The sequence below is a fragment of the Strongylocentrotus purpuratus genome, unplaced genomic scaffold (genome assembly GCF_000002235.5).
Source record: "Strongylocentrotus purpuratus isolate Spur 01 unplaced genomic scaffold, Spur_5.0 spur5_scaffold_4, whole genome shotgun sequence".
Taxonomy (NCBI): Eukaryota; Metazoa; Echinodermata; class Echinoidea; order Camarodonta; family Strongylocentrotidae; genus Strongylocentrotus; species Strongylocentrotus purpuratus.
The window spans coordinates 326090-470268 of record NW_022145610.1 but is presented as its reverse complement, the minus strand read 5'-3'; the positions used below and the strand labels follow the sequence as shown (position 1 = coordinate 470268).

The 144179-nt window shown below is 36.8% G+C and overlaps 5 protein-coding genes and 1 long non-coding RNA gene across 7 annotated transcripts in view; 3 read left to right on the top strand and 3 right to left on the bottom strand.

Annotated features, from left to right (window-relative positions):
* The first annotated feature begins 36004 nt into the window (after positions 1–36004).
* On the top strand, positions 36005–50745 carry LOC581172 (angiopoietin-related protein 1). The gene is made up of 3 exons (XM_781185.5): positions 36005–36384; positions 43896–44167; positions 47257–50745. Exons 2-3 carry the CDS (start codon positions 43900–43902, stop codon positions 47925–47927), a joined length of 939 nt encoding a protein of 312 aa, XP_786278.3. The 5' UTR covers positions 36005–36384; positions 43896–43899; the 3' UTR covers positions 47928–50745.
* A 5201-nt stretch (positions 50746–55946) lies between these two features.
* Positions 55947–80742, bottom strand: LOC100889199. Its single transcript, XR_004066407.1, has 13 exons — positions 80696–80742; positions 79510–79565; positions 79215–79406; positions 77423–77502; positions 76008–76166; positions 75225–75288; positions 74224–74313; positions 73651–73794; positions 72825–72920; positions 71134–71246; positions 69447–69549; positions 63920–63972; positions 55947–56236 (listed from the first exon to the last, which is right to left on the bottom strand). It is a non-coding gene; the product is annotated as an uncharacterized LOC100889199 (long non-coding RNA).
* A 12131-nt stretch (positions 80743–92873) lies between these two features.
* On the top strand, positions 92874–96403 carry LOC590384 (ficolin-2-like). Its single transcript, XM_011667939.2, has 4 exons — positions 92874–92972; positions 94073–94195; positions 95369–95633; positions 96034–96403. The coding sequence occupies exons 1-4, from the start codon at positions 92874–92876 to the stop codon at positions 96288–96290; spliced, it is 744 nt and encodes a 247-aa protein (XP_011666241.2). The 3' UTR covers positions 96291–96403.
* A 6062-nt stretch (positions 96404–102465) lies between these two features.
* Positions 102466–122555, bottom strand: LOC586868 (lysosomal thioesterase PPT2-A). Of its 2 annotated transcripts, XM_030997353.1 has the most exons (10): positions 122089–122555; positions 114501–114654; positions 113142–113237; positions 111294–111314; positions 108800–108848; positions 107802–107860; positions 107070–107153; positions 105631–105715; positions 104368–104422; positions 102466–103302 (listed from the first exon to the last, which is right to left on the bottom strand). In XM_030997353.1, exons 1-10 carry the CDS (start codon positions 122233–122235, stop codon positions 103159–103161), a joined length of 894 nt encoding a protein of 297 aa, XP_030853213.1. In that variant the 5' UTR covers positions 122236–122555; the 3' UTR covers positions 102466–103158. The 2 variants fall into 2 exon arrangements, with proteins under 2 accessions (XP_030853213.1, XP_030853214.1); XM_030997354.1 differs by lacking the exon at positions 111294–111314.
* Positions 122556–125835: 3280 nt separating this feature from the next.
* Positions 125836–139714, bottom strand: LOC586889 (flotillin-1). The gene is made up of 11 exons (XM_030997372.1): positions 139546–139714; positions 136822–136988; positions 136053–136196; positions 135295–135414; positions 134247–134342; positions 133062–133214; positions 132041–132222; positions 131249–131294; positions 130672–130809; positions 129325–129489; positions 125836–127898 (listed from the first exon to the last, which is right to left on the bottom strand). Exons 1-11 carry the CDS (start codon positions 139592–139594, stop codon positions 127875–127877), a joined length of 1284 nt encoding a protein of 427 aa, XP_030853232.1. The 5' UTR covers positions 139595–139714; the 3' UTR covers positions 125836–127874.
* Positions 139715–143876: 4162 nt separating this feature from the next.
* LOC586909 (Sjoegren syndrome nuclear autoantigen 1 homolog) overlaps positions 143877–144179 on the top strand; it is a 4083-nt gene continuing 3780 nt past the window's right edge. The window contains exon 1 of the mRNA XM_786669.5: positions 143877–144007. Within this exon, the coding sequence (XP_791762.1) occupies positions 143956–144007 (52 nt within the window). The 5' untranslated portion in view covers positions 143877–143955. The remainder of the gene's footprint in view (positions 144008–144179) is intronic.

The following is a 144179-nucleotide window of genomic DNA, read 5'->3' as shown; positions in this document are numbered from 1 at the left end:
CTCAATTCTCTCATTTTACTACCCTTAATGCAGGAAGCTAATTACACCCAGTGCCTGTATAGGCAATGGAGTATTCAATTTATTATCCAAATGTAAGTTTAAATCATATAATTGATTGTAAGCAACATTTTGAGCTGGAAAATTAAGTCAATTAAAAGAATTGTGGAAAGCTAAATTATAGAAATAAGATGATTAGTTTATGTACCTGATAAAACAAAGTCATAACATTCTAATATATTCAACATATTCAAATGACACTGACAGTGACAGAAACAGACCAGCATATTCATAATACAGCAGCCTAACATACTTGTATGATTGTCAAAGGTTCATGGTGACATGTTGGAGCGTAGACACAACACTAGCTTGATTGATTAGAGGAAATATGACATTCTTTATAAAGAAAGAACTAAGCTCCAAGAACATCCACACAATCTTCAAGAACGAGTAGTAAGGATATCCTCATTGTAACACCAGCTCTATTAATCAACCCAACGTCATGAGCAACATCTTTGACAGTAGTTAGTAAGGCAGCAACTCTGTGTAGGGGAGTGTTTTTTCAACCGTTTTCAGTTCAGCACTCTTTTCAGAAGCAAAAAGTTAAATGTGAATCAAATCACTAATTCATCACAGAAGATTTATTTTGCATTACTCTGGCACAAAAGAAACTTGAAAAAGACAATTTTTTAACATAGTACAATTTTATTTTGTAAACACACTAGATAAAATATGAAATAATGTATGCAGGCACCTCGCCGCTGAATAGGCCTATAAATAAATACAAAAATCATGTATAATTCAGTCACCTTGATACCCAAATAGAAGGATATTCGGGCATCTTGTTGCCCATAATTTTCTGGTTTTAAATGTTGCGAGCGAGAGAGAAGTTTAACAAGTGTGGTAAAGATGTAATTTTGATGTAAAAGGTAACAGATATAAGCCTATTCGGGCACCTCACCTTCAAGTACAAGATATTCAGGCATCTCTTCTGGCTCGAAGCAGAGGAGTACTTGTAGGTACTGAACTCCCATCCAGACACTGAGGAATGTAACTCTCTTGAATCAAAGCAAACCGACAATCTAGATCATAAAGCCATCAAAGCTAGGTTATCTTAAAGATATGTGACATGAACACCTCGACTTTGTCAGATCTCTACTATTCTTTCATCGATTTATGATTTCACTTTTATTCTTTAACTTTCTGTCCATCAATAAACAAACTCCCCCACACAGTGTCATATGTATTTGAGAAGGTGTGTGTGTGAGCATATATAAAAGTGAGAGGGGAGAGAGCACACAATATTTTGGGGGATAGAGAGAAAGAGAGAGTGAGGGGAAGGGAGGAAGAAAGTGTGAGAGAGAGAGGGAGAGAGAGAGAGATGGATAGAGTGAGTGAAAGAAAAAGTTAAAACGATAGGAAGAGGATGACAGAGATAGAGATGGAAATAGAGATGAAAAAAGGAGAAGAGAGAAGATAGAGATAGAGAAATAGAGAGAGAGAGAGAGAGAGAGAGAGAGAGAGAGAGAGTTAAGAAAGTAAGGGAAGATTTTAATGTATTTCAAACTTACAAAGAAAAACGATTTAAAGCAGCTTTATCAAAACTCAATATTAAAACTCACAAGCTCTAAGATAAACTATTATTCAGACGAAGAGTTGGAACTGTTCAGTCAACACTCTGTAGATATTATTCTCAGGAATCAAGTCTTTTACTTGGAATAATATAATAAAATGAAAATGAATATATAAACAGGAAACCAGGAAGACCAATCATTTGATTTCTAAGCATTTTACTTCCCCCAGTTGAATTCAGAATAAAAAGAAAGGTGATATAAAGAGCTAAAACAGTTCATTCCCCTTTTGAAATCTCATTTCTTTCTTTAAAAAACTCATCATGCGGTTTGTCAAGATGGGATGAATTGTTGAGAATGTTATTTCACATTTGCCTGGCCAACATAAACCCCACCTGAGTCAACAAACACAATCACAAACTTTCTCTCATCATAAAACCATACATGCTTTCTATTCCATCTAACATCCTCTTTCAAAGAAGAGAGGAAAAATACATTCAGCCACTCTTTCACCTTCCAAGGTGCATTTCATACTTGTACAAAACTAATCTGAATATCAAACTCTGCTCTTTCCTTTATACATTCTGCCTGAAATTGAACAATTTGTATGATTGTCACAAATAGAGGATTATTATGTTGATGATGAAATCATTTTGTCTGAGTTACTGCTATTGAAAATATGATAGCTCTTACAGCCTTCTTAATTGCAAGCAGCTGCACGATTTGATACAATTGCTTAAAGAAAAGGATATTGAAAGATAAGGTCGAGTTCTGGTAATGATAGAAAATAAATTCTCACAGAATCCAACAAAACTTACACTGAATGTTCAAGATAACAAATAAATGACATGTGCCCAATGGTTTTGGTAGATAATGTATAGGGACTGATTCATGAGCATAGAAACATAAGGAAATCAAAGTAAGTAATATAGGCCCGACACCATGTACCCAACACAGGTCTCTATGTGCAAATGAAAGTTGTTGAAGATGATTTCTAGCAAGTTTTTGATTCACTGGTTCAAAAAATCAATGCACCACAGGATAAATCAATCCAGAATTGAATTAAAGGTATTTTCTCTCAATATATGATGCCCAAACCAGAGCTCAAGATTAGCTTTAAAAGTATAATAATGCTTTTTTTTTCTTTTTCCAGCAAATTAAGTCAACTTTATTCTAGTTTTACAATTTACTGAAGTTAAAAGGAGTCATATAAAGTTATGTTTTCACAAAATTAAAGATAAACTTTAGTACTGGTAATGCGATTGCATTGTGAAAGAAAAGGTGTGGAAAGGATCAGAAACAGTTGATCATGTAGCATGTAAGTATTGGTGTGCACTGCAAGGTTCTGGAGTCATCAAAATAATAATAAATTTGACCGAGTCTTGGTAAAGTAACAAGCACTCACATAGAAAGCTATATATGGGACAACACACATGGTGTCGGGGCTACTATCTTGATTTCCTTGTCTTTCTATGCTCATTACTCAGCCAGTATATATTTTCTTCCAAAATTGTTTGGCACATGTCATTTATTTGTAATCTTGAACATTCAGTGTAAGTTTCGTTTGATTCCGTGAGAATTTTTTTTTTTGTTTACCAGTACTGGAGTTTATCTTTAAGTTTCTCTTCTAGTATTCGATACTGACTTTAAACAGCTTGATATACAGGTCATTTGATCCTTCTGAGTACCTGGACGTCTGAGAAACCCCTTTCAGTAATTCAATTACCTCACCTGCCTTATTCATGTAACTCACTGATTGACAGGCAATTTTAGAATGCAAAACTTCTCCTTTCATTACATAAACCAGACACAAGCTGCTGACAGACCAACATAAAGAAAGAAATGTTATCGTGACTAAATTCACACTTTGTTCAGAACTTCAAGAGCCAGAACGATGTTAACTGTGTGCTCTAGGGTAAACTAGGGGTCAAAATAGACAACTTATTTTATGGTGATTCAATTCAATTCTTTTCAATCAAAGGTTTCATATATAGCATGAACATACTAGTTCAAATAATATTCAAAGACATTCTAAGATAAAAATCCATCATCGCCAAAGTCTAACAGCAGAGGATATGAAGATAAGTAGGAGCGAATTATAAAAAAGAATTACTTTACATCACCTGATAGCAACAAGTGATATTAGAGGTTGTTACAGTATTTATTTTTCATTCACAATCAAATAGAACAAAGTTTAACATGACATTAACAGATAAATGCAGGTAAATCAAAGAGATCAAAAGGAATTAATGTGTCGGCAAAATCTGATAAAACCTAAGAAAATCATGAATTTCCATAACTCTGTAGGTTGAAAGACTAACCGTTCAGAATACCTCATCTTGGGACATAAGTATCTAATGTTGAATCAGGTGGCTTCATGTTTTTTTTTTAATCCTCTGCCTTGGTGTGCGGTGAACTTTAATTGTAATATATATTGCCTATCTTCTCCATAAGCTGAATATTTTGATTTGCTCTGTCATGCTCTTCAGCTTTAAAACAATTTGCACTGAAACTACATTACTCATGGAAGACACACATGTGTATGGAAAATCTTTGACAATTCTCCCCGGGAGTGATTAATCATAATCATAATCACATTGACAATCTTGATCCAGAATATATTTGGCTCCATGGTTAATCACAAAGCAAACTTTCTGACAATAGAAATGAGTCATGAGGCCTGTCCTCATCGGACTGAAGTTGCAAAATAACCCGCTATTTTCAGACTTGGGGATATTTTCCCGAAGCTCAAAATTGCGTCTTCACCAGACCGATACGCTCACCATAAACTAGCTTGGATGGGCGTAAATTAGCCCACTATTTCCCAGATAGCGGGCTTTTTTAAAAATAAGGCCAAGCTTTCTGTGGATATTTTCTCGACCAAATAGCCCGCTAATTGCAACTGTGGGCTGATGAGGAATCAAATTAGCTGACTAATCTGAGATCGGGCTAGTTAAGATAGTGGGTGATTTTGCAACTTCAGTCTGATGAAAACAGGTCTTGAGAGGATATAGCTACTGTTTTCATACAAAGATATCATCTTGTTTCATCCGGGCCTAGCTCTAGCTGTGCAGCTACTGTATAAAAACACTGGGATTAGATTGAGAGGATAATACATGGGAAATGGCTAATCAATTCTTCCTATAAATATGATTCTCACTATTCTGCTGTAGAAAACTAGCTTTGTGACATCCTGTCAAATCAACAATAGGCAGGATTACACATATTGTATTTCAGATGGAGAGATTAAAGTATGGCAGGAGCTCAACATGACTTCAACAAATCTCTTCTCTTTCTGTCAAGAAAGATAAATTGCTTGATTCTTTCTCAATAAAGAGTCATATCCAGGAAAATAAATCCAGCTTATTCATGAGATATGTTTATACCTTCTTACATCATAACTAATGAAGTATCTCCCTGACACCTATTTTGTAGGAAATCAAGATGCAATATGAAGCTTAATGCAATGATCTCCACTAAATATGTGATTTTAAACAGGTTTTCTATACCGAAAGCCATTATATCCAGTGACACAAAAATATGCAATTTTAATTTCAAGGAATTGCACTTTTTTTAGGACTATCCACGAATCTCAGCAAGATGCATACTTTTATTTTCTTGCTGTGATTCCCATTAAATGGCTCGGTGTGGCATCGTAGAATTTGATATAAAGTTTGAAAGCATGAATCTTATCTGGTAATAACTAAATTTTAAATGTGATTTGTCAAAAATAAAAACATTGGTGTTACTTTATGAAAGTACACAAGTTAAGAATCTTAATTAAGTTTCATGGTTTAGTATTATTATATCTTATTACCCTTACATCATATACATGCTTCAAGCCTTTTCAATTTATATTGAAATTATTCATCTCCAATGAACCTCCACCAATGATAAACAAATTACTGATCATTATATAAACAATGTATTTTGATTTTGGTCCATTAGTAAGTTATTCAAGTCCTTGAAATTGTTGCGTGCATACTGACGAAGGAGCTGGCACAGTTTATGTTTGACGACAAACTAATTAATTTCTTAAGGAAACATTTCTAATAGACAAAGATCAGCTAATAATATGCGTGCTACGGTTAGAATTATACTTATTCTTCTATCAAAAAGTGAAGACTTGATCTCAGTTTAGCTGTGATGGAATCTTCTCTTGTCCATTCAGGAAGGAGAATAAATTCTAGCTCTGATATGGTTTTATTAAACAAGATTGATTCATTTGCCTAATTGAATCAGGTAATATATCCCTAGGATATTAGAACAAGTTTTCAGTAAATTTGTACCTGTTTCCTTCAAAAGATCAGCGCCGTGTAGTGATTGCTCAATTATATGCCTACCGCCATACATCCTGAGCTGAGAGTGCTGTGATGTCATAATACCCCCATCCCACCTGAAGATGGGAAGGATACCCATTCCTAGTAGTGGGAATATAGGATTAAGATCTTTGCTCTCATTGTTGATTTTCAACATGTATAAGGAGTTTGTTACAGTGTACTGGTTGGGTTAGCTTGCTGAACAGGTAAAATGAATGATCAGGAAAACATCATAACGGTGAACCTTTGGAACAACACTCTGTCATGTATAGTACAGGTTGTGGTTACGTGACAAAAAGATTTCTGACACCAAGTAGACTAGAATACCTTCTTTCTATTCAAGGAAAGAGAAATGATCTTTTATGAACTCAAATTGAATACATCAAGTAAGGAATATACAACTTGAAATGGAAAACCAGGAGAGATCTTAAGTGAGGGCAAAGAAGTTACTTTTATTTTAAAAAAAATGGAAGGCAAAAAGCTAAAGGTGTACGCAGAATATTCATGTGAAAGTTTATTAAGTGCATTGCTATCATTTCAGATTACAAGGTCCGCGGTTTGAGTCCCGCCGCGGCACTAATGTCCTTTGGCGAGACATTGATCTACATTTGCCACACTCAACCTAGGTGATGTAAATGGGTACCTGCCAGGAATTAATTCCTTGAAATGCTGGAGCGCTGTATAAACGGCAGCTAGGCTAAAGCCGGGGTAATAATAATGCGCTCGGAAATGAATTATCTAGATAGACGGCGCTATAGAAATGCCCATTATTATTATTATTATTATTAATAATTATGATTGTGATTATGAGTGATTACTATTTCCATGATTATCACCTCTGCCTTTTCTATCACACAGTGGAGCCATGATTTCTTGATAGCTGTCCAAGAAAGTAGCAGGATTGAATGAAATCTAAAGCTCTGCATCGTTGAAATATGGGATAATCGCTTGTTATAAAATGACACACCCAAATACACCCTTCACTCACCACACATTATCTGTTCTAACCTTGACTCTAGTGGTGATCGTGAGTAATATAGCTTATTTAGGTTACAAGTATTACTCTCAAAATTGAAATACATGGCAATTTCAAACATGTCAAAGAGTTCATGATATCAAACCTATTGGGACTAATTGTAACATTGCTGACAGCTGATATTACAAGCATGCAGTGCCATTTCACGATATTTATCATAAAGATGAAACGATCTCACCTCAAAGACCACCCCCCCCCCTTCTCTCACATAAAGTTTAGAATGTAGGTACTAGTTTTATTTTCTATACAATTCTTTACATCATGACATCATTCAGAGTTTGTATGTGTCTTTGTTCAAACTGAAAGTTTTGCATTGTTAATACAATGGTATTTTAACAATAAACCAAAATGAAAAACAAAACAGTACAAAATAATTCAAAAAAAAACATATAAATGAATGTTAATCTAAATATACAACAAAAATAAAAATGCTTTTTAGAGTAATGTAATTTCATTTTAATGATTGGATGCCTGTGATCATTTCTGTTGTTGCTTTCTTCTCCTTTTAAGCCTTTCTCTAATTCGTCAAATTCTATTCTTATTTCTCTCTCATTCTCTCTCTCAAAATCACACTACTGATGTTTTAATATTTATATAATGTCTTTTTTTTTGTATCTTCTCTATATCACATTATCATCTATTTTGCTCTTAATTTACCCATTTTTATTCAACAATATCACATTAATACCTTTCATTCTCTATCTCTTGATTCATACATTGCTGAGATCTTTATTCTTTCTCACTGTCTCAAGATTTCTTCTTCCTTGTCCTTCGAGCTCTAATACCCCATTCACCGGCACCCCTGACTGGTCAGCCCTAGTGGCATGTTGCCAAATTTGACTTTGAACTTGACCTTCAAGCTCAACCTTCATAGCTAGCTTATAATATCTGACATTCCATCGACCTTCACTATTACACCTATGGTTACAAATAACATCAACAATTTCATCGGACATATATTTAGCTCCTCTCAAAAATATCCCCTGATTCACAAATGGAACTATTTCCTTCCTACTCTCTCAACCATATACTCTCTTCACTCCATGCAGGACTTGAGTTGGAAGCCCAAAAATAACATTTATTTTCTGATCTAGTGCTGAATGCAATGTTCTAATGATGACTGTCAATTTTCCACCCCCACTAGCATGCTGACGGAGTGGTTCCTCATCCTTCTCATGAAAATAATTATAGAGAACACTGCATCAAAATAAGCATCAATCAAAGCACACATACCTGTCTGGTTGTGGGAGGGGGGTGGGGGGTGGAGTTAATCTATATGCCCCCCCCCCCCCCAATCGAAAAGTGACACATTTGATGAGCAAATTGTAAAGCATTTTGGAAATGCATGGAAAAGGCACTACATGAAAAAGACTTTTAATGAATAACTTCAATTTCCCACACAGTAATAGCAAACCAATTTTTAAAAGTAATTTAAAGATTTACTTGGTCAATGTTAAAAATGAAGATACAACCTAGCTCCAATATTTTGTTTGGTTTGTTTTGTTTTGTTTTTTGTTCTGCCCTTCATGTTGGTTGCCTTTAATATAGGAAGGAAAGCTTCTTTCCACCCCTCAAATCTATGACTGAGTGATTGGTAGTCCTTGGCATTAATTATTACTATCCTATATGGATTTACACCTTCAGTCCTGCTAACAGGATTAATCAGCCCAGAGTCTCCTTTCTATCTAACTATTTTAGGAGGAGGTAATCATGTTTCCCTTCAATCACCATTTCATTAAGCGCCTAATTATCATGAATGGAGATTGGGGGATCAATGGATCTTAATTCATGCTATCGTTAGAATGTGCAAATTTGGGATGAAAGTTTTCTAAGAAAGGGACAGTCTATAAGCAGAGGAAAGAGAGCTAGGATATGCCACCAATCAGACCACAGTGCATAATTAATGAGGCTTACAGTGAAGATTTATTCACCATTACATTTGCAAACTTGACTGATTTGCATGGACTGAACTCATGAGCATGATTTTCAGGGTGATTTTGCAGAATCGCACTTTCGTGACAATACAGAGCGTTATCCTTAGTTGTCATGGCAGAATGAAATAGTATATGATTCTTCGGAATTTGCTCTTAATTTCTACACCTCATTTAATATAATTCATAATTTTAAAAGTATTATTTCCACAATATAAATTGACTGTAATTTTGCAACTTTTTCATCAGCGATTTTGCATAGTGATTTGTATTTGTGGTTCCTGACCCAGCTAATTTTCACCATAATATCAATATTTTTGTTTAATCTTTAAAAAAAAATCAAGAATATTGGATTCATTCGACACTAGTCTCATGTACCTGTGTAAAGCTGTGTTCACATGGACTCTATTTGTGAATGATGTAGTGCTAGCAGAAACAGGCCAGTGGAAACACAACTCTACGTGGTCTGTGATAGGTCAATGACCGTCCGACATCAAACATTTGTTGTCTTGCACAGAATGACAATGGCATTAAACATAATTGACAATCAGTAAGGCATGCATGACTAACAAACCACAAGCATTTCTTGCACTTCACTTTTCTCATTGTCATAAATCAATGGTCATTAGACACATTACACCCATGAGGTTAGAATATGACAATAAACATTATGTTAGTTAATTATGTTAGTCAGATTATGCTTGTTAATCATTGATGCGTAAACTGGACGATACGTTGTTAGAGATAATGACTTCTATTTGAGGTTATTGCATTCATATCCTAACCATAAACTTTCCTGATGAGTAAAGATTCCTAGAAGTTTGGAGTCATCAAACTGCAGTAATCAACTCTTATACGTCAGCTTCTCTGTGCTATTGTAACCTAGCTCTCATTAACCGGCCTCTATCATCTCATTTTTACTCATCTTCTCCCTCTCTTTACTTTTCCTAATGTATCCTAACTTTCAAACCTGACAACTCCAAGTACATTAACTTTATTTACAACATTGTACATATCTACATAGTAAGTGGCAAGTTGACATTCATTTCTTAACTAAGGCTTCAAGGGATTGTGTGATAAAAATTCAGTTGTTCCATACACTATGAATATGACGGACAAAGAAAGCGGACAAAATATACAGTTCCTCAGGTAGACAAAGGAACATCCCTTCACTGCTATTATGTAAAAAGTGAATATGCATGTGACACCTGTTCTACACATTTTTACATAATAGCAGTGAAGGGATGTTCCTTTGTCTACCTGAGGAATTGTATGTTTTGTCCGCTTTCTTTGTCAGTCATATTCATAGTGATATCTATAGGAGAATGTCACATCCCTATTAGATTGCACCCAATGTCCTGTTAATGTCCAGCATTGTTATGACAAAGGTTCCAGAATGTCTTTTAGCAATACAAAATACACAAGTTTCAAAAGGATGTCAGTGAACTTGTACTTGTGACAGTTTTGTGCAATCCTCCCCAGGTTGGTTTACACCATCAGTTGGGGCGTGGCTGGTCGTTAGGATGTCATACTGCATGACTCACTTCATTTCAAAACTCCCCCATTGTGTATTTTCTTTCTTGCCCATTTGGAAGATGATTAGATATGGAAGTTACAGATTAGTAGAAATCACTAATGACCGAGCTGTTTTAGGGATTAACATCTACAACAACTTCCTTCCTCTCGATCTCTCTCAATTTCATCATGTTTAGTTGGTAGGGTGTTAACCTTTTATGAAGTCAAGTGCGCATTGGGTTTGCACTCTATGCCAACCAGCACTCTCTCAATTTCATCATGTTTAGTTGGAAGGGTGTTAACCTTTTATGAAGTCAAGTACACATGGGGTTTACACTTTATGCCAACGAGCAAGCTCAATGAATTTATTGTATTATGGTGTCAATCTCACTCGTGTCTTATAAACTTTCTAATTCATTCCTAACTTAAAGTTTGAAATTTGAAATGTGAAAGCTTGTTTGAAGTATTTCATATTGAAGTGAAGATCTAATATGATTAATAAATAATGCTTTCTGTGTTTATCTGCCCACACACATACATATATCTATCGGAGGAAATTGTTGGTAATACGTAATGTTTGTAATGTTACATTTGAAAGGTGATTCTGAGTTGCATGGATAATGAAAGAGAGAGGGAAACAGAGAGAAGGATTTCGAGTTTTGAGCTGATGAAGACGCAATTTGTAGCTTCTGGCTTATTTCCCAAATCAGAAATAGCGGAATATTTGGCAATCTCAAGCTGATGAAGACATACCTAGAGAGGATATATATAAGGGGTCTATGGTAAAATAATTAGCCCACATAACTTAAGTTATTTCTCAAGGTCACTTAATAAAAAAGGAATTCCCCTTTTACTCAGCTGTCAAGTTGTCATCAATTTAGCCCTGGGCATGGCGTGTCTAGAGCCAAATCTTTTCAAGATTGGTTTTGAAAGCAGTCAATCAAAAATTAAGACCCAAAATTGGTTCTCTTGTTTGGGGGATTATATATGATCAGATTTTAACTGGAAGTCAAAATGAATCATCACTTTCTATTAAAGGACAGGTTAGAATTTTCCAACTTAATAGAATAATATGCCCTCTGTAAAGAGTTTCTTACTGGTTAGTGACAAGATTAAAGTGGTACCAATTCAGAGGAATCTGTTTTGGTCTGTATATATGAGATTCCCTGTTGAGGTACTTTTGACTATACAAGCTTCAAAATACTTCTGTAAAGATATTTTGCAAATTTAAATACCTGCTAAATTACATAAATACAACTTCTGATGCATCCATACATGCTCACATAAAATAGGAACCTCGCAGACTTGGGTTCCATGGGCATGCACAGTCTTGCGGTATTCTTTATTTTCTTCATGCTTGTTAAACATTAGCCCATATAATGCTCAAAGAAGTATTTTGAGGTTGATTTTCGTTTATTTTAGATACATACAAATATACCAAGCTGTGAGAAAGTATAGTGGAAATTATTTATCAAAGGAGGGACTAGTACTATTACTAATCCCTCCGAAGATCTATAATTGCCACTATACTTTCAAAATAGATACTTGGTATATTTGTTTTATTTGTTTTATATAGATCTCTTCTTTACAACTAATTCAAAAAAATATATCTGATCCGAATCCGCTTGATCTGGATCAAGCGCTATATAGCGCGGGGCTAAAGTACCGTTGACTTGCGCCGATACGGCTGCAGGTGGCAAGATTATGAGCAGTCTGTATAAGGACTCGCTCAGTGGGTCGTCAGCGCATTCAAATTTGACACAAATTTTATCACCCGCATTCCTCCTAGTTAATTCCAAACAGCTCATCAATATGTAAGACCTGAAATGACCTCAATGCAAGCAAGCACATGCATCTTACTAGGTAAGCCATCTGCAAGTAAAGCATTATACAATGTACTAGGTCATCATGGAAGTTCTAGAAAACAACAGGGGAGGGATCAAAATAAGCTTTCGAAGGGCACTTATACATAAAGAAGAGAACCCATTTTCAGACGGGAAAATTAGATGGCAGCCTTTCTGCTTATTCCCATTTATACAAATCATTTTGTTGCAGTCTGATGTTAGTTCTTCATGATAAGCCAATTGCTCTTCTTCCGGTGGCTCCGTGAGTCCCTTTAAGTCAGTGAAAACAAAGTACTGGAATGAGTCGGGGTGTTTTACACACTAATATATATAGTCAAGCTACATACAATGAAGGAAAGAAACCTATAGAAAACGGACTGGATATTATTGAAAATACTATTCTAAACAAGAATGTACTACATGTACTACATTACGTTACAATTTCACGAGAGAAATAGAACTGGAGAGGGGTGGAAGAGAAGAAGTGATGAAAATGAAAGAAGACTAATAGCATGAGAGGAAAGAAAAGAGCTAAGAAGACAAGAAAAGGGTGTAAAAAGGAGGAGCAAGAGAGAGAGAGAGAGAGAGATAGCATTGAACTTGGGATCAGCTAATGAGTAATACATGAAACAGATTTTGAGCGGAGTAATTATATTTCGCCGGAGAACTTGCATAAGGAGCTATAACTTGATTTTTTTTTCTTTAATCAAACATTATGGGGAATAGAAAAAAATGGCTGAGCATTTATTGCACTAATTGCCATAGGAGCATTCATGTCTTCCACGAGGCCGCACTTTTGGATCAGAGAGTAATTTTATTGTCGGCGGAGCATTGTCTTTTACGGGGTATTTTTGGGGAGGAGCAACAATTGTTGTAGTAGCCTTTGTATTTTACGGGGCAATTTTTGAGCGGAGCAAATGTCAGCGGAGCAATTGTCGGCGAAGCAAATGTCACCAGAGCAAGTTGTGCTTCAGGCGAAGCAAATGTCGGCAGAGCAACTGTCGGCGAAGCAATTGTCGCGTTTTGCGGAGTAAATGTCAGCGGAGCATGTGTCTGGTTAAATGGTCAGTGTGATCAGACCTGATCAACTAAATGCACCACACTGTGGTCAGTGTGATCAGACCTGATCAACTAAATGCACCACACTGTGGTCAGTGTGATCGGAACTGATGCACCAAATGCACCACACTGCGGTCAGTGTGATCGGACCTGATCAACTAAATGCACCACACTGTGGTCAGTGTGGTAGGACCTGATCAACTAAATGCACCACACTGTGGTCAGTGTGGTAGGACCTGATCAACTAAATGCACCACACTGTGGTCAGTGTGATCGGACCTGATCAACTAAATGCACCACACTGTGGTCAGTGTGATAGGAACTGATGCACCAAATGCACCACACTGTGGTCAGTGTGATCGGACCTGACGCACCAAATGCACCACACTGTGTGATCAGACCTGATGCACTAAATGCACCACACTGTGGTCAGTGTGATCGGACTTTATGCACTAAATGCACCACACTGTGGTAAGTGTGATCAGATTTTGTGCACTAAATGAACCACACTGTGATTTTGGAATACTTTCCATGTGTTAATTGCTTTCTTATTGTGGGACATGGTTATGATGAAGAGGAAGGCTTGATTCACAGGAAGAGAAGGAAGACAGGTGTTTATGACAAGATCACCAGACAATAGTCTCACTCACACTAGAGCCATGCCTTAGACTACAATCTGGTCAGGAAGATACAAGATCACCAGACAATAGTCACACTCACACTAGAGCCATGCCTTAGACTACAGTCTGGTCAGGAAGATACAAGATCACCAGACAATAGTCACACTCACACTAGAGCCATGCCTTACACTACAGTCTGGTCAGGAAGATACAAGATCACCAGACAATAGTCACACTCACACTAGAGCCATGCCTTACACTACAGTCTGGTCAGGAAGATACAAGATCACCAGACAATAGTCACACTCACACTAGAGCCATGCCTTAGACTACAGTCCCTGGTCAGGAAGATACAAGATCACCAGACAATAGTCACACTCACACTAGAGCCATGCCTCTCCAGTCCCTGGTCAGGAAGATACAAGATCACCAGACAATAGTCACACTCACACTAGAGCCATGCCTTAGACTACAGTCTTGTCAGGAGGATACAAGATCACCAGACAATAGTCTCACTCACACTAGAGCCATGCCTTAGACTACAGTCCCTGGTCAGGAAGATACAAGATCACCAGACAATAGTCACACTCACACTAGAGCCATGCCTCTCCAGTCCCTGGTCAGGAAGATACAAGATCACCAGACAATAGTCACACTCACACTAGAGCCATGCCTTCGACTACAGTCTGGTCAGGAAGATACACACATTTCACAGGCATTTACCTGCAAAATGTTGAGGAGAAAATGAAACTGTTGGCAATATTTAACAATTTCTTTCCTCCTAAAAAAATAGGTTTCACAAAGCTATTTAGAAATATATAATATATATGAGATGTAGCAGCAAAATGCAGTGAGGAGAAATTGAAACTATATGAGAGACTGAATTACCTTGGAGACAGAAGTATCATACTCATGTACCTGGCGATTGGAACATAAATACGAAATAGAGGAGAATATTCAGGAAACCATGGCCTACTCCCATCTATTTAAACCATTCATTCCTTAAACATATTGCACAAACGGAAATTGAGCTTGGAAATGAGGTTAAAAAAAAAGAGAAGCATTGTTCTTGGCTCTCTCAGATATGATACATAAGCTAGACTGTTCCAGTTCATGGTCATTGACACTTCTAAAAGAAAGTGAGAGGGAGAGGGGGGGGGGGGGTTACAGAGATATAACCTCCTCCTTTTCTTCAAATAAGTAGAGAATGAAAACCCCTAGTATAGCCCTATCTCTTTGGTTTTGGAAAGGAAGGGGTGCAGATTAGATCCTCTTTCTTCTCTCCTTGTTTTTCTCTCTCTATTTTTCTATATATCTAGTGTTAAGTAGCAAAGAAAAGGGCTGATTAGCCTCTTCTCAATTTACAGAGTAGCATCTGAGAAAGCCCCCCCCCCCCCTCTCTCTCTGATATTACAGAGTAAAGAGAAAGACAGTCTGGGATATCCCCTCTCAATGTACAGAGTAGCATCTGATAAAGCACCCCTCCCCTCTCTCTGATATTACAGAGTAAAGAGAGAGAGAGAGACAGTCTGGGATATCCCCCTCAATGTACAGAGTAGCATCTGAGAGCCCCCCCCCCCCCCCTCTCTCTCTCTGATATTACAGAGTAAAGAGAGAGACAGTCTGCTGGGATATCCCCCCCCCCCTCAATGTACAGAGTAGCATCTGAGAAAGTCCCCCCCCCCTCTCTCTCTCTCTCTCTCTCTCTCTCTGATATTACAGAGTAAAGAGACAGTCTGCTGGGATATCCCCCCCTCAATGTACAGAGTAGCATCTGAGAACCCCCCCCCCCTCTCTGATATTACAGGGTAAAGAGAGAGAGACGGATCTGGGAAAGCTCCTTCCCCTCCTACCCCCCCCCCCCCCCCATCTCTCTCTCAGCTCTCCATGATTACCGAGTAAAGAGAGAGACGGATCTGGGATAGCCCTGTCTCTATGTATAGATGGCATATGTTAAGGCTCCTTTCTAAGAGCCTCATATGATGACTTACCAGTAGCAGGAAGACAGGTAATGAATATGCGGTGTGCCGCCTGGAAGTCATTACTTACTACCGTTTATCTCCTTTAAAACAATGACAATGTCTTAGACTAGACAGCATGCTGTATCCTCCTCTATGTTTACCACTCCCCCTTCCCTATCCTACTCATTCCTCTCATTTCCACCAAGGCAGACTGGATTCTGTTAACACATCACAGAGGTAGTACTGGGGTGTAGTGGTTTATTCTTTTGACCCTCTGCCAAGATCTTGGGGGTTCCAATCCCTGATTCTTGCATACCTCCTTAAATAATAAATTGTATTTACAGTTGTATATATCTCTCACCAGGTTTAGTAAATGGGTATCAGACATAAACATGCTGGAATATCAGCTGTTGACTCTAAAGCCACACTAAATTTTGTCCAAAGTACTTTAAAGACCGTCATTACTACTGGGCCAGAAGAGATTAGACCACACAGCGAGGTCACTGACAGGTGGCTTTTTCATTAACTCAGCTCTCAACTAACATAAGAAAAAGAGGATCATGGGGGACCAACAGGCACCGATTGGGGAAGTTTTCTATATAGAGGGAGCAAGTAGCTACAAGTAGGACAGTGGGGCTTTAAAGTACCATCAAGACATTGTGAAACACGCTGATCATGGTAATGGTGGGTATTGTAAGAGTCTAGAGTAGGTACCTGTCTATCATGATAGTGTGTGTCCTTGACATGTTAGTCTCATCCTCTGAATCCATATTAATCCCTTACAATCCACCCTCTCAGCTCTCTCATTCAAAAGAGGCTTCAACAGGCTTCCTCAATAGCTCAAAGAGAAACAAAGAAAGTGAACCAAAGAAGAACTTAATAATACAATATTTAGTAGACTTGTGTGTTATCCAATGAAAAAATGTAAAAGTGTTCACACAGCTGATACAATAGGGACTTTTTGATTTGCGTGGACGTATGACTTCCTTTTAAGGCACTGGCAGTCACATGTGACGTCCTTCTAAGGCACTGGCAATGCCTTAAAAGGATGTCACACGTTGCAGTCCACGTTCTAGTCGTTCAAATCGAAAAGTCCCTAATGTTAAATAGTAATGAATTATTATCTAACAAATTTTGATTAATGATTTCTAAATGTCCCAATGTCCAAGAAAAAAAAACTTTGTGTAAATTGTTCTTGAAATGAATTTATAAATACTTATCACAATATTTGTCTCACAAATGAAAAGTAAAAGAAGTAAAATTCTCTTCCCCCCCCCCCCAAAAAAAAATAGTCATTTTGTTGGAAATTTTATTTGCCTTTTGTCTTCAGTATGGGCTGGTTTCTCAGTAAATATTCATTTACTTTTTAGTTGGAAAAGATGTAGGACATACGACACAGCACACTGTTGGTGTGAAGATGTAAATGAAAAAAGTAAGTGTAATTTTAAAAAAAAAACTCAAAGCATTTTCACTTTGTCATAAAAATCAACATATTACCTGTATCTGCCTAATGATGAAATACAGACATTGATCTGACGGGTAAACTAATTGAGAATGCAACCTGCAGGGACTCACATAATAAAGGCAATAAAGTGGTGGAGAGAAAATACAAGGTGAAGATGTGATTGTATGAAAGCATTCAGGAGTAATGAAGGGAATTGTTGATCAGGAGGGAATGGGAAGAAAGAGAAAGAGACAGTCAAGGATAGAAAAGAGGGATGTCTGTTAATAACACAGATACAATGGAGGAAGTAAAGGAAATGAGAGACAGAACAAATGAGAGCTACAAGGAAGAATGAGTGTTAATTTTGGACCAATGTCAAGCAATTTGGCTGGCAAGTAGTCATCTATGAATCAGATATACAACTGAGGCCTAGCTACAAAGAATCCATTCTTTGTCATAATTAAGAAAACAGGAACCTTGATGCTGTGATATCTTCTAAGTTTTCTCTTCCTTGATGAATACATTGTTCATATCCTGCTTTCATGTGTATAGTAAGAAGCTTGATTGTTAGCTGGGGGCTGCAATTTTATTATATGAATCATGTCCTTCTTTTATATCTCACCCTTTCCAGTGCCTCTATTCACTCGTATCAATGCCCCCTTTCTTACTTTCTTTTTTCTCCTCTATATATCTCTCTCTCTTTCTTTCTAAATCTAATGGGAATGCATCTATTTTTAGTGACTATCAATAAAGTGCAATTGTTTTACGGTTTACCTCAACATTATTTTCTAAAATAAGTGAATTATGAACGCTGATAATTTTGGCAAGCATACTATTGAAGAGCAAGAACACAGACAGGTGACTAGAAATGAGGATGATGAGATGATAAAAACATGGTTCCCCCTAGTAGGGTTTCTAGCATTCAGAAGGAAACCTGCATGTGTCTAGTCTGAGTCATTGTAGCTCATTAACCTCTTAGGGCAACTATTAATCCACTCAACCTGGTCAAGCCAACATTAATGGCCTTATGCTGAAAATCGTCTGTTTCGAGCATAGACAAATAAAGCAGTATATAAACAACAAGGTAGCATGCGCGGATTGCATCATTTGCATATAAGCTGCAGCGTCACCATTCAGTCCAAGCATATTTGGCTCCGCCCCTTGGGGGACGTTTCATCACTCCTAAAGCCCCAATCACAAAAATATATTGATTTTAAACTCTTGCGTTATTCGTTTTTGCTTTGCTTATTCAGATAATGTCAAACTTTGTTTGGACCTAATCTTACCTTTATGAATATGAAAATTATGAAACCAAATTTATTGATAAAAATGTGACCCTTCTGATACTTCCGCTGTATGAAGAGTTTCTGTACGAGTTCATCCACACAGAGTAAGATTTTTTTCTAGAAAGTTTACCGTTGAGTATAGCTGTAATTATGTTTAAATTTTGTAAATTGAATCATATTCATGGCAGGATCTGCTTATGTAAGGCTTCTGCCAAGGTCTCTGTACATTCTGAAATGATTGATATGTAATGAATGTGGGGGCAATCTACTCTCAAACTTTCAATACATTTTCCATCGTCATCAGCTAATATTTCAGCTAGATTGCTGTTGCTACCCTGTCACTTCTAAGAGCTTGGTCCAGACTTTCAGGGGGGGGGGGGGGGACGACCATCTCTAGAAATTTGATACAACTGGGATGCCAGTTAGAATTGATCACAGGGCCTGAAAGTGAAAATCACCTAGAATTAGCTATTTTGTACACAAAAAAGTCTAAAATATGGTCTGAAAATAAATTGCCAGGGCCTGAATTCAGGTATCCCTGATACAAATAGATCACTTCACTGCATCAAGATATCCAAGCTAGTATACTTCTAACTATTGTTTAAATAAATTAACTTTGGGTTGGAAGAAAATTACAAGCTAACACTAGCAATTTAGGACCAGATTAGCTTGGCTTGTTAAAAGACCTACTACATACAGGTTTGGAAACGATAGTAAACAAATAGAGAGAGAGAGAGAGAGAGAGAGAGAGACACACACACACACACACACAAACGAGGAGATAGGGAGAAAGAGTAAGAACAGTTGCCAATATGTATCATACAATTGAATGTGGGGGGGGGACAAATACCCCCATCATATCCCCTCTCTCCTGTTTCATGCTAAGTGCCCCCACCCCCTCCAAGTGAAAGCGTTAAGAAGGGCTGGAAAAAGAGAGGGCTCGAAAGAGAGAGGGAAGGGGGGGGGGCGTGTCAAGTTGTATTTAAAGATGGCTGACCCGGCCCCCCCCCCCTAAAAAAAGGTTAATTTTCCCCCATTTTTTCAACAAGGAAAAAGACTAATTTATATTCCCCTACCCCTTTCTACTTTTTCCTGATTTTTCTTTTTGTTTTGCTTTTCAGCTTCAGCAACTACCGACTGATTATACAGATAGATTTAGATGATATCAATCTTTTATATATTACTTCCTGCAAATGTACAAGTCCCCTTTGTGATTGTTATCAAACAGAAAATGAATTATTCATTGGGGCTCCGAGCGCGTTGTCTTGCACTCATCAGAGTACATCGTAAGAATGAACCGAAAGCCGGAATCTGGCAATACCAAGGCAAGCCCCATCAGCATCAATGATGTACTTCCTGAAAGCCTTGCAATTATTATTGCCCCAGCGATTGCCAGGTACACAGTTCCATCCATGTGGAGAGTGGGAAATGTGGATTAATGTCTTACCAAAGGACTCTAGCGCCACAGCGGGATTCAAAACCATTAACCACAGTCCTAACTTTCATTGTAAAGGTGACCTCTAAAAGATCCTTTCTTCTTCTTCTTCTTCTTCTTCTTCTTCTTCTTCTTCTTCTTCTTCTTCTTCTTCTTCTTCTTCTTCTTCTTCTTCTTCTTCTTCTTCTTCTTCTTCTTCTTCTTCTTCTTCTTCTTCTTCTTCTTCTTCTTCTTCTTCTTCTTCTTCTTCTTCTTCTTCTTCTTCTTCTTCTTCTTCTTCTTCTTCTTCTTCTTCTTCTTCTTCTTCTTCTTCTTCTTCTTCTTCTTCTTCTTCTTCTTCTTCTTCTTCTTCTTCTTCTTCTTCTTCTTCTTCTTCTTCTTCTTCTTCTTCTTCTTCTTCTTCTTCTTCTTCTTCTTCTTCTTCTTCTTCTTCTTCTTCTTCTTCTTCTTCTTCTTCTTCTTCTTCTTCTTCTTCTTCTTCTTCTTCTTCTTCTTCTTCTTCTTCTTCTTCTTCTTCTTCTTCTTCTTCTTCTTCTTCTTCTTCTTCTTCTTCTTCTTCTTCTTCTTCTTCTTCTTCTTCTTCTTCTTCTTCTTCTTCTTCTTCTTCTTCTTCTTCTTCTTCTTCTTCTTCTTCTTCTTCTTCTTCTTCTTCTTCTTCTTCTTCTTCTTCTTCTTCTTCTTCTTCTTCTTCTTCTTCTTCTTCTTCTTCTTCTTCTTCTTCTTCTTCTTCTTCTTCTTCTTCTTCTTCTTCTTCTTCTTCTTCTTCTTCTTCTTCAAGATAATCTGCCTCCTTCAATACTGAAGATTCTTGCAGATGCCGGCCTGATTGGGGTGTGCAGGTGGACCATTACACCGGGGTTTCCCCCTACTCTCCTGTACACGGGGCCTCCATTTAACATCCTATCCGAGGGATGGAGTGTTTTCCACTTGACATAACCTGAGGACTCTTCATAGAAAGGTACTCAAAACAATGAACACGATTGTAATTACTTTAGAAAATCAACTCAAGGGAAACTTCAATGCCCTATTGTATATCCCATAGAAATCATGTTAGGAATTCATAATTTGCCATTGTATTGTTTGTACATCACAACAGGTGAAAGAAAAAAGATTCTTGTGTAACATTTTCCCCATTAGATGATATAGTGAAGAACCAGCTCTGTAGATAGGGACTGTAAACTATTCATCAGTGGGAGTATAAGTGTTTTTACATTTTTTTTCCAGAATTTCGAAATTCTTTAGAACAATGCTGAATGTGGTTGCACATAATCTATTTTCTTGCCATCTTATACGCAGTGATATATATTTTTTTAAAGGGGGAGGGGGAATGCTTCAAACATGAGGGGAAATGACAATATCGACACAGTTGTAGACAGGAAAATTTATGAAAGTGAAACAATGTAACGCTTATCAATGTTTCTGACGACATTTGCAAACTAAATGTAAAATAAGTGCAATGACCTTGGTACCATGAACTAGGTGTCATGTATTCAAATTTTTTAATTCTTAGTGTATTTCTGGAAGGGATAATTACAAGAAAACAAAAGCAGATACCGTACAGCCAGACAAGTGTTAATTCACACATTAACACAGAGTTAATTAACCCTTTAGCAACTAAACCGCACCTCCTTTTACTCATCGAACTGCCCGAAACCGCCTGTCCGTTATCAAGGCGCTGTAGTATACACCGGTGTGTTGGGTCAGTCAGTAGAGCGTCCGCCTCACTACCTGGAGGTCGTGGGTTCGAACCCCGGCCGCGTCATACCAAAAGACGTTAAAAGACAGGAGTTGGCTGCTACCTTGTTTGGCGCTCAACAATAAGGGATAGAGCAACGTCGATCTGGCGCTGCCACTCAACTAATTTAACTAAAATAAAATTTGGAGTGGACTTTAAAAGATTATTATTATTATTATGTATTATTAATCCGTTCTATGGGGTCTACTGTGATAACGTTATACATGCATAATCCTTACAATGTCTACAGTAGGATTCTGCATAGTTTGGAACAATGTCAGAATGATAATATTATGCTTATCTTCCAGTGACTATTAGGCCATTTTTACAAAATCTCTAGTTGCTAATGTGTTAATGCCCTGCTGGCTCTGAACAGAAGATATTAAACTTGGCATATCACTTCAAAATATGATTTCCAGAAGCAAAGATGAACGAGCCTCAGGGAAAAAAGAGGAATTTTGTAAATGTTCAGAGCAAACCTGGAAGCCTTGTCATCTTGTTAGCTTTAAAGAGAAAAGACATGAGCCTAGCTACCACAGGCTTATAAATAGAATCCCTTTGATCTAATTGCGTGAGTGTCTTACTCACAGTCTACAAGTCCAATTACTCACTCATTCAATCAATAAGCACTGGAAGTATTCACTTTTCCCTCTATCATTATCCTTTGCTTCTCATATATCATATTCCTCTCCCCCCCCCCCTCTCTCTCTCCTGCCCCTCCCCATCTCTCTAACTCTCTCTCTCTCTCTCTCTCTCTCTCTCGATACCCCCTCCCACACTCTCTAACCCAGAATATTTGTGTAGCAATCTGTGAGAGTTTCAGGCTACAGTAATGGTGTATATATTACTGTGATAATAAGATATTTTAATGATACATAGATTTATGAAGCACAGAAACAATGCAAAATATATTCTACTTGTCTTGGATACTCCTGTGATGTATTGAAGTGGTTCCATTTATTGTTGTTTTCATTGAGAATAATTACATGCACCCATATCCCAGCATCCCCACTTCTTAACATACAAGTTCACATCTTCTTAAGATAAGGGGTAACAGCTGACTGAGAATAACAATAATAATACTCAATTCTTTTATAGCGCATAACACATTACAGGATAGCATGTCCCTATGCGCTTCAAATAGAAAGGAAAGAATTGCAAGAAAAAGTCATACAAATTAGAAAATCCACTTAGAAGCAAAGAAGTACATGTAGTGTTGGACGCTGAGTTCATGGGTGTACACTTTTAACATTGAATAAATATTTTTTAAGAGAAACCTTAAACTTGTTTAAATTATTGTGATTTCTCATGGAATCTAGAAGTGAATTCCATAAAACTGAGGAGGCGTGTGTAAAAGAACGTTCCCCGTATGTTTTTTGTTGAGGTGGGAGGGACAATGAATAATGATTTTGAGCTTGATCTTAAAGTACGAGTAGGCCGATATAATGACAAAAGTTCACATACATAAGAAGGGTCATGAAAGCATTTGTATGCAAAAACTAATAGTTTAAACAAATTGAAAGAGAAGCACAGCTGATAGCTAAAAGGTCACTAACAAACATACAAAGTTAGAGTTACAACTGACAGAGGAATGCAGCTTAGAACTACAAGGGCATTAAACAAAGCTGGGGGATATCTGACTTATAATTACAGCTGAGAGCTAAAGGGAGTCTAACAATCATCTTATAAAGCTAAGGGAACAATTGACTGAGAAATACAGCAGAGATAAAAGGGCACTAACAATAGTCTTCTAAAGCTAAAGCCCCTTTCACACCGGGCCATGCGTAGAGTTGCGTAGTGCAGCGTACCGACTATGTCGAGCGCACGCTGCCCTACATACATGTAACTATACGCTGAGGGACGCAAATGGGTACGCGAGATGGACGTGGCGTACCTTCGGCACTAGACACAGAGAGTATGTTTTTTTGTACACAAGTATACGCAACACTACACTACAGTACGCCAAGCCTATGCAATAGTACGCTACCCTACGCCAGTCAGATTAAGTAGTAAAAGCTTGCGCAAACAATAAGCAACCGTACGCAACCGTAAGCAAACCTGTACGCCAGGCCTACGTAAATGTACGCAACCTTACGCTTGTTTTACGCAATTGCATATGCTGTAGGCAGCGCTCAAAATACACGGGGGCGGTGGGCGATTCGCCCCCGTGAGCTCCATGATCGCCCCTGTCAGGTTGCTCACGGGGGCGGTTGCAAAATTAAAAATCGCCCCCGTGGAATTATAAAATTAAGATTATCTTTTTTGATATAACTTTAACACAATATTGAGTATTAATTTTCAAACCTTAAACCAATGAAATGGAACTTAGATGGCGCTTTCTCTCCCATCTCTATGAGTATTCCCGATACAAACAACGTAAGCTCGCAGTGCAGCCGTCAGCACAGTGGCTATACTGCGCTGTTAATACCGGTATGCACGCTGACGCTCAATATCTGATGGAGCTGGAGATCGACAATCGCGCAAGGACTGAAAGAAACATGGAGAAGTTTTTCGGTGTGAAAGTTTGAATCCTCTAAAATCTGGTGATTCTTAAAGACCAGCAAATAATGTAACCCGACCAGTAAATCAATATTGAGAAGAAGAAGAAGGCATAAGATGTTGCAGGGGCGGATCTAGGCGGTTAAGGGGGTTTAACCCCCCCCCCCACCCCCCACCTCCCCCTTGGGCTGCCAAGGAAAAATGTGATGTGCACAGAAAAATGCTATCATGTGTCCAGACCTACACAGTATTAGTAGATGTCAGTAGATGCTAGGAAAACATCACTTATGCTATGGTCACATAACCCAAAAGTAGCCTGCTCGGCGGCCGAGCGGCGAGTTTTTAACCAATTCTGTCCGGCGGCTGCCCGGCCACCAAGCGGCGGCCGCCCAGGCACCGCTCGTTTTTAGGGCATCGCTCGGTCGCCGCTGAAGTTTTAGCGCGGAGTTAAAATTTGGGCGGCGCCTGCTCACTTTTCAGTCGCCGCTCAAAATACGCTCGGTGCCTGGGCGGTCGCTGACCGGGCACCGACGTAATCGCTGGGCGATGCCTAATTCCAGCAGCGACCGAGCAGGCTACTGATCGGTCGGTCGCTGCTCTGATTTGTGACCATAGCTTAACAGGGGGTTCAAAAAAGCACCAAAAAATCGCCTCGCCGCTTTGCGGCTTGTGGACGATGATCCGCATGTTTGTAGATGCCAGGAAAACACCACTTACGGGGGTTCAAAATAGCAACAACAAAAATCACTATGCGGCTCGTGGACGATGCTCCACATCGTATTTGTATTCAATGGAAATTTGTATTAAAATAAGAGCCCCCGTCAGCACTAAAAGCGAGAAGGCTCACGGGGCTCTTTTTTTTGGAAGAGCCCCCGTGGGCAAAAAATTAATTTGAGCCCTGGCTGTAGGTACGCGGTGCCTATGCACAGGGTACGTAACCATACGCCATCGTACGTCAGCCTACGCATAACCTACGCAGAGGCAACATTTGAAAAAAATGAATTCATATCCTAATTTTGGCATAGTCGGTATGCCACACTACGCAGATCAGGTGTGAAAGAGGCTTAAGGGAACAACCGACTCAGAAATACAGCTGAGAGCTGTAAAGGGCACTAACAATCACCTTATAAAGTCAGGGGAACAACCAACTGTAAAATACAGCTGAGAGCTAAATGGGCACTAACAATCATCTTATAAAGTCAGGGGAACAACCAACTGTAAAATACAGCTGAGAGCTAAATGGGCACTAACAATCATCTTATAAAGTCAGGGGAACAACCAACTGTAAAATACAGCTGAGAGCTAAATGGGCACTAACAATCATCTTATAAAGTCAGGGGAACAACCAACTGTAAAATACAGCTGAGAGCTGTAAAGGGCACTCAATCAACTCTAAGCAGTCATATCAACCTTAAACCTTAGCTTGTTGTCTTCGTAAAATACAATGGCACTCAGAGAATGTCTGAATTTGTCCATTCATAGATCGTGCTATATTTGCTTTAAATATTTACCAGACAATTTCTGTATCACTTCCTCTTGTTATGTAATAAGCATAAGTGCTCATATGATTCCATGCAAGATTAGAAGACTAGTCATATCCTCTTACAATAATTAGTGTGAGTCAAATATATTGTCTAAATTCAGACAACACATTTCGATATTTAGATTTGTCTCATTGCTAACAGTGATAGGATATAACTCATTCTTAGTATTTTCAATAACAATAGCATCGCACGGTCAGGGTTCATTTGAATTAAAAACTACCAATTATAATTTACAAACAATTTGCCAACGTTTAACCTTTCTGAAATCAAGCACACAATGATCATTGTCTATATCACTGCTTAACCTCCCGAAGCTGCATGCATGTACTTCCCAATACTAGAACAGCAACATCACTTAATACTGCAAAGTGACATCGTCTGTTCAGGGCCAGAAGGACATCAACTCTGTGTTAAAGTATAGATATCAATGCCCTTCTGGCTCCAAACAGACAGTCAAGGCTATTATGTTTGGGGGGTTTCCCCACTACCACCCAATATTGCAGAGAGTGTACTCATATACATATATTTCTTTGAAAACAAGGAAAACAATACAACACAAGAGAATAACTATGTATGTACATGTACTATTAGGTTAAAGTAGATCAAATAAAGCAGGTTTGCCTATCATGAGATAGTACCTTGTCATGGTAATCTATCTAAATTTACTTTTTTGTTTGAAAAACCTGTAATATGGCAACAAAAAATTCTGAAAATAGATACAAATCTTAATAAAGCAAACTATTATTATAATATAAAAATAAAATTGATAGTACTTCAAAATAAAGTAAATCATGGTTAAGAATACAGTTTCATAAATGATTTACAATGATAAGAGGATTTGAGAGGACAATAACAGTGACATCTGTTGGCTGATACATGGCTCTACTGTGTAGTACGAATGGACAGGAGAAACAGAGAATTCTGGACAAGGTTCAGAACTCCCTTCCTCTCTCTTAATAGATAACATCCTTACAGCAATGGCATTTCAAAAAGACAAGTTAAAGGTTTCCACTCATTTTTAAAATCCAAAATTGTGCTGGACACTTTCATAGGATAGGTTGTGCTCTATGAAATGTACCATTGAATGTTCACAAACTTAAATGGAGTCATATTCAAATATAAAATAAAACTATAGAGATGAACAAAATTATTAAGTACTTTCAGTGCATGCACATTGCAAAGCATTGTGGAATGGTTAACAAAATCGCAACTCCATGCCCCAACCTGACTCACTAAAACAGTACAGAGCAATTCACAGTGAAATGTAATAGTTACAGGCAAAATGGAGAATTATTGTGTGACTAGCAATTCAAGTTTAGTTGCTTTAAACTTGTTTGACTACTCTTAATGCACTTAAACTTTAATATTAGTTTTCTGTCAACATTTGGCAGACTAAAGCATTACTAATACACCTCTACACATGTTCATATATAACACAGACATTGTGTGACTTAGTGACAATGCTATAATTCATTAAAAACAACTGCACTGCAACAGCTGCACTTTCGTCATATATAGCATGGATAGGGTCCAATATAATCATTATACAGTTACACAATATTTTCTTTAATTCTACATTATAGTAACTGTATGAAGGCTAGACTGATCAAAACTGGTCTTAAAATTGAGAAATGAATTATCAATATAATAACTCATTTTATGGTTCATTACGAGAATGAACTATTTTTTGTTGCTATTCTACATTTTTTCCATGAATTTACATCATAAACACAGACAAAAGTGACCATCTCAAATTTGCCAGTCACGACATTGTGAATTCATCTGTGCAATATCTCCAAAATATGTTAAATATCATCTATAACATTTCTGCATGCAATATATATGAAATATACTTGTATACTGGAGCTCAAATACTGTGGTCTTTCATCCTTCCATTTTCTCCCACTCAGATTGGGGGAATATGGAATCTAATAAAATGCGGTCAAGTTTGTTTTCAATTCTTAATAAACTATGTTTTATGGGACCGGAGTAAGACCACACAGGTTTGACTTTCTTCCATTCTAAAGAGATTTCTTATCACCATAAATCAGTCAAAGTACGAAAAATAACCCTGAACTGACTGTTCATTGATAATATCATGCTTCATATTTCAGACTATTCCATTTCACACATTCCATATGAAGAGAGTAAGATAGCGCAGACAACGATTGTGAAGGAGTTTGAGAGGGACAAACACGGAAAGTAAAAAAGAGCTTGAAATGAAAAATGAGTAATTTAACAGTAAAAAGTGTGAAAGCGAGAAAGACAGACAGATGAGGGCAGGATGGGGAGAAAGAAAAGGGGAGACGATTTGGAAGATTGGGGGAGGGGGGGGTGAGAAAATGGGGGAATGGTAAATGAAATTGGGAGGAGCAATAGCAAAAAATTAAAGTGTAGAAGAGCAAATGGTAATGACTAGTTGTGGAACCTATAACTTGATGAACACTGGACAAGTCCAAGATATTTCATCTCATATGTGACACTGACCACATCAAAGCATTTATCTGATTATAATATTAATTTAACAAGCTCTTCTAGGGCTTAGATCAGAACAAAAATTTGCTTTCAGTTTGTGTCCATGACTCCACAGTACTTGGTAATTTTGAGGACATCAAATGACCGATTACCTTGGCCTTGCCCAACTTTGTCATGTCTTATCCTGATTCATACAAACTTTCACCAGTCTACTTTTTTTGATTTTCTCTAGAGTAGTTATTTATCAGGGTTGGTTTTCATGTAAAGCCAAAAAAGAGAAGTGGGAGAATGGAACTGAGGGAGGTGATCTACTGACAAAGATTGACATAAAGAATGGATGAGTGGGAGTAAAGGAAAGAGAAAGAGGTATCATGGTGTCTTGCTCAAATGAACCAGATGTTAAAGATCAAGGAGTAGGTTTATGAATGATAGATTAACAGCAGAAGTTGAACGACTCATAAAGGAAGATAAATAGTCCGTACATCATGCCACACACAGTGGATAATTTTTTTTCTTCTAAATAATGGCTACTACATTTCTGTTTCTGTTCTATCATTTCCAAGTTAAAACAGCATGGTAATAAAGCTTTTTTTTTCTTTCTTCCAAGAATCATCTAATGAAGTTAAATTTTAGAATAAAGATGAAAAAAATATGGTAGAATAGAATATTGTTAACTAGATAATAATGACCTCCACAGAAAAAGAGTAATACACAACCTTTGAATTTGAAAGTAGTGCTGATATTCAGTATGCTAAATATGCATGCAGGCTGCAATGTCTGTAGTGATAGCTCTGTTTGGATGAAAATGTTTATCCATACTGAGGTTATTCAGGGGCTCCACACTAAGTTTTTTTTTAAAGGGGGTCTGGAGTGAACTTTTTAGAGCCTGTATACATGAGCCCTATGTCACATTTTCAAACTTGTGTCGTGGGCGTCTGTCAGTGTGGAGCATTCCAACCTCAAGTATCGAGTCAGTCTATTCATGAACTTGAAGAAAGTATTTCTAAAGAGACCTAGCATCATAGCAATCCCATGAGTTCAATAGAAAGCTGCCCACGCATACATAAACCGCAAGATCTTCTAACATCCTTACCCAAATACCCCATATCAAGCCCAGTCAATGGTTCTATCAGGTACCTGTATGTGACAGCCAGCCTAGCTGCCCTTGATATGACATTAGGTATGTTTTCATCAGCTCGAGATTGCCAAATAGGCCGCTATTTCTGATTTGGGAAATAATCTTGAAGTTACAAATTGCGTCTTCATCAGTTCGAGACTCGACCTCCAAACTTGAAACTCGAGCTCGAGAAATTAGCTCAAGATATTTTGCTCAACGTTTGCGCATAGTGCGAGTTTTCGGGCTGGTGAAGTCGCACCGGACAAATAGCGGGATATTTTGCAAACTATCCCAAGATATCTTTGGATGATTATCTCGACCAAATATCCCGCTAATTGCAACTTCAGGCTGATGAAGACGCAAATCAGTTAACTGGATAAATTGCGATCGGGGTAGTTAAAATAGCGGGATATTTGGCAATCTCGAGCTGATGAGGACAGACCTATAGCGCTCAGGTTACCTACCTGCACTCAGTCAATGCCTCTCAAGCCTCATGGAATGTATGCTAGCTGACCTTCTTTCCATCAAGGTAAACATGAAGTTTATCCACAAAATGTTGAGAAAAATCCATGTGCCTTCAGCACCATATATGGCTAAAACTTTGTAGGGTTCTTGCAGCGTGTCCACACACAAAACAATTTATCCCGTAACTCTATAACGAAACGTCGTATAAAGAATCATAGTATAAATTTCAAAGTGTCCACACACAAGAAACTTCATATAAATAATCATCGTATAAATTCAAGGATGTCCATAAACAGAAGAAAGTAATCCTGAAACTCTACAGTTTGGTCTCCTTTTGCTCGAGGTCACGTTAAGCCCCGCCCAGTTAGTTACACTAGTTACACTCCCCCTGTCCACACACAACATTTTCGTGATTAGGCGTGATTCTTTATTGAGTTTCAGTTCGAAACGATGCCCAAACCTGCGTTTCGTTGGACTAGTTTCGTTATACGACGTATCGTTAGTGAGCGTCCACACACACAATTTCATCGTAAAACTATCGCGAAACGGTATCACTATCGCGAAACGGTATAGCTAATCACGGAAAATGTTGTGTGTGGACAGGGGGTTGATCTCATGCTTAGGAATGGATATGTACATGTATGGGATACATAATGTGGAAATCGGCAATTTATTAAAAATGCCTGTATGTAACGTTCAAGCCCCATTAAAATGCCCCCTACATTGCGCATGCATAATGTATGTACCACGAGGGAGCCGCAGTATACAGGGAATATCTAAGTCCCGGATGTAGCTCAAAATTCAGCCCCAAGAGAGGCTACATCCTGGCATTATAGGCCTATTGGTGATAGCGAAATTTTTTTTTTCTTTATTAATTTATCTGAATGGGTATATAAGCCTGCATGTATATAAGGTAACAAATATGTACAAACAGTAATAGATCAAAATTATGATTACAATCCATGTAACTTTTTCAATTCTCAAATTGTAAATAATGGTAAAGAAAGACCCAAAATATCATAATGTGTAGAGTTTGCTCTTTTTCTGATTGCTGAACAGGTATGAGCCTAATCTGTTTTTCATCAAATAGGCCTAAAGTTGAAGAAATCAAAACCAAAACTATATGATCTCTATAACACTTGATAAAAGTGAAGTCAAAAACTTTCTTAATGACATGATGATTTACAATTTGATATTTTCTCCCTGAATGAAGTGATGAGTTCCCTATTAGATGACCATATTTTTTATTGTAATTATTATTTCAATGACACCTTCAATGTTAACATTAATAATAGAAAATCAGAAGGTCAATTTTGATTTTTCCACTTGAATGCTCCAAGTCTTATATCAAAGTTTTCTCATGTTCAAGATTACATACATGTACATGTACACTTCACCACGATTTCACAATATACACATTTACGGAAACCTGGTTTAAGGGAGACCCACATTCGTTTTATAGTTTGCCTAATTGCAAACTTATTCAAAAACATAGAATTGGTCGTGTAGGCAGGATGTGTGTATGTACATCAGGGACAATGTCACCTTCAAACCAGGGATGGATTTGGATTTTTGTACTTCAAATATTGATACTGTTTTCATCGAAATCCTAAAGGAAGGGAAGAATTTAATCGTTGGAACTGTATACAAATCTCCTGATACTTGTAGTGCAGAGTTTAATGACCATCTTGGAGAATGTCTTGGTAAAGTTAACAAAGAGAATAAACAATGCTATATTGCTGGAGACTTAAACTTTGATTTACTTAGTTACGCCCTTCATTCGGATACCAATGCATTTATCGATACAATGTACTCCTCCTCTTTTCTCCCACTTATCACGAAACCAACTCATGTAACAACTAACTCATCAACTTGTATTGATAATATCTTTACAAACGTATTGAATAAGCCAATCATGTATTCAGATTTGTCTGATCACTTTCCCATCTTTCAAGTAACGAACTCTTTACCATCAAATTACCACACCCATTTGAAGAGGAACAATGCGAATCAAGTTAAACACTGAATGGACTTAAACTCATTGTGTGAAGATTTAGCATTGTATGATTGATCTTTGGTAACATCCAAAACCAATGTCAACAAAGCTAACGATACCTTTATTCAAGATTTTTAAAAGATGATTTCAAAGCATTCAAAAACAATATTTGGTAAGGATAGACGTAGATCATCAAGAAAACCCTGGATTAAAAAAGGCATTCTTAAATCCATTGGTAGAAAGGAACGCTTGTATAAGCAGTATTTAAAACTGAAAACCCCCTCCGTGAAGAAAAGTATACATCTTTCAGAAATAGACTTACTCACATTATATGTGTCTCCAAAAAGAACTACTTTGCTGAAAAGCTTGAATCAAATCGCCATGATTAAAAGAACACTTGGAAAACTCTGAACAACCTGCTTGGTAAAGATAGTAAATCAAAATTACCCTCATTCATTCGTAAAGATGGTGTAAGGCTTACTGAACCAAAAGCAATTGCAAATGCATTTAACTTGTTTTTCGTTAATGCTGGTTGTTTTGATAATCCCCAGACCATTGGATGCTTTTTTGACTATTTGAAAACCAGCGTAACACATTCTTTGATTCTTTCACCAACAGATCAAAATGAGATCTTGAAGTTATATTCTTCCTTGAAAAATAAACACTCATGTGGGGTTGATGATATGTCACCATACGTTATTAAGAAGTGAATTTCTTATTTTAACCCATGTGTTTAATTTATCATTTATGTCTGGATCATTTCCAGAATCAATGAAAGTTTCAAAAGTCATTCCTTTGTTTAAGAAAGGTAATATACATGGTTTATCGAACTATCGCCCAACATCATTGCTTTCGTTCTTACTTTCCTTCATAAGCATTCAATTATTTTTTCGGAACAGTTTGGGTTTCGAAAATGTTATTCAATGGAGTCAGCTTTACTTTTTGCTTCCAAACTTTTGTACAAATTTTATGAAAAGAAAGAGATAGGTTTAGGAGTGTATGTAGACCTTAGCAAGGCATTCGATTGTTTGGATCACAAAATCTTATGAAGAAAACGAAGTTTTTATGGAATTAGAGGCATTCCATTGGAATGGTTCCAAAGTAATATCTGTCTAATAGAACACAATTTGTAAAATATAATGAATCTGACTCTGAATTGCTATTAATGAAGCAAGGTGTTCCTCAAGGTAGTATCTTGGGCCCATTATTATTTTTGCTCTTCCTAAACGACATTGTTGAGTCTTCAAAGAAATTACATTATGTACTGTATGCCGATGACACAAACATCTTCTATTCTGGTAAAAACTTGAATGACTTAATTTTTTGAAGCCAATGTTGAACTTCAAAAGGCTGCTAGTTGGTTTTCTCGCAAATAAACTAAAAATTAATCAGACCAAAACAAAGTTCATGATATTTAACTTTGGCAACAAAAATGATACTTTAATTGAAAATGTTAATCTGACAATAGATGGTAACTGTATTGACCAGGTACAATTTGCAATTTTTTTAGGATTTGCCATTGACAATAAACTCACATGGGAAAACACATTGAATTAATTTCCAAGAAGATTCGATCTCAAGTCGGTGTTATGAGTAAGTTAAGAAGTTTTCTACCATCCTCTACCATGCTTTCTTTATACTATACACTCATATATCCCTACCTAATGTATTGTAATTTCGGGTGGGCGAGAACGTTTAATAAATTATTAGAGCCCCTTATCATACTTCAAAAGCGGGCTGTTCGGTTGTGCTGCAACGCTTCCTTCAGGGCGCACACCTCTCCATTGCTTAAATCCTTAAATTTACTCAAACTTTCAGATATTCTTTCTCAAGGGACTTCATTATTTATGTACAAACTCAAAAATGATATGTTACCAGTAACGTTTTATGACAGTTTTCATTTGAACTTGGATGACCACTCATTTACGAGAAAAAAGAATGACTTCCTTCTACCTAAATTCACTAACTCATTTTTGCAAAATAAATCAATTAGATATCAAGGTCCTCATAAATGGAACTCCAAGTTAAGTCATTTAAAGGGTGTTAAGAACCACAACACATTTAAACTTAAACTGAAAAGAACAATACTTGCCACTCACTGATTTATTGAAATACATAATTGATTCATATATTTTGTTAGTATGTAACATTATTAGTACTGTATTGTATTGTATTGTATTGTATCATATTTTATCTTTTTGTTTTGTATTGTATTGTATCTGTACAGTATGTTTTTATGTTTGGGGTTGCTTGTTTACAAGTTTTTAACTTATTTTAGCAATCTTGGTATTTACATGTATAATGATTTCATTTGTAATGATTTCATTTTTTTAATTTTTTTTAAATCTTTTGCCGAATAAATAGCTCATGCTGCAATGATAATTATAAACCTTTAGGTCACTCAGGAACCCCATGACTTTTACAACCTGATTGCCTGTCTGATTATCAAGATATTTATGATTGGAAATTGAAATCAAATTTTGCGTTTTCCTAATGGTTTTCATAACACTACAGTCTATTGGGAGGGGAGGGGTGGTCCTCTCTTATTTCAGTTATATAAACTTTTTAGTTTCTTAAGTTTAGCAGATGAGTGTCCATTGAGAGTTTTCATGACTGTGACAGCTGCTGGTGATGCAAATCGTTATAGTATTAACTCAATTTGGCATAAAAGAGGTATCAGTTGAAATCTTGTTGCCCCAACATATTAAGGTAATAGCTGCCCAAACATTGAAAAGGTGAAAATGTCTAGAGTAGCTGCAGGCCCTTTAGCCTCCCACTTGTATGTCTTGTTTCTATAATGACCCCTTTGACCTCTACTGTACATTTCATTTTAATCCCCCAGATGACTGGCAACATAGAATTTCTTTAAACCGCACTCCCCAAAGGAAAGAAGAGATAATGACTGTTAATTCGCTGCCAATACCATGCTAAGCCTGCCTGTGCATTCCCTAGCCTGAGTGTATCATGTACACGCTCCTAGAAGCCCTGGTAGCTAGGCCAGAGACGGGAGGCCTGGGTGAGAATCTGTGCTCGGTAAAACGAGAATGACAATTGGCATGACATCACAGGACGTTGGGTTTCCTGTGACTGACCTTCTCTCTAATTATCACCAGCAGGGGGCCTCGATGATTAATACATACAATTGTATCAACTTAGCCCTCTATTTCTACCATGCTTGTGGATTGTAATACAGACAGTATCCCTTCTGGAAGATTCCCCTTCAACATTACTCACAACTATTAGAACGATTGAAACAAAATATGATTTGTAAAAGGTATATCAGGCCTTACTATATACTTTTCTTATCCTTGAGAGACTAGAATAGCTCAGAAAACTGAAACCGTGTCTCTACTACCGGTATGTCATTTAGTGAATATAATAACACCAGCCTATAACTTCGCTGAAAATAAAGCGCTTTCCGGAAGTAAGAAAAACTATATATTTGGATATCATACTAATGTGGGGTGGGGGTTAAAATCATTTAGTCATAAAACCAGTTTAGACTAAAAAATTATCCATCAACTTCAACCGACTTTCCTTTTTGGTACAAAGAATCCTTAAATAGGATGAAATATCACTTTACAGGAATCATGACTTGCTTTATACAATAATTATGCTGGATTTATGAATAATGGAGATAGTTAGGAATTAAAATATGCATGGTCCACCAAGACAGGTGCAAAGTATAATTCATGAATATACATGAGCAATTCACTGTCATGATTCGCTCCCACAGCAATAGTAGCTTATGAATTATTCATGAAAGAGTTTAGATGAACACTTTCTGGGAAATTCTAGTTCTTCAATAAAATACCCCATCAGAAAACCAAGCAATGAATCACCCATGCTTAGATCCTAAATCAATTGACCATTGGTCGAACACACTTCTCATACACACAAATGAACACCCAAAATCATCTCAGTGTAAAATAGCTAAACGCACACACACATGCACAACCTACTACAAAAGTTTCACACTTATGAATATGCATGTACTCTAAGTATAAAGTATTGGCCAATCACCTGTGAGTATGGTCTACGAGAAGGGGCAAGGCCTGGTGAGAATAATTAAAGAGGCGGAGCTTATGTGGAGGAAGTGATGGTTTGAATGGTGGGCAGAAAGTGGGTGGGACATATACTTTGTGAAGTCACCTGCACCCACTCTCTCTCTCTCTCTTTCTCTCTCCATGGAAGCTCCCGATTTGAGTTGTCTTTTCTAAAAGGGCACATGTATAATTTTAGATGTGCGTGGTTAGGCTGAGATATTAACACGGCTCACTTGCGACTACCAAACCTCCGTTCTAAGATCATTGGATTCTTACATACTTTGTGCCAATCTGGGCACTTTGGATTTATTTCTGCTCATCTACCCAATAAATATATTGCCTTTCTGAACAAGGCAGGACTACTCCACATCTTTGTATTACTCTTTGACTTACAGACTAAATTTCATATCGTGGTGCCTTGAATTTGGAGAAATATCAGTGGATTACTTGTGATTTTTTAGTTGAAGTTTTCTCCCCTGGATATTACAGGCAAGTGGTCAGAGCATTTGCTGCTTTCAGCTTCAAAATCTTGGAATTATTGAAGGATATTTCAAACCTCTTGTCTCAAAAACTACAAATACTTCACTACCATAATTGAACCATATTCGTATACTTGACAGATTTTGCTGCCATTTAAAGTTCATTTTACAGATCATTAACACGCTTTAAATGCCATGCAACTGTCTTTCAGTTGGCACAAGTTAGATTGAGTAAAGAGCCTGCATCCAGACTACGTATTCAAGGTTTAGCTTCATGAGAATTGTATACCTACACTATATGTAATTATCGTTTTTTTTCTAGTCTGAGCATCGTATAACAAAACGTCATATAACAAAAGGCATGTTTGGGCAGCATTTAAGAAGAAGAAAACTGAATGAAGAATCAGGATCCCGCTCTAGTTTAAATGTCCCATTGAACGCAAATCGTGTAACTGGGCGGGGCTTATTCGCGAGCACGCACTGATGATTGCATGGCCGGCTGTCATGTCAACTGAACTCATCAAAACCAGTTTGTTGATATGATGCTTCTTCACACGGCGTCTCTTTACACGATCACTCTTTATCCGGCATGTCTTTATACGGTGTATCTTTATACAACGTTTCTTTACACGAGTTTTGTATGAATGTCCATAGTGTGAACAGGCAAAGAGCGGATCAATCTTTGCTATCTTTAGTTTTAAAAAAGGTCATAAGAAGATGGGATTAGATTTAAAGTTATAAATAGCACTTCCTTTATGCTAATCTGACTTCCCCTTTGCATGTTCTATTCTTTGATATCATGAACAAAAACATGATGTTGCTAAAAAATGTGTGAGTGTATAACAACTGAAACTCAAATGAAAACTGAAAGCACTAGATGTTCTTTAAAGAGAATGTTGAGTTCTGGGAAGAGGTGAAAAATAATTTGTGAGCGTTTTCATTCTTATTATGCAAGTGTGGAAGAACATCAGATAAGACATGTTCCCTGAAAAGCATGGCTCTTCGAATGCCTTCATATTCTGAATATGTCATGTAACATCGTAAAAATTCTACCCGGATTTTTACGCCACGTGTTTGTGTAGTTCCACATACATCTTTCTGTGTACAGTGTTTTTAACTTTACCAAGACTTGGCCAAATTTCTTATAATTTTGATGATTCCAGAACCTTGCAATACACACAAATTCTTATATGATAGATGATCAACCTTTTCTGGTCGATTCCACATCGTTTCTTTCACAATGCAATCGTATGACCATGCAGAACTCAACTTCATCTTTAACTTGAAGAACAGAAACATAAGAGATACCTTTAGCTGGAATCCATGGAAGGTGTATTAAATCAGAGGTATTCTTTATTCAACTGCTTTTTACAACACTGCCCATGGAGGGTTCATTCCTTAATCAAAGCACAAGTATTTCAGTTGCTTACAATCAAAGAGAAGATGATTGGTACTACAAAATCGGAGAATAGCGTTGAAAAGAGCCATAACTAAAGGTTTTTGACTTGCACTCATCACTATCATCGATTTCGGCTTTCTGTTTCATTCTTGCGTGTGACTCTGATGAGTGCGAGTCAAAGAGCTTTAGTTATGGCTCTTTTCAACGCTATTCTCCAATCAAAGAGAAGTCAGCCCCAAAACAAAAGATGAATACTATTTCCTGATCCTGTCATTTTCAGAAAGCTGCCTGAGATCCTTGATTATTGATTATTCAGTTTGATTTATTTCTTGGATAGCTAGATAAACTTATAACTTTCCTAAGAAGTACATGGTGCAGAGCTGCCAACCTTGTGCGACCAAAAAAAGGAATCATGATGGCAAAAAAAAAGGAATTTCAAGCCAAAAAAAGAAATTCATGAAAAGAACCTTACAACCACGCGCCACACACTTCCAATGCAGAAATGTTCATTCATCATGCTGTTTTTTCCATACAAGCAGGTAATTTTTTTGGTGGTTATTTTGGTATTATCGGCATTTATTTTCTTTTGAGAATATTTTCTCTTCAAGTATGTTTTAAAATAAGTTTTCTATTGAATTCGTGATCAAATCACCATTTAAAGGCAGTTGTTTGACATGTGGTACGTAAAAAAAAAAAAAAAAAAAATTTAAATTAAAAAAAAAAAATTTAAAAATTTATTAAAAAACGTATTTTATGAAGAAAAAACGTAGTACCGTAATTTGGAGGAAAAAAACGGAGTAATTCCGGCAAACACGGAATGGTTGGCAGCTCTGATGGTGCCATCTGAACCATATTCAATGGTGCTTATTGTTTGTTTAGAGACAGAAGGGCGTTTACTCTGTATTAAAGTATATATGAGTTAATCCTGTTCTGGCTCCAAACAGACATTGTCATTACCAATTATCTCTTTAAAAAGTTAGGGAAAAAAGTATATTATTAACACAAGCAGTTCAAAATTATATGTCATTTGAATATATAGCTTGTTACTCTTTCTCATAGACATGTGTTATATCTTACACAATTGTTTTGAATATTCGAAATACATTTCCTCAGTAACAACTTGCCAAACGCTATCATTTTGTTGTTGAAAAGCTAAAGGTAATACACAGTTTTCATCAATGTAAAAAGTTTGGTAAAGATATATATATATATATTTTTTTCCCTTCTTTTCTTGTTTCATTTTCTTTAGTTTGTCCAAAAACAAATCCATTATTGGTTTTCATATTAAGTTTCAAAGTCATGAAAGGACAATAAAATACATTGGTAATCCCTCTGATCAAAACAACCAAATGTTTTCATTAAATAGATTGCTCTCTCTCTCTCTCTCTCTCTCTTATGGCAATTATGGGAATTATCAGTACTTGTTTCGGGGGATTTATCAAACATGTAAAAAAATCTCATTGATAAAACTGTATGTTCAGAAATGATTTTATATGTAAGAAATTCATTAAGTCTATGATTTCTTGGAAATGCAGGCACTCCAAATGGTTTGTGTTCTGGATACAGTTATATTAAAAAAGAATGAGCAAATATATATATATATATATTTTTGTAACTTTTTGAGACTTTTTCTACAAATACCTTGCATTTAAATGATAAGGTTTTAGGTATTAATATGAAAGAAATAGCTTTATTTGGCCTACTACACAAATGCACTGTATTTTTAATCTGATGCATGATAAAGATAAGAAATCTTGCTTTAAATAAGAAGCAAAAAGTGCTAGCATGACCATGAGAAAAACATACTGTAAATTTCATGGATTTGTTCAATATTACTGCATGTGGAACATTGATTGCTACCGATGTTGGTAACTGAAGTAGATACATGTACAGGTTAATTTGAATATACTCAACTATCCATATTTATGAACTTTTATCACACACAAAAAAAGTTCTTAAATGCCATTCCCTACATCAACAGAAATGAGTCATCTATATTTTGAAAAAGCATGTTCTAATAATTTTCTCTTCCTTTCCAAACTGTTTGCAAATAAAGCTTACACCACAATGACACAATGAATTGATCCTGAACATTATAATAGCTAATTGTTTAATGATTATTTCCTTGACAGATCATGTGTTCTCCCTATTTTAGAACAGGATATAAACCTTTGTTTAATTCACGCTAATAATTACCTGTTCAAATTAGTAATGCTCCTGAAACTACAAAGTGATACTTGTAATCAAATGTTTTGTTTTTCAAATAGTTAAAGCCATGCAATAATATCACTACATTCATTATGCTTTAAATGAATAACCACCGCAAGCATTAAATATTCCCTTACAGTTACAATAAAAAGACGATTTCTATAGACAGAGTTAATAGAACCCAGGGGTGATAGTGAGCACTAAAAAAAAAAAAAAAAGTTTCGCAGGGAAAAATGGCATCTAACTACATTCCCCCCTTTCCAGTAAGAAAATTTGGGGAAAATTTGGGGGAAAATAGGGCAATATAGGGAAGAATAGATAAAATAAGGGGGGAATCGGGAAAATCAGGATAAAATAGGGAAGAAAAAAAAATCAGGAAAAAATCAACAAAATCTGGAAACCGATGTAAGTCAGGTTTTTATCAGGCCTGAAAACCTTATATCACGACTCAGATACCTTTTATATCTAGCCAAAGTGAAAAAAAAAATTGGAAAGATAATTCTTATAAATATATGCAGTATATACACATATTTTGAAAACTTTTTACCTATTTTCATACATAAAAAATAATTGGAAATTATGATATTTTGTATAATTTATATAGATCATGCTGGCAAATTGTAGTATTGAATTTGTTTAAAGCTTAGGTGAAGTTCTACATGTAGTAACTACAAATAATAAACATGAACAGGTTATCATGTCTGCGTTGGATGGGTTTTATGTACCACCAAGACTAAAACAAACTAAAAAACACATTCAAAATCAGAAGAAAAATGCCCATAATGACATTATATAAACATGTGTTATGCATATGGCCAAGACAAGCATAATTTTCAAATAATTTGCTCAACTCATAGCTATATTATTGCTAAAGTGATAAAGCATGCTATATTTTACAGGAAATGAACAGGAAATTTACAAACTTCTATCCCTAAAAATGATGTGTTAAGGCCTAAAAGATTGTACATGTACTTACAGCTGCTCACCTAATTGTCACAGGTCGCTGTATTAAACTATCAAATTTCAATAATGCAAACTATACTCATATTTAAGACGACTGTTCCTCTATTTATACTTATAACTTGAATAACAATCCAAACTGCACCTGTTAGTGTATCTTAATATACATACACATATCCATTTTTGGGTACGGGTAGGTATATTCTTCTTAAGCGGGGATACAGTTGGGGTGTTATCAATTATTTCCTTTCATAATGATGTGTGGCTCCCTCGCCGTACCCGCATGGGTGAAACCACAGCCACACATGCTTCCCAGCATGCACTGTTACTTTCATCACCCGACCTGACACTATAGATCATAATTGCTAATGAATGAGATAGACTGCCCATATCTTACACCTGTAATAACCCACAGAGCTGAGACGATTTCTCTCTTCGGTCTTCACCAATGCTATCTTGCTGAAAGTGCTATTTTTGTTTGGTCATCGATGATGCAAAATACAAATTAACATTTCTCTGAAAGAGTCTTCAGGTTTATATCTACACCTCCACATGGTTCCAATACACCCTTATGTTTTTTTCTTTTTCTTTAATGTATGTTGTCTCCATTATGTGATTCCATTTTCTCCCTTGAACATAATAAGAGTCTATTTTTGGGATACTGGATATTTTTTATGGTTTCTTTTTTTTTTCTTTTTCTTTTAATACATAGTAGAGTACAGGAGCCCGTTTTCGGCCACTTAAGACAAAATCCTATTTTTAGGACTCTTTACTTCCTATTTATTATCATTTCTTGTTCAAATCATGAAGCAAATATTATTATTATTTAAACAAAAAAAAATCACGAATTGCCATGACAATATTCATTTCAATTTTCACTGTTTTGGAGCCCGTTATCGGCCGAGCGTTTCAGTTTACGGCCGCATGTACAAAGTCAATAGGAAGCGCTCGCGCGCGCCGTGCGTTTCCGCGCTGATGTACAGCACAGCCGGGCGGAGCAGGATCCCACGCCGGAGCTCCCTGGTGCTCGCCTGGCCGAAGACGGGCACAGCGGTGATCGGAAGTTGGAATCTGAATTAGACAGAGATATCGTGTGTGCGTCGCGGTGTGCGGCTGCATTGATTTAATACATGCGATGAGATACTTTTAAGCTTGCGACTAGCACAAAATCGGGCTTTAAATCTGAAAAATACTTGAAATAAAGCTCATTTTATGGTACCCATATTTCTTACAGACACGCGTAAGATACTCGATTTTTCAGATTTGGGTAGCGGGACCGGCGATTACATCGCTAAAATGTGATATTTTAGGATATATTTTCCATTGCAAATGTGGTTCTTCAGTGACACTGGCATGGTATGGTATGTGTGGGATATGTGTTATGCTATTAGTATGCGATGTATTTTAGAGTGATTTCACCTTGCATCCAACCAATCGGCCGAAAACTGGAGCTGGCCGATTACGGGCTCCTTTACTCTATGTTCTTTTTTATAAATTCAAACTCTCTTTCTGATTCTCTTAGATAATTTGGACCACTTTTTATTTATGAGATTTTTTTCTTTCGATTATTTACTTTTGATCTTTTATTATTACTGGTAAGCCTTTCCAAGAATAAAGACATTTATTATATTATCTACCATATTAAATAAATTACTTTAGGTTGCAAAAAATGTATAGTTTAAAGTTCATATCTATATTTCTTTGTTAGTTATTCTGTTACTGTTACTATATAAATATACAGTTAAGATAAAAAATATCTGTTGTCCATGTCTTTATCAGCTACACTTTGATTATTTTAAATCTCTCTACTCGATTGTCTCTCCTTAAAAAGATAGGAATGTGAAATTATAATATGATTTGACATGTTAACAGGGAGATGTCACTTTCATATTATGCACGCTTATCAATGTCATGATTCGATCACTTGGCTGTCCTTTAAAAATTTTAATACAATTTAAGGATATTCAACGTAATCAAATTCTTTCCTAATTCAATGCCATTCATTCCATTCAAAGCCTAAAGCCAACTTTCAAAAACAAATATTGCTCAAGCAGATTGTGAATAGAAACAATACATTTTCATATTATTATAGACAAAATTGTGAATAAGATATTTCAATCAGAAATTCACAATATAACCTTAAAGCTTATCAACACTAGTGTGGCTAGGAGGGATTAGACCACACAGCGAGGTCACTGACAGGTGGCTATCTCATCAACTCAGCTCAGCAAGTAGCTACAAGTAGGACAGTACGGCTTTAATTATATAAAGTTAATAACTCAAACTTTGCAGTTGAATACATTACTTTATCATGAATTCAAAATGTTTTCAGTTAGCCTTTCAGGGTGTTTTCCATTAAGTGATATGACTTTTTTTTAATCAAATAATTTACATAACCATTAAGTAATAACCCATATCAGGGAATAGATGCACTTAATGAAAATAGTGATGACAAATTCAATTTCTTTTCTGTTGATACAATATTATATGCCAATGAATTTTTGTTATAAGGACTTCAAAACAAATGTTATAATCCTGCGCTGAATAAAAAATGAGTATCATTCTTTCATCTACCATTCAAATCTCACTTCTGTACAAGACTTGTCCTGGACAATGGTTCAGAGATGAACAGAGATGATATGGTTGTGTCCCCCTTTCAATATGATTACATTATTCAAGGGGTTAACAAAATAAAGAATAGAATACCTATGAGAGTGGCAAGTAACTATGCTATGGAAAACCCTAAAAGATTGCTGGAAATTAGAAAAAGGGTTATCATGAACAAACTGTTGACTTTTTTTAATCTCCAAAAGTTGAAGAAATCTTTTTATACATTTGTTTGTTCATTAAATGATACACAACTATGTTAAGATATCAGGGTTTTTTCGGAGAGAGATGGTTTATTCTTATCAAATGTTTGACTCTTTAAATTTTTATTTTGTTGTATTTTACAGGTGGATGAGATTGAGGATGAATAGAACACAGCTCCTACCAGTAGCCTTCCTGGTGTTACTCTCAGCTATCTGTAAGGCTCGACCAGCAGATAGAACACCACATGATCTCTCTAACACAGTCTATCAGGTTGGAACTCAGACCATTCTGGACCTGGTAGTAGATAAACTCAACAGACTACAACAGGAGATGGATGAACTTAAACAACAACAAATCATCACTTTGGAAACCAGAGAGGGAACTTACTCAGATACTACATCAATCCATAGAATAGGTAGGTCAAATAATTAATATAATTCTGATCTAACATGCATGACAAGGGGGCTGCCTCTAAAGTATTAACGTTCTTATCAACCCATCAGAAATATTCATGCTTCTTTATCAATTATACAACCCTAAACTTCTCCAGATAAGTCTTAAATGGGTTGAAAAGAAAAGATTTTGTTGCCCATTTGCTACTTTTGAAATTGCACTGCACTTTCTTCTGTACATGGAAAACTATGGCAAGATTGCTTCAAAATAACAATTCAACTTTTAAATAAAAAGTTGAGTGATGAAGAAAAAAGAAAAAGCTGAACAACACTGAAAGAAATTTGATTTGGATATTGTATTTTAATATGCTTCTGAAATGTCTTTCTAACACAAAACCCAAAAAAGGAAAAAAAAGAAGCAAGTTCAAAGACTAGATTACTGCATCACACAGTGTTTGAAATAAAACAACAAGCTATACTAAGGGAACAGTCACGTAACTTAGCGGTTACAAACAAATGTTGTGTGAAGCTAAAAATCCATTCAATCACCATCATTCCCATGAGAGCCAAGCTTGAACATGAAAAGGAATCCCCTAAGAGCTGAACAAATGTGTTGCTTCTAACAGCTAGCTAAGTCAGACATCGACAAATCACTTGTTGTTTTTAACTGAGATATTGTCCCAACAATTATGAAGAGTGGCTAGAATAAATGGAACGGTCACGTAACTTCATGGTTACAGTCAAATGTTGTGTGAAGCTAAAAAATCATTCAATCAACATCATTCCCATGAGAGCCAAGCTTGAACTTGAAAAAGAATCCCCTAAGAGCTGAACAAATGTGTTGCTTCTAACAGCTAGCTATAAGTCACACATCGACAAATCACTTGTTGTTTTCAAATGAAAATATTGTCACAGCAATTACAAAAAACATATACTGTAAAAACCTTTCTTGAAATAATGTCAAACGTGGGAAGTGTACTTTTGGATGTAGTATTTGATTTTATAACTATACTTTAATAGTTGGAGCAATAAAATAGAAATAGCTTCTATTTCTAACTCATTCTTAAAATTTCACTTGAACTTCAGAAAAGTTTTATTAATCTAATAAAAAAAATATATAAACCTCCTATTAGTAGGCATTAATCTTTCATATTCATGTAACATGATACTACTGGGTATGGTTGTAAGTTTTTGAAACACTCAGATAGGATAGTTTTCATGAAGATTTAAACAGGTATTGCATTCTTCTTATGTCTCAAATAAATTGGATATACTTCTCACTTCTCAGCCATTTGCAGACACTTCTAATATGCAGAAAACCAAGGCTTCTCATGAAACATAAAAGGCTACACAGTCTAATAAATTTGAATATATAACAAAATACATTATTATTATGAAAATCATTTTTCTTTCTGCATATGCTTCATGACAATGCTGAAGTAGGGTGCTCATATCCTTGGGGTTATTTTTTTTTCTTCTTCTTCTAATAAAACAAAAATGGAGGAGCTTTATGTGCTGGCATGTACATTGTATAAGTTTCCATTTTGTCTTACCAAATAGTATATGGGGGAAAGTTTATTGGAAGAGCCAATAACGAAATACTATTTTTTTTTTATCTTAAATTTCTGCTCCCATTGAAGAATTTCCAAGAATTATAAAACGTACCCATAGTTACATTTATAATGTATACATGATATAAAAGCATTAGTGTAGTGTGACATATCATAGATGAATATGAGTGATATTAATCATAGCACAATGCATGACTATACACTAGTGCACAATATCTGCCAGTTCAATAGCAATCCTAGATCAACGGGAAACTGGTAATTAAAACACATCCTAGTCGCCAACATTTTTATAGATTTAAGCTGAAAAGTTGAGGGGCAGTGGGGAGATGATCTCACTATTGTCTGGCTCAGCAAACAGTCTATAGGTGGCTGGGTTCACATAACAGCTAGTTCCAGAATATTCATTCTATGAAAGTAGTTTAGTAGAAAGAAAATAAGAGAAACAAAGTTCCCTAAAGCTTAAAGGAAAGCAATTAATGGAAACTTCATTTTATATGTAATACAGTTCTTGGAAAATTTCTATCAAATATAAGATCTGAAGAAAAATAGATATTGGTATAAGAAAACAAGAAATGCAAGTTAGAAATGGAAAACTAAGTGATAGAAACTAGAATTACAGAAAATAAGTTATACAAAATTAAAGTTAAAAAGTTGATTTTTAGAAAGCTTAGTTCTATTTTCTGGAACATAATATAAGAGCGTTACCAGAAAGTTCCTCTTAATAACAGGAACTCATATTTTGGAGGTGGAATTTCTTAACTTCCCACAAAGTTTCCTGTGACGATTAGTGGCCCAGGATATTGCGCCACTTTGAAGTTCCTACAGGTGTAAATAATGTAGATAATCTTTATAGTCAATCTTCAAGAAAAAAGCAACAAGTTGAAGAAGACAGAGAATATTGTTGAAAAGACATATAGTGTTATGAGTAATCAGAAATGTAAAGAAATCGAACCAAGAGAGCGATAGACCAAAATGGCTCTCCTTCAGAAGGGGCACAGAATTGCAAGCGTAGAAATAAAAAATCTGTTGGCAACAATTTCTGACTGTGTCTGTGATGGACGTGACTCATATATCAGGATGACAATTAACAGATGTACACAATATCACACAATGTCAAAGATATTAAACTCGCTGCTTTGGGATGATCTGAAAGCTGCTTTGGGAAACAAAATCTGGTCTTCCCTTTCTTGACCCCCTTTCCGTTTTTTCCAAAAAATAAAGTTTACACGTTTTATATGCTTGCTTTCCTTTCTGGCAACTTGTTTCAGAAATAAATCATATTTTTAAATAAAGTTTTCATCATCAGTAGAAAACATAAACTATGTTGCCATTTTGCAAAAAGTTTAATCAAGAGATGTTCAGTATTCATTATTTCTCACAAGTGGCAAGGTATGCAGCAAAATTGTTCATTGTCACGCTTATTATCCAATATTTCTATGATTAGAATTAACAAAGATGGAAGATCTGTCTCATATTTGCTTGTCAAAGAAAGTGATTTTTAAAGTATTATTATTATTTTTTTGTTTTGTTTTTCTCTGTAGTTGGTCCAGCACCCCTAGACTGCCATGAAGTGCGACGAAGAGAACCACGAGCTGTGAGTGGTGTCTATATGATCAAACCAAGAGGTCAGTTTGATGCTTTACCTATCTACTGTGAGATGGACAAAGAGGGCTACGGATGGACAGTCTTCCAAAGACGTATGGATGGATCAGAAGACTTCAACCGTCACTGGCGCGACTACTCACGAGGGTTCGGCAATGTCAGCTCTGAGTTTTGGCTGGGCAATGAATTCCTTCACCACCTCACCATGCAGTATAACTACATCCTACGCGTTGAAGTGACGGACTGGTTCAACAGGAAATACATCGCTGATTACTCCGGTTTTGAAGTGGATAGCAAAAGAAACGACTTTAGAATGACAATCGAGGAGTTTCTAGGAGGGAACGCGACGGATGCACTGACCTATCACAGCGGGAGTAAGTTTACGACGACGGATAAAGACAATGATGATAGTGAAGGTGTAAACTGTGCTGTTGTACATCATGGCGGATGGTGGTTTCAGGCTTGTGATAGATCCAATCTCAATGGATTGTATTATCAGGATGGTACATACGGTGGAGAGTGGGACGATGGCATTGAATGGAAAGAAACAGATGGACCACCGTTCTACTCCTACAAGGCAACTAAAATGATGCTAAGACCATGGGAATAATCAGGACATTTCAGAACAATCAAAAACAATTGTAAAAGTGTCTTCATTCCCATTTTATGCTGAGTGTATTCTATCCTGTAAATACAGTATTTTTGTCTACCTTCAACTTGCTATTAGCCAAAATATCCTGTATTTCAAAAAAAGCTTTGTTACAGTAGCATTTGCTATGATATGTAAATGAACCTGTTAATGATCCATTCTGTAAATAGATATAATGTTGGTTCAAATTCCATGGTAAACTGGAGTGAAACATGAGTGTGATACTACTTTCATCTCAATAAATAAATCAATTAAAAATTTAATTTTCACCAAATTTCTTACTTAACTGAATGCACTCTTTCACACGCATCGATCGGCAGAAAAATAGTGAAGAATATAATTCACATCCCCCATCTCACCTTCATCAGGAATGTGGGTCTCAACTCCATGCCTTCAATCACTTAGCAGCATAGAATGACACATCACATAACTGGGAAAAATCTGGGCCAGCTAACAAGATAATGTAAACCCTACCTGGTTTCCGTAGAAGAAGCTGTTATATCCAGTTGTTTCTAAGCATGCCCCGTAAGGTGCGAAGGATGCAGGTAGAGCTTTAGGTGTGTAGAGGGGCTTCATACCACCGCTATGGGGTGCAAACAGGTCATCTTGCGGGTACACGCTTACTCTGTGCTCATCCTAAGGTCAAGGAAATAAAATGAGAAGAACTGGAGGAATTATATTTTGGACCAGAAAACATTCCTTCTGATTTTCAACTAGCTTAACATTTCACTACACAAACATGTACAAGGTGAACTTTTTTCAACTTACTATTCAACTCTATCTCCATGGATACTAATTGTCAAATTTTCACCATTTCATCAGTGATCTGCTGCTTTTGAGCAGGCTGTTCAAAGTCTTAATGTTTTAGTGTATCTCTGCATAAGATTGAATGTGGGAAGAGACTGATCTCTACATGCACTATTTATCATTCAAGGAAAGCTGTCACCAACTGAGCTGGCTTCCCACAAGTTTACATTTCTGATTTTGAAGAAAAGAAAAGAAAAGAAAAAATCAAAAATCTCAGTAGGATATTCACAAACATAGTTTTGCTTCCTCATCATTTTCTCATGGAGTATTTAGGTCAACAATTGAAAACGAAAGAGAAAGAGTATGAGAGAGAGGGAGAGAGAGCAGAAGAGAAAGAGGAGAGAGAGAGAAAGAGGAGAGAGAGAAAGAGAGAGAGAGAGAGAGAGAGAATGTGTGTGGGGGTTGGAGGGGTAGAGGTTGTTGCACAACAAGATGAAATCCTCTCTTTTAATATAATTTGGGGTTTGCTGATACACTGTAGATTTAAAAAACTTAAGCAGCTGGTGTTAATGTAGCAGATAACATCTTTATGTAAATGATAATTTCATAATTATATAACTTGATGTTATTCCCTTACATTCTGCTCATTAAATTGCTTACAAACTTTCAACACTAAAGACAACATATTTGTTATTTGGGTAGCATGACACTACTGAATTCATTTATCTTAAAAATTAAAAAATAAATCTGTAGATTCAGCTTACATTCTACTATTCCACTTCAATACTTAGAATAATTGTAAGATTATAGTTACATTTTGAGCAGGTTTTGGCCTAGTTCTTAATTTTGATAATTTATTCAAGCATTGGTTTTACTTCTAAAATTCATATGAGATGAATGGATATAATCAATACATCTAACCTTCTTATTTCTTCTACACAAACCAAGTCATCCAGCTAATATTTCTTTCAAGAATTGTTTTGATTCTCATAATTTGTTCACAGTAAGAGTGTTGAAAGATTTTTTTCAGATAAGTTGTACATACTCCAAATGTAATTATTTAACACTAACGTATCTTTATCCACATAATCAGTATTCCATTTTGAGGCATCTATTGGCCATGTTGTATACTGTCCTATATATTTGATTGTAAATAAATGATTGCAAACCTTACACTATGCCACAGTAATCATATTTACTCTTTTGATAATAGATTTATATATGAAGAGTCAGATGTTTTTGTTTAGTCACAATGCTAATTTGGTAATTAACTATTGTGGTATTATCACTATTGTTTACCCTCAAAATCTTGTATTCAGTGGATTAATTCATAGATCTTGGTAGTTATTCACCTGATTTCAATTAATATAGAAATATTTTTTTTCATTTAATGAAGCAGTTTGTATTCTATGAATGAAAGCTTTTCTTGGAGTTTATTCAAAATTTTATTATAATGCGTTGTGATGAGGTAATTATTTTGATATAAAAATTATTTTGTTTAAAATGCAGGATTATAATTAAATGACAGAGGAGAACAGCGTGTTGTATCAACTTTGAGTCCAAACTATTCAACAAAAATATAACAAATTACATAAAAGATATAGAATATAGGATGATGATAAAAGTAAAAAGGTAAGGAATACATCCTTAATTTTTGTTATTTCATATAACACCTTTCGGTAGTATAAGGTAGACCATAAAAGCATTATCGTAAATGCCTTTATATAAAATAAAGCACAAATTTTTATCACAAATTATACATGTATTCACTTCAACAAAGCATTGCTAAGTTAATTTTTCAAAATGTTAATAACTAACCATTTGCAGCGATGTTTAAAAGTAATTTTGTCTTTGTTTGAATCTCGATCAGTGATTTATTCTCTGAATTGTTCTGTAAGGAACCTGCTTTGACTGAACATCAATTGTATTTTCTACTTGATAGAATTATCAAGTTTGTTTGAGAAGTGTGGTGAATGTTGTATGATATCTATTATAAACATTGTGACATTTCAAAATAAAGCTAAAATATGACCAAAAATCTTATCTTGTGTCTTTTTTTCAATCTAATTTTAGGATTCATAAACCAGAGGCACAGGTGAGAGTGAAGAATACTCTACAGTTCATTGCAGAAAGAGTGCAGTGTATAGTAACTAGTTGTATGCAATTTTGATTAACTGTTTCATAAATCTCTTTTAAAATCTCTTTTTAAAAACACAGGTTGTAAACAGTAATGTAATGCATAATATCAAATGGAATAACATTTATTTTCATAACATCATGTATAATATTTGAACTAAAGAAAAACCTACATTGTGGAAACAGATCCATTTGAAGATTACATATGCCAAGATAAAACTTCGACAAATTGTATAATAGAGAATTTAGTTATAATTTTTTGTTTGTTGAGGGGGGGGGGGGGGGGGTCAGGGGTCAGAAAACTCCAGTCACACCAACAAGACTGACACCAGACCAACACCAGACTGACACCAGACCGGCACCAGACTGACACCCACACCAGACTGACACCAGACCGGCACCAGACTGACACCCACACCAGACTGACACCAGACCGGCACCAGACTGACACCAGACTGACACCAGACTGACACCAGACCAACACCAGACTGACACCAGACCGGCACCAGACTGACACCCACACCAGACTGACACCAGACCGGCACCAGACTGACACCCACACCAGACTGACACCAGACCCACACCAGACTGACACCAGACCGGCACCAGACTGACACCCACACCAGATTGACAACAGACCGGCACCAGACTGACACCCACACCAGACTGACACCAGACCGGCACCAGACTGACACCCACACCAGACTGACACCCACACCAGACTGACACCAGACTGGCACTAGACCAAAACAAAATTACATTACCCCAAACGGCTAAGAATCAGTTAGTTTGGAGTCGGTATGGACTCAGTCTGGTGGTGTGACTAAGGAATAAAAACCTGTGTGATAAATTTCAGCAGATTAGCCAGTAGATAAAAAGAATAACAATTCTTCAATCCTTAATAAAATACAAATTGTTTTTTCAATAATACATAATAAATAACAAAGATAAGTGGTCAATATGGAGTAATGATTTAACTAAGAGAAATATGATGGGACCTACATGTATATGAAAGCAAGCTTGTAAAGCTGTAGGCCCCAGTACTGTAAAGAGTAAGAGAAGATTTGTTTGGATCCAAAAGTATATAAATTAACGCCCTACTGGCTTCCAAAAAACGATTTGAAGAAAGCTGCACGATATATATATATATATATACAAATGTTACAATAGATGACTTTACACATAGTGTGTGTATCTTACAGGTGTATGAGAAGTACAAATACAGCATGATATAATATGTACAAGGACTGAGAGAGGAGAAGAAGGGGTTTCGAGAAGAGTGAGAGAGAGAGAGAGAGAGAGTGTGTGAGAAAGAGAGAGAAAAAGGGAATGTGAATGAGTTCAGTAGGCAAGATAGAGGGAGGTCTATGAAGAACATGAAATGTACCACAATGATGTTTCTAATATCACTAACAATAAGACAAAGTTTAAAGTCCTTCAAACAATGGGACAGGGGTATCAAATCAAAATATAATAAATTAAATCCTGTTGAATGAATTCTCTAAAGCCACGTACATGTAGGATGTTTTGATATAGAGGTATGTGTGTCAGACAATGTTATCACACAACAAGGTGACAATATAAACCATCCTGTCTTACTTCTATTACTCATACAGATACTCTCTCCTCAATTAAATACAAGTTCCTTCACCAACATCCTATTCAGCTAGCATAACAATACATACAGTCAACATCTGAATTATACATACCCCTTGTAAATATAATGTTTCTTGTGTTTTTCGTAACTCACGAATTGTTCAATTAGGGTTGTTGTTAGAGAAGAGGATATAGTAAAAATCCTTATCAGGGATTTGTAAGCCTTAACAAAATTATCTCAAATTCATCTTTAGCAGCAAGATGAGTTTATGACAGTATGTGCAAAATGCCAGATAAAGAGTCTTTGTGGTTTTCTCTCTACAAGTAAAAATTGAAGCCCTCATTTTGTACTCAACAAATGGGGTGAATAAATAACTGCCAGGTGCAAAATTCAAAAAAAGTAAAAAGAAAAATAATGAACATTTTGCCACCACACTTTTAAGAAAGCTTTCAATCATGATTTTATACAACATTTTGACCCTTTTACAAGTTTTTAGGTGTGTCTTCCATAGGACAATAGAAATCTATTTCTTGTAGGTAAATCCTCTATTCCACATAAAGGGAGTCCTCATGTTAACTCGCTCGTTTCTCATCCCAAAATAAAAAGGGATAAATATTTGTAAAAACAATTTCTTTACACTACCCACTAAAAATAAGCTTTTATCTTCTTTTCTTTTAAATATAAGTAAATGTAGAGTTGGTAGGTAGTCCTGAACACAGTATGTAAGCAGTTTTGAGATGAAAAAAAAACTAATTGCAATTCAGTTATACTAATATCTATATAGTGGTGGTTATTTTACCTGACTGCTAAGAAAGCATAAATGCTTGGAAGTATATATATCACTGCTAATTTAAAGAACTAAAGCTATCAGTTCTGTGATATATAACAAATCTCTTTCTTCACGGCCATCACAGCTGATGTCAAATTCAAATTCAAAGTTGACATCAGCTGAAATGCAATGCAACCTGGCTTCATCAGCTCGAGTTTGCCAAATAACCCGCTATTTTAACTATCCCGGATATTTGGTCAAGAAAATATCCTGAGAAATCTTGGTGTTGTTTCCAAAATATCCTGCTATTTTTGCCCGTCCGGGCTAGTTTGTGATGAGCATATTAGTTTGGTGAAGATGCAATTTTGAGCTTCGGGATAATATACAGAGTCTGAAAATAGCAGGTTATTTGGCAAACTCGAGCTGATGAAGACAGGCCTAAAGACTGGTGTAAAAAGAGACTTGAGAAAGAGAGACATCATTCAGGCAAGCTATACAAGAAATAGCTTGAGGCGCTAGCTAGCTATGCTACCGCAACAAGAAACACATCAATGTTCCAATATAAACAGAGACCTTCCTTCTAGCGCAACAAAGCAGGGGTAATGAACGCCCTTTCTTTTTCCCTTTTGCCTGCCATCAAACATCGTCAGCGTGACATTTTGAGATGAACCGTTAATCTGGGACTTTGTGTGAAAATAGAACAGTTCCTTTCCAAAACCACATCCTTTTTAACAAGTCTAGTAGCGGAACTTGTAGTGAAGGGTATGTGAAAACTTGGAAAAGGGGCGGTGTGACAGGATGGTATGATAGAAAGACATTGTGAGGGAGAGGAGTAGTGTGAGAGAGGGGGACATTGTGAGAGAGACGGGTGCATTGGGAGAGAGACAGGTTTGGTGTGTGTGAGAGAGAGGGGTGCTATCAGAAGGGGGAGGGGGGGGGGGGGTAGAAAGTACATGAAAGAGAGGGGTAGTGTGAAAGAGAGAGGGACTGTGAGAGAGACAGAGAGAGAGACAGAGAAAGAGAGAGAGAGAGAGGAACAGTGTGTGTGAGAGAGAGAGAGAGGGAGAGAGGGGCAGTATGAAAGAAGGGGCAGTACATGAGAAAACGAGAGAGGCAGTGAGAGAGGGGGGGGGGAGGAGGAAAAGATCGAAAGAGAGATGGGGAGGGGTAAGGGAGATTAGTATTTTAAGAGGAGAAGGTGGTCTGAGAGAGGTGTACGCATGAGGGGGAGGAGAATGGTGCAAGGTAGAGAGGGGCAGCATGAGAGAAACAAAGAGGAGGGAGAGGAGTGATGCGAGGGATGCTGACAACATCGATCACAAGTACACTTGGTGAGTACAGGTTCCGGGTCCATTGGTTAGTAATACAATCACGATCACATCGTAGTCGATTGCAAAATATCAATCATGTGCTGACAAAAAGGGACTTTTATTTTAAAATGATTAAAACCTTAGACAGTAAGAAAAGAATGAGTACATTGAATACACTCATGATAGCTAGGTCAATTTCAGAGGAGCATGTTGTACATTTGATATTATTCTGCCTTATTACACATCAGACTATAAGCATTTGGTGAGTACACACACATTCAAGTTTTTGTCTTCTTTTCTGAGTCAATAAAAACATGATTTCTTTGCAAACTAAAACTTGGCATGTGTTGGAGCCAGGAAGCCTACAGACAGTGACTCAAAGCATTCAGAACTACAGGCAATGAAGAATCAACTATTATCAAATAAAGAGCAACAAAAAGTCTTGAATCTAAACAGGAAACATTTGATAAGAATAAAAAGAGTCAAAGACATAACCCAGGGGCATGGCAGGAAAAAACCTTGGCAGAAGTAAGAAAGAAAATATGACAGAAAGAAAAAAAGAGTGAGGGACAAGTGAAAGTTATGGGCATCGTTTCACCAACACCTCATTGAAGCGTGTTAAATTCTAATACATGAGTATTAATTTAATGCATGCATTTCAATGGAATGTCTGTGAACTTGTACTTATGAGGGTTTTTTCTTGAAACAATGCACCTGATAATCATCATAAATCTTGTTGATGTATTGAGGTTGACATAGTGTTAACAAGATAAGGAGATCAACCCAGAACCAAAGAAAAGAACCATGAAATTAATGAATGGAACTTATGTGTATTTTGACAATAGGTATTGATTTCAAGGGATATTCTTACAAGGAATTATCTAAGAAGAAAGAAACTTGAGGGAAAGGAGTTTGTATATAGTTTAACGCTTCAGGAAAGCTTTCCATTTTCTAGGAGGAGCTTTACAGAGAAGTCTTGAATAGGATTGGCTGTTGGAGTCTACCGACTCGTTCAGATATATAAAGGGGCAAACCACTGTGTTTTTATTAAAATGTGTAAATGAATGGCAACTATGTGCATTCGCTGATTACTGTGTATAAGATACAGATATGTGAAGCATATAACAATTACGTCATATAAAAAAGCCGGTTTACCACCACAGCTTATTTGAACAAGGCTTACCTAACGTTAGCTAGGATGAGAAACCTGGATGACTGTGGGAGATGAAGACCTAGGACAGGCAGCGCAGCATCAGTCAGGTTAACAGGTAACCAGGAGGTAAAGGGGTACCACGGCATATCTGAACAGGGCTTACCTGATGATGAGCTAGGATGAGAAACCTGGATGACTGGGAGATGAAGACCTAGGACAGGCAGCGCAGCATCAGTCAGGTTAACAGGTAACCAGGAGGTAAAGGGGTACCACGGCATATCTGAACAGGGCTTACCTGATGGTGAGCTAGGATGAGAAACCTGGATGACTGTGGGAGATGAAGACCTAGGACAGGCAGCGCAGCATCAGTCAGGTTAACAGGTAACCAGGATCAGGTAAAGGGTTACCACGGCATATCTGAATGGGGCTTACCTGATGGTTAGCAAGGATGAGAAACCTGGATGACTGTGGGAGATGTAGACCTAGGACAGGCAGCACAGCATCAGTCAGATTAACAGGTAACCAGGAGGTAAAGGGGTACCGGCTAACACCAAGGATCTAGAGCAGGACAAAACAAATCATACAACATGTCCATCAACTTTTGAATGATAATTGGTTCAATGGAAGAGTTCTGTGACTCCTGAATGGAATTTTTACTTTATATCTCTCATCAGCTAAACTTATGAATTTCTTGGCAAACCATGTCATTAATACTCCATGGTTTATAAACAAAAAATCAATATATAAATAAAAAAATAATAGTGAGACATATATTCATCAAATTGCATTATACAATAGAGTGTGCTTTGATGTTCCTAACTTCAAGCAAAACATGTACCGGGTATCTACCAGTCATTTCTCAAGAATTTAGTTTTATTCTCATTGTGTATTATCAATCCTGTAATAGTCCAAACATACACAAAATTCACAATGTCTGTCAGCAGTAAATATGAAGACAACAACAAACTTTTATCAAGCTCTCATTTTTTCAGTTTTTTGTATACCAGTGACAAAACATCTTGTAATCACTCTCTTTCTCTCTATACATCACTTTTCCCACTTATTCTTTAGTTTTCTCACTTATCTATCTTACAGTCTATACAACTTTATGTCTCATCCTAACTTCCCTTAACTTCAACTGCCTCTTCTACCTTTACATTACTACATTTTACACTATTTGTTTTTTCACATCCATATTGAAGTTATAATCTGATTCAATATTATGGTTGAAATAGTTGGAACACCAACACTATAATAATGCAGGGTAGTGATTCATTTTATTTTTCTGTGTATTCCTTGTATGACCAACAGGTGTTAGACATCCTTGCTGACCGCAGTGGACATTGCTTGACCACTTGCCAAAGCCTTAGCATGGTTGAGATTGCCTTTGGCTGGGTATGGATGCAGAATACCTTTCACTTGTAGTTTAGATGCCATGGCAGAGATTATACAAATTTCTGCCAAATATTGTCAGGAGTAATTTACAAACTTGTTAGAAGATTTATTGGTGAGCTGGCTTGTATACCTGATAAGATTTGATTTGGCATAGTGCTGACCAGGGATACGGTACATGACCTAGATTATTTTGGACCGATACGCCAGCAAACTAGATTTCATAAAGAAAAAGACAAGCAATGCTATAAGGATTAGAGTCTGTCTAGATTAGTAGTCAGGGTTAATGAGATTGGTATTTGAAGATCAAGGTCTGTATTTTACTGATTCATTTACATCGACCCTGGGACTACATGTAAAATTGTGTTTAACACAAGGAAATTTTACACACATCAGACTAACTTCATTTGTAGAACCTGATTTTGACCAAAAGCCTAAAAGTATACCCTCTATATTTTAGTAGAATACGGACCTGAAAATTTACCTCTTAAGTCTAAGGAGCAAATTACGTGGAGTAAGAAATATTTCTATTAAACATGACATTGTTCAGTGTATTACAACATATGATTATTGACACACAGTATCATGTGATCAATCACCCAATAGCTAGCTCCACTTCAAGCATTCTTTTTGACACAATGATGTTCTACATGTAATGATGACTAATTGTTTATTTTCAGGCATCATTATATGATATGGGATCTATTTCTATAAAGGAATACTGCTGCTAGGTACATGTATCTGAGAAGTGGAGCACCAGAAGGTAAAGTGCATATAATACTTTGGAACTCTTAAACTTTGGCTACAGCCTGTACCAGAGAGGGAACAACGAATGTATGAGTCCTGGGTCCCATTGATCATGATGATCAAGATAGTCTATCACTTCATCAGGTCTTCATCCACCTGGGTATCAGAAGTTCATCGAGTTCTAAACATCCCATCAATGTGAGAGGATGCTATCCTAGCAAGCTCCTCCTCCTACCCCTTTAGAATGAAGAAGGGCTGGAACTCAAGGTGGTTGAACACTGTTGATGTCATTTTGAACCATTGTTTGATTGGGTGTAAGTCAAGGAGATTGGACACTGTTGATTTCATTTTGAACCGTCCTCTGATTGGGTGTAAGTCAAGGAGATTGAACACTGTTGATTTCATGTTGAACCGTCCTCTGATTGGGTAAGTCAAGGAGATTGGACACTGTTGATTTCATTTTGAACCGTCCTCTGATTGGGTGTAAGTCAAGGAGATTGGACACTGTTGATTTCATTTTGAACCGTCCTCTGATTGGGTGTAAGTCAAGGAGATTGGACACTGTTGATTTCATTTTGAACCGTCCTCTGATTGGGTGTAAGTCAAGGAGATTGAACACTGTTGATTTCATTTTGAACCGTCCTCTGATTGGGCGTATGTCAGCTAACAATGACAGATCTGGTCTGGTGTGAACACGGTGGTGATTGCTAGCCTTGACAGGACAGACCCTAGGTCAAAGGAAGTTACGTGATCAGGCCCCCTAGTGTCCCCCCATACACAGTGGTACAGGAAGTTAGCGATGAATAAACAGGAAGCATCGTCATGGTAACCTGGAGTTTTTCCCCCGGTGATGAGACAGATTCACTGTCTATCATGGGAAGCGTATGAGGTGGGTGGGTGGAAGGGGTGTAGGGAGGATCAGCTCATAACACTTCAAACTCCTTAACCCCCCCCCCCCCAATCTGACCCTCCCACATTATTATTGATCTTTGTCTCTATATTAACATGATCTACTTACACAAGACAACATGATGTTGGAGAATTAAGTCTGCTTTTCATGACCATATTTCTTGTTGGACTCCATGATGTGTTTACCCTAAACCGCCCAAAACCGCCCGTCCGTTTTTAACGCGCTGTAATATCCCTCTACAGGGTCTGCCGTGATGTTATACGTGCGTTATCCTTACAATGTTTACAGTAGGATTCTGCATAGAAAAATAGCGCAGGTTTCATATTGTTCAGAACAATGTCAATATGAGAGCAATATATTGCAACATCTTCCAGTGAGTGCATAGGCTATTTTTACAAAATCTCTAGTTGCTAATGGGTTAATATCCCAATATAAACTTTCATAACAGGCATCAAAATTTCATGTATTTTTCAGCATGGCTCAGTTAAGCAAACCAATTTAGTACCAAGTTCAAACCTTATAGACTACACAAGGAATGATCTTGCTTAGCAATACTACACTGTCTTCTGCAGACCATCCTATTCTTCTAACATACAGTCCTAGATGATCTCACTCTCACTTATAATGAAAACAAGCTCATCTCTGTATCTCGATCCTCAGGATGTCCCCAGACTAAAGATTGAGCCAATATGAAGCAAAGCATCTGTTGTCAACTGTTCATGCCTTTCCATTTTCTTTGAATTTGATGTGGATGCTAACGGAACTACCCTGTTTCATCAAATTCCTTTATCCGCCAGAAATCCGGAAGGAAAGACAGCAAATTCAATTGAATTTGTCCAATCCTCCATTCTCTGCCAAAAAAAGTGATATTTTGGTTGAATTGTGCTTGTGAGAATGTGTGATATTATATGTATTATGTTTGCCACTGAGCTGCTCTTGGTCTACTCTTGGTCAACCAATGGGCCACACACCTCTGGCCTCTTTATTCCCTTTTTTGCTGTGAAAAATGAAATAAAAATATATTAAAGTGTTAAAAGCTTGGAATCTCCTTTTTCTTCTTAACGCCTCACTGGGGAAACTGAAAACAAAGCACACAATATTTCAAAATTTTCTGGGCTATAAGAAAAAGGTTATAGTGTTAGGGACATTCTTCATAACTTATACAATGTACATATATTTGTATAGTATGCAAATAAAAAAAATCAGAATACATTAATTTTTAAACAAATTGTCATATACTTTTAAAGACTTCTTTCTTCACCCAAATTAAAAAATAAAACGGTTTTAGGATGTTGGTGTAAAGGCAGATCCCAAAAAAAGTGAAAAGAGAAAGATTTATAGAGAGTGAGAGCTAGCACAGATGTATCAGTCAGAGTGGATGTACTGAGCCAAGAATGGATTATGATCAGACTTGCTTTGTATACCAATCATTATAACAAACACAATACTTGAAAGTGATTGGATGTGAACCATACTTGTATTTACCCATATGCATGTGAATAAGGATGCAGACACAGAATATAAAAATATAAACAACTAATCACTGTCACATTTTTTAAAATTTGTATTTGCATGACTGTCACATTCTTAATACTAGAACTTTCTTTATAAAAAGTAAGCATTAGATGTCAGATTTAATTAATATCACTCCCTTTTCCCCATCTCTGTGGGCATGAGTGATCTCTCATTTGTTTTTCTTTTCCTTTATCAATCTCTCTTCTGCTTCCTCATTAATACCTCTGCATTTCCTTTTCAACTTCTCACGCTGTCTTTTCATATCCAATTGCCTTTCTGATGATCTTTAGCTGTTTTATTCCTCTCTACCTCAACTCCTCCAAATCTATCTGTCACAGTCTCCCTACTTTCCTATCCATTGCACCTGCCCTTCTCTGTATGTATGTGTGTATGTCTGTCTGTCTGTCTCTTCCTCTCATCTCACTGCTCCCCCACTCTCTCTCTCCCTCTCTTCCTATCTCTCTCTCTCTCTCTCATTCCTCTCTCTCTCTCTCATTCCCCTCCCCTATTTCCCTATTCTCCCCCACCCCTCTCTCTCTCTCTCTCTCTCTCTCTCTCTCCCCTCCCTCTCCCCCTCCGATCTCTCTCTCTCCCTTACTCTCCACAATTTTTCTGTGACCACCTCCCATCATTCTAGCTGACAATAATTTATAAGTACAGTTATTAAATACCCTGTGGGTCTATGGAAGGAAGTTATGACATAACCATGCCTTGTGACAGACAATCTTCTCACTGATTCATAATTGATCATCAGCAAGGAGATAATACATAACATGCAACTAACTCCTCCTACTGCTAATTTATGTTCTCTCCTTCTCTTACCTTTCTCTTCCTCCCCTTCTCCTCTTTCTCTCTTCCTCATTCCTTCCCTCTTCTCTATTCTCCTCCTCTCCTTCCCCTCTCCTCTTCCCTCTCCCCTCCTCCTACCTACACTCCCCTTCTCCAAATGCTCCTCCTCATCCTACTATATGTACTTCCACAACTATTAGTACTAGTTGTGACACTACTACTACTCCCCCCCCCCCCCCCCCCTCTCTCTCTCTCTCTCTCTCTCTCTCTTCTACTCCTTTTCTCTCTCTATGATCTTCTTTCTATCTTTGTTTGTTTGTTTGTTCTTCTTCTCTTCTTTTTTTGTTACTATTATTTCTGTTGCTGCTGCTGTAGTATTAGCTTCAAACTGACTAACTTTCAGACATACAATATAAAAGTTGTAGGGGTCTACTTTGGAATTCTGAAACCATATCTGAACTTTTTACCTCTGTCCGGCTAGCTGGGAGGGTGGTGGATGAGTTGTGGGGCCATATTTAATGACTCATATCCTAAATTAACTATTACAGCGACAGCATACATGATCCCTCATCCTTCAACCAATGCATTGCATCAACAAAACAGATATGACCCTTCAAATCAGAACCACTAATATTTTCCTTTCACAATTGTATTCTTCACACAAGTACCGCCCCCCCCCCCCCCCCCCAAAAAAAAAAAAAAAAAGTCAGAAATAACATGAACACAATTATACTGTACATTGAAAGAAAGGAAAAATCATTTGACATACAATGTGCCAGTAAAATGGTTAAAAAAGTGATTCTGTGTTGAAGAAATGGTTGAAAGTTTTGACACATTCTAAAAAATTTTAGAAAGAAAATAAGACTTTACCTGAAAAGTCTTGCTTTACATTTATTTTTGTATTTTTTGTTATGAAAGTCTATTTTTACAAGAGTTATCTAAATGGTTCATCTTTTAAAGAAACATATTTTGTCTATTATCTGTCTTCCTTCACTTAACAAACTAATTTTGTTCATGTTATCATAAATGTGGAGAATAGCCATACAGACTTAAATCAAATGAATTATGAAGGGAAATAGAAAGAAAACACAAAAATGGCCTGTGGCATATGAAGGGTAGTCAAATGAGATATGAAACATTGAACCTGTAGCACCCCGCTGTGGCGTACAGCAGGTTAGTAAATTGAGTGCTTTTAAACACAGATTGGTATCTGGCTAGTGTCAAAAGAGATTGCTATGAGTAATTGAATGACAAATTTGTTATGAAAAGAGTAATGCCACTCCACTTTTAAACATTTTGAAGTTATACAGCTATGGAAAGAGTTTAGTGCTAGTTGGAGAATTTGTCAGGAACAAACTCACTTTGAAGCTAAAGGAATCTACATTTCATGGTGACAAACTCAAATTACAGAAAATTCAGGAAGTTTCAAAGATCAAAATTAAATTCCAATGTAAAAGAAAACAAAAAAATATCTGACAGTGGCTAAAAAAAGTCAACAGGATTTTTGAAGTCCTGTCATAGCAGTTTGAGAATAATTGATTATTATCATTATGAATTCGGTCTTAGACCAAGTACATGTTCAGTTCACTTCACTTTATTCAACCACTTAAAATCAAACATACAAAGCATGCCATACAAAAAAGGAATAGATTCTTCAACATCTACTAAAGATTAGGAAGGATGCTCTCTTTATGATCACTAATCTCACACTACCTCAATGAGTTAGGCTACTATCTTGAAGAGAACAACAGTTATCAAGACATGTTCATGTACAGTCAGCAAGGCAATATTTCAGATACAGAGCTTTCATATACTTGATTCTCAGTAATAAAACTGTGAGATCTGAAGCCTACATTGTATGTTCTTTGAAAGAAGATTGTGAAATGACATTTCATAAAAAGTCATACACATTGTCTAATTGTTGTAATAATGATTATGTATGATACAATTGTGATGGTTGATAATGTACAGGAGGAAATGCAAGTGGCCACAATTATGTGTGTTCAAAACATACCAATACTTCACTACATCAAAGATAAAGTGCACAGATATCATTCCCAGACAAAAAACATTCTTAATTTCATCTGCTAAAATATACATGTGGTGGCAAGGGGGATAAAGGAACAGTTCTTGCTGAAGTGTCTGTAAGCTATATGAAAACAGTTGTGATCATTAATTTCATCCTTCTTTCACAAATTTCAAACATTTAGCACCTAAAGCTTTGTAGTTTTAAGCCCAGCTGTCACAATATTTCTTCTTCATAAGGCTACAGGTCATTTGTGTATTCTCTAAGTATCATTGGTACTGATGTGAATCAGGATAGGACGGACCTAGAACAGTCTTTTTACCAGGTAACTAATCTTAACAATTCATACTCATCATGCAAACACCTGTTACTATATAATCCACCTGCTTGTAAACAAAATGACTAATCAATATGATCCCTGGTTATGGCGTCTTTATTCTTATACTAGTCTTGTATCAGCCACAAGATCATGTGACTAAGATTACTTGGAATAGATTATTCTCGTTGCGTAAATCTCAAGACACTAAATACTTTGATGGTTTGATGGGACCAACAGCTCTAAGTCCTCTCTAAGGGCACTAGCGGATTCACTTTGGTTCTGAACCTAGGTCTTCCCGGTCACGAGACCACTGCTTTACCACTGAGCCATCATGCTTCCATTCACCTATAGATCAGAGAGTCTTGCATTCAAACCCACTGACATCTTACATCCACTACATGCATCCCTGGTTATAGATGGCTCCTAATTAACAGGCCAGATTTAATCTACGGATGATTTTATCTCAAGGCAAAAGCACTTGATGTTGAAAACAATTCAAATGAGTTGTTTGGTTCTGATGTTTGGTGATATGAATAGACTTACCTGTGGTAGGGTATCTGGGTATGGGAGCTGCTTCACTACCAGAACAACTTCATCTATGGAATAAAACAGAAAACACAGAAAAAGTGTTTATGATCTTGTCTTCTTAATAATTCACTGGCTTTAAGCTCTTGCATGTACTACACCTGGGTGCAGAGAGACGACTCCAGGGATAATACTTGACCACAAAGTACCCTCTGAAATCTCTGATTCAAAGCTACACATACCAAAATTAGGCACAAGATGATAGACGAGTACTGAGAGTAGGAAGGACATGGAGAGATAAACACAAAAGGAAGAGACAATAAACAAGTTTTGGAAGGAGGAATAGAATAAGAAGGTTAAGGAAAGAGAGACAGAGAAGGGACAGGAAACATAAACGTAGAGGAATGATAGGGGGTGATAGAAAGGGGGAGAGGGGAAAGTGAAAGGAAGAGAGAGAGAACAGACAGGACACATAGATGAAGAGGAAAGGTGGGGGGGGGTTTAAAGTGATAGAAAGGGCTGGAGGAAGATAGAAAGAGGGTGGGATGGATTGGTAGAGAAAGACTGGGGAGCGGGGAGAGAGAGGGAGAGAAAGAGCGGGAGATAGAGAGAGAGAGAGAGAGAGAGAGAAGCTGCCCTTTGAATGAACCTGTATCTTAATTAAGTTATCATGTTAAAGATGCCCACCTGTACCTGGCAAACAATAGGTGTGGCATTACACAGACAAATGAATCATAATGAAGATGAAAAACAGCTTCATGACATTGTACATAGGGACATAATGAGTACCTGCACATAATGTCTTTCTCAGCTTCACCACTCTAGAATAGGGAGTGATACATAAGGGAGGAGAGTATCCCTCGTCTCAATTTCCTTGTGCCTGCCCCCCTGGTGGGGTGGGGTTAGGGTGCATCAGGTACCCTACGGGAGGCCAATCAGGCAATGACACGTTTGCCATCAACCCAACAAAGCAACAATTTCCGGAAATGCAGACTTTGAGGGTTGGTCCCACCTAATGGTAGACTTTCTTAGGTCTGGAAGTGTTTGGAGGTACTGGCCCTCATTTGTCACCTAGTATGTGACTTCCTACCACAAAATCAACCAAAGTCACGATTTATGTGATCTCCATCATGCTCAGAGGTATAGAGCGAGCTAATATATACAAAACTAGAAGTGACAAACACGAGGATGGATAACACTGGGATGGATAGCATTTTAGCTATCCACATATTTGACCAACAGGTATTAGAAACATTTGATGAAGCTAGAATCCTTCATAGGAAGACAATAGATAAAAAGATGCTTCATAAGTGTTGATTACAAAAGCAAGTATGATCGAGATAGGGCCTCATTTTGTCTCTTTATGATCCCCAAAATACTCATGTATATAATGGCACCTCCACAACTGTATAGGCAAACAAGGAGATAGGTAAAGCTGTGTGCTAATATAATCATACACGTCACATGGTTTGAAAATGCTGGGATATTGGGCGGGATACAAAACGATCATTTTAAAGCAATTCATTATCGAACATAAACCATTCCAGTAAATGTTTAATGTTAAAACTTGGCAGGTAATCAAAGCAATTCATGCTCAGTATATTCTTGACAATTACCATTGAAACATCAAAGTGTTACATCACTCAGTTTCCCTTGCCAATTTACTAACAACTTGTCAAAGAAAGATAAAGCAGCTGTGATGATTAATACCTCTGGTGCCAATAACAATTGGGAATGCAGACAATTTGTTCAGGCCTGTGACATAAAACAGAGTTCTAAAACAAAGGAAACATCCAAAGTGTGACTTGTAAATGTATTAACATGAATGGTGACTGGTCACTGAATACTGTTGTATGGCAGCGGAGTTAATGAATAATGTACCTTGAGAGGGGGTTCGTATGTAGTACAGACCAATGATGTCAAAATACTGCCACAATGTATGTGATGTATTAGAGGTATTTTTAATAGTGAGAACATCAGGACTTTGGAACTATGTCAATTTGCAAGTGAGATAAAGCTCATTTTGATACATTTCCAGCAAAATTAAGTTGAATGCTGAACTAAGATCAAACCATATCACACATCATTTAAATATTCATTTATTTCAATAAAATGATGTCGTCTTTTTGGAGCCATACGGGCACAAACTCTGTGTATATGAGTTAACGCCCTTCTGGCTCGATCCAAACAGATAGTATGGTAGTGTTGACAGAAAAACAGATAAAAAAGTTGTTTTCAAACAATTTCATACATCATAGGCAAATAGATGATAAGACTCAAGTTATCTGTTTTAAATTATACATCTCTTCCTTAAATTCATAATTTGTATAACATCATGAACCTGTCAGTTTTTTGGGAAACTTTATTATTACACGAAATAGCCTTTTTATTATGTATATATGTATTGTCAATGGGATAAATTTATCCCCCCCCCAAAAAAAAAATAAAAAATAAAAAATAAATAAATAAATAAAATAAAATTTAAAAAATCCAAGATACAAATGGGTATTCATTGGTTTCACTTTCAAGTTAAATGCATGGCAACTTGTATTCATTACATGAATCATTCTGTGGCTGACATATGAGTGGGAGGGTATATAGCCGGCCATATTCAGATATTGGCAATAACAAAGATAACCATATAAAAAAATAAATCAGGTACTGGTTCCTTTTCCAAACATCTGGAAACCTTCAGGAAAGGAACTTGAAATACCACATCAGCATTATTATGAGCCCACACTATTCATGACATGACATGACGTGAGAGTGGGTGTGTGGTGTTTACACTCTACTACATACGTCAAATAACACACATGGGACTACGGGACTAACAGATGTCTCCATTTCTCTGTTGACAGGCAAACTCATGTCCCTGTAGATTCAGATGTCAAAGGTTGAAAGTCGTTTTGTCACGACTAATAAAAATATGACAGGTATGAATGAGAGAATACCTGAGGGTATCAAGACACTTATTAGGCACCACTACGTCATCTAGGCTCTTAGGTTTCAAAGCTTTTAGTTTCCTACCAACAATGTCTCCCTTGATATAGTGAGAGAGATGAATGCAAGAAATGCACTATGCCTACATAATATTATTGTGTTTTGCATTTATTTACATTGACAATGATTCCATATTTGTGTTTCATGGATATGCAAGTAAATTTAGATTCTCCCTATAAACAGAAACTAAATTAATAGTTAGCAAACAGCGTATACATGTAACAAAAACAATTCCATAAATCTACAAGTCAAGAGGAAGTGGAATTTTACAGCAGTTTTCTATACATTGTATTGTGGAAAACTGGAAATAATGCAAAAAATCATCATAATACACCCCCCAAAAAGCATATAAATTCACCAAGTCTACATATTTTTACTGAAGAAACACTGAGATTGTATAACTCTTTCTCTCTCTATCTTTCAATCATTTGCTATACAGTTAGAGGGGAAATGATTTTCTTTCAATTCTGTATCATAACTTTCTCTAACAGTCCCATGAAATAAATACAACACAGTCTACAAGGTTCTACGCGCTATAACATTTAGATCAATAATTGCACATATAAAACAACTATTTAAAAAGTTATAGATCTTGAATGTTTTCCAACTACTCAAACTTTGTACTTGTAATTTCATGTATGAAGTAGTAGATGGAATTTTGCCATATTCAATATTGTTCTTGCAATCAGAAAAAGTATCAAACAAGGCAAAAGAAGAAGAAAAAAGTTTGCATATACCCCAGGTCAGAACAGGAATGTTTTCAGTTTCACATGAAGGCAGTTGTTTATAGAATGATCGCCCACTTACAACGTGGACCTACAACATGGACACTAAAAACTTGTAGAATACCTTTCAAATGAATAAAATATGATAAACTGCTAGATATTTGATATCTAACCTTTCATCCATTATTAAATTTGTTGTATAGTTTCATTTTTAATAAGCTTTATGTAGCAGTTCAAAATTTGTTTGTCTATTCTACTTTCTAATTTTGTATATTTTTGTATATTCTAAGATGACAGATTCTCGATAACCACTCATGATATTTCTGATTCCTTTCATCCATCTATGTTATTGTTGATAACTTTGTTTATACTTGTCGTTATTTGTTTATTACTGGGTAATAAATTTGAAATTTAAGTTAAACTTCAATTTCATCCTCTTTCTCAACTACAAAAGCTACTCAAAACATGAACAGCATCATTAGGAACACAACATGAGAAAAGGAAACTTGTGGATGAGATGGGAATCATTGGACCGGCCTACTGGTAGGACAGACCTGTAACAACCCAGTCAGTGTGTAATAGAATACATGTGTGTATGTACTCCCCATGTAGATGTTAGCTGCTGTCAACAAACTGTGTTCAATTACAGATCATGCCTTGATGCTAGGGTGAATGCCCTCTAACAGGTAGGAGTGAGGTAGGAGAGAGGTAGTAAAGGAGGCCCGGGGGAGAATGGGTGGGTGTAGTTTGGTTAAAGGGTAGGGGTGAAAAGGAGCTTAATAGATGCCCAGGTATGCTGGGTGGAAGCAGTTTGGGAGAAGGGTAGGTGGAGAGGAGCTTAATAGGAGATGTCCAGGGATGTTGAACGAGTTTGGCAAGATATGGTTAGAAAGGGGTGTGGCAGTATGAATTGGGTGTAGAGCATAAAAGATTTCTATCAAGAGTGTATGTAATAGGGAGAGTGTATATAAGAGATATTTCATGGGTGGTACGCATGTGGAATATTCTTTTCTTCATGAAATAATTCTGCAGACTGCATTGCAATAAAATATATGTCCACACCATATCCAAAATATATATATATATATATATATATATATATATATATATATTTATTTTTTTTTTTCTCCCTCTCTTTTAGTTTACCAAATCATGTATGAACAAGGGTCCCTTAAAAATAGTTCATAAATTTAATGTGGCATTTATTAAACAAATGATAACAATTTGACTTATCTGGTACACAACTTGAAAATGATTTATGTTGGTTCTAGAACCCTAGTAGGTCAGGCACAAAATAGTTATTTTCTGGATGAGTGCAAATCTACAATACACAATCAATGTTCATTCTTTAGAAATATGCTATTCATAGGCTTGCCTTGCATCTTTTTATTATGATAAAGTAAAGTGGTGAACAATTAAGAGATAGAGGTGTAGAGAAGAGAGAGAAAGTGTAAGAGAGAGAGAGAGAGGGAGGGAGAGAGAGAGAGAGAGAGAGAGAGGGGGAGAGAGAGAGGGGGGGAGAGAGAGAGAGAGAAATAGGACAAGGCAAGAACAGTCAAAGAGTGAGAATGGAAATCAATATATTAGTAGCTAATATAAAGAAAATATAATGGAAATGTGAAGAAGGGTGAACAATTGCACTAATGTTCATACCACCAAATTCATCTTTCTTATGCTATTAATATATTAATTTTGTTTACAAATAATTGATAAATGATAATATATCAAGAAAACTTGATATCAGACATACGTTATACCAAAAAAAATCAGTTCTTTTCCATCAATTTTTAATGGGATGTAAAGGTTGATTGAATACTTACCAACCAGGTATTGAGGATTACATGTGGGAGTGTAAGAGAGTCTAGTATTATTGAGTAAGAAGCCTTCTGTAACACTCCCAATGTTGATACGATTAACAACGTTCTGCAGATAAATGAAATAATTTAATACTTTAAATTATCAGGCTAAATAAAATTTACAAAAGAAAACAATTAATCCAGGACAGGATTGCTAAGTAAACTTGCCATCCAGCCAAATATGACATTTGATGTTATCCCCAAAATAATAAGATTAGTCTTCTTTTTTTTAAAAGCTGACTGAAGAAAATTAATTTTCAATTTAGTCTTGAACAACAATGTGTATTCTCTCAAATTGGTTTCTTATCATTGCTCAGCAACATCATACAATATGAGAGAAAATATTTCACATGAAAAAAAATCATTGAAATAAAAAAATCATATCATAACAACAACAGTTCTTGTCACAACTATATAAATGCAGCAAAAACGAAAGTAAATAGTTAATGTTTCAAATATTTATAATACATATCAAAGAAGAATTTAATCAGATGAGAAAGAAAAGTTACAATCAAATGCAATCACATAAAAACTAATTTTTTCAATGTAATAATAATAACAATAATAGGCATTTCTATAGCGCCGTCTATCTAGAAATTTTATTCCGAGGCGCATTCATTATTACCCCGGCTTTAGCCTACCATAATTAATGGTGTATTAACTGCACTTTTTTGCCGCCGAAGTCAAAGTCGGGGGTGCAGCTTATACACGGTACACACAAAAAAATAAAAATAAATAAAAAATGTTTCAATTTATGCCCCTCCACCTGGCGCTATGCCCGGCAATGTCTCCCAGCTCAGTAATCGGTGTGTTGACTCACCACTCGGAAACTAGAACAACACTCAAATTTGTCTGTCATCTTGGTTTGAAAGTAATCTTTCTGATAGTTCTCAATACGTAGTTTATAATAATAATTCCTCCAATTTTTCTTCTATTACATGGTGTACCACAAGGTTCTATCCTAGGTCATCTACTGTTTTTTAATTTACATTAATGATCTTACACATTCAGTTGCAGTTAAATGAAAGGCCTTCCCGCATGGGTTTTTTAACACGGACCTGGCTTGCTACCGACAGAGTCTTTAAATTTATTTTTTTTATTTATTTATTTATTTTTTATTTATTTTTTTTTTAGGGGAAAAAGAGGGGTGCGGTTAATACACGAGGGCGGTTTATACACCGTTAATTACAGTAGCTGCAATAACAGTGCTCCAGCATTTCAAGGAATTAATTCCTGCCAGGTACCCATTTACATCACCCAGGTTGAATGTGGCAAATGTAGATCAATGTCTTGCCAAAGGACATTATAGTGCCGAGGTCCGGCGACGTATCCACTCGACCACGACACCTCTAATCATTTATTTGCACTAGTTACATGGCTGTTTGCATTTTGAGAAGCATCCCAAATTATTTGCTAGAATATAAACTCAGAGGCCCGAATTCACAAAGCAAGGTTTGAGCTCTGACCAAGGTTTGAGCTCAAACCTCCTTTTGTTTCACCAAACCTCCTTTTGTTCTTTACAAACCAGGTTTGTAAAAAACGCGTAAAACGCGTCATATGACGTACGAAAACAAAGGTTTGTCGACAAACCTCCTTTGTGAATTCGGGCCAGAATGTCTATCCATGACAATGGGAGGGCTGGATAACAAACCTTGTTCAAACTTTGTTCAGCATCAAGATGAATGGTAAAGATGGTTTCAGATGTCAGGATAATAAGATGCTCTGATGTCAGTTTGAAATCAATCAATCTTCCTCTATTACAATCTACATGTGGAACAAGTGAGAGACAATAATATAATAATAATTATATTCCACATTCTAAGAATCTTGCTCTACGATTGGTCAAAAGTAAATAACGTGATGAAAGATAGTTCGCCCATTATTGATAGGAGAAGCAAAAAGTTTGTTACACTGTGTAGATAGTACTACTATCTACACAGTGCAACGCACTTTCACTGAAGATAGAGGTACTATCTACAAAGGGCAACGCACCTTCACTGAAGATTATCAAAAAGCGCACTAAAACAGGCGTAATAAAGCACGCATTACCAATGAGCGCAATTAAAACAAACACATGCGCGCACCGTACCCTCAAGGGGTTGGGTTAAACTGTTAAACTTTTTTGGTGTGAATTTGGCCATGGTGTCTTTTATGTAGATGTTTACACGTCCTTTTCTTTTTGTAGTTAAATTGTTTTAGATGTGGAATATAAAGCAAATAATCACCTTTTAGTTTCAAGCGATGGCAAACTATCACTTCCTCGTCGATCAGAATGTATACGCTATCTTTCCTCAGCTTCGCTTCGGAAAGATAGCTTCATCCAGATCGCCTCGGAAGTAATAGTTTGTCCCATCACCTTCACCAACGGTAGTTATTTGCTTAATATATATAACAGGTAGCATTATCTGATATCTATATCAAATCATGTCTTACTCTGTCAGTCTTTGTTCAAATATTTCACACAGTTTTCTTGATTACAAGGAAACAAGCATGTATAGGCATGATATTATCTTCACACACTGTCAAATATTATATTCCACATACTAAGAATTTTGCTCTACAATTAGTCAAAAGTAAATCACGTGATGAAAGATAGTTCGCCCATCATTGTTGGGAGAAGAAAAGTTTGTTGCACTGTGTAGATAGTAGTTTTATCTACACAGTGCAACGCACTTTAAATTGTATACGCTGCGCATTGCTCTCCTCTTTAAGGACTTTTAGTGTTAGTACGCAAACTTTGGTCACGCGCGAACTATATGGTCACACCACCATATTGCATGCACTGTACGTATCGTACACCGTTTGCTAGCTAGCTGTTAATTAATTGATGACTTGTTGCTCTAAAATGACCGAAGAAGTGAAATGTTTCCGATGTGGAATATAAAGCAAATAATCACCTTTTGGTTTCAGGCGATGGCAAACTATCACTTCCTCAACGATCTGAATGTATACATCCCCTCAGTCCATACTCTACACTAACCATATTCTAAATTTCAACCCTGGACAAATCACTAACCAGACTCGAAACCTCATCCTGAAACTCATCTGAAACCTATTACATGTATATAAATCTATATATCTCTGACAATATAAGGTCTAAAGTAAATATTTCCAGCTATTGGATCACTTTGGTCTTAGATCCATCTCATTATAGCTTCCTGAGTGAGCTGGCAAAGGGATTACTCTACCAAGTATCAAACAGACAAATCCATATGTATGATGAATTTAAAAAACAAAAATCAAACTTATTATCTCAGCTAACAAGGCTCTGAATCGTCTTTGTACAAGGATCAAAAGAATATGTAGTAAACCCAAAGACATGAAATGTAATAATCTGAGTACCTTGAGATGAAGTATTTGCACATAGAATGGATGTCAGATCAAACCACTCAACACTATCTGGCTGCAGACTCTTATAGGATAGTCCAACATGTACACCTGTTAGGATAGAAATGGAGGGGGGGGGGGTAATCATAATATATATATATATATATCTTCTGCTCCCTTTAAAAAGCAGATTTGGGAGAAAAGAAGAATAATCAACATCTTAAAACTGAGCTTAAGTGTTAGCAAGCTAGGAAAAACTTGTCAATAGATGGCGCTATTTATATTTAAGACATAGATATAGATAGAGGTATGCCTCTTTTATTTCAGGTGTAAGGAAATTGGAATCAATATGAAAATCTGAATTTTTTTTTTTATAGTTGTAAACAAGGCCTAACCCTCTTCATTTTCCCATGAAATATATAATATACAACACAATTATAGGAACCTAGTGCTGTATGCTGAGGCTAAGTGTTTAATATGAGATCAAACAAACTCTCTCACTGCACAGCTTGCCCTAAAACTGAATGACAATTGTTGACAATATTTGGCCAGTATTATTACAATTCATTCTAAGAAACATCAGCTTTTCCCCCCATCAATATTCGAGCTTTTTTCAAGCCTTCCTCCTCCAGTGCACTGTTTAAAGACCGTCAATACTACTGGGCCAGAAGGGATTAGACCACACAGCGAGGTCACTGACAGGTGGCTATCTCATTAACTCAGCTCTCAACTAACATAAGAAAAAGAGGATCATGGGGGACCAACAGGCACCGATTGGGGAAGTTTTCTATATAGAGGGAGCAAGTAGCTACAAGTAGGACAGTGGGGCTTTAAAACTTACTTGGGTCTTCTGATATGGTTGCTATGACAACAACATCAGGAGAACATGGACTCTGAGATGAAATGAGTCTGCTGAATGATGCATTCATTGTAGCTATGATAGGAGACAGGGTGGATGAACCTTGAGAGACAGTCTGGATCGGTTCTAAACAGTTTAAATTCAAGGAGAAAAAAAAACTCTTTCACTCTGTCAGAGACATCACCAATCAACATCAAGTATCCACATTTCATGCACATAATCCAACAAGTGATGTCCTAAAGATTTGTTCAGGACTTTTGGATTTACAGCTGTGAAGTTTTAAAGTAGAATAATGATTTAAAGGTGTTATATATTTGACTAATGAATAGTAAGCTCATGAAAACAGGATGAATCCCATTGGAAAATCATTTACAAAAAGAAACCAACTTATTACTTTGATTCAGAAAAGTCAAGATAATTGACTAAGCAATAGGATATAGGAACAAATCTAAAGGATTATGTTGAGAATTAACTCCTTCTCATTTAAGAGGGAAAGATCAATTCTATGTAATACCATGGTCAAACATTCTGTAATGAAGCTTCAATCGTTCTCACCTGTTTCAGGATCCACAATGCTGACAATCTTTCTGAGTAATCCAGTATGTACATCCATCTCTACTATCCCATACCATTCACCAACATTTACTAGATAACAGACATTATAAAGTTAACTTTTATTAATATCCTTTTGTATGGTGATGTCTATAAAGTCATAAGTTTACGGTTTTACCATTTACGGTTTTACCATTTACGGTACTTCTAAAAAGTTATGTTGAAGAGATTAAAAAGACAAGAGAGTGAGAGAGATATTCTTTCTGTTTCGTCCCAAGGAGGACTACTTGGTTTTATATGGATAGAGGTAGAAAAGTTAAGATCTGTATTCCATGGGGAGTGGGCTCCTGGGAAAAACAGGTGAACCACATTATGAATGCAGAGAGAAAGAGAGATCATAACCAGGAATGGTGATGTACAATCAATCTGTTTGGAACGTCAAGCCTCGATATCTCTCTCTTCACATTCATCCTTATATCAAACCTGAGAAGTGGTTAGTAAGTATAAGTGTAAGTATCACTGATTTGTTATTTTGAAGATTTCATTTTGAAAGGAAAGAGGAAAGGAACAAATGGCATCTCAAACATACATAAAAGAGCTTAAATATATTATGTCTTATGAAGCATGTATCAGTATGCATCTTCATGATTCAAGATTGCTACTAAAGAGAACTGCCATTGACCCAAATGTCGATTCAAAACAGTATTGTTGATATACACCTGTACATTGTACGGCCTTTGAGAGTAATGTTGAAGTTCATGACATTCAGTTTTTTAAAAAAACAAAGAGAAAAACTCCAAACTCCAACCTCCAAAAAGAGGAGGTCGATTGGGGCTGGGGCTAGTAAAAAATGAATAGAAACTGTTGTTACACGAAGTTTATAGATCATTAATTTCCAAGAATACAGCTTCATATTTGGTCACAGGTACTACAAGTTCAATACTTTCAGAATACTATGCCTTCTTGGGAAGCATGTGCTTGCTACTGTTTATATTCATTCTTACCTGCACCACTAGAAGTGAACATGTTGCAAGGAAGATGCAGCTCCCAGTATCCTTGTTCATATTTCTACGTACATGCAGATCGAAAGAAAGAAAGAGAAATTAACCATCATTTCTGCTTATTTTAGAATAAGACATCCAAATATCCCTGTTATCACTGAGAAAATATTCAAGATATGAAAATATTTAAATATTTCAAAGTTAATTTTAACTTCTTCAAAATGGACCAACTTGAATTAACTTTGAATTGTGCACCGCACAGTAGAATGGTACATGAGAATTGAGATAGGCGACATATACATGTATTAGAATGTAGTAGACATAACCTTTGAAATCATGTGAACTGGAACCATACACTGCTTGAAATGCAAGCTTGGTTTTGTTATATTTGTTTGGCCACTACTTTGCTAGCTTGAATACTTTCTACTATATTTTGTTGTTGGCAGATATGATTTCTTTGTTGAACTGAACATTCATTTTAAGTTTAGCATGAATCGGTAAAAATTATAATTTGTGACACTATCCTAACTCAATATTAACTTACTTGAAAGATGTGTGCATAGGCAATGTTATAAATATGATAAGTAGGACAAACATGTAAGTAGTAAACCTATATATGTGTGGGTCATTTAATACCAAGATGGATCTTATAATACTTTCCATGAAAGAAAACTTATATTATTTCAATACGTAAAGGAAATGTAATAATGACTTTCATGATAAATGTTAGTGAATCCCAAAACTGTTTATTAATTCATATCACCTACAATTTTTCAAAATACTTACCCATGAATCTTTCCCAAAGGAGAATGTTTGAGACCAGGTACTGTTGCAGATGGTTAGACTAGGAACTAGTCCTAGTGATACAAATGTATGACCTAGAGCCTGATTAGTCTCAGAACCAGACTCAGCAGGGACATCTGTACTGATTTCATAGTACACCACCTGATGGATGAATGATAGATATCAAGATTAAAATCATACAATCAAACATATCTAAAATACTACTTGTCAAGCTGGTTACCATTTCTTTGTTTCTTAAAAGAAATTATCAGTATTTAAATTAGAGCAAACTGTTTGGAGAACTGCTTTGAGGGAGATCGTATGCAAACATTTGTTTTGCTCAAGGGGGGGGGGGGGTTGAGTTAAATTCAACAACAACAAAAATATTATTGTTAGTGTTTGGCGGGAGGTTTTTTCATAAACCAGGGATTCTACATCGAAACGGAAGAGAGTGGGAGGAAGGCATGTGGCAGGAGAATGAGCGTGGTGGCGTGAGACGGGTTTGGCAGCCCTGCAATAAGTGGTATTTCAATTTTGCTTCTGTACAGAAATGAACAATTCTACCATATTGAATTGAATTGAATTTATTCACCACTTTCATAAAAACATAAAAAGGCAAAGAATACAATTGAATAATTTCTTGTAAACATAGATAAACCAATAAAAATGGAAAATACACGAAAGGAAATTACAAACTGGTTGGATCATCAAAAAAGTTACAAAAACTTATAGGTAGATGATCCTAAAAATGTACACAAACAAAAAAATATAATAATAGGCCTACAATGGTAATTACACACATAAAAAAAATTGCATTTGTTAAATTCAAATTTTCTGCATCAGGTGAAGTTTTAGATTATGCTTAAAATTGTTTAAAGATGCACACTGTTAAGTTTAGGGGATAGTTTGTTGTACCAAAAAAAAGTGATTTACATCCAAATCCTGCACCTGCATATAAAGGTCACCAGCCTGTAAGGGTCATATCTAACATACATGTATCCTTAGAATGGCTGTCATAAACATGTTTCACTGCATTGATTTTTACCCCTATTGCCAACCTATCTAGATCCATCTTGTCTCCACACACAGTTTTACCAATAGTTACAAAATGACAAAGTATGTTACAATCTACCTTAGATAGCACATGATTTCTCTATTGCTTCTCAACACAATCACTCTGAATTTTTCTCCATCAGAAAATTGATGAAGGCATCTCTGAACTATTATTATGCAAACAATTTAAACAGGTTCTACTTCTAATACAGATTAGAAGTCAAAACTTGAAACCCATTGCTTAAAACTAAAGAGTGCGGTTCAATCAGTTAGGTCTAGTCTAGTTTGTACATAGGTTTAACAGGCAAAGTTTAGTTGGTAGTCTAAACAGTTTAACCCAGTGGACTCAGAGATTGATGACTTACCAATTCTTGATCCTGTATAATCAGAGGTCCACTTAGAGTCCTGTTTACGGTCCAATGACTTCCAACATTCACACTGAGACCTGAAGATAGGAACACAATCAGGATTATATGGACCTGTTCGAACATCTGAAAGATAGAATGCTTTCAATACAGAGCAAAAACTTTTCAAGAAAAAGAAAACAGAAAAGAAACATGAAATCACCTAGTGGTGAAATTCTCGTTGGCATTGTGAATATATATTGACAAAAGGCCTCTTGCATCTTTTCAGAAAAAAATATGAACTCGCTGAAAAGGGTCTGGAAATCTTCATTTTGAGAGATGTGATATAAATTGTAAAATAAAAAGTAAAAAATGGTAATGATGCAGGGCTGTCAACCCTCCCGCATTTGGATGGAGTCTCACGCCACAACGCTCATTCTCCCGCCACCCCAAAAGCTTGTAGCAGGAGATTCCCGCCACCACGCCCTCCTCCCGCTCTCCTGCCAACGATGTAGAATCTCCCGGTTTATGTGAAAAAACCTCCTGCCAAAAAAAAAAAAAAGTGCTCTTCCCCCCCCCCCCCCCCCCCCCTTTCCACTTCATTCAGCGGCTGGCTGAGTCGTTGCAAAATTTTTCTCAGAAGAAAAAATCTCCCTCCAAGCAGTTTCCGAGTGTTGACAGCCCTGATGATGGGGGTTATTTTTACGGATGCTTAACAAAAAAGAAGCAGACACTTTTGCCTTTTAGTTTTACCAAAAGTATACATCAAATAGGACTAACTGTCATAAATAGGGGGGGGGGGGGGGTAAGAACACATTTTTTGTTTTGGGTCCCGTTTTTGGCGGGAGGTTTCGTCATAATCCGGGAGTTTCTACATCGAAGCACGAGAGCGGGAGGAGAGGCGTGCTGGCGGGAGTTTCCTGCTACGAGCTATTGGGACGGCGGGAGAATGAGCGTAGTGGCGTGAGACTCCCTCCACATACGGGAGGGTTGACAGCCCTGCCTTACTCCTTAGGCTTAGGGTCTAGTCCTAAAACCTTTGTGTTTTTTTTATGGTGATGGATCATTTTTTGTTTATAAATCAACTGTAAACTCTTGGCTTAGGCATGAATAACGGACTCATTGTTTTAATTAATTTTTGCTTCAGTTGTACTTGTAGCACATTCTGATCTAGATCTAGACCTAGACCTAAAATTTTCGGTCTAATTCTGATCCAACAAGGCAACATCAAATTTTGAGTTCTCAATATTAACGCCAACATTTCTTTGGCGATTAATTATTTGTACCCATCTCATCTGCAATCTAAAAGTTTGCTATCTCAGAATCTCAGAATTGGTGTCCAGACATCGCTCTAGAGGGGGTGTCATGTGCATTTTAAATTGATGCACGGTTCTTTTGGAGGCATAGCTTGGTTTGTTTGGTAGTCATCAATAATAAATTTCTGTAGAATATGAGAAAACAGAGAAGTCATGGATAGATCTAGGCCCAAACCATTCCTATTTTTCTTTTTAAATACATAGTCTAGGCCTAGGTTTAGACTAGAATCTAGGCCTAACTAAGCATGCACACACTTTGGACACCCATCAAACAGCACAGCGCATTGCCTTCAGATCGGCCAGGGCCACAGGCGGGCCTACTTCCACTCGACTCGGCCAAATTGGCGGAGAGAGTTACCGATGTAAGAATCGGTTCAGTCCAGAAACTAGTGATCTAAACTTTGATTAAGCGGCAACTGGTAGACTTAACATATCAAAAGTTAGATAAAGATCGATCGACCATTAAAAGTGTATTTCAACTAGTTAATAATATTCACCTGAAACAGCATGAAATGTGCTGAATGTGAGAACAAGAAATACAGATCGGGCATCCATCTTCATCATCGCCAGAAGCTGGTCGACAATCTCCAACACAGGGGCGGCGCGTACAGCAGTCGACACTCGCTCTATACCAGATGACCCCGAGACCTTCACGCGGCCGCGGGCAGTCCTACTTCCGAATGTTCTAACTGTATGCCCTAACCAAAAGAACCTTCTTATTAATGCATTACTGTCATTTTTATACAATATCCACTCTGCTCGTGCTAATGCAATCGCTAATACACTTTCTACCTGACATGACAATCCTGCCTGCTATGACAAACTGCAGTACCCTGGTAGCTGCTGATCTCCGATAGAGCGGAGGAAGAAGAAGAAGAAGAAGTTAAAGAAACTAGCTAGCTGCGTGGCCGTGTACTCGAGATTAAGGGGGGGGGGGGGAGGAGGAGAGGAGACATTCAGAAGGAAAGGGTGGCAAAATAAAGACAAAAATAAATTATTAGATAAATATTAAGAGAATGCTGGGAAAAGAAATAAATAATCAAATAAAAAAGAAAGAAAAAAGAGGATTTCTTTCTTCAGACGGTACAATTTTGTATCATTTTGTTTTAAATAACCTAACTGCGCTTATCCTTTTTAAATGATTCCATTGCAGGATATGTAATGCTTTTATTGTGGTAGCACTTGGTACAATTTATAGGGCCTGTTACAGCTTAATGGGGCCGGGGTATCTATAAAATTTAAGAATGTATGAAGTCTAAACACTCTTTTTGAAAGGTGTTTAGCTTCAAATAAAAAATATCTTCTTATGATTACAAAACTATGTCTTTCCATTTTAGATCCCCCTCCCATGTACATTAGGCATCTTTCAAATATGAACCCCCCCCCCATAAAACTATATTTGTCTTACCTAGCTGATTCTGTCTCCTTGAAATCACAGCACTATATTCAATATAAGACTCACATCACTCTGCCCCATCCAGAAATTCATCTTTAACCCTTTGCAGGAAATGCAGGAAATGCAATAATTTGTTAGTGACTCTGAATGCCCGTTATGGAAATTGTATACTGTCCTGCTTCATATGTGATTTAAGTTTAATTGAATATTTTTGTCAATGATCAATAACATATTTGTATACTTTTTGTTTGGGGGGGGGGGCACACCAAGCACTATGTACAATTTCTTCTCAATTATTACTTTCTCTCTAGCTCTCTCATGCAAACAAGAACATCCCCCCCTCTCTCTCTTTCTTTATCTCTCTTTTTGTCGTTTGTCGTTTATTACACGTCTTGCCCTTAAACAACAGAGAGGCGACATGTCCTATGAAGATAGACGCACTACTCTCCACTGGTCAAGCTTATCTTCCAGGAGAGACTATCTCCTTCTTTCATTCACTTTCAAATGCCTCGGTGGTCTCACCCTTTGTGAGACTCTTACTGAATCCATCCAGATCAAATCCAGGCGGCAAGAGGTCCTTACATTCCGTCACCTTCCTTCTCGGACACAGGCACTTTTTCTTTCTCCATCTCGCCGCTTTCCAAGACTGGAACAACCTTCCCACAGTAATAAAAGATACTGCTGTACTCAATTCTATTTCATCCTTCCTTTCAACGCTAAAACAATCTCTAATCATTGTTCATTGAACTCATTTAATTTAATGTAAAACAATGTATTGATAATTATTAATGGTAATATTTTTCAAACTCGTGTCCGATTTCAAGTTCTGTCTATTGCTCTCAAGCAAAGCTTTTTATTTTTCAATTTTTGTGCGATGAATTCCTAAATGTGATCGTCATTTAAAAGCAACTGATATGTAATTTTACTGTGCCTTTTTGGAAACCCCAAGATTAATTATTCATCTCACCTATATCATAACTGACTAATTTATGTTTAGTTTGTCACTTAGAAATAATATCATCAATATTGCAAGCTTATTTCTTCGTTCCGTTCTGTACATATTAGGTTTCAGTTTATAATTTTATTCATTTCATTTTGAAAGTCAGAAATTATTGTTAAGCATTTTATATTATTATGGAACTTTCCTTCCCAATAATAATCATATCAAATGTTTCTAATGTAAGTACCATGTTATTGATTTGAAAGTCTGTAGTTTTATGTGATGAAAGTAAAGCCATTATAATGACAAATTAATGTAATGAAAGTAATTAAGCATATATTGCTCCAATTATTTTTATCCTGATATTTGTTTATTATCTCATATTGTGAATTCTTATTCTGTTCTTTACTCTTGATTTTCCAGGGTGCAGACTGTGGGGGTGACATGCTTTCGAGTAATAGCAATTTCAATTGCTTTTGTCACCCCTGACCAGCAGATTGTATCCTTCTCTCTCTCTCTCTCTCCTCTCCACTTCCCTAAAGCTGTGTGTATGTATTAAGATATTTCTATGTATTATCTAATTGTTATACTCACTGTATGTTTTCCGATTGTTCAAATAAATAATAATAATAATAATAACCCCTCTTTCGTTGTCACATAAGTCATCATTTTAGTACATTACTCTCTCAGACACATTTCTCCCATAAACAAATCTAACTAAATAAGAATAAAACATTAAATAGCACAAAGCAATCAAATCTTAAGATTTATACTTTCGTCTTGGTTATGACTGCATTTATTTCTTTGCAAAATAAATGGAATCATTTTTTAACAGTTCATTTCACAATTACATGTACAATCATTCAAAATTGATAAATCATAATGAATCATGTTTGAATATCAAAATTGAAACTTATTTAACTGTAGCACACACTCATGGCAAAAAATACAACATGGTAGCTTTATAAGGAAGGGCGGTACCAGTGTTCTCGGACAATTCTGAAATGCAAATTCACAAGGCCACTGCCGGGTTAGGGGGAAGGAGGCAACGCTCAAAATACACGGGAGCGAGGGCGATTCGCCCCCGTGAGCTCAACAATCGCCCCCGTCAGATGGTTCACGGGGGCGATTGCAAAACTAAAAATCGCCCCCGTGGAATTATAAAATAAAGATTATCTTTTCTGATATAACTTTAACATAATATTGGGTATCAATTTTCAAACCTTTAACCAATGAAATGGAACAGGAGATGGCGCTTTCTATCCCATTTCTATGAGTATTACCGATACAAAGAACGGAAGCTCGCAGTGCAGCTATAAAGACCAGCAAATAATGTAACTCGACCAGTAAATCAATATTGAGAAGGAAATCACCAATGCAGGGGCGGATCAAGGCGGTTTAGGGGGTTTAACCCCCCTCCCCCTTGGGCTGCCAAGTGAAAATGTGATGTGCATAGAAAAAGGCTAACATGTGTCAAGACCTACAAAGTATTAGTAGATGTCAGTAGATGCCAGGAAAACATCACTAACGGGGGTTCAAAAAAGCACCCAAAAAACTCCTCGCCGCTTCGCGGCTCGTGGACAATGCTTTGCATGTAAGTAAATGCCAGGAAAACATTACTTACGAGGGTGAGCACCAAAAAAATTCAATAGAAATTTGTATCAAAATAAGAGCCCCCGTCAGCACTAAAAGAGCCCCTGTGAGAAGGTTCACGGGGGCTCTTTTTTTTTGGAAGAGCCCCCGTGGACAAAAAATTAATTTGAGCCTTGGAGGGAGGGTTACAATATGCTATCTACAATATACTTTGAGTACTGCCACAATGGAAGAGGAGCTTAAAGGTAATACAAAGTTTTGGTATGGGGTCATGAATTTGGTTCAAAATGAACATATTGGAAGCATTTGCGATCCTACAATATTCAGTGATCATTGGCGCAGTTGAAATCGAGTCTAAAGTTGTGAAATTTTAGATAATAAACTATTCATGTTGTATAGCTCCCTCTCAAGTTCAAGATATTAATTAAGCTATAAAACAATGTTTCTTGACTAAAATCGACCAATTAGCTATTCCCGTTTGGAAATTATTTATCACAACTACATATTATGAGATGTTCAGGGTCGCAGCTACCATTGTACGGCCGTAGTCGCTATTCGAAATTTTATCAAAATTTACCGGGAGCACCGGTAAATTTTTATATTCAAATTTTCTCGAAAGCAGAAGTGTTTTAGGGGCTAAATTTTCTAGTACTTCTAATACATCCACAGGGGCATCCAAATCTATCAAAATTGTAAAGAATCACTATCAACCCAATTTTCAAAATTTCCAGAACTTTGTATTACCTTTAACAGAAAATCATTAATTATTTATATTTTTTGTGTATGACATACAAAGTTGTCAGCTGCATACGTCCCTATTGCCTGATAAAATTGCCGATCTGAGATTTACATAGATGTTGTAATCTAACTTTTCAAACATTATTTCTTATTCTATGTCTGATTTCTTTCACACTTTCACCAGTCTATTTCACTCATTTTTTCTGCTTTTACATAAATCAACTTGTTACAAAGGTTGGATTGCACTTTGAAATATGAACTATTAGCAATTAATATTAGTCCTACATGCCAAATCCTTCTAAAATATATACAACACTGTAAGTTTATAAGATTAAAACTTCTTACATGCAACTTTCATATGATGGATGACCTTAGTCTGTGCTGTTCTTAGTGAGGCAAGAGGAAGATTGTCACTGTAGAGTCAGTGTCAATGTCGAAAGAATAATAATAATATTGGATATTTATATAGCACACATATCCACCATTCATGATGCTCAAGGCGCTCCAATTAAGCCTCCAACTATTACCCTGGCTCTGCTAGGCAGCCGCTTTCGGCGCTCACAGCAGAGTGGCAAATGTAGATTAATATCTTGCCAAAGGACATTAGTGCTGTGGCGGGACTTGAACCATGGATCCTGTGATCCACAGTTCAACGACTTATCCACTAGACCACAACATCTCTAAATGGAGGCACATTTGGAGTCAGAGTCTTCTGTCAGCGTTGCAGTCCCCGTCCAGTCCTCATCCATCTAGCTCATAGTAACTCTTGAACCCATCCTAAGCCTTCCGTTATATTGAAGATCTCTTTTCTTGACCTCTCCATCACGATCCCACCTAACAATAACTTCTGTATTTTTGTCCATCCTAAGAGGTAATTGACAAAATATTCAATCAAGTTATCAATAACTTGATTCAATGATAAGTAGAGAGGACATAGGAATTTTATTTCATTAAACAGGAATGATACCTAGAAACAGGTATTAAATAAAAAGTGTTTTTACTCTGTCCTAAATTAATATTTTGACATAAACAGTAATTATAAATGAAAATCGGAATATAAATTTAAGGTCTTCTATTAACAGAAAAAAGGCAAACCATGCACCGAGTAGAAAAGCACATTTGCCATTGTTTTATAAATACTGTTGCGCAATTTATTCACTTGAAACGCAATTTGTGACATTGTGGCACTAAACTCCTGGTAGGAAATCAGACTGGAATAACTCCTATTTAAAAATATTAATGTCTTACCTGTGTTCAACGATTTTAGGTTGGGAGGATTGGTTTATTGTTTTAAAAAATTGTGACAGCATATTCCCTGTTCTGTATGGTACTATTGTAAAGGACATCTATACAGTATTTATCAACCACTGAAGATGATATTATAGGGTTTTATACGTATTACTGGATTTGTTGTCAATCATTGAATTGATATGTTCATATTATCTAAAGAAGATATAAAATCTGCAGGTTATCAACAAATTTGTGATGAAAGTTATAAACCCAGTAAGTAACAATGAATGTACTAGCATGTACTAGTCTGCCAGATTGAAAGAAACTTTATTATATCAAATTTCAGAAAGACCACTAAATAAGGATCAATATTCAAAGTTAGTCAAGCGTATAATATCTTTCATTATTATTTATCGTGCAATTATCGCACATAGACACGCGTAATGTAGCAGCGGGTAATATAAGAGCATATTACCATGCGTTTCACATCTGGGCACTTGTATGATACATGTATAAGTGATACTTGAATTATAAGAAGTGAATAATTAATATTAATAACATTGACTGGCTCACATTTTGGTTGATATGAGACAATATTGCCCTCAACATAACCATATTGCCCTCGTCTTCAACCCGGCCAATATGATTATATTTGGGCAATATAGTTTCATATTCCCATTAAAGCCAGTCAAAATCATAAAAAATATTTCATACTAAAAGAATACAAAATGTAACAAATTAAGTTAAAACTTACCTTTGATGACTGAGGGGACTTAGGTATTCAGTCGGTCGGTCTGTCAGTCGTTTGGTCTGACCTCCAAACCGTGGTATTGGAAAAGCAATCAGTTCAGGGGCAGGAGGTGAAGGTGCTGGGTTAAAAGGAGAATGTATTTGATAACTCATGATGGATGCAGAAAACCCCCAAAACGGCTCGTACAGGAAGCTATACTGGGAAGATATGATTTTAAAATCCCATCTCTTCAAAAAATTACAGGCATCAGGTTAATACATATTATTTTATTTTTTTCTGTGATGAAACAATACAAATTAGTGTTAACTCTCCTCCCTCACCCCCTTCCCCCTATCAAGAAAAATACAAAATATAAGATGAAGCCTGTCATCTTGTAAGTTGATGCACCATAAGTAGCTCAAACATGACACGTCATGACAAAAATGAATGTCTGCCACGCACATTAAAGAGCGAGGAACTTGTGTTCGATGCCTTCCAATACCATCAACTGCCTCAACCCTTTCAAAGCAAGATCAGTCATGCGTTTATGAAAAAAATTGAATGTATGGGGACCCGTCATCTTTGGAGGGCCCTCCTAGCATCCCCACCACTGTGCGCACATTAGACAATTATTTCCCAGCATAGTTTTGTCCATGGATCATTGTTATGTAAATGAAAGTAGTTCATTTGTTTGCTAAAGATTGACCACCTCCCCCTCCTCGACCCGACCCGGCTCCCAATCTATAACTATTCTTTTGGAGCTAATTTCCTTACCAAACATACCTCATCAATGCTAAAAGCTCTCCACATCAGCTGCACAAACTCCTACTTGGACATCAACCACTGGGGTGCTAGTGGTTCCTCATCTCTTGTTATCCCATCTGGTAAACTATGACAAAATATTAAAGGTATTTGTTTAATTTTTCTGCATTTGTTCAAACAAGCCACTTCATCTCACGGTTGGATTTTCCTTTAACTTATTAGCAAGCACATCATTATTTAAAGCAATTATATAAGCAGACCTTGAATAATCAAGTCTTAGTCTTGTAAACATGGGATGAAACAACACAAATTAGTGCTAACTCCCCCCCCCCCCACAACGTGACAGACATGTGCGCTATACAAGAAGCCACCAGTACTATTATTATAAGCAAAATACCCCCCCCCCCCCAAAAAAAAAAAAAAAAAAAAAAAAAAAGCCTGTCATTATGTAAGTCCAAGGCAAAAGGTACACCTTAAATAGCTCAACCACAACTATGGTGGCAAAATGAAATTATCATGCACAATATAAAGAGGGAGGAATTTGTAGTGGACGTCTTCCTATACCATACCAGCTTTATATATAAAATGCCCATTAGGGCCTTGCCTGACATTGCGCCCGTCTAGAAGGACTACTTTTTAAGCATGAATGCACATCCTTCTGGACTAAATATAATAATCAATTTAAGAAAAAGAACAATAAAACATACATGAGAAAGTATCATAATTATGGTACATTTAACTTTACCTACAAACAATTTATTTTCCTTAACGTAAGTACGTACACCAGACCAGGCGCGCCGGAAGCAGTTTGGGATTGGGGGGGCAAACATTCCAGGGGGCTCACCTTCCGAGGGCAGTGACGTAATGAGAAAAAACGTTCGGAAGGGGGGGGGGGGGGCAGACGAAAAATCTGCATCACCACCAGTCTTACACGTTACATGCAGGTCCCGCGGAACGTTTTTCAAAGTGAAGTATTAACGATCAGGTAGAGCGTAAATTGGCGTGGGGTCCAGCCTCGGCAGGGTGTCAAGGGGCTGAGCCCCCGGAAGCTCAGGGATTTTAGGTATTTAATTACGGTTAGATGAGCATCCAGGGGCCTCTTTAAGGCCATTGACGTGTTCCAGAGGGGGGGGGAGCCCCCAGAAGCTCAGAGGTTTTAATATTTAACTACGGTCAGATGAGCAACCAGGGGCCGCCCTAGGGCACTTGGTGGGGTCCAGGGGGCAGGGCCCCCGGAAGCTCAGGGGTTTTAGGTATTGAATAATGGTCAGATGAGCATCCAGGGGCCCGCCTTATAGGGCCCTTGGTGGGGTCCAGGGGGCAGAGCCCCCGGAAGCTCAGGGGTTTTAGGTATTTAATAATGGTCAGATGAGCATCCAGGGGCCCGCCTTATAGGGCCCTTGGTGGGGTCCAGGGGGCAGAGCCCCCGGAAGCTCAGGGGTTTTAGGTATTTAACTACGGTCAGATGAGCAACCAGGGGCCGCCCTAGGGCACTTGGTGGGGTCCAGGGGGCAGGGCCCCCGGAAGCTCAGGGGTTTTAGGTATTGAATAATGGTCAGATGAGCATCCAGGGGCCCGCCTTAGGGCCCTTGGTGGGGTCCGGGGGCGGAGCACCCGTAAGCTCAGGGGTTTTAGGTATTTAATTACGGTCAGATGAGCATCCAGGGGCCCGCCTTAGGGCCCTTGGTGGGGTCCGGGGGCGGAGCACCCGTAAGCTCTGGGGTTTTAGGCATTTAATTACGGTCAGATGAGCATTTTTTATGCCTTATTTGTGACATTGGCAGGTCACTTATTTTTTCTCTCCGTCTTTCTTTCTTTTTCTCTTTAACATACTTTTTCAAAAAGTGAGAGGGGAGGGGCTCGAGCCCAGCCACTTTGCAGACCATGTCATAAAGGCTTCTAAATAAGCGTATTTTTCGCCCGACTGTAATTTGGGAATTTCTTATTTTCCAACAAACGCATAAAAAGGTATGACTTTAAAAAAAATGGAGAAAAAATACCGGAAAATCATGTCATAACAGCAACATGTGTAAATCACTGGTATCGTATAGATATACCCCCCCCCCCCCATCAGTACGCCAGCGTTCAGGGGCTCATGTCTTCTCACCCCTATAACAAAACCAAAAAAACAGACACGTTTTCCCATTCTCGCACAATATGTCCACGATATGCGCGTATCGCTATTATAAACCGTATAGGTAGCATGCGCAATGTTTATAAAAATTTAATTCCTGTGAACTTTCCTTTTCTTTGAATGCAATGGTATATGTGCTTTAATTCAGGTTTTTATTATTGTTATGTTCTTTTGGGTTAAAAATACAAACCATGTTTATTCCTTTACTGCTTTTTTTTTTTTTTTTGGAGGGGGGGGGCGTTTTGGGGGGGCAAAAATGCGTTTTGCCCCCCACTTTTTTGACTGGGGGGGCAACTGCCCCCCCCTGCCCCCCCACTTCCGGCGCCTATGCACCAGACCCACGTGACCATTAAAGTCATTAAGCTTCGGGTCTGACACGTATGTTTAAAGATAAAGTTGAGTTCTGGTCATGTGATTGCATTGTGAACGAAACGGTGTGGAATCTATCAGAAAAGGTTGATCATCTAGTATATAAGTATTCGTGTGTATTGCAAGGTTCTGGAATCATCAAAATGATAAGAAATTTGGCCAAATCTTGGCAAAGTTACAAGCAATGTACACAGAATGATGTATATGGGACTACACGAGCACATGGCGAAAAAACCTACCCCCCGATTTTTACGATGCTTCATGTCATATTTAGAATATGAAGGCATTTGAAGAGCCATGCTTTTCAGGGAACATGTTTAATCTGATGTTCTTCCCAGAACTCAACCTTCTCTTTAAATTAGACACACCCAAAATGCTGTAAGGTGTTCTTAAATGAAAAAACAAGTTTTGAAAAGGTAAAAACGAGTTTGGTCACTACAAGCTCATCGTAATATCACCATATATCACTTTTATCATTTTCATGTATTTTGCACTGAATATTCTCTGATTTTGTTTGTTTTCATTTTTAACTCATGACCATACACCAGAGGGAAAATCATAAAGAGGGTGTCTCTGTTTTTAATTGCCATATCGATTGACTTTGACGATCATGCTGTTCCACAACCCTTGGTTTCTAGCCTTCTCTTTTAGCACCACTCCTAGTTCTTTCACTCCTCTCTCTTCTAACAATTCCTGCAGACTGTCCATCCACAGTATCCTTCTTCTCCCCCTACTCCTCCTTCCCACAATTTTACATGTCAAAGCAAGGCTCTCTAGGCCGTCTGAAAGGTACTATGTCCCATTTGCAAGCCAAAACAAGGGAAACGCTCTCGGCGGTCTCGCCTGCATTACGCAATTCGATATGATGACAAACTGAGGTTGGAACATTATGCATAGGCAGGGTGGCCCATTAGCAGGCCCCCCAAAATGAAATCCTCTAAATATAATCACATTTTGAAGTGAATATTGCCTAAGAATCATCAGAAGAATTATTTACTATTAAATGTACCACGATCGATAACTTGAATGAAATATATGAACAAATTAATAAAAAAAATTATTAATTCTCATATTAAGTTGTGAAAACATAATCCAAGTCTACTGACCTTTGACCTTGTGACCTGGAATTTGTGTCATATGATTTGTGATACTTGATAACCCTTGGGTACAAGTTTCATGGAAATTGAACAATCAATTTTGAAAATATGCTAAAAAATTCAAAATCTTGATGTTGATGCCACAACAAAGTCTAAGTTTGTTGACCTAAAATGACCTTTGACCTTAACTTAGTGACCTGAAATACTACTCACATGATTGGGGATACTTGATAACCCTATAGTCCAAGTTTCATTGACTAAGAACTTAAACTTTAAAAATTATATCAAAAATTCAAAAACTTAACCTTAGGTTAAGTTTTCGATGATGATGCCACAACATAGTCCAAGTCTGTTGACCTGAAATGACCTTTGACCTTGACTTTGTGACCTGAAATTCTACTCACATGATTGGGGATACTTGATAACCCTATAGTCCAAGTTTCATTGACTAAGAACTTATACTTTCAAAATTATATCAAAAATTCAAAAACTTAACCTAAGGTTAAGTTTTTGATGTTGACGCCGCCGCCGCCGCCGTCACCGGAAAAGCGGCGCCTATGTCTTGCTTTTTTGCTACGCAGGCGAGACAAAAATGAAAAGGTTAAATTCTAATGCCCGCATTTGAAAAATTTAGAACTTCCCTAAAAAAAAAAGGGGTGAAAATGTCTTTAAGTGGGAAAATAAAAATGTTATGTATGTTATTACCAAAGAAGAAAAGAAGCCAGTCGTGTAATGCGATCCATGAAATTCAACTGCCTAATCAACATCTCACATATTATTTTCCTCTTTCCCTCTTTACCCTTCTTAATCTCATCATACCACTTTTTTATGTTTTTTTTTTTTTTTTACTTCTTTTAATTCATACCCATTAATCAGAGGGAAGATCATAAAAAGTGTGTATACCGGTAATGCATTTTTTAGCATCTGACAATATTTTACTACATGTACAAAATGCGTGTTTGACGCCTGACAATATTTTACTACTTTAGGGGTTCATCCGGTACTGAAAAGCGCTATATAAGAACAAGCTATTATCATTATCTATACTTGGTCTTATTCTCTATCATAGCATAATAATCTTTGGCCATGGAAAGAAGATTCGGATGCAGCGCTCTTACAACAATTGTCTGTGCTTTGGCAGTGATGACGCCATGTAAGTATATTCTCATTATGCCAAAGGGGTTTTACTTGTTCAAGATTTTACCAAAACATAAACAATGGTTACTTTTCAATTATCTGTTATTGGTCAACCATATCACAAAATGATGTAAACAAATTTTTAGAAAATTCATTACCCATTCTTATGAAACCCCAAACCCTTTAATTCATTGAATGTCCTGAATGATATGACAAGTTCGTTTTAATTGAAGGTTATAACTTGAAAAACAAAATATTTAAGTTTAAATTTTCTTATCATATATGCAAAATACGCAGTTTATTTAACATTTATGCAAGCAGAAAATGGCAAACTCATGTTTCATGAAGTCTCTATTTTTTGTATTTTCAAAAGATTAATCCACAACCGATTAAAGATCGAAAAGTACTGTAAAACAAAAAAGCTATGCATTTTTGAAAACACTGTTATTCAAGAAAACAAAACATGTTTTACTTGAACTATGTTAAGATGCTACAATGTTATTTCAATCGATTGTGTATGATTGTTTGATTTGTTCAAAAGCATATATTTATCAATAAATTCATTTTACTAAAAAAAAAAAAAAAAATGAATGATGTGACCAAGAATCCACACAAAATTTTCAATTTTCTAAAAAGCAGTGGCTATATATATGAGACATTTTACAATACCTATTGTAGTTATGTTATATCATGCATTAATTTTCTCCAATGTCAATTATTGTAATATTGCTTGGTCAAACAGTCATGATTACTTTATTACTCAATTATTTGTTTTGCAGAAAAAAGCCTAAGAATAATTTATAATTCACCATATAAAGCTCATACCTTGCCAATGTTATATATCCTAGTTATATCTCCTAAACGTTTATGATATTGAATATTGCAATATTTATGTTTCTGTGTTCTAGAGGCTTATTATCATCTTTAATTACATCACAATTTGTTTTAAATAGTAACATATATAATTAAAGTACATGTAATGCTGTAGAATACCATCTGCAAAAAGTTAGAACTAATATTTTAAAGGATACATTTTTAAAAAAAAGGTCCTCATCTATATGGAGCACTATTATTCCGAGCCATCTAAAGAATCAACCTTCTGTACATGTAAATAGTTTTGAAAGTTCCTTTCGATCGTTTTTATTAAATTTGTACTCTGCAATTTGAATATCATATTTGATTTATGACGTATATAATTGTATACATTTTTTGTCTGTATTACGTTTTCCTTTTTCTTTCTACTGTTTCCACCTGCATTCTTTTTCTTTTTAATGTGCTGTTAAATATGAACTTTCTCTAGAGATCAACGTTCAACAAGGCTAACTGCTCTTTTTGTTGACCCCTCATTCGATAGAAATTTGCTTTCTGAACTTATTTACTTGTTAATGTTATTGTATTCTTATTATCTGTCATGTTACTCTTTTACATGTATTTACGTGTTTCAAATTTTGTATACTTTTCATGTATTTTATATATGTTTTTTTTAATGAAGAATGGAATCAAATACCTATACCTATACCTATACCGTAGCTATATAATATATATATATATATTTCACTTTCAAGTAAACAGGATTGCTTCCTCGTTATATATTAAATAGGTATTTAGAATGATGGTCTATAATAGTGATTTAAATTGACTGCCAGCTATTTCTTGGTGGTATTATGTGTGATTGAAAATACCTTGAGTTATTTTGTCAGATAAATGTGACACCGGCACAGAAAATGTGTGTTCCAAAAATTATCATCAATTTTCGTTATGCTCTTAATACCTAATTCAAACTGCCAAACCGACCCCAAACCGACCCCAGACCGACCCCAGACTAACTCCCCACCGGCTGATTTTCGACCATTGGGGTCAAAATTATTATTTTGTTTGGTGTGTAGTCAGTGTGATGTCGTCTCTTTGATGTGACTGAGGTTTAATATCTAGCCTATGTTCCTATTCGTATCAAGTTTCAGCGCTCGAATCGCCGGGCTCGCTTGGACATGGTAGTGATAGTTGCAAACCAGTCGTATTGGACGGAAAAGATGTTGAACAGAAGACCACATACCGTGTTGACGGCAAACGCTCCTTTGGGAAGCCCGGGAGCGGGTCTCACCCGGTTCAACGTAAACACTGCACAGCCGGTATGAAAATGAATCCTTTTGGTAATTCAACATGGGTGATATCAATTTAATTTAAGACCTAATATTGACTCATTTATTTATGAAATTTATCATTTCTATACTTGGTTGGTCATTTTCACCAATAGTGGGGTCTTCCATCTATGATATACCCTGACAAGATTTTATCTAATAATTGATATTGCTTGATTTGATATTGAAATAATTGCAGTAACAACGTTGAATCATACCACATTATAATCTAATTCCCTATGCGTTTTACTTTGCAATATTGGTTAACATAAACGGCTGCCCGTAAAGTTGAAATAAAAAAATTCTTACATTTTTTGATGAAATGACTGTAACAATATGATATAATCTCAATAAATAAAGTTCATATCTTCTCAGAACTTTACTGATCGATAAAGATTGGTAAATAAAGATAATATTGATAAAACAACAGCAACAAAAATAAAACAGAGACCCCAAAACCACCTCGGTTAATTTCGTTCTGCACAAGCTTATTAAAGAACCAAAAATGTTAAATATGCATGAACATTTTTCCATTTAGCATGTAGGCTTCTAAGTAATAATAAAATAAATAATGACACAATACAATTTCTCATTATAATATAGCTTATATTTTCGCCGCATCTATTGCATAGAACATAATGCAATTCACAATGATTACCGGGGGAGGGTGGGGGGGGGGGGGTAAAATGCGAGGGAAAATCTGTATTCCATTGGTTCACGGTGATACAGATTTTCTGAAATATTTACTTGTACATTTTGAAGGATATTATGCGAGGGAGCTTGCAACCGAGTGAGAAGATTTGTTTGCATTCTTATTAGTCCAAAAGCTGCACTCTTGGGCCCTCCAGAGCATAAAAGTGTGTTGCTATCTTTAGTCAGTATTTTGGGGGGCACTTTTTCAAATTTTCTGAGGGGGGGGGGGGGGACTACCACCCTGATAAAATTGAGGGGGGGTCGTGTCCCCCCCACCCCCCCCCCTCCCCCGGGATCCCCGACCCAGTGTATTTGTGAGAGTTTCTTCCTACTTTTGATTATTATCGCGACAAAAAGATTTGAGAAGCTCTCCTGAAGTGTTTCCTGGGGAGCCACAGGACTGTGGTGACATCAAGGCAAGTGGGGTGAATTTGAGTGGAATCTATGGCATACATCCTGGAGGAGTCGGAAGACCGTTCAACGTCTACTGCGACATGGACACCGCTGGTGGTGGTTGGACGGTGAGTCCTGGGTTCAAATCCCAGCTCAACTCTAAGGTCCTTTGGCAATAAAATCCATGGTTCGCTACTCTTAACCCAGGTGTAAATCGCTACCTGATATGCTAGCTAGAGCGCTACATAGGCTATTTTGAGTTGGAGCGACAGAGTGGTCACGTCGTGATCGATATGTGCCCTGTATAAGAAACCATTATTTTCCTCCTTTCCAAGTTGAAAGATGTGTTGGTTTATTTTATTAAAAATTATACATATCCATGTATGAATAACATACAAATCAGTTATTGAAAAGACGCCTGGATCGCTCTAGTTAGAGCCAATTTATCACGGATCTCTTCTTCCTAGATGTCTAGAAAAAAATGAGTGCGTTCTAAGGGGTACTGGAGATGATGGAGGGGGGGGGGGGGGGTACACACTGATTCCCCCTTCTTCGACATCTCAAAAGCTACGTACCAGTCAATGCCACTGTGACGTAACACTTTTGGAAAGGTTTCATTATCTTTAATACTGAATGTATCCATTTATATGCCACTCTGCATCATAACTATAAGTATTATCAACATCAAAACCCCATCTTCCTTTTTTATGTTTCAATTAACAAGTTCTATTGCCTCTAAATATTCATTTTTCACTTTGCTCTCAAACTGATCAGTCAGCTATTATGAGTTTTGATTCCCTCGTATTTCCCTCTGTCGTAAATAAAGTGCTTTTAAAACTTGACTTGAATGCATTTCAAAGACAAAGTTAGAAACTCCTGATAATTCTTAAGCATGTTAAAAGCATTTTTAAGAGCTCAAAACTTGATTTTATTACTTCTGAGTTTTTACATTTCTAAAACTTGATAAGAATGAACATAGTAAGCCCAAAGAAGCACCTTCTAATGCATTATTTTAATTGTAATGACGGGGGTGTAAATATCTAATTAGATATGTGGGGGGGGGGGGGGATCTTGAAAATTACACAAAAACTTATTTGTATAGTGCTAGGAAATAACTGACATGCAGTATAGCTTCTCTCATTGTGTTATTTCATCAACATTTGCGTATTTTCCACACAAAAAACAACAACAAATAAACAAATAACACTGAACCAAAACCAAAGCCAAAAAGAATCAAGTATAAATGATTGGATTATTTAGAAAGTGTTTATCATCCACACTCTATACACTCCTGACCATAGGTCTTCCAAAGAAGAAAGGACGGTTCTGTTAGTTTCAGTGGTAATTGGTTACACTACAAGAAGGGCTTCGGGAGCGTTTCCGGGGAACACTGGCTTGGAAACGATAAGATTCATCGCCTGACGAGCCAGAAGACGTATGAACTATGGGTCGATATTGAAGATTTCTCTGGGAGGACCAGCCATGCCAGATACCGCAAGTTCATGATTGGCAACGAGACCATGAATTATGATCTGAAGCTAGGTGATTATTCTGGCGGAGGTGCAGGTACTTTTCTCGCAATTATGACTCTTGTCCCTGGCTTCATACATGGACCAGGGGGGGGGGGGGAGTACTCTTCTTGGGGTTATTGCGGGGAGGTGATTCCATGCAATGAGTCCAATTTAGCCATGTATTTAAACAAAATCTAAATAACTCTTGATAAAACCATCAATCAATCAATAGTCCTTTCTGGTATCACTCACATTTTGAAATGGTCATAAACAAAAGTTTTTAATTTTTTGATGAATTAATTAAAAAATAAATAAAGATAAGTCATATGGGACCAAGTTGCCTTGGGGATATTTTTTGTTTAAATAATCATGTTATGTATATATATAAATACTTAAAATAATATAAAATATAAATACTTAATAAACTAAAATAAATTGAATCCATTATCGTGCAGGAGATAGTCTTGCTGCTCACCGCGGACATCAATTCAGTACCAGAGACCGAGACAACGATGCGTCCATGTTAAATTGCGCCGGCTATTATTTATCCGGGTGGTGGTTTAGTGAGTGTCGCATTTGCGACCTTAACGGGATCTACCAGTACTTGGACGTCAGCGTTCTTGCTCCTAACCGATATTACATGGTGTGGAACCCCATGAAATTCCTTAAGGGAAGCGAGATGAAGATACGCCCGCTAACCATGGGTGACTGAGCCGTTTGGGTCCGGAAGCCAGAAATGCTGGGGTGCTGCAGGAGTTGCTGAGAGCATGGTCGCAAAGTCTTACGGCTTTAAGTTTCTTAGCAGGCCCCTCCACATTTTCCTATTAATTTCTCGTCAAAATTTTTTCTCAAATCAATGTATATATTTGTCATAATATTGAATAATTTGTTGGAGAGAGAAAATGAATACATTTTTTCATTACTTGACTAACATCATCATCATCAACTTCAGGTGGTGATGTAAAGCGCTGCTTTGGTCTTCACGAGAGTACGCCATGCAACTCTTTCACCTGCCATTTGTGTTGCGCCTTTCATTCGAGCGGATATGTCACCGGACTGTGTCCTTTGGCAAGACATTGATCTGAAGTGGGAAGCCCATGTCACAGATATTGAAAAAAGAGCGAATACAAAACTATATATTCTCCGTTCTTTAGGGAAGTTAAGCCTTTCACATGATGATCTAATTACTATTTTCATTAGCTATATTCGCCCAATCCTTGAATATGCAACTCAAGTTTGGAGCGGAGGCCTCACTGGTGTACAAAAACAACGCATAGAAAGATTTATAAAATGCGCTTTGAGGATTATCTTTAGAAAGGATTACCATAGCTATGCAAACGCTCTTACTCAATCGAAATTACAAACATTGAAAAGTCGTCAAAATGACCTTATTACCTTCTTTAAGAAAACTCATGCACAGACCAATTCAAACAATTTACTGGTATACCTCAAAGAGCACACTATAGAACTTTGCGAAGGACTAACAAGATCCCTGAACCCAGGTGCAAAACTAAACATATGCAGAATAGCCCAGTCCCAGATTTGATCCGTTTGTATAACAAAAGTTTGTTATGATTGTATTATACTTTGAAACAAATTAAATTGTCAAATTTCTTTTTTTATTACAATTTCATATTCCTTAGTATATAATTAATTCATAAATCTGAGGTCTAATTTTTTACAAAGTTAGTCAATGTATTATTTATGACATGAAGTATGCGATGCATATTTATATTTATATTTATATTTATATATTTCTAGTGTTCACCTTATAATATTTATATTTGTTTTGCAATGTATCTTTGTATTTTATCAGCATGTACATAGTTGTTTTCCCTCTCTTTCTATCTGTCCCCTTTCTTCCCGCCCCTCTCTCTCTCTCTCTCTTTCTCTCTCTCCTGTTTTTCCATCTCTCTGAATCTTTTTATCTCTCTTTCTTTTTTAACTCAAATTTTTAAATTGAAATATTGTATAAGAGTGGTATAAAGGATACATATACACGCTTTTCATAAGTGTTTCATAGTGTGATATATTTTTTTCCCAGCAATTTATTCATGTGCAATTCAATTATTTGTTATTGTGATATCTCTTAAAATGTAAATGTATAATTGTCTTCACCATCAATGTTTTATTAATGCGCAATTCAGTTACTTGTAACTGCAATACATGGAAATGAATCAATAAACACCATTTATCTATCTATCTATTTATCTGTCTACATTTGCCACTCGATCTCCACCTACAGTTGTAGGTGTTAAATGGGTACCCGGTAAGATGCGAAAGTTAATGTGGTTAGATTAGCAAGTGGCACTTGTACAATGGTGACTGGCTGGAATGCTCCCCAGGGAGTGGAAAATGTGCATACATTGTCAGTGTTGCGGGTAAGCCTGAATCCGATGACCAGGGTAGTAATATGTGCTGCGCCTAGAAACAAAGTATTAGGCGCATTATAAATGTGAGCTATTATTATTATTAAACGGAATGAATTATGAGTGGATACATGTTTTGTGTTATGTTGAGGTGGTGAAGTGTAATTGACGTTTTGTTTCGAAGATGAAAACTGCTAGATAATGTTTTGCGTTGAACATCGACAATCCAATGTTGATAATGATAATACACTTTGCCATATTTAATTTGTGACATAGCCTACACATTCCAAGAATACATAATCATTGCAAATGGGGCAGATTTTTACAGGTTTCTAAATAATGCCAAATTTTAAATATAATAATAAAATAACAGGAGAAGTATCACGGCTCAAATCTTAATAGGATGGATTCACAATAGCGCTCCCACGGGTAAGCCGCGTCAGGCCAATTTTTTAGCTCACGGTTGACATTCTTCGCCCAGTGTAAGGCAGCAAGTGTAAGGCAGCAAAACACCAGCCACTGATTAAAGGATACCGTAAGTTGGACTTATGAATAGGAAAATAAAGCGAAAGATGGATGGATTGAGAGTATAGAGAGTTAGAGCATAGACGTAATAGATATAATATTACGTCTATGGTTAGACTTTATAGAGATAGAGATAGAGAGAGATAATAAATGTGTGTGAGAGAGAGACACACACACACACACACACACACACACACACCTGCACACACAGAACTGAGAAGCAGACAATTTTCACACTATGTTCTAGACTGCTTTTGTAACTGTAGACATTTGGGATTGTGATGTTTGTACCAGGATGCACCTGATGAAGGTAGAATAAAGGAAGTACTAACCTTGCTTGTCAGTACTTCATATAACATTTAACTGCATAATAGACTTTGGGCATTGTCACATGTGAAGAGAGCTATCAAGCTTTCAAAATGACATCAAACTTACCATATAGGCCAAGATAAACATGTTGCAACAAGAGTCAACGTATTATTTTCTATTATCAGTTAAGCTTGAAGTAGATATGAATACATCTTTATAAAAGTAGTGATTAAAAGTGGTGATTCAAAGTAGTGTACACAGTGAGTGTCTATGAGTGCAGACCATGCTGGCGCTAGGGTGTCAATTGTCCTTGAAAAAATTCTGTGGACCCACTTTTGCAAATCAGCATCTTTTCTAAAGGCAGATCAGGAATAGACTTAATTTTCAAAGGGCAATTAAAAGATACATGCTAGCACCACAGTGCACATTGGCTTGCTGGAAATCAGCAGAGTCCACATTCTTTTCTTCTTCTTCTGTAAAACTAAAATTGTATCCTTTAACTTTATTGATGAAGATGAATTTCTTTTAGCAACATGTACTCTGCGTGCCATACTTTTATATAGCTATTAAATTGGCAACATGCTATCAGCCTTTTTTGGATTCCAAAATTGTACATGATTCTATAGTCAGTATGTATATAACATGGTGAGTTTGAACAAATTGGTGTAGCTTAATTTTCTCATTTTTCACAATAACTTTTTTCCCCAGGGCCAGGCAGAACAAAAGATGTTTATCAGAGGCAGAGCGACCGATAAAACATGCAGTCAGCCAATTTTGCAAGGGCGCATATTACACTAACATTTAAATTAGTGAGCACTTCAATTTTTTTACTCCCCACCCTCCAAAGCCAAATTGCAAAGAAAATTGCACTGATGATCTCCCTCAAAGCAGTTCCCCAAAGTTGACAGCCCTGAATATACTACAACTTATTTGCAACCCTAGCCCTAAACTTTTAATGAAATAGAGCTCATAACATTGAATGAATAGAACACAATTAAATAATTCAATGAAACACAGTTGTACACACACATTGCTTTATAAAATGTATTTATTAATTTAAATTTGCCATATTAATGCAATTTACTGTATTGCAAAACATGTGTAAGACATGTACATAATGCTGCTATATAGCACATCATTCAGTGATGACCATTATCAGAGACATACTATGTCTCATCATACATGGACTGCATAGTCTTAACATGGATAGCTTTAATAGAGAACACTGTGAATAAAAGCAATCTCAGTGACTATCTGTGAAAATAAAGCACAGCACTGCTATGACCCGTCTTTAAGTTTAATGTAAGATACACTTTCTTGCGTGCAATCTACTCAAATTTCTGAAATTCACAAACTTGTGCAATCAAAATATGGTCAGGTGTGTTTGTGCTAGAACCACTAGGATTCATCCATTCAAAATATCTTCACCTACAGTGATTTTCAGTGTTGTCTGCATTGCACTCTTTTAATATAATATTCACTATTATTCAGCAAATTAACACCCTCTAATACACATATGTTGATGAAGTACTAAAATCAATAAATGCAGCAAACACAGCAAACATATGAATAACAAAATGATTTGTTTTTTCCTTCTACTTGTGATTCGATGGAATCATATATAAAATGAAGGAAATAAACTTTTACAAATTATAAAAAGTAAACACACAGACATTTAAAAGAGAAAGAAATTGGAACATAATAGAATACTGAAAAGATTGTCCATTTCCATCTCCCCAGCTAAGGTTATATCAAAATAAACATGTTCGGGTGAGGGTTGGTTTAGTAAATACCGGTATATATTCATCTTAGTTGAACCATCTACACACTATATTTTACAACAATATTTCCTTTCCAATCTCATAGAAACTTCCAATAGTCAACACACATGGGTTCCATTAATTGATTTGACAATTCCTCTCAAAGCATACTATTTGACTGTCAATTCCCCCCCCCCCCCTCATTTTTTCTTCTTTTTCTTTTTGACAGATTACTAATCTGTGTCAATCTGTGCATCTCTCAAAGTTTCTTTTCAAGATATATTTATTCACAGTTGTATGTTAAATACATCCATGAACACATTTCATTGTATTACAAGTATAACATTAGATTGGCAACATTGTAATATGGGTCTTTTGATGTAAAACCATGTCATAGGTGAGAATAAAATCAAATAATTAGATCTAACAACTATTTACACATCTGATAAAAAAAAACATACATGCAGAATTCATGAATTATGACACAAGATCCTCTATCATTAAAACTTTCATGCAATGCAGCAACTAGAGCTAGGTGGTGATTAAACAACCCGTTAAAATAAAACTACCTTCAAACAAATCAATTTTCAATATGGCACAGTGATAAAATAAGAGGTTAAATGTCAGGTCAAATGTCATCTCATCAGTTATATCAATCTTATCTGGATGAAAAATGATACATATCAATTCATCAGCATTGTGATCAAAAAGTCACAACTATATATTCAACTAGAAATAGAATAGAAAGTAGGAGTAGGAGCAGGAATTTAGTATTAGCCAAGGATTACGACTACAGCTTTTGATCATTTGATAGTATACATGTACATTATACAGTCCACATTTGTGGCTGATTTTGTGAGAAAGCTTTGCACAATGTTATGTCGGGACAGTAAAATAAATGAAGCAATGGTGATTCAATTTCACTTAAAGTGATTTTACAGATGAACTCCCAAATCTACAGTCTACGTAATAAGTATGATGAAGTCATGCAACAACAAACATTACAAGAAAGCTAAGCTTTGAGTTATACAACAATGCCATATTTAGACATGCTTAAACTCAGTCAAGAGTTGTAATGTACAGCTCAATTTGCCTATCCAATGTTTTAACCATGGCACATTTCATCATATATTCAAGCTTTTTACAAGTGAGAGGCACTAACATTCATGTAACATCAAGCATGTGATAGGTCCTTTTCAAGAGTTATTATTTTGCATAATATGAATGTATTTCACACAGTCATCTGATATGGTTTGTCAGATCATTATATAATATTGGATGGCCTTGAGTGTAGTACAAGAATATTGCTCGAGCTATGACAATATTGGACAAGTCAAAGTCGAGTCTAATACTGTCTTTATTTAGCAAGAGCAATATATTCTTGTTTCATACAAAAACAAAGCCATACAATATTATAATTATTATCTATATTAGACTAGCGAAATAACAAAATTTGACTTACCTCGGTAAACATGGTTCTGTTTTCGTGTGATATCGCCATCAATATCAATATCAACAGTTGAAGTTCCTGGATGACCGAGCAATATGAAAACAATATTGGTCAGTCATCCGGTTACTGCGCTACAGATATTGAATACACTGATTTATTGTACCACTAGAAAGCCTTAGTTAGATAATAATATCATATGCCTTCTTAAAGTTTATATAACTATATATAAGCCTATACCGTTTTCCTCTTGAAGGTACATGTATTAAAGATGATTTCAACATCCCTTAAATACAGATGATAAGCCTCATGTAATTTTCCCTTTCATCACCATGATTCAGATGGTTATAAGAGCGGCATATCCAATTTATCTACCTCTTCTCAAAATACTATTTTGTTCCTATATTAATAGAAAATATTTCAGCATGCCTATATGCACAACTCCATCACAATGTTAAAAATGTACACCTTTCTTAATTTTCATCATATTTTCTCAAAGTTTCACTGATATGTTACTCCGAAATCTCAGCTTTTGGGTCATATTGCATAGGAAAAAAATGTACATCTGGACATCTTCTAGGCAAACATTTTTAAATACCATTGATGAAAAAAAAAAATTGTGGTAATTACTAAGTTGATAGTTATAATGAGTGATTTTTATTAGGGGATGGAATAGTAAAAAGAATTACGGTAGGTAAATGTCATACACGATGCAGAGATGCCTATAATGACCTATGCCAAACTTCTTTGATGTCATCTCGAAACTGATGAATCACGCCAAGTGACCATTGACAGATATATGTATGGCATTCATGATAGTGCTGAATGATTGCCCAAAACACATCTTTCATTAGTAATCCTTCTTTCGATAAGTAGGCTTAAAAATGTCAACATGCTCATTCATTCTCATACACAGCCTTGCCTTATCAAATACACCCTACAACCAACATTACATAAGAGTATATACTTCTCTTTCCATACAATATCAAGATTTCAAATATCTTAAGCTAGATGTAGTGCAGAAATGAAGTCATCTTGTAATCAGATTGATGAGTTTACACCTACATGTGTATATGTAATATGGCACTATATGAGATCATGATGCATGTGTGTATACATGCTGTTCGGTGAAAGAATCTTTGGTAAATGATTGCCAAGGGGGAAACACTGCTATGTCAAGAACTGCTCAATGCAGCAATCAAAGACTGTCTGGTTGCGATGCCAGAAGGTATGAATGACCCCAGCGATACCATAGGTGTGCAACCCCCCGCGAGCATCTAATGTCTTCAAGCCAAAGTAGTCTTTCAGGTACACCTGTGCAAGATGGAACAGAGGCAAGATATTACTGAAGAGTGCATGAATGTTGTTTATACCTCCATTGGACATTGTATTCTTTTTAAGAAGGCGGTTAAAACTATGTTATTGTCTAAGTATTGATCCTGTCGTGTGTAATTCTACTGCAGAAACCAATAAATCAAATCAAATCAAATCAAATCTATAAACTGATCAAATAAAAATAATAGTGCATCTCAGCATACTTCAAACTGCTGTTCAAACTCATGGGTTTGAAACATTATTCGCGTTTTACAGTATTTTTAGATACATATGTAATTCAACTAACGAGCCCAATCTTTTTTCTATTACAGTTGCAAAGTTACTAGAAGGTTTTAAGATATATTTACATTCATAAGAAAGATTAATTCTAAGTTGATAAGCATCAACACTTACATAGTAACTTTTGGGGGTTTGTTTTGTTACAGAGATTATATTATACTTGTTTATAAGGACAAGACAAGGCGATCCAGCTATCACCACTTCCCCCCTTCTTCCACATCCCCTTCCAACTCTTACCATTTCACCATAATTACTGAACAAATCCAAACTATCGAAAATAATATCGCTAGTGATATTTGTTTTTCTCGCAATGTATGGTCAGCAAGGGATCTAAGAGTTCACGACGTTTTGTGTGCCGCTGCAACACTTCGTCAGGTGATAAAATATGTTGTAAGCAAGCGTGTTTTATATTCTACGGGTGGACCGGCGGTCAAATAATTAGAACAATAATGGACAAGGCCTATTGGCCGAAGCACACAGGTGCTCAACCAATCAACGGGGCCGTTGGCTCATTACTTTATCCGCAATGAGTAATATATTTAGCATTAAATCAGAACTATTTTGTCCCATTTGAGTATACCTGAAGATTGTATTAAGCCGATATATCTTCTCAAGCTTGGATAAGACCAAATACCAAGGTAGTGGATGCTTTCAATTAATGGCAATCTATATTTAACATCATCATCACAATGAAAGGGAAGTATTGAGCAACTACATGTACATGGAGATCTAAAGTTATGAGATGTAGAATTCTTATCATCTTACCTCTTGGTCTTTCATTTCTGTGATGTTCAGGTTCTTGTCATATGTAGCAAAGTGACTGCAACAAAATAACAGTATGTACATGTAATATCAGAAATTACAATACTATTCAAAGCCTTGATATCGTAAGCTGGCTGGCAGAAGGGCGTTAGCGCAAAAGCGACTCCAAAACTGCTTTTCGAATTCTTCGCATTAAAAGATTTGTTTTATATTTAAACTGCTTTCTGTCCCGAAAAATTGATGTAAAACTTAAAAGACTTAAAAGAAATGTTATAGTAGAACACGGCCACAATATTTTGTTAGAAATAAGTCAGTTTTATAAAACTTTGAGGCGATTTAGTGCTAACGCCCTTCTGCTTTTAAACCCTTTTTACCTGAAGGTCGAGCTAATGCCCTTCTGCCAGCCAGGCGACGATATCATGTTTAAATCATATCTGAGCCTTCATAAGATCATTATCAATCTGTATGTAATTCAGGTACATAATACTCATCGAGCCAGGAAGGAAGTCTCTGACAAAATCACATGATATTACATTACCAAGGTGAATTGACTGGTCATGCTACATACATACATACATACATACATGTACATACATATTGGTATTTATTTAGCGCCTTTACATGAACATGCTCAAGGCGCTTTACATTTTAAAATACAAACAGAATAGTTATATACTCTCCAAGTGCATTACAAAGAAAACAAATGAGTTTTTAAATTTCTCTTAAATGATGCCACTGAGGTGCAAGAACGAATGCTTAAAGGGAGACTATTCCAAATAGTGGGACCAGAAAAAAATTATATTTTGTTGACCCTTCCTCGAATTGAAGCGGGGGATTTGCAGAAGAAGGGGTCTGACCTTGAACGTAATGGATATCTTGATTGCTGGATGGGACAAAACAGACTAGAAATATAGGATGGGATAAGGTTATACATGGATTTATAAACAAATAGTGAAACTTTATACATTATTCTCTTATGTACAGGTAACCAGTGTAGTTGTTTTAACAAGGGAGAAACATGATCATATTTTCTTGCATTTGAAATAATACGGGCTACACATCAGGTACACATGAATATCTATGTTTGTAAACATACCGGTAAGCTTTGAAAGAATGCTCATTTCTCTATTAAACTGATCATACTGGTGCACATCGAGAAACTATGAGAAGAATGTGTTCTTACTATTAGAATGAATGGTCTTCTCATCTTGGTTTATTAACACCCATATGATTGCTAAATGATATTTATTTCTTAGAGTGACTTACCTTGATTGCCAAGGGGTTATAACACCATCATCTGGACCACCTATCATCACAACATTCTTCAACCTCAAGAAGTTCTTACGCCATTCTGGAAGGTTCATTGAATACAAAATGAAAGCTTATTATTACAATCTAGAGTTCTATTAACTTGTGATACCATCTTACTTTTCTTTTATTCTTTTTTTTTTTTTTTTTGTTCTTACCTTGTTCGATTTCTTTTATTACATTTTTCTTGATTAATATTGATAAGACACAATTACCCCTGGAAACCAAATATTTTTACAAGCATTGCTTCTTTTTGGTTCCCCCATATTTCATGTTATGTTAATAACAAACAAATTGTTGATTATGTAATATTTTATTGTACTTTAGTCTCCAATTTATTCATTTAAAGGGAAAGTCCACCCCCAAAATAAGTTTGTTTCGATAGAGGCAGAATAATAAGAAAATCAGGTGGGTGAAAGTTTGAGCAAATTCTGAATGAAAATAAGAAAGTTATGAATTATTGAAGTTGTGATCAATCAAATACAAATTGGCAACTCTGTGACTTATTATACGAGCTCTCCTTCATTTGCTTTGTGCATAATATTCCATAAAATCATGTTTTCTTCGTTATTGATGACGGAATATATATTTGTTCCTTGCAGGGGGAGTATAGAAACATATTTGCAATTATTATATTTAGGGTGCATGTATGGTTGAAATTTTTCTTGAGGGAAAATGAAAATTTTAGATTTTTTTAGTACTGAGCAAATGGAAGTTGAGCTCGCATGATACGTCATAGAGTTGCCAATTTGTGTTTGATTGATCACAACTTCAAAAATCCTAACTTCCTTATTTTTAATCGGAATTTGCTCAAACTTTCACTGACTTGTTTCTCTCATTTTTCTACTCCTATTAAAACTAACTTAATTTCAGGGTGGACTTCCCCTTTAATTGTATTTTGTTTTTGAATGTATTGTTTGTTTTTATAATTACTTGCTCAAATTTATTTGAGAAATATGGAAATAAATTCAAATCAAATCAATCAAATCTTAAGTACTGGATGTACATCTTTAAAAGATATATTGTTCAACTTTGACATTGAAAAATCAATCAAATCTTAAGTACTGGATGTACATCTTTAAAAGATATATTGTTCAACTTTGACATTGAAAACTTGCTAACTTCTGTTCTCTTCATTGAAATTACATGTACTATCATTGTTTGAGAAGTTAGCGATTTCCTTGCCATAAAATGGGTAATTACAGTGTATACACAAGTGCACCTGCCAAAATTTACTATTCTTAGCTTTAAGCTGTGTAAATCTGAAATGAATTGAACAAAATATTTTTTAAAAACTTTTTTAGCTTTTTACATCATGAAGTTGCAAATGGAGCAGGATTTCTTATAGGGGAGCAAACATTTGATAATAAACATTTGAATAAGGACACAATACTCACGTTGACTCTCGCTATGAGCACTTTGATTATTGATTACTGCAAGGAAATCTGAGCTCCTTAAATACTCTGGTTGGTGGTATGGATCTGAAAAATAAACCCAAAAAGTACAAATAACCAAAAATGCCAGAGATAAAAATATCATTGGTCAAAAGTCAAAACGATGATATAGAGGGAACAATGTCTGAGAGAAAACTGGTAGAGATATGTCTAAAGATAAAGGACCTCATTTTCTTTGCTTGGCAATTAGGGCTATGTAAGGCTGTGATGTAATTACTGGAGTAAGGATAAAGATGTAATCAGCCATATGGCACAATGTGAGATGAAAGTTTGGTTTCCTTGACTCTACAAACTTCTAACCGCATATCGCTGCTTTGACATTTGAAATTGATGTATTGATGAAATCGTGTATTATTCTGTAACTTCAGTGGAATGCCTTTGTTCTCTTTTCCATTTGATTTCAGAGTAAAAGTATTGCTCCATTCATATACCACCCAACGAAAAACGATTCTTGATCATGGACAGCGGTCTGCTATGCGTGTGCGAAAGAGCAGCTCAAAATCGTTTTTATGTTCTTTTTGACAACTTGAGTTGTACATAAATCTGACAAAAATTTAGAGATTGTATAAACTATAAATGGGCTTTGTTCTAATATATGTAAGTGACAATATCCACATTCAAATTTAAAGATAACAGGAAAAGAATTCTTGAAACCTGTGGTTTAGTTTTACTCACCATTCCAATATTCACAGACAGAGATCAGTTGTCCTATAGCCCTGAGATCATAGCAAATCCTAGTATAGAGAAGATATGAAACCGAAAATGATTCAATGTTCTACTTCCTTGTTTTTCTCTTAATATTCCTATTAATCAGCCAATTTTATTATTCATCATGATTGTTGGTCTGTATGTAAAAATTAATTGAGGTAATGTACATGTACATGTATACTTTTCAGAAGACAGATACAAATAATAATAATAATACATTTATAGAGCGCAGAAACTATTCAACATAGTATATTCTACTGCGCTACAAACTAAAAAGTCTCTGAATATTTAAAGAAAGAACCACCTGTTTAAGAAATTAAGGATACTGTTGTTGATTTGTCATAGCTTGTTTCTATTCTACTTTCAAGAATAATTGAGAAATCTGTTGTTTTTTCGGCTCTGTGTTGATCCAGATAATTGTAGTCATATTCACTTGAGTAATATTTTTCGAGGAATTGGGTTGAATCAAACAGACTTTTGACAGCAACAGCTGCATCATCAGACTACACCGGTATCTCGCCTCTGATATGATCCATATAGCTTGTATCATCACTCCTCAATCTCTCTCTTGTTTTATTTCCTTTTTTTCCTGATATCATATTGCAATCTTTCTCTCCATTCTTTGTCTTTGCATAATGACCACTATTCATGTTCTCACTAGACCTATGGCATTGGTAGGTTCCTCTTTGCATACTGGTATCCAGTTGAGATAATTCCATTGAATTTGAATCACCCAGAAAAATCATTTGTGTAGCCTACAGCTAAAATGTATAAAAACCGACCTCAAAATACTTTACGTGGCTTTCTATGGGCTAACAGATAAGGAGTATGAAGAAAATAAAGAATAACATAAAACGGTGCACACTGAACTCAAGTCAGACTTGATTATGTGTAAGACTTATTTTCAGCGAGAATGTACATGTATCATGGGTGCATTCAAGATAGGGTGATAGGACCCTACTCACCTGTAGACCTCGGTGCGAGTACTTGGAAGTTCAGGAACATAACTTGTATCTACACATGAACAACATGAAAAGGTTAATAAATACATGAGGTGATTTAAAGTCACATGATGTACTAACTTACTTACCGAAGTAACTAAAATGAACTAAGCGAAATTGATAACATTACATCACATAACAATATTAATAATAATCATAATAATTATTTTGTTTACGCAGGGAAGTGTCATCAGCAGCAATGCTGTTCTTCCTGAGGGCACTGCAATTATTATTACCCCAAAGATTGCCAGGTATCCATTTACACCTGGGTGGAGAGTGGCAAATGTAGATCAAAGGATGTTAGTGCTGGGCTGAGATTCGAACCCCAACCCTAGAATTGAGAGTCAAGTGAATGAATTGCTATACCACGACACCTCCATCACTCTAGCAGTGAGAGTACTAGAGGGAAATTCAAAGGAATGTGATACATGTATTCACAAGAGGTATGTGCCCTTATGATTAGGGCTGTGTGCTTTAGTAGTCATGACAGTGAGCAGTAGTCAAGCAGTAAGACAGCGTATGTATATTCGGGGCACTCAAATTGTGAAAGGGACAACTTTAAATGAAAAGTAACAAGGGCTCTGGGCTAATTCAGCGATATATATACTAGTGACGTTTCAGACTCGGTGCAAAATTGAGAATGAGTAAACCAGGATAGTACATATTTGTGTAAAATTAGAATGTCTCATAAAAAGTCAAAAAACAATATCTCAAACAAATTTGATAGAAATGTATAGATTATAATTTATAGTACAAAGTTCATAATAAAAATTCTAATTAAATCACACATTTGTATCAGTAAGGTTATTTAGAGGTCCGATGTGAAGCTTTCACTTCACCCTGGCCCTAAGGTCTAATCACAGTATAATGAAGACTGTGCCCCACTGCAGAGCTAGCTTGACCCCGCCCCAGTGCAGAGCTAGCTTGACCCCGCCCCAGTGCAGAGCTAGCTTGACCCTGCCCCATTGCAGAGCTAGCTTGACCCCGCCCCAGTGCAGAGCTAGCTTGACCCTGCCCCAGTGCAGAGCTAGCTTGACCCCGCCCCAGTGCAGAGCTAGCTTGACCCCGCCCCAGTGCAGAGCTAGCTTGACCCTGCCCCAGTGCAGAGCTAGCTTGACCCCGCCCCAGTGCAGAGCTAGCTTGACCCCGCCCCAGTGCAGAGCTAGCTTGGCCCCGCCCCAGTGCAGAGCTAGCTTGACCCTGCCCCAGTGCAGAGCTAGCTTGACCCTGCCCCAGTGCAGAGCTAGCTTGACCCCACCCCAGTGCAGAGCTAGCTTGACCCCGCCTTAGTGCAGAGCTAGCTTGAACCCGCCCCAGTGCAGAGCTAGCTTGACCCCGCCCCAGTGCAGAGCTAGCTTGAGCCCGCCCCAGTGTAGAGCTAGCTTGGCCCCGCCCCAGTGCAGAGCTAGCTTGACCCCACCCTAGTGCAGAGCTAGCATGACCCCACCCAAGTGCAGAGCTAGCTTGACCCTTCCCCCTCCAGAGCTAGCTTGACCCCACCCCAGTGCAGAGCTAGCATGACCCCACCCAAGTGCAGAGCTAGCTTGACCCTTCCCCCTCCAGAGCTAGCTTGACCCCACCCCAGTGCAGAGCTAGCTTGACCCCACCCCAGTGCAGAGCTAGCATGACCCCACCCAAGTGCAGAGCTAGCTTGACCCTTCCCCACTCCAGAGCTAGCTTGACCCCACCCCAGTGCAGAGCATGACCCCCTATTTTGTATGACTAGTTGTGTGTGAACTGATGGGGGTGTTGCATCTAGCTCTTATTCCTTTAGATCAGCTAGAAAGTCTAAATCTTTTGAATGAATCAAACAAATTTGCCTGAAATGTAAAAATTATTTATGTTACCATAAGAATGGTATAGGTAGATTAACATCATGCCCATTTTTTAAACAGATATTCAGAAAAAATTGCTGAGAAATAGTGATATAGTGAATTATGATCTGAAATACATTGTATATGAATGACCTGTGAGAAAAGTATATTCTAAGAGCGGAAACTGGAAATTAACTTAGGTGCTAGCCTTTGAAGCTTATCTGCCGTAGTTTACAGGAGGGATTAGACCGCTCTGCAAGGTCACTGGACAGGTGGTTATCTCATCAACTCAGCTCTCAGTTAACATAAGAAAAAGAGGATCATGGGGGACCAATGGTCACCGATTAGGCATTGTTTGTTATATAGAGGGCGCAAGTAGCTACCAGTAGTGCAGTGGGCCTTTAACAGTGAAGAGCTGGGGTTGATGAAAGTTTGAGTGAATGTACATGTAGGTAAATGTACATGTACAATATGAATCGCATTTATGTATCAAAATGATAAGAATGAAGGAGCAAACAGACCAGGTCATGGATCTATTCAATTTCAAAAAATACAAATGAAGAAAACAAACAATAAATAGCGCATGTACCGGGATACAGAAAAACACATAATAGACAATACTGATATGAGACGAGTGTACTTACGTAAGTTAGGCATATATGGAACTAGAAGTACAGTATGGAAAGAGCATGTATGAATATTTATTCAGAAAATATGAAAAAGTTAAAAATCTTTGAGTATGCCTGTTTTTCAATATGAATGTGATTAAGATTGGATTTCAGTAATAGTTTGAAAAGTGGACACAGTTTAAAAAGCAGAGTATACAGTATGTATACAATGAGAATCAGCAAAATAAAGCAGATTTGCAGATAACAAAGTATGAGAAATGTAAATCTATGTATTTATCAATCAAATTACAAGAATGAAGGAGCAAACAGGTCAGGTCATGGATGCATTCCATTTCATGGACACCCTGATGAACCACGTACTGTACCACCTACAGTGTACCTGGGGCAAACATCATGTTTAATATGCAAATGTAGACATTGTTTTGTTTGTAGATTTAAACTAGATGGATCTTCGACCGCTCACAGTCGAAAATGATGCCTCCGCCATAGAGCGATTTTAGGAACCAAAACAGAATCAATTTTTTAAATTCAAGTTTGATTGTAATCTAATAACAGGTTCTCAGAATATCCTGATTACAAGATATTTTTCATATACGGTACATGCATGGATGACCCTTTGATCTTTGACCTCATGACCCTAAAATCTAATCACTTCATTGGCTCTGCAAGATACATACACGGTACATGTCCTGAGTTTGATAGTAATCCATCCATCGGTTCGAATGATAATGCGTTCACAAGCTTTTTTTGCATATATATTGAGCCCCATGACATTTGACCTTTGACCTCATGACCCCAAAATCTAATCAGTTCATTGGCTCAGCAAGATTTATACATGTCCTGAGTTTGATGGTAATCTGTCCATCGGTTCTTATGATAATTGGATCACAAGCTATGTTTGCATACGTACATAATGAGCCCTGTGACCCCCAAATCTAATCAGTTCATTGGCTCTGCAAGATAAATACAATGTACATTACCAAAGTTTGGAAGGAATCCATCAATCGGTTTTTGAGATCACGCGATCATGAACTATTTTTGCATGCATAATGAGCCCTACCATCAAGCAGGTTTTTTTTTCTATTACATCATTCTAACTGTAGTTTTCAAAATGTACAGCAAACTTTCAGAAGGCAATCAGATAAATCTCATAAAAGCCAACAAAAGAATATTTATGAGCTCTATTCAAACTTGAGTGGGATGATCTACCTATTTATAGCCTCATGGACCTGGCTAGATGGGTGCTCCAAGTCAATAAAATCTACCCTGAGTAATAAACCTTTGGAATACTAGGCAATCTACATACAGAGCTTGTACCTGTACAACAGGGTTCTTTTCTTTGTCTTCCTGTATTTATGTATTATGTTCAGTCTCCCATTCAAATCAGATAATATATTTTATATAAGTATTCATGTGCAGTGTATGTTATGTATGCCTGTTAAATGATCTTTCTTTACTGGATTAGGTTGAATAAAAGGCTGCACATTCATGTACATGTGTTAAGACACTCTGAAGAACATCCAATTAATGTGATTCTTTGGGGTAACTAATAATTAGGGAATCAAATATTGATACTTGCAAGCTTAATAAAGAAAAGACACACTTGTGTTCCTATTTTGTGTACATGCAGGGTAACTCTTACATAGGGGTGTCTGTATCTATTATGGGATGGACCAGGGCCCCGTCTTACAAAGAGTTGATATCAATCGCAACTATACACATAATAGATAGGAGACTGAAAACTTGCAATTGATTGGAGGACTTGCAATTGATTTGGATCAATCGCGACTCTTTGTAAGATGTGGCCCTGGTGTAGCCCAGCAATGAGGGAGCTAGGGGGAACCAACTGACTTTAGATCTCACCTCCAAATTGACCCATTTGTGGAGATGAAAGAAGGATCAAATTCTCCACATTATGGTTGTCCAATTTCTCAATGATAGCTCTACACATCAGACCACCTGGAAAAGTAAATAAAGCAGAAGGAGAAAAAGAAGAACAAGTAGATGAAGAAAAAAAGAACTAACACTTTAACCTGTTTAAAGATGATTAATGTTATTCCTAATACCATGGCAAATCCACTTTTCCTATTCATTCCTTCATTTATTATCAATTCCAATTAAAAAATCTATAGCACAAGAATGCAAATAACAGTATAATCAGTTTCAATTCATTGCATAATTCACATACGGTAGTATTCACATAATTCATGGGTCGGTGGAATTGTGTGCACGCGGTACCTTCAAATTTGGTCCAAAACCATACAAAAGTACCTTGTGCACACAATTCCTACTGACGCACTCAAACTTATGAATCATACATTTACATGGCACCATTTCTCCATATACATGTATACAGGTATTTTGCATACACCCCTGTATATTATATAACAGATGTACTGAGACGATACTTTGTTCACTAAATATTGCACGAGTCACACTGGATGGGTTAAAAGTGTTAGTACATGTATGAATGTTTGATAGTCATGGTGTTAGTTTAATACCAGAGGAGGTAAATGGTTTGCTAGTTATATTACATATTTTGATACTGCAGGATGGTTGCTATTCATATCCATGGCAAATAAGCCAAATGGAGAAAAAAAGACTATCAGATAAGAACTTTTCATTGAAAGTAATTTAAATGACTAACTGACCACTTTCCTGATCATGATTACTTCACTGACATTAATACACTGTAATCTATTAGTCTATTAATCTATTAGTTAATCATGATGGGTGGGCCTGGATCATTATTCCGATGTCACCATTAAGAGGTAATTAATATACAGCTCCTACTTTCACTTTAGTTTCCTCCTGTTATCATTCTCCTACTCCAATCAAAACTGATAGTAAATTACAAGTCTTTTAATAAACGATAGACAGAGTAAATCTGCATGTAATGCATCACGTGTAAGATAATTGCACAGATGAGGAATTAATTAGACTAGAATTAATTTCAGTAAACACCTTTGTGCCTACATTTTACTGTTTATGTGAAAATTGAAAGTGAAACCGATCTAGAGAGCCATCCTCACATCAATTAATAAAAATGATGTCTCTTTATAATCAAAACCTAGTTTGGTGCCTGATAAATACATGTATCTTCATCAACTTTAAGAGCTCTAATAGAGTTGATTGAAACTGAAAGTGATTGCTCAGTGGTAGAGCAGTGGTCTCGTGACCAGAAGGTCAGAGGTTTGAAACCAAGATTTTGTTTTACTGTACCTTGTGAGTAGCAGACCATATTCACACCATCAGGGGATTCATTGATCACATCTTGAATAGCCTTTTTGTATGCTGGGACCTGATCCCATAGGTGTTCTAGACTCCTTTTGTAACTGTAGGCATTTGGGATTGTGATGTTTGTACCAGGATGTGCCTGATGAAGGTAGAATAAAGGAATTAATATAACCTTGTACAATAGTTCTCAGTACTTCATATATCATATAATTGAATAATGGACTTTTGGCATTGTCACATGTGAATAGAGTTATCAGCTTTCAAATGACATCAAACCTATATACGGTAGGCTAAGATAAATATGCTGTAACAAGAGTTCACATTATTGTCAAGCAAGCAAGCACAAGACTATACACATGCTCCAAATTTTTTTGAACAGATTAAAACTTCCAGCAAATGATCTATCATGTCTCTACTGTTCCTAACTTTGCCCTGTGGTAGAATATTGTGTTCCAGTTTGGCACGCTGGGATAAATGAAAACCAAAGTAATCAGATTTAAAAGAATTTTTAAAAAACGAGCATGCTGCCTTGTGCTTGGACTCACTGCACTACTGTACTTAGCAACATGCTCTCAAAGAATTGGAACTGCCTACTCTCAATGAAAGACAAGAGAGACTAGCATTGAGTCTGGGCAAAAAATTGACCATCCCATCATCAAACTTTCACCACTGGCTTCCTCCCATGCGATCAACTTTACATTGTTGATCACTGCGAAATGGCCAACCTAATCTGAAGTCTTTTGCAAAATGGAGCCCTACCTCATCAGGCTCTTGAATGCAAATTTAAAATAAAGGGAGGGGGGGGGGGTCGGGCCCATAAATTGGTTGTGCAATATCCCATTGTCCTCAGTTTAATGTCTTTATCACATCATTTTGTCAATCATTTAGGGCTAAATTAATCATTATACAATATGTACAATTTGTCACGCCATTCCAGCCTCGCAAAATAATTAGATACAATTTTTTATTGACCACTTTGATGGTTTGTAATTATGCAATATTTTTACTCTTAACTTTACTGTTCATTAGAATTGTATTCTCTTTTGAATTTTGAATTAAACCAAATATCTATTGATACATAAGCCAACAACAAACATGCTAGAGAGAGAGAGATGGAGAGTGAGAGAGAGAGGGGGAGAGGGGGAGAGAGAGAGAGGGGGAGAGGGGGAGAGAGAGAGAGAGGAAGAGAGAGAGAGGGAGAGAGAGAGGGAGAGGGAGAGAGAGAGAGAGAGAGAGAGAGAGAGAGAGAGGGAGAGGGAGAGGGAGAGAGAGAGGGAGAGAGAGGGAGAGAGAGAGAGAGAGAAGGGGACAGAGAGAGGGAAGATGAGGATGGAAAGAATGGTGGGAACAATGGACATAATTTATAATCAAAAGTGCAATTACTTCTCTGTTTTATGACTTTAATATATTTGTTCTGTTTTTGTGTTTCTTAAAGTATTTTAACCATAGTGGTCTTCATGTATGTACTCTGAGTATCATCTGGCATATGCACACTTTTACAAATTTAATATTGTATTTTATGTTTTATTAAAACTTGACTTAGGGTGCTAATCATATTTTGTTTTATACCATGAATAAATAAATAAAAAATTAAAAATATATCATCAGTTATAAATAAGCTTGAAAAGGGAGTCATCCAGTGTGCACAAGAATACAACTTTATGAAAGTGGTGATTCAATGTAGTGTAAAATGCGCAGACAGTGTCTATAAATGCGGAACATGCTGGCTTTAAAGAGAAGTTTGAGTTCTGGGAAGAGGTGAAAAATAATTTGTGAGCATTACTCATTCTTATTTTGCAAGTGTGGAAGAACATCAGTTAAGACATGTTCCCTGAAAAGCATGGCTCTTCAAATGCCTTCATATTCTAAATATGCATGTAACATCGTAAAAATCGGGGGCCGGCTTTTTACGCCACGTGTTCGTGTAGTCCCATATACATCTTTCTGTGTAAGTGTTTGTAACTTTACCAAGACTTGGCCAAATTTCTTATCATTTTGATGATTCCAGAACCTTGCAATACACACAAATTCTTATATGCTAGATGATCAACCTTTTCTGGTCGGTTCCACACCGTTTCTTTCACAATGCAATCGCATGACCAGAACTCAACTTCATCTTTAAGCTTGAGGTAGCTTGTCAACTGTCTTTGGAAAAATAAATATAATTCTGTGGACCCACTTTTGCAAATCAGCATCCTAATTGTAAAGGCAGATCAGGAATAGACTTTTTTTTTCAAAGGGCAATAGGCCTGTTTACTAATGATATGCGAGTGACGTCATAATCCCTCGCACCCTAGCGATTGTTACTACGTAGGGCAAGCTTTGCGTGGTGCGGCACGGTCGCCACATTGTTTTTCCATGCCCGCTACGCTATACACATACAAAGCCATTGCTAGCGACCGCGACGTTTTTTCACCCTAATTTCTACAATGGCATCGCCTTCGACATCGAGTTGTAGTTCCAGCAAGCCGTTTTCGCAGTGGACAGTGAAGGAGCTCACCGATTATTTAAGAAAGAGAGGAGTTACGACATCAGGGTACAACAAACAGAAACTAGTTCAACTTGCGACTGCTGTGGCCGATATCGCTTTGCCCCAAGACCCGGACCTTGCGAGCTTCGACTCCGCACGGTCGCTGCGGGAGAAGTTGGAGCGTGCGGGGTGCTCGTTCGACGACCCAATGAAAATCACCGGCTACACCGAGAACTTTGAAAGTATACCAGATTTCGGATTATACGACATTTTCAACTACCTTTCTTCCACAATTCTTAATCCATATTTTACACTTCTCCAGGTTCGTCTTTGGTTTGGGGAACGGGATGAAAAACACACCATTATTTCATATGGGGTCTGTCTGCGTACCGTGAATCGCTGTTACACGTGCCGTAACAGCAATGCTTACCTCCCATTTTTGCGATATTTCGTCGGATTTCGGAAAATAAAATCGAAGATTTGTCATGTACAACTGAGAAAAACTATATTTATTTTAATTATATACCCTAAGGTTGGAAAACAAACAGTTTTAAACGAAGTTTATTAGGACGATGATCAGCCTTTTTTTCCTCGCATTCCCCACATCGCCGTATACAAAGTGTGTGTAGCAGGGCCGTAGCAGACACTGCGCTCGGTTTGTTTGCCAGAGCTTACAACCGTGTGCAAATTTAAAGGTCCGTGAATACATTAGTAAACAGGCCTATTAAATAAAAGACATAAACTATGCTAGCACCACAGTGGCTTCTGTAAAACTAAGACTGAAAAGAAAGGCAACAAACTCCCACGCAATACTATTCAGTTGGCAACTTTTCATAAGCCTTTTTTTTTTACAATGCACAAATTTGTACATCATGATCCTAAAGTCAGCATCGAATTCGGACAAATTTGTGTAGCTAAATTTTTACATTCATCACAAGAATTTGATGTTTCTCAGTTTATCGGAGCTGATAAAATGCAGTCGGTCATTTTTGCATGTGCGCAAATTACACTCAATCAAAGTCAAACTAAAAAAAATTACAGTTTTAATTTCTCCTAGACTCTGGGTCTAGAGATATAGACTAGAGTTAAGTACCCGGTAATCGGTCAGCTCCGGTTTTCGGCCAATTGGTTGGATACATGGTAAAATCACTTTAAAATACATCGCATAATAGCATAACACATATCCCACACATACCATACCATGCCAGTGTCACTGAAGAACCACATTTGCAATGAAAAATATATCCTAAAATATCACATTTTAGCGATGTTATCGGCGGTCCCGCTACCCAAATCTGAAAAATCGAGTTTCTTACGTGTGTATGTAAGAAATATGGGTACCATAAAATGAGCTTTATTTCAAGTATTTTTCAGATATAGAGCCCGATTTTGTGCTGGTCGCAAGCTCAAAAGTATCTCATTGCATGTATTAAATCAATGCAGCCGCACACCGCGACGCACACACGATATGTCTGTCTAATTCAGATTCCAAGGGGCCGTTTCTCGAAACCAACTCCATGACAGTCATATCTTTATCGGCGACCTACGGAGATGTCATGAAGTGGATAAACCGTTTCACAAAGCCATGACAGACATGATATCGATATATCGCGATACTAGCAGCTCAGGAGATCCAAGCAAGAGCGGAGAAGAGCTGAAAGGGCAGTTTACAAATCTGGCCTTCAAATTCACAAGGACATTTACAAGGAGAAGTGCAAGTCCTATTTATTTCTTCTTCGTCAGACAAAAGAGGACTACTTTCTCAAGAAAATCGATCATCGTGATCAACGAGGCTTGTATCGAATGGTTCGGACTCTCTCATCACCACATGCTTCTAGCCAAATACTGCCATGCCATGACTCTCCTGGCCAGCTTGCAGAGTCGTTCTGCAGTTTCTTCGATGAAAAAGTCAAGCGTATACGGCAGGAGCTACAGATGCATCCATCTCTTAGGACCTGTCAGTTCCAGTCAAAGATCGGTGCTCCTCGTATCTGACTGAGTTCCACACAGTGTCTGAGGATGAATTAGTCAACATCGTCAAGGGAACATCCAATTCTTACTGTGATTTGGACCCGATACCTACGTCTCTACTTAAGAAGGTGATATCTTGTCTGGCCCCAGTTCTTGTCAAAATAGTGAATACCAGCTTACAGAAAGGAGAGGTGCCTGCATGCATGAAACATGCAATTGTCCAACCTAGACTTAAGAAAGATGGTCTTCCTCATGATGATGTATCGAGCTATCGGCCTATAGCGAATCTCAGTTTTGTTGGAAAGCTGGTAGAAAGGGTCGTCGCCAGGCAGATCAGGGAATACCTAGCTGATCATGATCTCCTTCCTAGCGCCCAGTCGGCATATCGCGAACACTTTAGTGTTGAGACAGCGCTTCTCAGGGTCCAAAATGACCTCCTGATGGCTCTAGATGCTCGGCAGGATGCGGTACTGGTGCTGCTAGATTTTAGTGCAGCATTTGATACGATTGACCATGATCTGCTGCTTGAAAGAATGGAATCCTACTTTGGAATCAGGGGAAGGGCTCTTCGATGGTTTTCCTCATACCTGGAAAACAGAACGCATGTTGTTATGATAAAAAATGCCTCTTCGCAGACCTACCATGATAAGCATGGGGTTCCACAAGGATCCGTCATCGGGCCCCTTGCCTTCACAATGTACACAGCGCCAATGGAAGACATCATAACATCTCATGGTGTAAATGTAATGCTTTATGCGGATGACACGCAAATGTATATCGTGTTCAAGCCTAGTGAACGTGAAGAATCGTTAGAGAAGCTGAAAGCCTGCATAACTGATGTGAAGATTTGGGCAATGAAAAACAAATTGTCTTTGAATGATTCCAAAACTGAAGTTATCCATTTCACATCCAAGTTTCGTCGAGATCCTACCCTATCTAGTGTATATGTCGGTGACTGCCACATTAATCCTGTTCCTTGTGCCAGAAATTTGGGGGTTGTCTTTGACCAGCACATCACCTTGAAAGAACATATAAAAACTGTTTGCAAATCAGCAATGGCAGGAATCAGGTGCATAAGTAAAATCAGATGTTTCCTCTCGAAGCAAGGTGCACTCACTCTGGTGCATGCATTTGTAACAAGCAGATTAGACTCCTGTAACAGCTTGTTGTTTGGACTTCCCGCAATTGACATTTACCGGATCCAGATGATACAGAACATTGCAGCGAGACTGGTCACTCGCACTCCATACCAACAAAGTATAACTAGTACTCTGAAGAAACTACACTGGCTTCCTGTAGATAAGCGCATCATATTCAAACTCTTATTAATTACATTTAAAGCACAACATAGTTCTTCTCCTTCATACCTGACTGATTTGCTCAAACAATACCACCCACCCCGAACCCTCCGTTCAAGCAATCAAGCATTACTTTGTGTACCAAAAACCAATACTATATTCTATGGGGGCAGATCATTTGCAGTTGCTGGACCAAACCTTTGGAACAATCTCCCCAAATTCATACGACAGGTGAGGCACCCACTGCTGCAACATTCAAATCTTCACTAAAAACGCACCTCTTTGGCCTTAATTAATTAGTTTAAACTATCCTGACTTACGTTCTTTGTTTTTGACCATGTTAGCTATCTCTTTATTATGTTATTTACTATGTTAAGTTAGTCATTTTAGTAGTATAAGATTTGTATATTTCTCTGTGTTGATTCATTTTATGTGATTATAATTATGCTTGTACAGCGCAAAGAGAAACTTATGTTTATTTTGCGCTATATAAATATTGTATTATTATTATAAGAACATAGTCTTTGTCACGATCCATTTGATTTATCAAGAATAACCCAAAACAAGTTTTGGGGCTAAAATTGTTCAAAAAGAAATATATACATATAAATTCTCCTAAAATAAATAATAAATAGTGTCATTATCATATTTACATCATCAAACGATTTGCATATTTCTGTAAAGATTCTTAAATTGAAGAAAAACTGGTGAGTGTTTTTTTTCGACAGTCGAATCAAAAGTTAGTTGAAGGATACCGTAATGTGATAGTTTATCAATACGTACTTTTTTTTTTATTGTGACGAGGAATTTTAGGCAAAATGTCTTTTCTCAGCCAGTTTTTATTCTAGAGTCTCATAAATACTCGTTATATAATTGATTTGATATTGAAAATATAATTTGGAAGAAGTAATTAGAGAGGAAATAATAATGCACATACGCCCCAAAGGTATGACGGTATCCTAAGGAAAGACTATGGATCGACTATGGAAAACGGTGTGTAACATTCTTACCTCTCTTATTTATATGTTATAGTTTAATGATTTGTGATTTAATGTTTATATTCAGCTTTTTAAAGTTTCTGTATAATTTGTATTCTCACTTTTGTACATTTGCATTTCGCATCCCAGAGAATTACGTACCGAACTCGTTTATATTTTTCTCAAAATGATAGTGAAACTAATCGTCCATTTCGCGGCCCATGGAATGGCAACAAACTGACTTGTGGTGGCGCTTTAGAGCAATTAAAAAGATATGACAGGTTCGGAGCAGTGACAACTCGCTTGTCGCGGAAGTTGTCGCTCATCTTGGCAAAGACGGCTTCGTGAAACACTTAGCTGACAAGTTGCGTGACAGTGGCGAGATGTCGTTGATCTTGTAGTTATGACGGTTTCGAGAAACGGCCCCCAACTTCCGATCACCGCTGTGCCTGTATTCGGCCAGGCGAGCACCCGGGAGCTCCGGCGTGGGATACCTGCTCCGCCCGCTTGTGCTATACATCAGCGCAGAAACGCACGGCGCGCGCGAGCGCTTCCTATTGACTTTGTACATGCGGCCGTAAACTGAAACGCTCGGCCGATAACCGGCTCCAAAACAGTGAAAATTGAAATGAATATTGTCATGGCAATTCGTGATTTTTTTTTGGGATTCTTTTATTGTTTAAATAATAATAATATTTGCTTCATGATTTAAACAAGAAATGATAATAAATAGGAAGTAAAGAGTCCAATAAATAGGATTTTGTCTTAAGTGGCCGAAAACCGGGTACTTTACTCTAGACTCTAGATCTAGATCTAGAAAATCTAGATCGAGATCTACGGAAGTACAAATTACGCACCTTTATGATCATATCATGCATGAAGTGCATTTCTGGTGCTCCGTCCAGCATCCCATGGATGATAATAACCGGCTTATAGCCATTGGTAGCAACCAGCAGGGTCGTCGTGAAGAGAAGAAAAATACAATGAGATATCGAAGTCTCCATGTCAGGATGTCGCTTGTACTTGTCGCGGCCGCGGCACCGGATCAGATCACAACGCCGGTGAGCGGTGGACTGCGCTCCCGGACTTGGAGGTTGAGTGGAGGCTACGCTAGTGCTAGCAGGCAGCAGAAACAACGCGACGAGGTCTGGGATCGCGTTAACTGAGAAATGGTACAATATCGTAGAGTTTTTATGAGTCTGTAAGGTGTAATAATAAGCTCTGTAGTATCGTAGATATGATCAATTACAAGAAGAAAAGATCATGATATTCAGCAGCCTCAAGTACAACTAGTACTAGTACTAGCCGTCAGCAATCACAACCTGCATAATTTTCTCGATCTCGATCTCATAATAAACCTCTAGCAGTGACGTCATGTATTTGTAAACCGCACGTGATAATCGAACCAACGCCAACGACCAATCAAAACACGCCAAACAATTCACGCCCATTTGACTGGGATCTTCCCAGGGTGGGGTCATAAAAATCAAAATTCGCAATACTAGTTGGGATGGGCGGCGGAGTGTCTTACAAAGTGTGTGTGTGGGGGAGGGGGGCACCAAAAAGGGCATGTTGTGGAAAATAGGGGCACTTACAAGGGGAAACTTTAAAGCGAAAATATACCGGTACCGTTTTTTAGAATTGGTATATTAATTATTATACCCTACATTATGTCCCTTTCGCAGCATAGGCCTACATCAAATTTTAGAACTTTGCATGATGAATATGTCATGTATCTTTGTCCTATCTGTGAAATTTAAACAGCAGTAGGCCTACTATCCTAGTATTCAAAATTATTCAAGGAAACTTGTTTACCTTCTAAACCCTACCGTCAGACACTATTGAGTGACTGCACTGACATCTTTTTTTTCTTTGGTATATAACATAAAATGAGCTGGAACAAGTGTAGGCCTATACATGAGGATTGTCTATAACCCACTTCTTAATGGCCAAAATTTAACTGATTGAATCTTTGTGCAGCACAAAACGTACAACCATTCTGTAAAAGGGTCTGAAAATCAGACTATTACTTAGGTGATTGCAATCGATTAAGTCGATTCGACAATTACTATAATGGTCGTTATTTTCCCACTAAATAAGGCAATTTTTTAAGCCCTTTCGTTTTGAGGGAAGTTCTAAATTAGTATTGTCTTTTAAATGTCATTGGAATTTAACCTTTTTATTTTTCGGGCCTGCAAATGGGACATGGTACCTTTAAGGGAAGATTTCAATATGTTTCTCTCTTTACATGGCCCAATAAGATGTGTAATGGTCTGGATATTCATTTGAGCAAGCGACACATGAGAATGGAAACGGGCACCAATCAGGTTTAATAGGGGGATTTATCAGAACTGAAAAGAGGCATTGATGAAAAAGGGAAGGGGTTCCTATAAAAAAGAAGGAAGGCAAAGGGTACTTATTAGAAAAGAAAAGGTGGTACACATCAAAATAAATGGGGCACTTATCACAGGTAAAAGAGGCATTTCTGAGAAGGGAAAGGGCTATTATGAAAAGAAAAAGGAGCACTTATCAGAAGGAAAAATGGCATTTATTAAAAAGGAAAAGGGGGCACCTATCAGATTTTGATAAGGGCATTTATCATGAGTGAAAAGGGGCATTTATGAGAAGGGTAAATTAAGGGCTTCTATCCCTCCAAAAATTGGAGGCACTTATTAGAAATGAAAAGGGGGTATGTGTCAAAATAAAAGGGCACTTATTAGAAGGGAAAGGGCACTTCGTAAAAAGGAAAAGGGACACTTATCAGGTAAAAGGAGTACCTCTCAGATTTGAATAGGAGGCGTAATTAGAAGAGTAAAGGCGGCACTTAGGCCTATCAGAGATCGTAAGGAGCACTTATCTAAAGTAAAAAGGGGCACTTTGGGGGTATTTGAAATTTGTAAGGGGGCACTGTGCTCCTGCCCTATTCCATTTTTTCCATGTTCATTTTGTGTGTACGTGTGCAGGAGCAGCTGGGGGGGGGGGGGGTGCTAGCTTGTTAGCACTCTTTGATACATGTGCCCCCCCCCCCCCCCAACTGCCTTGGTTAGAGTGGATACGTCAACTTACAATTTTTATTTTTTAATTATACAAATAAAATCAATAAAATAATAATCTAGATGCATTAGTGAGAGCATTCTTCTACATGTATCTTGGGAAAAATCAAGCCCTGAATTTGTCATGGAAATCCATCAATTATTTGTCATCTACATTATAATCACATGACACATTATGACAAATGAAGGCTCAGGTTACTTTATACAATCATCTCCTCTCTACTCTTAATTCATACTCTCTATCACTATCTCAATGATACAATTTACACTTAACACATAGGAGCATTAGGGATAGAATTGTAATCGGGAAAAAGGCTATGGTTATGGCATTGGTAAAGTATTTGGTTCTGGACGTTATGAAGTCATTTGTGTAGGATGATTACAGAGCAGTGGGCACCAGGTTACGTGTCATACAAACCTCTCACTTGCTCCCTGGAATTGCTCTGTGTCTCATTCAGACGTGACATGGTAAATCATTGCATTTAAAAAAAATGATGATATAAGTGTAATACCTTCATTTTTTAAATTTTAAACCTGGTGCAGTTTACCAGTTCACATGTGACCAAGCCTTTATGCCCGCCCATCATATTACACACCGATTAGACCAATACTAGACTGACTTGAGACTGATCATACCCCTGATGGCCAAACATCTGTCAGGTTGGAGTCAGTTTAGAGTCAGGTTGGCGGAATGACGGCGGTATCATATCTTACTTCTCTTTCTCTTCTCTTCCCCCTTTCTCTCTGACTCTCTATTTTCACTCTTTTCACCTCAACTCATTTACATAACACAGCACAAACGTTTGAAACATTCAAGAATGAGCATAGATCCAAGCAGTTTAAAACAGACCATTATTATTTCTCCCATAACATAAGATTTGGGGCGGTATTTAGAGATTAATTTCAATTCTAAGACTGAAAAAAAGAAAGATTGAAGAAAAAAAAAAATTAAACCAGTGGAGAAAATACCCTTAAAAATCTTTTAAATATGTACTCTGAGAATAACTCATCATCAGATGACTATATTTGAGACAATCTGTGATGGGACAATGAACAAGGAATCACTCTCTGCCAGCCTTGATTGTTTCAGAGGTTTCAGCACACCAGTATTCATCATTGCAAATATATTCGTCAGAAAATATGATTGACTAAAATGCAACAATCCTACAAGAAAGTTGCTTAAGAAATATCACCAATGTTTATGGTTGTTTAAACTGCATTACTAGTTGCATACTTTATTATACTAAATTTGTACAGTGCATCCTAGAGACAAAATAGTCCCTATAATTGACTTTCAAGTAAAATGTGATGGCTGTAATGGTTAAATTTGCATGTATCATGTGTCTAACTGTAATAGGCGCACGAGAGGTTCATGATTAAGATAAAATGTAGTCCATAAAATACAGATTCTGTTAGAAATTTTAGAAGAAGAATTTTTTTTTTTAAAGTCATGCTCAGAATACCACCCCTGGTTAAGGGTGAGGATAGGCATATCATCCCGTTATGTAACTGTTGAGGACAAAAATGATAGAGACCAATGCTGGAAAAGGGTACCTTTTCACAACTACAGACATTTTATTGACAAATTCAATCAAATGATAAATGATTTACATGACAGAACAAATCTCAATAAAAAAAAAAGATGATTGCAATGACATTGGAGATGAATTGTTTGTAAGAATCATAAGAATGCTTTTCACTTTATGATTCATATTCAAAGGTGCAAGGATAATTACTGTTTATCACCTTAACAGTCTGTTAAATTTACCCTGACATCTTGCAGTATAATGATATGCTAAGATGAACAAAGCTGTCTCTGTCAATGATAATTGAAAACAATGATCAAATTTGTACAAGAATCAACCAATTCAGATATTTAATGAATTGAACATGAATAGTTCATCATAATTACATGTTTCCATTGCATACTACAAGCATGACAATACATGACAAATAAGTTGGATACATAGGTTTAAATGCTTTTAAATTCATAGATGTATATATGCATAGGTTATACATTACAGATAAGATTACTTCTGGTAGGGTAAGACATGAACCAGACGTATTCTATGGAAAGAAATGAGAGAAAAGGGACCACTGTATCATCACCTCCTCTGGTCATCTCCTCCGGTCATCTCCTCAGGTCATTTGGTTTGTTGTCTTAATGATCATAATTATGTGAGCCAGTTACACACTACCCTGAAACAAAATGAAAGAATCTCTAAAAAGAAAATATTAAAGTTGAACTAGACTAAGATAATCAAAAGAGAATGCTAGGAAGTACTTATCGTAGTGTACTGTATATGAAAAGCTGCAGCGTCTCCTTTCAAGAAAAGGTTCAACAAATTGTTATGAGAAGAAGAATATTACAGACCCTTACCCCTTTACTTTATCAACATTAAGAATGGTTTCTTTCTGAATGAAAGACATTTGGTTCAGAGGAAAACAATCATAAAAAGGCAAAATGTTTGTGCAATTTTTTTAAGGGGGCAAACAAAATAAAGGGTATAGGGATAGAAACTCTACTTTTAAAAATGGAATCTGGATTGTAAAAAAACTTCTCATCATGTCATAAACCACAGTTCAGACCAAACAAGTCTCATCCCGATGCTTTCCTCAATCAACTACTATAAGTATAAAACACTACATTTAAGAATATCAAATACAATAATACATCTTAATATACATATATGTACAATGGTTTAATATATGGGATATGGTAGGCAGGCAATATTGGAGCAGATTTTTGATCATTTTTGTTAGCACACAATTTCATTGATTTAGGAAATATTAAGACTGGTTGCTTTAAATGTATAAGTCAGTTCTTTAATAGCACTTGACAACAGTCTTTCCAGTGTGCATGATTTAAGTCATTGAGGTCATGAAGGCTATATTTGTATCCAATAAAACACACCTGCTTAAGTGCAACATACCTTATATAAGCCTCATTACTTTATTATATGAGAAAGTATTCTTGGAAAAATATTGGGATGTAATTTAAAAATTGGTTCTATATAATCCTGATATTACTTCTTGAGCACTGTCCAATATACACCTTACCAAACTTTATTTGTGCAATCGTAGATTACCCCACTACACTTCTATTCAGAATATAAGCCAATTCTTCTTTAAAAAACATTTAAATATCACTTCTTTGCATAATCACCCCCCTCCCCCTCCCCCTTCTCCATGTATACAGGTACACCATCCAACAAGTACATTGTTGTTTAGGAAAGATATACATGTAACAATATATTGGAACAACCATTTATTTCAAACAGTACATATATAAATATAATACAAATTAAATCCCATTCATTAGCAAATTATGGAATAAAACACTCAATGGTAGCTAAATACATACAGAATCACTCAGTATTGATAGATGGGATAACAATGGTACACATATGACATTCCTTCTCTCTCTGATGGTATTGAATGGATGATAATATCACTGACTGACCCGACACAACATGACTAAACATATATGGATATAATGTGGTTCTAATGTGGTTCTAATGTAAGAACACTGCATACTGGATTGGTCACATCTGATCCAAGCTTAGACTCTCTCTGGTAGCATTGGTTGCTTAGACTCTGGTAGCCTTGATGGCCTATATACAAAGATAAGATAACATATTGGTAAGAGTATAATATGGTAAAACTGTCAAACCTACTTTAGCCACCATCTGTATATATAAAGACTGCTCTTTTTGGCTTCCTTGAACGATACACCTCATTGAAGCATGTGCTTCGGAAAACTTGTGTATATAGACCACCTGCCTATAAAGACCACTCTTTTGTCTCCTTTGGATGGTCTTTCTGTACAGGTTTCACTGTAGTTAGAGCCTAGTCTTTAGACGAGGTTAAATCATTTATCAACCAGATCCAGTTTCCATTAATGCTTCCAGGGATATCTTACTTACCATGACACAAGGATGATCAGAAATGTCTTTATTTAAAGCCTGTCTGCACTGAATCCAATGACCGGGGTAATAGTATATTTGTAAAGCGCTTAGAGACATTTGTATTAAGCGCTATATAAAAATTAAATATTATTATTATTATTATTATTATTATGAGGGATTAGACCACCCTGCGTAATCACTGACAGGTGGGTATCTCATTAAATCAGCTCTCAATTAACATAAGAAAAAGGGATCATGGGGGACCAACGGGTACCGCTTAGGCATTGTTTGCTATATAGAGGGCGCAAGTAGCTACAAGTAGTGCAGTCCCGCTTTAAAGTACCTTACCCGAGGGCATACAAACCACCAAGCTGGATTTCACCCCCAAATCAATATGAATCAATTTTCAAATTTATAATATGATTTGTGTGTTTTATGTTTTACATTTGTTTGAATTCTGTTTCATTATAAATACATGATGAAATTAAGTCAATGGTCAGAATAGTTTGTATACTGTTTTTCAACGTTCTCTGCAATGCAATGTTTAGGTCTTAATAGAGGATCATCGTTATCCAGATACATCATGTAAATCCATGCTTGATCTATTTTTCAACAGTTATTAACTATGGAACTACAAGAGAAATTCTATTTTGTAGCAGATTATTTTGCAAACAAATGTATTTTTTGTTTACTTTGAAGAATTATATATTGTACCCGATGTACATTGAAAGTGATATTGAGAACAATTACAGCTTGATAGAAATTTCTTCAGGGGGATACAGAACCAACATTGCTTATGGTAATAAAAATAATAATGTTCTGTTCTTGTATAGCACATATCACATTATAACATCCTTATGCGCTTCCCAAGACCTTTGGAAATTATTACCCTAGCTTTAGCTCCAGCAGCCGTTATCAGCGCACTACAAGGAATGATCCTACCAGGTACCCATTTACATCACCTGGGTCGAGTATGGCAGATGTACATAATATCTTGCCAAAGGACAATAGTGCCACTGCGGGACTTGAACCGTGGACCTTGTGATCCACAGTCGGGTGACATATCCACTTGACCACGACACCACTAAGAGGTAAGTGTATCAGAAAAGAGAGTATTTGGTTATAGGCTTACCTTGCTGATGTTAACGCTGGTCATATTCTCTACCAATAGAGGGATCCTATCCATGATATCCATGACTTCACCAGTCAGCTTCTGAGCACCTACATCTCCCTTGCCGCTGGACACCATGGTAATCTTCTTAGCCTTAGACAGCGGAGCAGCAATCTCGGCAGCAATCTGTATTAAAACAGTCACACATTTTAGTCAATGATCCATTTGAGAGAAGAATTACATATTTTGTAGCATGAAAAGAAAGGAAACAATTTCTGCACCTACTGTGTCCATTTGTTTTGCATGAGATATTGCGTTTGATGCCAAGACTTTTAAAAAGGAAAAAAAGTCTCAAAGTCTGTAATATGACAACATGCTAATAGGTTTGAAATCATTGTTATTTAGAACAAACTTTGTAATGTTGTACCTTTTCAACATAGGTCATAACCATGTATAATGATTTCACAGACCTAACGTTTTATTAGAATAAGGTAGCAATGAAAAGAAAATAATAAATTAATGCCAGTTTGAAGAGCAAAAGGTCATCAATTTAGCTCCTGCAAAAATCCTGAACTAAAAGGGATGACAAAGTGGATTGATGAATCACCATGGGTTTTGAAGATATTACCAACGTGAAAACTTCATGCAGGAAAATGGGAGAATTCCTACCAAATGGCCACTACCATACCATGGAATATAGCAATTTGCCAATGTGATTTTCAGTGCACAATGTATTTCTAATTCCACTGAATTTCCTCTGTGATATGTAAAGGCAGTGACCAAATTTCAATCAATTCCTGGCCTTGACTAACGTTGTGGTTTGCCTTGAAGCCATATAAACATGATTTCCTGTCCAATAATGGCTTGTCCACATATGGTGTGTTAAACCACTGTATTTTATGTTCACGACATAAGAGCAATGCACTTCACTTCTATCAACCCAGGGGAGTGTTTCACAAAGACTAAGATCGACTTTAAGTTAGACTTAACTATGGCGGCCGTTTATGCCACTGGTTGCTCTCACCATTATGATCATTAGATAATATTTTTTCCTTCAATAATGAATTATCAAAAAATGTAAATTCCATAGATATGCGACTATGATTTGTACGTCCCTTGAGAGAACAATGCCAGTAAATGGTAAGAGAAGACAGATGTACGAAAGGCCTGCCATAGTTAAGTCCAACTTAAAGTTGATCATAGTCTTGTGAAACACTCCCCAGTACATGTAATACCTGTGTTACATGCAGCTACTCTTTTTCCATCCCCACTTGCCATTCATTTACATGTACAAAATAAATATAAAGTTAACACCGTAGTTTTGTGCATCATCTGTGAATGAGCCTTAAGTGTGAGGATGTGACCTACCTTGGGGAGAACATCCAAGACCATGTCCACCATAGCAGCATCTTGATAATCCTTCCAAGCATCAGCCTTCTTGGCCATCTGTTCTGCCTCTGCCTTAGCCTTCTGTTCAATGGCATACGCCTCAGCCTCTCCTTTCACCTAGCATACAAACACAATCTCTTTGAACTCACTGAAGACAAACTCCCAGTAAACTCCCATTCAAATCCAAAGGAGTCATGTTATATGAAAATGAAGACATTAAAACAGTATTATATCACTGTCCCCCCCCCCCCCCTCCCCAGGACAGTATCAGGAGCAACGGTAAATATCTAGACATCTTATCTTTCTATAAAATGGCGCATACTGCAGGAAAAGACAAACTAAAATCTTGTCCAATATCGGAAATGAAGTTAAATTCTGAATATAAAAAGTAAAGTAAAATATGTTCGGTTTGTTATGGACCTCTGTCTGTGATTGTTTGCAAGCAATATCATCATTATATGATCATTGGAGTAGCAGAACATGTTAAAAACTACATGATGCTTGTGAACTGTATGGTGGAGATTACACATAAGGACAGACAGACAGACAGACTTACTCGGATGGACTCTGCCTCTGCCTCAGCTTCAAGCATCACACGCTTCCTATCAAAAACAAGAAGAATAAAAACTATGAAATCACATGATCATGTAAGTATTATACTTATAATGATTTGAAGAAAAAAATAAAATGACAACATTTGGAACAGATAAAGTAACCCATTTACAGAAGCATTAACGATTTGTGTCCAAAAGATTTACCATTTCACGCTTTTGTTCATTCTGGTTTCTTTAGAGAAGATGTTTCAAGAAAAAAAAAATCTTTTCAATTTTCATGCGTGTCTGTTCAATATATGAGTGTGTACATAATGTGCACAAAATGGAAAACTATTTTTTATTAAAAACATGTTATTATCATGGACAACTACATTGTAATACCAATCAGTCTGAAGAGGACTATGAAAGAGGGCAAATTATAAGAAAGCAGAGAGAGAGACAGACAGACAGACAGACAGGCAGACAGAGAGAGAGACTGACAGAAAAATAGAGATAGAGACAGAGATACACAGAGACAGAGAGAGAGAGGCAGGCAGAGACAGACAGAAAGAGAGATAGAGAGACAGACAGACAGAGAGAGAGAGAAGAAAAACAAGAGAAAAATAAGAAGCAAGGTCACAACAAAAGGATAATTCAGATAAAACCTTGAGAAAATGTGGAGTGTGTACGACAAGGAAGTAGATGCAGCTTAAAAATGAAGTCATAGGGGATTAGTGGAGAGATTAGTGGAGCAAGGAGAGACAGGAAGGAAGGATTAGACAGGTAGAGAGAGAGATTGAGAGTGAGTGACTCACATGTTAGCATTAGCAATGGTTTCCAGTCTGTATCGTTCTGCTTCAGCTGGTTGTTTAACAGTAGCTTGTAGTTCCTTCTCCCTGCGAGCAATCTCTTGTTCTTGGACCTGGATCTGTTGAGAACGTTCCACTACTTTGATCTGCATCTGTTCTTCTTTGATGGCTTGCTTGGTCTTGGCAGCCTGGTATACAAACAAACAAATATAATAATAATAATAATAATAATAATACATAAGATTTGTAAAGTGCCAAATCCACTTGACAATCAAATGCTCAAGACGCAGCTTGTGCAAAAGATGAAATACATACATGATACATTTATACAAAGTGTGATAGGAAAGGTACAGACATGAAAGGTAATAGTATTCAATTATAAGCTAAATTAAACAGATATTTCTTAAGATTGTTTTTTAACACTTCACCAACACTGCTATTATTAATCCATTGAGGGAGAGTATTCCATAATGAAGGCCCAGCATAACTGATTGTTCGCTGCCCTCACTTTGTTTTAACCCTAGGAATAACGAGTAAGCCACAGTTTTAAGAAAGTAGCTGTCTAGAGGGAATGTAATGCTTGATCAAGCTGATGTAATTCACTTTCATCCAAATGACGACTTTGAACAAGACAAAACATCCTGCACAGGATAGATTCAAGCCCTCAAACAATATATAAGAACCATTTTGTCAATGAATAGATCGGTGATAAATATCATGATTTGAGCAGCAGTGAAACACGTTTATTGGCATGCTGGTGTGACCAGCTGTTTGAATTTGCACTTGCGCACACACACACACACACAAAAAAAAAAGTTTGAAAAAATCCTCTACTTAACAGGAACTTCTAAATTAATATTGATCAATAGTTCATCGAGACATCCCTAAGATCACAACTCTTCTCGTGTTCCTGTAGTATGTATGAAACCGGTTAAAGGAGGCAACTTCAATTTGTTAAACTTAAATGTTACTTGTATTTTCTACCTATTTCAACCAAATATTGTTGATGTTTGATTAACCAACCCACCTGTAACTCATAGGCCAACTCTGAGGTAGCCTTCTTAGTCTGGACTTCAATATCATAGGCCGCTTTCTTCAACTCAAAATCTCTCTTAGCCTTAGCAACCTCAGCACTGTTCAGATATGTAGCAGCCATCTTCTCTTCCATTGCTCTGGCTTCCTGTAATCAAATAATCAGATCATACATTCATTACCTCCAACTCAGTGAGGTAATCAGCAAAAACTTTAGGGGGGCAGAACAAAATCTGCATCACCACCTGACTATAAATTTGGAATTTGTCATTTTCCAAAAAACGGATAAAAAAGTAAAATTCACAAAAAAGCGAGAGACAAAACCTGGGAAAATCATGTAATTTCAGCAACTCTTGTAAATCACTGGCAAGTGCCCCCCCCCACCCCCATCAGTACGCCAGTGCTGTAACTATAACATCCTGAACACAAAAATAGACAGTATAGACAGAAAATCTGATTTGCTAGTTGTCTTGATGATGAAACACCTATGAGAGCAGAGAAGGGCCCAGATCATGATCATTTCTGAATGCATAGGATTTATCAATAACACATTCAAGGGTATGCAATGAGTTGGTTCACTTGAATGGATGAGGAGAATATAGATACTGTTAACTGTTTTCAATTTCATGAAACATCAACATGTAAAATGTAGAACACAAACCCACCGGCCCGAATTCCCAAAGGAGGTTTGTAGACAAACCAGGTTTATGTGCGTCATATGCCGCGTTTGGACGCGTTTTAGACCAAGGTTTGTATGAACCTTGGTCTGATGGTTCGAAACGCGTCAAATGATGCACATAAACCTAGGTTTGTCAAGAAACCTCCTTTGTGAATTTCGGCCATAGAGGTTTGAATGTATTCATTATACTTACATTACAATATGATTAAGAAAGCTTCATAACATTAAAGCAAACTTACATTTAAGTTCACAATATTGACCAAAAGTAAAGGGTAAGGGTAAAATCTATACAAATTTCTGCTTTGTACATGTATACCAGAGTCATTTTAAAAATATTCATTAGAAGTCACTTGACCAACAGATTGCTATGCAAGATGATAGCATATATCGTCTGTTCAAAGCAAGAATGGTGTTCACTGTAACTTATTGTATACGAGTAAATGATCCAAACATACGACATGCTGAGAAGTCACGTGAATGTTGTGTTTAATATGTACATACCCTGATTCCTGCATCTCTCTTTGCTTCTGCCTCACCAATACGAGCATCCTTCTTCACTTCAGCTGTCCTGGCCATACCAAGAGCCTTCAGGTAACCCTGATAACATAACAACAACAAACATGGTCTTTAGAACTGAAGTCTGATTGTATACATGTCTTTGCCTTCTTCAATCTTTGAAATGATTTTGATGGAAATTGTTTTTTATTGGTGTTACTTTCTCTGGAATATGAATCACAAAACATATGAATGAAAACTTATTAATTCTACCCTAAATCAAATTGACAGTTTTCACAGAAATACGTGTACATGTAGCTACTACCCATATCCTTTAATAATTCATCCAAGATGATGATATTAACAGTTATATTCAGCAGTTCAAATTTATGTTGATTATTTTCATAAAATTGAATGGCTTTGAGTGGGATCTACATGTATATCCTAAAAGCTAATCAGAATGTTTCATGTCGACATGAAAAGTAAAATACTTTCAAAGTGAGTGTGATATACCTTCCATCTTGGGAAAGAAAGCCATTCAATATTATCCCTAGTTATTGTATAAAATCTAGTACCTAAATATTCCTCATCATGTTCTTATGTATTTATATTAATTTCAACATTTAACCCACGGAAAAAACACGCATACATCCATTGTCTTAGCCTATACATATTTAAACGTGTATCCACCTTTTTAGGCGCTTGTGCACCCTACACCATGAGATAGGGAGAAATGCGGCAGTCATCCGGGTACTTTTGTGAGGAGCGTAAGACACACTGACTTTTCTACTCGGCTCAAAACCCTTCATCATACAAATAATACTTATCATTATTGTATATTTTTACATTTACTGCTTATGGATGTATGGATTCTGTCTAAATCTCAGTTGTAAAGTCAATCAGTTCTTATGACTGCAAAGATTTTTTTTAATCAATAAACCATGTCAAAACAAAACAAATCATGGCTCATATTTGCAGGTAGTTCCCTCAAATTGAGAGAATCACAAACTTAGACCAGTTATGATATAAAGACTAGGGCAGAAATAATACTTACATTTTCATCTCTGATATCTTTGAGTGTATAGCTGACAACAAAGATTCCCATGTTGAACAAGTCTGAAGAAGCAACTTCAAACACATTTTTGGAAAACTTCTTGCGGTCCTTGTAAATTTCCTGCAAGTTAATAAATACAAAATTTAAATAAAATACACAGTATACATAAGAAAATGTATCTGTATCGAAAAAACCCCCAACCCTGTTTGTAATAAGCCACTTGTATACACAATCTGTGTGAGAGAAGAGAAAGCTCATTTGTACCAAATTCTAAAACCCATGGGGCTGTATTCTACTAAAATTTAGACCTGGGGGGTGTTTCAAAAAGATATTAAGTTGGACTTAGCAATTATGGAAAGCTGTTAACATTCTTGAAAATATTTTGTAAATTTATTTTAAAAGGCATAAGATGTTCATTCATATTTTCTATTATCATGAGAGATTTCATGTTCTTGATATGGAATTTATGAAAAGTCTAGAATACTTGAATTTATGCCTTTGAATGTATTTCATTATAAGGCTACAAAAGGCTCTCCATAATATCTAAGTCCAACTTAGAGTTAAGTTTTGACATAAGGTGTTTTATAAAACACTCCCCTGTTGCATGGTTTCAGATATTGTTAAAAATTGGGCTGAACAAAGTAAGTTAGTCTGAAGTCTAAATTTTCATTTGGTAAAAGTGATTTGAGACCCAGGGTCGGGGTTAACTGAACATGGAACGTGTGGGTTTCTATTTGAAATCTAAATCTAAAGCTTACCTCAACTGTCATGGTACCCATGATTGCCCTCTGATGACCTTCCAGTGTTTCCATGGCAATCTGCTCGACCTGTCTCTCTGACTTTCCAAGGAATTGCTGTGCGGCTGCCTTCAGCATGTCCTTGCTTGACCCTTGAACCTTGACCTGAAGGTAACAAAATCAATAAAAACATAAGTTAAAGTAATGATGGGGAAGACTTCCTTTTGCGACAGTCGCCCAAACTGAAGGAAAAAAAATTATGGGTACTACTAAGAATGATATCTATCTCACAATGATGTGATAATTGATATATAAAACATGATAACATAGGTAAGGGTAAGGGTTAGGGTATAGGGTCAGATTTTAGGTGGCTGTCGCAAAAGAAAATCTTTCCTAATGATGTTCCACATGAGGAAAGCACCAGGAATACAGAACAGATTTTCCCAATATAAGTGGGAACTCTATACTTATCCATGCAATGGATACCACAGGAAAATTTGTTGTTTTATGCTATTATCCCAGATTTAATTTCCTAATAATTATACATCTACAATAGAGCACTAAATTCAACTACATATTTCATTAAATACCAATATGTAAACATATTACTTTGATCAAAGAATTTGAATGGCAGACTACTGCATTCATTTCAGAGAGAGATATACAAGCACAAGCAAGTAAAATGGATGTTTTGGAAGTTAATACTGTGAATCATGGATTCCATATGTGACAAGCGAAGTGCTTTTGTAGCAAGTTCCACAAACGGATCAAGCTGTCGAGGTTTCCTTACCTGTGCAATACCTGTGACTGAGATCGGTACACCAAGCCTGGTATAAACATTGTCAGTATCAATCCTGAGGGTCATGGTGTTGAGTGAAATCCGTTGACTTTGTTGCAGGATGGGGATGACGAAGGTCCTGCCTCCAGACACCATCAATGGTTCTGAATGACAACATCCTGCATTGAAAAACAAAGAAAATTATTATTTACCACTGGAAATCAGAAACAAGCCGAAAAGATGATCTACATACATGTAGACCTACTGATAAAATGTATTCAATAATAAAATATTAAAAAGTATTAATAGTGAGAAATGTCTTATATTAGTGAATTTTATCCACAAGCTTCGAAACGCTAACTTTGAGGTAAACAATCCTGAAATACATAAAAAGTGAATGAGTGTGCAGCGGCAGATGGGAACCTTTATTTTTGTAACGTAAAAATGACATCGCCACCTTTTTCTTGAGTTTTGAAATAATACGGTTCTTGCTCGAACTTTGAAAAATTCTTTTGCCACACACATTATCTAGAATATAATTAATATCATGAGTTCAAAAATAAAAGGAATAAAAAATAAAAGTCTCTTGAATTTCTAGTTACATTGGACAGTGAGTCCAAGAAAAAACGAAACCGAGAATTATTGATGTTTCATCATCTAGCTTAATCACAATTATAATTAATAAATGACACATATTTGTAAAGCTTAGAATTAGATTCAACTCATAAAATGCATATGTTATGCATGAATGATTAAAAAAAAACTTGAAGAGAGGGTACCAAAAAGTCATTTGGCGGGCGGTATCTGAATTTCAAAGAGAAAATCACATTTCTAGAAAGTTCATTTTCTGCTCTTTTGTAATACACCTCAATCAAGAAAAATTGAGCCAGGAATAACAAGGCTCTCTTTGTTTAAAGTAATGCTTGCATTTCCGATTCGATTCAAAGATTTGTTTTCACTGGCTGCCAGCCGTAGCAACAAACAGAGTTGACAAAAAAGTTAACTCCGTTTCGTTGACGATCAGCCATGCATGCACAAAGAAGATGAAAAAATTTCTTGAAATATTTCCATGCCAGTCAAGACAGGTCTCACTCTCTGTCATTGTCAGTCTTTGTAAAAACCAAGGCAAGCAAACAAATTCTAGTAACACTGAATTAAAAGGCTATATCACGGTTTTGGAATTTGGAATTATCCAACCATGATGGTGTAAAACGAACCAAAAAGGGAAAATTGAAAAATCGTTCAGACACCCTACTATTCTCAGTGGGGGCACCGGTCGGAGAATGAGGATATCCTCGTAATCGTATACACATACAAAATGCGTCCTAAAAAAATCAGGATCGTCCGCAATTTTGTGAACGTAATTTTTCTTCGGCGCTCTGTGGGTTTTGAGTTACCAATCCCCGGGCTGGTGTTGCGAAAAACAGATTCCGCATAATAAAATACGCCCAGTTCACCGTCTACTATTATGGGTTGTCCGTCTTCCCAAGGATTTATTGCTCATCACGTGAAGGTCTCTGTACAAACAAAGTCAATGTACTAAAATGCATCAAGCAAATCATCGCAAAATCCTTTTTGCATCACCAACGCGTGGATCGGAAATCTGAATCGTCAGCGAAACTGCGGGCAATCCCTTTTTTTGTAAACGCATCTGTTCGCGTACATGAAGATGATCCTTATTCTCGGACCAACGCCCTTACTTTAGTCTACTCATCGATTCTCTTTCCAGGCTTTTTTCTACTTTGGGCAGAATCTGATATCTGGAGATTTACCATCAACCCTACACAAATAAGAGGCTAACAAAAAATACTTATGGTCAACGCTATAGCCTAGATCTAGTCTGTAATGTATGGTGGTGTGACCAAAGTTCGCGCGTGACCTAAGTTCGCTATCTCAAAAAATCAGTAAGATTACGAAAATCTGATATCACCAATGGAAAGAGGAACATAAAATCACCCAGAATTGAAATTTTCTTTGGAATTGGGTACGAAATTGTGAAAATATTGACAAAAGATCGGCAAATTTTGCAATATTTTGCGTCCGTTCCGAAAAATGATCAACTTACCGATAAGGGTCTGAAAATCTTCAATTTGAGAGCAGATTTCCTCAAAATTGTAAGTAAAGAGTGGTACTAACTGATTGTATGATATCTTGCCTTGCAAATTATGATATTACCTTATTTTTGATGGATCACACTTTTTGATAAATCAACTGTAAACCCCCGTGCGTGAAGTTAGGTCTCGTTGTTTTTATGACTTTTTTAGATGCAAGCGCGCACGAACGATCGAACATCGAATTTTTAGATCGCGATATCTCCGAAATCCTTCGACGATAAAATTTTCTAGTTGAACTAATCTGTAGTTAAAAACTTCGCCGTCCCTTTGGTTATAATTGAAATCAATAAATTTGTGTAGAATATGAGAAATCGTAATTCGAATATCACATTTTGTAATATGTTCTAAAATGTCCGCGAACTTTGGTCACCCCTTCATAGTAATAATGCCAATGGCAATCCCAAATGTATACACACTCTATACACAACATGCAACATTGTCCGCCCTGGCCAGCGCCATCCAGTGGACGCGGACCTGGTGGAAGTGGGATGGGAGTTCGTTCTTGCATCGCCCTGGCACTGTCTTTGTTTGGCGCATTCATTTGCTATATTTCATTAAAAATCACCCAAATATATGAGTAAAATATACAGCATTGGTCACACAATATCATGAATATACGTACCTGAAATGATCAAGGCTTCGTTTGGTCCACAGACTTCAAAAAACACCATTTTGACGTCACCTTTATTACGATTGCAATGCTAATTCCGAGTCAAATCTCCTTTAATACACAGTGGGCAATATGGGGGTACGGTACGCGCTCGGTTTGGGATCGACCAAGCCTATCCAAATTACGTCATGGCAAAACACGATCATACGCTGCAATCTTGCGTCAGGGCAAAACATAGCATGGTGAAAATTGGCTCATTATTTCCTTATCGGTGCTCCTGTATGCGTTGCCAATTTAATTGTACTACCATTACCATTATGACGATTTTCATTGAAGGATATAGGCCTACATTTTTGACAAATTTCCCTCGACTTGAACAATGTGAGATCACAACTAGATCTAGTATTAGAAGAAAAAAACTCGATGAAGATTTGAGGAAGTTTTGACAAAATCTGAACAGAAAAAAATTATCATCTAGAATAGCATATGCACATCTAGTTTCGTGCCGTCACCACGGTGTTCATATGACAATATTTATTACCCCCAAATGAAGTTAGGCAATATATTATATGACGTATATAAAGATATTTGCATATACACCTAAAATTCTCTGACAAGCGGCCAACAAGCAAATAGGCCTAATGAAAAAGGCAAAAAAAAAGAAGAGATCAACTATAAATACATCGGCGGCGCATCCCAAACCTTATAGTCAGAAAAATCTATCTGCTAATTGGATCGATTCGGTTTAAAACTTCATTTTTGTATGACGTCTTTTGATCCCCTCCAAGACATGCAGGCAGACGTAGTCTAGGCACAGAATGGTGCACTAAGTAAGAGTATCACTAAATTAAATAACTAGGAACTAAACTCGAGCATTTATTGCACTTAATTAGCCTAAAAATATAATTGAACAAAATAAAGTGGGGGGGGGGGGGGGTGTGTGGCATCACACCATGTAGTGAATGGAACATGGGGGGGGGGGGGGGGACTCAGATTTGGTTTTGATGGTGGTGTTCCGCTGAAGCCTCGAAACCCCTACCCCGGACCCCTACCCATTATTAAGGGCCACAGTTTTGGCGGATTTTTTTCGAAGTAAAGCCCATTTTTCAAAATTTTCGGGTGTTTGCATGGCAAGAACCGGAGGATTTTGAAAAAGCTGACCCATATTTAGGGGTATATTTGTTAAAAATTTAACCCATGTTTAGGGATTTTTTAGTGAAAAAGTTACCCATTAGAGCGACACACCCCGTATGTCCCCATGAAGCTCAGGGGTTTCAGACAGACAGGGGCGGATTCAGCACGTGGCAGGAGGGAGGGGGGGGGGGGGGAGGCTCAATTCGTGAGAATTTTTTTAGTGCCGACTCAGCCGGCCGGTGAATAAGTGGGGTAGGGGCGGGGGGGGGGGGGGGGTAAGAGCACATTTTTTTCCCTCCAGTTTTTGAGGAAAAATTTAGGGCCAATCCAGCTGGCCGGTTGATAAACGGGGGGGGGGGGGACTTATTTTGTTTCCCAATTCGTGAGAAAATATTCATCAAGCGGGGAGGGGGGAGGATCATGGAGAGGAGAACCACTATATTTTTGTTGATATCAGGGGGGAGGCGCTTTTGTTTTTTGTTTTTAAAAAAGGTTAAATTTACGTTATATCCTATTTTTTACCGTTTTTGGGGTTAGAGGGGGCCCGGGCCGAAAAAAATCGCCACGTGGATCCGCCCCTGGTTTCAGGCATTCAATTACGGTCGGATATCATCCAGGGGGCTGCCTTAGGCCTTTGGTGGGGTCCAGTGGGCAGAGCCCCCAGAAGCTCAGGTTTTTCAGGCATTTAATTACGGTCAGATGAGCATCCAGGGGGCCGCCGGTGGGGTCCAGGAGGCTGGTATCGAATTATAAATAAACCACGTTTGAATTTTATTAGGGGACAACTGCCCCCAGGCCCCGCCCGCTACATCCTTACGCCAGTGCGAGGGAGCATAGTGAAAGAGAAGGTTGAAGATGACGGAAGTGACTGTCCCCTCACAGGTTTATGATGTTTGGTTGTATTAAAAAATTACATTCCTTTGCAAACTGTGGTATAAAAACATGTAAATCTTTTGTTCACACGTCACTTTTCTACAATAATCTTGAACACTTTGAAGGAAATTATGTGAGGGAGCGTATTAGCTACAGAGTGAGCAGACTTTTGCATTTTTATTAGTCTAAACGCTGCACTATTGGGCCCTCCAGAGCCTAAAAGTTAGTTGCAGTCTTCAGTCAGTATTTGCTATACACTTTTTTTGCACTTTTTCAAATTATCCGGAGGGGGGGGGGGTCAGGGATGACAAGATACTGATTAGAGGGCAAGTCCACTTCAAAAATATCTTTTTAAAAAAGAAGCAGAAATATCAGACATATCAGACAAAACAATCAAAAATAGTCAGTTGAGCAAATCCGGATATCTAATAAAAAAAGTTAATATTAAGAAAGTTAAGAATTTTTGATGCCATGAGAAACTTTGAAAATCACAAGACAAATTGGCAACTCAGTCTGTGACGTTATTTCCTCACTGTCAACTAGTTGCTTTCTTTATATCATGTAAAAGCAAGAAATATTGTCAAATGTTTGGTCAAATCGCATTTGTGTTAACTACCGAATTATCAAAAACGAAATTTTATTTGAAAAGTATTTGGTAAAGTTGAATAGAAGAGGTGCAATCACTTTGTATTGATTCCGATGCAGGTCACACCGCTTACCAATTAATAATGGAAGGTTTGAAAGTAATCCCGAAGAAAGTAAAATTGAATGTCCTTGTTGTAATTTAAAGGTTTTTGAAGACGAATTTTACTATATTTTTGTCTGCCTTTTTTTTTTTCAAGAAAGAAAGGCAGTTATACTTAATAGATCGACAGTTTGTTGTGAGCAACCCTAGCATATTTTACATGGACAAATTGTTTAATAGATATAGTGTTTAACGACTAAGCAAACTCGTAGAATTCATAACAGTAATAATACAATTGTTTTCGTTAGATCCTAAGGCTGAAAGGCAGGTTCCTATTTTTGTTAATAAAAGTGTAGTTACTCGTAGTGGTATACAAACCAAACCACGTGATATTTTAGACTTATAACTTTAAACTGTATAGTGTAACTTAATCTTTAGCTCACGTTTATTGTGTTTTATTACAGAACTATAAAAATGTATATATCATGTTTATGTATTTTATTATCATATCTTACTTTTTTTTTTATACATCTTTCTGTATTATAAATATGTTGTGCTGCAAAACGGGTCGATAGAGTCAAATAAAATCTTATCTTCTCTTAAATTTCCAATTTTCTCCCTAAAAGTCATATTTCCCCACACCAGCATCCATTAAAAGTAATATGTTTTGTGTGGGTGCACTATTATAGAGTAATTTGTTTCAGTTAAATCATGAAAAATGTGAATTTTGATAAAATAGTTATATACAATATTCAGAAAATAGTACCTATTCTTCAAAGTTCTCAAAATATTTGTGAAATGTCATGCACGCAATATGATACAAATCATATAACCTGGGCAAAGGCATCTCGGGGAGGGGGGGGGGGGAATCAAATTTTGGGGGGGATAAAAAGGGAAATTAATGGGATAAAGCAATTGATAAATAGTGAGGCAATGACGTCACAAACTGATAAACAAATTGGCAATTTGTGTTGTGATTTTCTTAGTTCCATAGATTTTCAACAACAAAAAATTCATAACTTCCGAATTTACTTAATTTTTGGGTTCCTTATATTTCTCTTGTTTTTCTGCATCTATTGAAAGCAAATTATTTTTGGAGTGGACTTACCAACTAAACATGATGAAAAATGGGGGGGGGGGGGTATTGTGCACATGCCCCAGCCCCCCCCCCGAGGGCCGCCTCTGCTTCCACACGCCCCCCCCCCCCCCCTTGCCCAAGTTTCAACAGTGCTTGCTTGGTTATAATCTACTTCTCTTATTTTTCATTCGATACTAAAATCTATTTATTGATATTTAAAGGATTTATCTTCGAGGCATTTTTGTAATACATTGATAACGATGTCCTATCAATATTTTTTTTAATTTTTCTATAGAATCGCCCATAGTTCGTTACGCCCAATGATAGGTAAATCGGCTTTTAACGTTGGCCCGATTAGAAAGCGATAACTTCATTCATGTGAGGTCTAATTTGGTTAAGGTTATGTATTTCAAAGACGAGTAAATTGATAAATATTAATTATATTTTCACCCAGTTATAATTTTTGTAATTTTAAATCAACTGAATATAATAAAAAAAAAAATTATTGGGATTCAAATGGTACAATATGATGAACAAAATACGGTATATAAAAAGGACTCATTGTTCAAAGCAACAAGCTCAGTGACGTCACGATCATTATAAACAAAATAAAAACGGAAAAAACAGAGGATTCGACTGGAAAGAAGTTAAGATGACACAACAAGCTGCTGCTCTCCAGAGCTATAACAATGAACTAGTGAAATGTGAGATTTATGTTTATTTGTAATGCTCCACAAATATCTCTTTTTTCTATCCGAGACCCAATAATATTCCTACGTTTTATAAGCATTTTTGCGGTGGTGGTCCCACACGTAGCTTTTCGATGTAGCTTTTTGATGTAAGCTCGGACGTTGTGTGCGGACAGGTTGTGTATCC

Coding starts and splice junctions, on each gene's coding strand:
- LOC581172 (XM_781185.5), top strand. CDS start 43,900: ATGAGATTGAGGATGAATAGAACACAGCTCCTACCAGTAGCCTTCCTG. Junction 44,168..47,256: donor TACATCAATCCATAGAATAG/GTAGGTCAAATA, acceptor TTTTCTCTGTAG/TTGGTCCAGCACCCCTAGAC.
- LOC590384 (XM_011667939.2), top strand. CDS start 92,874: ATGTTGAACAGAAGACCACATACCGTGTTGACGGCAAACGCTCCTTTG. Junction 94,196..95,368: donor CCGCTGGTGGTGGTTGGACG/GTGAGTCCTGGG, acceptor TCCTGACCATAG/GTCTTCCAAAGAAGAAAGGA. Junction 95,634..96,033: donor TTATTCTGGCGGAGGTGCAG/GTACTTTTCTCG, acceptor ATTATCGTGCAG/GAGATAGTCTTGCTGCTCAC.
- LOC586868 (XM_030997353.1), bottom strand. CDS start 122,235: ATGGAGACTTCGATATCTCATTGTATTTTTCTTCTCTTCACGACGACC. Junction 111,315..113,141: donor ACAAATGGGTCAATTTGGAG/GTGAGATCTAAA, acceptor CTGTACTTCTAG/TTCCATATATGCCTAACTTA. Junction 108,849..111,293: donor TCCATATATGCCTAACTTAC/GTAAGTACACTC, acceptor GTTCATGTGTAG/ATACAAGTTATGTTCCTGAA.
- LOC586889 (XM_030997372.1), bottom strand. CDS start 139,594: ATGGTGTTTTTTGAAGTCTGTGGACCAAACGAAGCCTTGATCATTTCA. Junction 136,197..136,821: donor CAGTCACAGGTATTGCACAG/GTAAGGAAACCT, acceptor TGTTACCTTCAG/GTCAAGGTTCAAGGGTCAAG. Junction 127,899..129,324: donor CCAGCGTTAACATCAGCAAG/GTAAGCCTATAA, acceptor CTTTGTATATAG/GCCATCAAGGCTACCAGAGT.